A 130,147-nucleotide genomic window follows, 5' to 3' on the forward strand; every position below is an offset into this window, starting at 1 on the left:
TACGTCTCAAGTCTTTCTTTTTTATCTTGTCTTCTGTTTTCTACCTGTGCCATTTCTTTCACTATGAGCCTTGGCTTCTCAATCTTGACTTCTCAATCAAAAAAATGTTTTACATTTGTATTTGTAAATCGGCCATTATAAACAATCACAAGTTATTTACGAACATACGAAAAATGACAAACAGGACAAGACCTACTAGTTCACCTAGCCTGTCCCGTACAGTCGTGATGCCGAGTGCATCACAATTTATGCCCTCCCCACCAATGTCCCCTTTAAGCAGCGCAGACGCGCGACGCTCCAGGGGTCCCGCGCAGCCGGTGAGCCGGCTTTTTAAATTGAAAACGAAACACACGTGCGCGGAATTTTGAATGGGCTGCGCAGCCCGTTAAAGGGGCCATGCGGCCCAAAAAAGCATTACAGGGAACATTGCTTCCCATCCCACCTGGAGCTACATCATCTCCTGGGAAAGGGCAAAAAAAGAAAGATAAAAACCCAAATCAATTAGGAGGAAATGTCTGGAAAATTCCTCTCCGACACCCTTAGGCGACTGAAACTAGTCCAGGAGAGCACACTGGCCCTGATTAACATTACCAGCTTCTTGCCTCCTGTACGAGCTGATCTCCGCCCCAGCCAGAAACAGGTCCAGCTCTCGCTTGAAAGAATTTGGCGAATCGGCATTCACCGCGTGAGCCAGCAATCTGTTCCAAAGGTCCTCTATCCTCTGGGAACAGAAGAACCTCCTTACATCTAGCCACGTTCTGCCCTTACATAACTTGTAAGAGTGATCCCTGGTCCTTCCCAACCTATTCAGTTGAAAGTTTACCAAAATTCAGTTTCAGGATATCAAGTCCCACATCTTAATCCTCTGCTATTCCAGTTTATATTTCTGGGAGCTACTCGAGTGTATGAAATATGGATTATTTCTTTCACTTATGTTACGTATCTCCTGGGAGATATTTTTCAGATCCTTGTTGTGGAGGAGTTAGCAACATTAGGGTCAATTGTTGGAGCAATGTAGATATGAGTTCACCTTTTTTTTTAAGCAAAGTTGCTGAAATAATTAAGGCATAGAATAGTTTTGCTGTAATATAATCAAAGGCAAGTGGAATATTGACTGTGTAATAGGGTGCAGGCTGACTGGAATGTTTGAGCTGTGGGTTTACTGGGTGTAATACCTTAGAGAGGCCTTAGAGTGGGTGCAGAAAAGATTTACGAGGATGATTCCAGGAATGAGGGACTTCAGTTACGTGGATAGACTGGAGAAGCTGGTGTTGTTCTCCTTAGAGCAGAGAAGATTGAGAGGAGATGTGATAGAGGTGTTCAAAATCATGAGGGGTCTGGACAGAGTAGATAGAGAGAAACTGTTCCCATTAGTGGAAGGGCCGAGAACCAGAGGACAGAGATTTAAGGTGATTGGAAAAAGAACCAAAGGTGACATGAGGAATAACTTTTTTACGCAGCGAGTGGTTATGACCTGGAATGCACTGCCTGAAAGGGTGGTGGAGGCATATTCAGTCGTGGCTTTCAAAAGGGAATTGGATAAGTACCTAAAGGAAAAAAATTTGCAGGGCTACGGGGAAAGGGCAGGGGAGGGGGACTAGCTGAAGTGCTCTTGCAGAGAGCCGGCACGGGCTCGACGGGCCGAATGGCCTCCTTCTGTGCTGTAACGATTCTATGATTCTACAAATACGGGCTGGGTGTTTTATAGGCTGGGCTGTTTTTAAGGGGTGGGTTTACTGGGTGTTTAACGGGCCGGGGCTGTTTTTAAGGGGTGGGTTTACTGGGTGTTTTACGGGCCGGGCCTGTTTTTAAGGGGCGTGTTTTACGGGCTGGGACTGTTTTTAAAGGGTGGGTTTACTGGGTGTTTTACAGACAGGGCCTGTTTGTAAGGGGCGGGTTTACTGGATGTATTACGGGCCGCGGCTGTTTGTGAGGGGTGGGTTTACTGGGTGTTTTACGGGCCGGGGCTGTTTGTGAGGGGTGGGTTTACTGGGTGTTTTACGGGCCGGGCCTGTTTGTGAGGGGTGGGTTTACTGGGTGTTTTACGGGCCGGGCCTTTTTTTAAGGGGCGGCTTTACTGGGTGTTTTACGGGCCGGGGCTGTTTTTAAGGGGCGGGTTTACTGGGTGTTTTACGGGCCAGGGCTGTTTGTACGGGGCGGGTTTACTGGGTGTTTTACGGACAGGGCCTGTTTTTAAGGGGCGGGTTTACTGGGCCGGGGCTGTTTTTAAGGGGCGGGTTTACTGGGTGTTTTACGGGCCGGGCCTGTTTTTAAGGGGCGGGTTTACTGGGTGGTTTACGGGCCGGGGCTGTTTGTGAGGGGCGGGTTTACTGGGTGTTTTACGGGCCGGGCCTGTTTTTAAGGGGCAGGTTTACTGCGTGATTTACGGGCCGGGGCTGTTTTTAAGGGGCGGGTTTACTGGGTGTTTTACAGGCTGGGGCTGTTTGTGAAGGGCGGGTTTACTGGGTGTTTTACGGGCTGGGCCTGTTTTTAGGGGGCGGGTTTACTGGGTGTTTTACAGGCCGGGGCTGTTTGTAATGGGTGAGTTTACTGGGTGTTTTACGTGCTGGGCCTGTTTTTAAGGGGCGGGTTTACTGGGTGTTTTACAGGCCGGGCCTGTTTGTGAGGGGTGGGTTTACTGGGTGTTTTACCGGCCGGGGCTGTTTTTAAGGGGCGGGTTTACTGGGTGTTTTACGGGCCGGGGCTGTTTGTGAGGGGCGGGTTTACTGGGTGTTTTACGGGCTGGGACTGTTTGTAAGGGGCGGGTTTACTGGGTGTTTTACAGACAGGGCCTGTTTGTGAGGGGCGGGTTTACTGGGTGTTTTATGGGCCGGGCCTGTTTTTAAGGGGCGGGTTTACTGCGTGTTTTATGGGCCGGGGCTGTTTGTGAGGGGCGGGTTTACTGGGTGTTTTATGGGCTGGGTCTGTTTGTAAGGGGCGGGTTTACTGGGTGTTTTATGGGCCAGGGCTGTTTTTATGGGGTGGGTTTACTGGGTGTTTTACGGGCTGGGGCTGTTTGTGAAGGGCGGGTTTACTGGGTGTTTTACGGGCCGGGGCTGTTTTTATGGGGCGGGTTTACTGGGTGTTTTACGGGCTCTCTCTGGCGAGCCCAGTTATATGACGGCGGATAAAAGCCGGTGGAGTTGCTGGTTGTTTGGTGGGGGGGGATGGTGAGGAGATAGTTTTGTCGCCATAGCTGGTACTCGGTGTCGGGGCTGCGCTGGGGAAGCTGTGTGAGTGGAAGCCAGGCGCTTGGAATCTTCGCCAGGTAACTCTTTGTGGAAATGTGTCTCTTTGCAACATTGTATCTGCAGTGTGGGGATTGTGCGGCGGCTGTTGCCGACAATGTATCCAAACTCCGTGTGTCCATTTGCGAAGCTTCTCCCATCAAGTAGCTGCCGAAACTCTTGTCTTTTTCTCTAAAGCAGTTTAAAACCCCCATTTTAAAACAACTTTGCAGCCTGGTTGTTTGGAGCTTTATTTCCCCGGGCTGGCTAGTGGCGCATTATCACCCCACTTCATGATTTTAAAAAAATATTTAATATTTTTTTAAATTTAAAAATAAGTTTTCCTCAAACTTCGAAAGAATCTTTATGAAGTGAACTCGCTCCCTTTTTAAAAAATTGATCGCCAGCTTGAGTTTTAAAGGTAGATGAACTTGTGACCCGGAATATCGGCTGTCCTTCTGAAGCTGAGAAATTCTCCGAGAGACGTCGCAGTTTATTATTTTTTCTGTCACCTGGCAACCCCACCGAGTGTAGAATGAGTTTAAGACAAGTCTCTGCTTTTTTTAAATGTTGTTATTGAGCGAGTTTGCGCGGCCGGCTGGCGGGGAGAGTGGAGTCCACTTCACTCCTCTCAGCCTCTTCCCAAAGCTCAGCTCTTGCCATTTGAACCCCCACTTTTTACACCGTGTTGAGCTACAATCCCAGGTTAACGTGACAACACACTCTGCATTCCTGGGTCCCTTTTCAAAATGTGTCCGAGCATCGTCTTCGCGGCAGTTCTTGTCAGTAGTTTTGCGGCTGTTTTCTGTTTAGAACATGTAAACCTATATCTCTCTCTCTCTCTCTAGTCTGAACTTCTAAGGCGTGTGTGTTTTTTTAAACTCTGCAATTGATGTGTATTTTTGGCAATCTGCAACTGCTTGGATCTTCCAGTGCTGCTAAAAATAGTGCAACTGCAGAGGACCAGGGGGAGAGGAAGGAAAAGTGTGGGAAGGCATTATGGAGTTGGTGTCCCTTATTCAGTTCGTGACTGCTGGGATTGCAGACATATTCTACATTCACCATCAGTTTTGATGTGCATTCCGTGATGAAATTAGTGCTCTGTAGTTATCCAACTTTTTGAATTGCATAATTATATTTTCTGGTACATTTTAACTAACATGGCAACTGGGCGAGGGTGATCAATCTAGGCCATTATATCCAGGTATATTTGCCCTCTGGGGCAGAGGGTGGTGCTTGCTGACAATGTGTAGAGTTTCCTTTGTTGCCTTTTGTCCTGTGCTTTTGGATGACTGCACGCAATTTATGCACTGGCAGTACTTGATCTATTGTATTTGTACATGTATCGACAGCAGACCTGCTATGTTTTTGAGTCATCTGTACTGGCTCTTTTTTGTTTACCAAATTACTCTTTCTTCCCCCCCCCCCCCCCCCCCCCCACCCACACACATGCAATGGGTGCTTACAAGTTCCTTAAGGGGGTGCACAATAGGGAATAATTTGTTTATATTGGAGCACAACTTGTTGCATTTATTCCAATGCTCCACATATAACAGCACTCCACCCATCCATCTTTCGGATGAGATGTTAAACTGAGGCCCCGTCTGCGCCCCCCCCCCCCCCCCTCAGGTGGACGTAAAAGATCCCATGGTACTATTCAAACAAGAGCAGGGGAGTTATTCCTGGTGTCCTGGACTAATATTTATCCCTCAATCAACATCACTAAAACAGATTATCTGGCCATTATCACATTGCTGTTTGTGGGAGCTTGCTGTGTGCAATTTGGCTGCCGTGTATCCTACATTACACCGTGACTACACTCCAAAAGTATTTGATTGGCTTAAAGTCCGGTGGTTGTGAAAAGTGCTATATAAATGCAAGCCTTTCTCTTATACTGCTGCTTTTACATTGGCACACCAAAAAACACTTTACAAGGGTGCAAAAAACACTTTACAAGGGTGCAAAAAATGCAACTTCAAACACTTCAGAAAGGATTATGTTTGCCCTTCCCTGTTTTGTTTAAATTTGGGAGGACTGGAAGTTGGTGTCCAAATAATGACATTTCCAAGGCCATGTGTATGGTTGGTCTCTGGCCCCCCAAGACCAGGGTATGGTTGGTCTCTGGCCCCCCAAGACCAGGGTATGGTTGGTCTCTGGCCCCCCCAAGACCAGGGTATGGTTGGTCTCTGGCCCCCCAAGACCAGGGTATGGTTGGTCTCTGGCCCCCCCAAGACCAGGGTATGGTTGGTCTCTGGCCCCCCAAGACCAGGGTATGGTTGGTCTCTGGCCCCCCAAGACCAGGGTATGGTTGGTCTCTGGCCCCCCAAGACCAGGGTATGGGAGAATTCTGTTTTATTATTTAGTGATGTTGGATCATTGGAGCAAATCTGCTTTTTTTTTAAAATTAGTTTCGGCTAGCTGTGTCTCCAGGTGTACGCCTTTTCTCTTGACAACCAATATGTAGAATTGGCTGCACAATTGGACCTTGACAGTGTATGTACTGCAGTAGGAAACATCTGTCCTAAATCGGGCTTTCTTTATAAGTCAGAAAGTTACTTGGCGGCCACAGCAACTTGTTTTGAAATGGACGTGTGGATTGATGAGCAGAGGAATAGGCCAGGGAATTGTGTGGAGGAAATGGTGAGCGTCCAGATCTTAACACTTTCCCTCAGTGCGGGATCCCTCGCATGGTGTGGGATCTGTTGACTATCTTTGCATCAAGAAACTGGATATGCAACACAAGAAACATTCATGGCATTAATCACAGCTCAGGTTGTTTGCTTCATTTTTAGTTCCAGCAGCAGATCCAGACTCCTATGCATGAACGAGGATTTGCATTACCCACATACGTCACAGCTGGAGGGTTGATCAAAGGACACACCGGACTGATCCAAAAATCCTATTGCATATTGTATTCAAGTTCTTGAAAGTTGTATTAACCTTTTGTGGACTGATTTCTATTGTATTGATTTCAGTAACTTGTGGCTCTGTTTAACCTGTAATATATCTGGCTACATAGGAACAGGAGTCGGCCATTCGGCCCCTTGAGCCTGTTCCGCAATTCAATGAGATCATGGCTTCTCATCCAAATTCAATACCCTGTCCCTGCTTTTTCCCCATATTCCTTGATCCCTTTAGCCTTAAGAAATATAGTCATAACCTACATACATTCTGTTGTCAGTGTGGTATCTTTTTCACTTTTTTTTTGTTCTAGTAATTCCTATTAGATCATATGCAAACAGCTTAGTGGGCTGGCTAGTTTTACTCTTGATACCAAATCGGTTTTCATATCTTTAAAAATAATGTTTTGGCTGAACTCATAAGAAAGCATGTTTTTGGCTAGTATTGTCCACTTGCTCCATGTGAGGAATTGGGCATCTAGCCATGGTAAATTGCATTTCTGATTAGTAAATGTGTGATAGACACTTGGGCAGTGCTCATATTCACACCGTAGGTGCATATGTACTTTCACCTTTTCTGTGTGTTTAGAATGGTAACATCAAAAGCAGAGGAGTTTTTACGATCATTGAGTGCTTTACTGTCTCGGTTATTGAATGGTGTGTGTGTGTGGTATTTCCTACTGGAATGAACACCTGACTAAAACAGTGCATGTTGCATTTATATACGACCTTTGGGTGCCCCAAAAGCGCTTTTTGAAGTGTGGTCACTGCTGTAATGTAGGAAACGTGGCAGCCAATTTGAGCACAGCAAGCTCCCACAAACTGCGATTGTAATGAGGACCAAAGGGGTTAATTTTGGCCAGGACACCGGGAGAACTCTCCTGCTCCTCTTAGGAAAGAGTACAATGGAATCTTTTATGCCCACTTGAGCGAGCAGATGGGGCTTTGGCTTAACGTCACGCCCAAAAGACGGCACCTCTGACAGTGCAGCATTCCCTCAATACTGCACTGGAGCGTCCGCCTAATGTTTTTTGTACTCGAGTCTCAAGTGGGACTGTGAACCCACAACCTTTTTGACTCTGGTCAGAGTGCTGCCAACTGAGCCAGGGCTGACTCCTAAAGAAGGCGTAGGAGCAGTCTGGTGGTGGGTGAGGCTGATGGCAATAAGACATTTTATTTTCTTTGATTCCTTGTGGAATACTAGATGAGGGAAAATCTAGCTGGAGCTAAAGAGCAAACTGGAAACATGCAACCGCTTGTTCCCTCCTATTGCAGGTTTACACCCAGAATGTTGGTCTCCTTTCTCTCTGTGGCATGACCTGTTTATTTAACCAGATTTAGAAATGGGCAAAATTGAAACTGGTACAGTTTGAGGTCATGTATAACTGGCCAATTTACCACCATCCACCCGAAAGGAAAAATAAAATAGCCTGCGCCATGCTTGTTGCAGTGATCTGCTGGCATGTGGTGGGTGCCCATTTGAGGAAGGAGGTACCAAGTAAATTGGACTTTGAGGAAGCCAAAAATAACTGAGTGTTGCTGGCATAGTTTGAAAACAGAATATAGCCTAGAAGCCATTGGTGGTCAAGTCTATTCTGCATGTCTGTGTATTTATTCAAATCTGCTGTGTCTTGATTTTGGCCCAAACTGATAATAGAAATTTACAGCACAGGAGGAGGCCATTCGGCCCATCCTGACTGCTGGCAGAAAAAGCACTATCCAGCCTAATCCCACTTTCCAGCTTTTGGCCCGTAGCCCTGTAGGTTATGGCACTTCAAGTGCATATCCAAGTATTTTTTAAATGCGATTTGAGAGTTTCTGCCTCTACCACCCTTTCAGGCAGTGAGTTCCAGACCCCCACCACCACCTGGGTGAAAACATTTCTTCTCTACTCCCCTCTAATCCTCTACCAATTACTTTAAATCTACGCTCCCTGGTTACTGACCTCTCTGCTAAGGGAAATAGATCCACTCTTCCTAGCCACATGTTATACAGAACCAGTTCAAATTAAAGCGAGCCTGAATGTACAACTTAATTATGACGTCCTCTTTTCTGGCCCAGGATCTTGTACCTGTTTGGGGACAGTACGTGCAGGTGACTGTGTTGCTGGTGTGTGTGGATGGGCTGAGCCCTTTGCCTGCCTGTGACTGCTTCTGGTCGAGTTACTGCCTCTGGTAGCATAGGGCCTTTTGGGGGCGGGGCGGGAACCCCTCTCTCGGCGGCTCTGTGACCTCATTTACATTTACGGGGCTGTCACTGAAGTTTGGGAGTAAGGCAAATGTAGCATACACTCCAAAGCAGTTGGATTTAAAAAAAAAAAAAAAAAAATTCTCTGCATTTGTGCTGTCTGAAGACCTGGTTCCAAAATGATACTCATGGCAATAATTGGAAGAGGCCAAGTAATTTTAAAATAATAATTACTATGGAAAAGTAGCAGTATTTGAGCACGGTCTTTCAGTCACACATCTGAAGCTTTTTTTAAAAAAAGAAAAACTATATTAATCCTTTTAGTTGTATGAAAGTATGCAGAATCTGCATAAGTAGCTGCTATATATAATGCAAAGCAGCTTAACCTATTACTAAGCACTGAGTTGGAATTGAAGCCTTTAAGATCTAGATTGACTTGTGGGTGGGGCTAAATGGTAGATTTCATACAGAATAGTGTCTTAACATGCCGCTTCACTACAGGAGATTCTGGGGTGGGGTTGGAAGAGATTTCATGCTACAGCTATAATGGACTGGGGTGTCTGCCAATGACTTTAATAATGCCAGTTTGTTTTCCTGAAGGTCGGGGAGTGGAGGTGAAAGGAGAACAGAACCAGCGAGAACTCTGATCATCTAGTTGTCAGTTTGTGCTGGGAGGTAGCAGCTTTTACAATAAGCAATGGCTGGCCTGCAGGGTGAATTAGTCATTGTGGCACCACAATAAATGAAGCTGGTTGATTCATTCCATAATCCTGGTCAAATTGCCGTGGCCCTCCTTTTTAATACCTGGTCACCCTCTGAAATGTGTGTTTCAGTGCAAGTAAACGTTTGAATTTAACTCTGTTTTCGTTAGCTGATTTTTAAAACTTGTATTTGTACACCTGTGATCCAGACGCCTACAAATGATTTAATACCATATTGCATCATGTGCTGCAAGTACATTACCAGTAAAGGCAGGTCTAAGGAATGTTGTTAGTCATGAAGTGGTGTGTGTTTGGTTCCAATAATACTTTTCCAAAATACTAATGCATGAGGGCAAAGCTTTCTTCAGTTACTAAGGTGTAGCACTGCAAGTCGGTGTCTCTTTTGGTCTGGTTGTTATATACATAAAGCTATTGGTCACTTGCGTGAATGTAACTGACACCGCAGGACTCCAGTCTAATGAGCTTATGGTATTACTCATGCAGTCAACGCAAATCTATTGACTACTCAATTACACTAGTAAATATTTCTTCTGCCAAAAGGTATTTTATAATTAATGGGTTTTATGCCGTGCTTTTTGAAACTAAACCATTTGTGCTTTGATATTGAACTGTATTTCGCTCCTGACTAATTTTAAAATTTCCTAGTAAATTTCAATTGTCTGTATTGATATTTGAATCTTTAATTTTTAACTTCAGCTCATTAGCTGGGATCTTCTGCCCTCCCTCTACCATTTTCTGCACTGGCAAAGTTCTGAAGATGCGCTCTGCCACACTCCCACCCCTGCTGGATGTCATGTGTGACATTCGATCATGACACCCATGTGCAGGTGGGTGTATTCAAATGACATGGAAATGCATCATCTGGTTCATGGCGATGCTGGAGGCAAGGGTTGTTGAGGGTTTAAGATTTAAAATGCCAGAGCGCGTGTGCATTTGATGGCAGACCAATCGATTTTTTTTGTATTGACCATTGTGCCAGAATTTCCCCCCTGCCAAAAAAAAAAGCTTTCCCGTAACTCCAAGGCCTGCCACTGTAAATCGCTGCCTCCATTACTAACTGACTCATCGACAGAGCCTGGGAAGTCCACCATAAATACTTCAATGACCCGGAGGCCTGAAAATCTGACTTGGTCAGTGGTGCAGATTTGTGACTGGCAGAATTTAACGTGTCTGTCACACTCCAGATGTCACACTTGTTTGGCCAAAAAAAAGACATGACACATGACACTGTTTTGGGCCTATCATTGCAGGTTGGAATTTCAAGCCAAGTCTAAGTTCCCTGAACAGCAGCAGCAACAACAAATTATTATATAGAATTTTAATGTTGAAGACTATTACAAATACCTTTTTTTTTTAGAGAGAAGAGAAATGGACAGTGCACATCGATGTTCAAAAGTACAATGGGTTTTGAGAAAGGGTTTAAAGGCAGGAGCTGGGTTTATGGAGGGAGTGCTGGAAAGCAGGGTCCGGTCAAGGCAATTGGATGCTTTGTCATAGATTATGAAAGGAAAGAGAGGCACAGGAGACTAGAAGTGGAGCAACAAAGAGCTCAAGCCAAGGAAGTCCTAAAGTAAGCTAGGATAGGACGAAGCTGCCTGGCAATCTATCTGCTGCTTTGAGACTGTTGGGTAGGTGGTGTAGGAGAGTATGGTGGTTTGGGAGGTGTTTGATGGGCAGAGGTCCTCTGGCAGTGCTGGCTTGTGGTGATGCATAGCTTCAATCACTTAAATGACAAATGAAAGGAGTTTTGCCTGTTCTGAGGTTGTTTATCACATCTGTGGGATATGTCTCACCCTGTAGTCTTTTTGTAGTAGCTGTGTTACTCGGCATTAATGCTTTTTATCTTTTGGCTATGAATCCGTGTTGGCCTTCAGATCAGCCAGCTTACTTGCTTCCTTTTTTGAAGCTCTTTCCTTCTGTGATTGCTTCAATGGATTTTGAGCAGCCTTGACATAGTAAATCGTGTTTAGAGAGTGCAGCCAAGAGTGGAGCTGCAAGCTCGTGCCCCTGGTGTGAAGTTGAGGACCGAAGAAAGGCAGTGAGTGGAGGGGCATCGTTTGGGACTGATGAAGCACGGTTATCAGACACACTCCAATGTGGTGCTGGTGGCTGGTCCTGGCGCTGTCTGTCTAATTACATAGAAACATAGAAGATAGGAGTAGGCTATTCGGCCCCTCCAGCCTGCTCCGCCATTCAATGCGATCATGGCTGATCATCCAAGTTCAGTACCCGGTCCCTGCTTTCTCCTCATATATCCCTTGATCCCTTTAGCCTTAAGAAATATATCCAACTCCTTCTTGAATATATTTAATGAATTGGCCTCTACTGCCTTCTGTGGTAGAGAATTCCACAGGTTCACCACTCTCTGGGTGAAGAAATTCCTCCTCCTCTCTGTCCTAAATGGCTTACCCCTTATCCTTAGACTGTGACCCCTGGTTCTGGACTCCCTGACCATCAGGGACATCCTTCCTGCATCTAGTCTGTCCAGTCCTGCCAGAATTTTATAAGTTTCAATGAGATCCCCTCTCATTCATTCTTCTAAACTCCAGCGAGTACAAGCCCAATCGAGCCAATCTCTCCTCATACGTCATTCCTGCTATCCCAAGTATCAGCCTGGTGAATCTTCGCTGAGCTCCTTCCATGGCAAGAACATCCTTCCTCAGATAAGGTGACCAAAACTGCACACAATACTCGAGATGTGGTCTCGCCAAGGCCCTGTACAACTGTAGCAAGACATCCTTGTTCCTGTACTCGAACCTTCTCGCTATGAAGGCTATTACATTTTAAAGTCAGGTCCACCTTGGCAACAGAACAATACATTGTGCTATGTGTGGTACAGCACTCCTATGGGGCGAAAGCAGGGACCAGGTACTGAACTTGGATGATCAGCCATGATCTCATTGAATGGCGGAGCAGGCTCAAGGGGCCGAATGGCCGACTCCTGCTCCTATCCTTACAAAATGACAATGCCCAATTTGCCGTGGGAGTTCTGCTTTTATAGAAGCTTGGGATTTCGCTTCACACATTTCTCTCTTGTTTTAGTGCTGATATTCTTGGAAGTTGCTGCATTAATCTCGTGTATATTTTAGAGAACCAAGAATCTCTCAGTTGGATTTTACATCCTGATTTATGACTGCACTTGATATTCTGCTATCTAACCTATGCGGACTGCCAGATCTCAATTGCTGTTCGCACAACAACCAGTACATTGTGGACTGTTGCAGAACTAATGTGTGGGGTAAATTTTGAATTGCCCCATTTCTGAAATCATGGACTGCATGAGAATCATTTAGTCATCAGTCATAGTCATAACGGCACAGAAGGAGGCTATTCGGCCCATCGAGTCCGTGCCGAGTGTGTGCTTCTGGCATGTGATCCTTCGCCTTGAATGAGCAGTTGAAGACTTGCATTTAGAGGTGTTTTCAAAAGTGAAGGATAACTGAATAAATGTTGTTTTATTTTAAAAACCATCTATCTACTCTGATTCTCATGACATGCCATTGACTATTGACACCACTGTTGGCCAATGAGTTGGCAGTAGGGCCCAGATGAGGTGTGTAAAATCCATCATGTTGTAGCAGTGTGGTTGCCAGGCGTGAGTGATGGGAGAATTATCCAATCATCTCCACTCTGGCTGGGAATATTGGTGTCACTATATGCAGTGCCATATTGTTTCCTGACTGTGGATGGTCTGGTGCCCTGCTGTGACCAGATGGGAGGGATACCAACCCCCTTTCAGGGGAAGCACATCCATGTAAGCTTGACTGAAGTTGGGGGTTTCATGTGTGAAAGACCACACCAAACCAGTAATGCGGTGGTGATTTTAAATCCAATGGATGTGATTTGTCCCTCTCTAAAACCAGGCTGTTTTTCAATCTTGTAAAAATGATTAGTTCTGATTTTGCTATGAGGGTTTTTAAGAGAGATTTTTCCGCTTCCACGTTCTTCAATACCATACTGTGAACCTGTCAAAGATTTGGAACTTCTGTTAATCACTTCGGGGACTATCCTTTTAAAAGCTATTTTTGCCACTAAGTGCTGCAATTCTCCCAAGATGACCAGTCCTACAGCTGAGAAACTACTGGAGCAAATCCATTAGTGCAGTTGATGAACGTAAAGTATTGTGATAGATGCTTTTTGCTGCCAGGACACTTAAATCCTATTCACGTTATTTCCCTAAATTTGTTGGCCACCGTTCAGGAGCTGTTGCAGTGTGGGCAGGGCTGTGGGCATAACTCTGATTGATTGTCTCGCAGCTTTATGTCTGTAGGGCAGCCCAACAATCGGACACAAGGGTTTTGTTAATTTAAGATGGAATGACCACTTCCTCAGACAGTTAAAGCTGATATCTGAACTTTCAATATGGTAGCAGATGCTTTGTTTCCACTTGTTCTTGGGTCTAGGGTCTTTTACCAGTCACAGTCAGATTGTTGCGGTAGAGATGACTTGAGGCTACATAAGCAAACCTAATCCTCGTTGCTTCAGGAAGCAAAACTTGCTAAACATTTGAAGATGACACTTTTTTAACAGTCTTGCTTGGGGGAAATACTGACATTCTGAAAGCTGTGCTTCTTCCATTTACCATTGACTGCTTGCCATTAAATGATTGCTAACACTACACTGGCTCTTTAGTTAAGCTTGAAGCATTCAAATTTAGTGGCTTTTAGAAAGATTTCCTGGTGTCTGCATCAAATATCGAGCTCAATTGTAATCAAATTTGCAACTCTGCCCAAATCTACTGAATAAAACTTTCAAAACTACTGATCCCCACAGCACTATTTACATTGAGGTTTCTTTCTTTACCTTTTTCCTCTCCAATATGCTGGGATGACCATTCCAGAAAATATTCTGGTTCTTCACAAGTTTACTTTAATGCAGTGGCATGGAGAGACTCGCTGCCAAAATGCATCCTGCTTTCCGGTGGCTTCGACATGCATGAACCTTCCAGCTGGAGTCATTGGACGGCCACCAGGAGCAAGAACCCTGTCATGTTTTTTGTTAATTGTAATGCTATGGGGGACACTTGCGGTGCCCCTGGATTGTTCAGCTTGCTTCTACAATGGACAGGGCGCTTACTGTGCGAGTCATCGGAGAGGAGGAAATGAGTATTTCTTTATTCAATATTGTATGGTAAATTTGGCTGATGCAGTTTCCTCATCTGACTTTTTTTGACTTGTGTCTTTAATGTACATGGCTGGAATTTAACCCATGTTCTCCTCCATTTTGATGACATAAAACTGCAGCAAGCTACAAGTTAGTGGTTTTTTGTTAGTGGTTTTTGTTGCAGCCTGCACTACCGAAGCAATAGAACAGCTATTTAGCTGTATTCCAGTTAAGATGTATTGCCTTTTACAAGCTGTGCAGTGAGTTGTGGGTAAGCTTGCATGTCTCTATATGGAAAGTGATGAAATTGAAGCTGACAGGTTATTTTTAGAATAGATTTTTATTGCTTGGTCATTGCTTTTATAGAACAAAGGCCTCTTCAGTTTCATGCCTGTCTTTTTGCACCAGTAACTTCAAATTGTATAATAGCAGTTACAGGTAGTTGGTATGTTATTTTTCTGCCTGTCTCTGTCTTGCACAAGAGCGCTCAATCCCCTCGTCGGATCAGTTGCCCGATAATTGTGTAATGTAATTTGCATCACTTTCCATCTGTTGTTGTGCATTGGCTATAGCAATCAGAGCTGGAATATTTTTCCTGCAAAGAACAATTTGAAGAACTTTGAACTAGTGTGAATAGTTGTGCAATGACTGTCAGTGGTTTGTTGAATCACAGCAATGAAGAATCGAGCCCATTGGCAGCACTCTGCAACCTACTTGATCATCACTGTACTCCTTCAATGATTGACCTGGCCAGTACGGTTTTTATTTATAACCGCTTCAGTGAGATGAAACCACCTGATCGCCTTTTTTTTGGAGAAAGGCGAGCCGCTGTTGTGCAAACGCAAGTCATCCTCGGTTCCGAGGGACTGCCTAAGAAGATGATGACATGTGGGAGTTGGTGTGTCTTGGAAGGGGCTATGCTATCTTGAAATCAATTCTTCCAACAGGAAATTGGAGTGGCTTGTCAAAGCTGAAGAATGTTGTGGTGCTGTGAATCACTGGTAATGATGCTGGCGATAATTTTTCCTTTTGATCCATGGGCCATTATCTTGTCATAGTAAAGCAAAAGTATGAAAGCTAATGGAGTCCTTGGTAATGTTGCCACAAGTGTGGTGGTGGATGTGTGTAATTCTTTAATGCTATGTTTCAGGATGTTCTGACCCCTTCCACAGAGGATTTGAAAAATGAGTTGCATTTAATAATTCGATAGCAAAATACTGCAGATGCTGGAAATCCAAAATAATAACAGAAAATGCTGGAAAAACTCAGCAGGTCAGGCAACATCCGTCTTGACAAAGGGTTTCGACCCAAAACGTTGACTCTATTTTCTCTCCACGGATGTTGCCTGGCCTGCTGAGTTTTTCCAGCATTTTCTGTTATTTTGCATTTAATTTTGTTTTCTTTAAGCAAAAGTGTATTCTCCGAAGGTCGGGGTGCGAGAGGGCTCCTAGATGACGAGTGGTTAATGTGCAAATTGGAAGTTGGTTCCCAGAGAGTCTAAACAATCAATTTGTTAGCTCGGCCAGGCAATCTTGTGTGGGGTGTGGGGGGGGAGGAAAGCACCTTTCACTCAATGTGTTAATCTCTGCCTCTTTGTTGTATAAACAGTCGCACAGCAAAAGGTAGGGTCAGAAAAAGGACTGGAGACTGCAGGGATCGGACATACTGCCCTGGGCTGCAGGACAAACCGCAGGAGGCATCATTCTGCCCAAGTTAAGATCAGCCACTGAAGTGATGTCGCCTGGTGTGTTCATTGTATTTAATTGAGAAGGCAAGTTGTACTGTTTGCTGAACATCTGTTCATACTGAGATAAAGCGGCTTAATTTGTATCGAGCCTTACTTCATCTAGTGGTAACTTGGTTTGCTATTGAAGAAATACATATGCAAAGTACACTAGTATCCAGTCTAGATCTCACAGGGATGCTATTTTTACATCGGAGTTATGCTCTCGTACAAATAGACATGGCAGTGTGAGTTGACGCCCATAGATAAGTAAGTTACCCACACCACTCAAGGGAACGACTGACTCCATTTGAACTGGAGAAGGTAGACCTAAAATTTTAAAAGTTCATTTGAACTTTGGAAAAGCTCCCACTCCTGCTCTTGGGATTCAGAACTTTGAAATGTGGCTCATTCGTAGGGAGCAATTGCGCTTTCAAACATTAGGATGCAGTATTCGTGAGGGCAATTTGAGGTGTAACTAAGTATTGCCCAACATAAATTGTCACCGTGCATTTTCACTTTTACAGGGGATGATTGCTTTGGCCTTGTTTAGCAGATTGGTAGTTCGGGCGAGCAAAGTGGTGATTTCTAGTCTCTACCAAGGCTTCATTCCTGCAGCTAATGTACTGGAGCAAATTCTATAAAGAACATGGGGTTCCAAAGACATTCAATCAACTGTTGGCTTGTGAGGTTTAAATGACCTATATTTCCAGCTTCAGTCCAGGCTCTTGGTTTTAAACTTGGAGATTGAAACTAGGCAATGGGGAGCCAGGACTGAAGTCGGGCGGTAGAGTTGCTGTTTAAATAAGCTCAAGTTTAAGATGACGCTCATCTTGTGGATGAAGATTAACATTTTTGTGTTTTTTGGCAGTTGAGGTGATGTATGTGGCTTGCGTTCTGCAGGAGTGTATTTTGACCCGCCACACTCCCTTTTCATTTTTTTTTCTTTCACTCGCTCCCCCCTGGCCTGGCTCTATTTGCAATATTGGGAACTGTGGGTATGAATGATGATCCTTCTAGTCTTGTGAAAATTGCACTTGTCTTGGCAATACATGGGTTACTTGAATGGCTGATTGGGCTTTGTAGGAGAGCCCTTTTGTGGGACTCTAGTTTGCCTGTAGATGAATATTATATAACTAAATGGGGTCATTTAGTCATCTTTGTGTTCAGATTCTGAAATGTCTTTTTTTGCATTTGGCATGTATTTTTGGCTCCATCACAAAAATAACAGCTCTTAATAGTGTTGGGGCTGTAACTCCTGGCAACTATGTTGTCGTCTTGCAGGTTTTGTCACCTTCTTCTTCCCTTCTACTCTTCCTGTAATTGTATTATTTCAGGAAGTGTGTGTCTGTATTAGGTACACTAGACTTGTTTAATAAGCACAGACTGTACAGGTGGCGTCATTGGTAGTCTTGGCTTTTGTGCCCAGTTATATAGCCGCCTGCTGCTTGCAGTGGAGGTTCATGTGAACGATGGTTGCTCTGGACAGTAGTGGCAACCGTGGCTCTTTTTCCCCCCCCTCCCCCCAGCATGAGTCTTTTGGGGTGATGCAGCAAAGAGCTCCCAGCACTGTGGTCCCAGTTAGAAGTTTTTATTTTGAAGCAAAAATATTTGATATAGCAGAGCCTGAAAATAACATGTTGCATCCACTTGTGTTTATTTTTAATATAGTCTGACTTTTTTGTCATTGGCCATCAGCGATTTTAACCATTGTTGTCTACTGCATTTCCTTTTGCTAAATTAACAGAACTTGGTAGTGAACTATTTTAACTTGACTGGCTTTGCGGAAAAGTTTTCTTCCACTCCCAAGTGTTAGATAATTTGTTCTGATTTTCCAATCTGGTTGTGTTGGTCAGCCAGTCACCTGAACAACTTTGCACTCTCTGCCCCTTCTGACATTCTATCCCCACAAGAATCTTGCTGCCTCTGCTTGGCATTGCAGACACTCTCTCGCTTTCTGCCCATCTCTCCCTCTGCAGGAAAGTAACTGACTTTTTAGCTCGTTACTTTCTCCAGAAAAGAAACTTACTTTCTGGGCAAAAGCTGCTAGAAGTTCTCAACAGATCATTGTGTAATACTTGTATCGGAGTGCCAATTCAAAATTCCGAAGCACTTTTTCAGTTGATGGTGTAGTAGAGTGGCCCTTTTTTTGGGGAAACTTTGGCCCTGGGGGAAGATATATAAAGAATTCGGAGAAGAAAATGTATTGTAGCAAAAACATCCAGAAGTGCAAGGGGAAAAATACCAGCGCTGAGCCAAAAGGAGATGTTTGGGAAGATTGATATGGGCAGCAGAGTTTTGAATAAGCTCCAGTTGATGAAGGATGGGAGGCTGGCCAGGATAGCCTTGATATAGTTGGGTTTGGAGATAATAAAAGTGAGGATGAAGGCTTTCAGCAGTAGATGGTTGTGGTGATTATTCCTTGATTAGTAAAAGTATTGTGATTCGTTGTTTGTTAACTGCCTTGGGATATGTGTTGTAATCTCATTGGTAGTTGATGATCACATGATGTGTTGTGGCTACCTTAAATTCAGTCCTTTTCTAGCTTAGTTGGGACTGGATGTGGAAAGATATGCTGCTGATTTTAAAGTTAATAAAGCCTAGCTTTGGAAGGCAAATCTATTCTTTATTTCAATGGTTGAGGCAGGCAATGTTACAGAAGTGGAAGTAGGGAGTCTTTGTGATGGAGAGGATGTGGGGTCAGAAACTGTGCTCTGGGTTGTATTTGTTGCAGAGTTTGTAAACCATCTGGTTTAGTCAGTGGCCGGAATAGAATTTGGTGGGAAGGATTGTGAAGTTTGTGGTGGGGGCCAAAGATGATGACTTTAGTCTTGCCAATGTTTGAGGAACACCACCAACTCAAAGTTCCCTTGCCAGTCATCCTGACTTTGAAATGTATTGCCGTTCCTTCATCGTCACTGGATCAAAATCCTGGAACACCCTCCCCAAGCACTGTGGGAATACCTTCACGTATGGACTGCAGCGGTTCAAGAAGGAGGCTCGCCACCACCTTCTCGAGGGCAATTGGGGATGGGCAATAAATGCTGGCCTTGCCAGTGACACCCACATCCTGTGCATTAATTTTTTTAAATGTCACCAAGGAGCAGCATGTAGAGGAGGGGGCCAAGGATATATCACTAGGGGGGTCCCTGGAGATAATAGTGCGGGGGGGGGGGTTGGCACCAGAGCTGGAGGGAGGTTTGGCTTGGTGGGAAAGGGTGTGGGGAAGGGGAAGCAGCTGGTAAATGGATGGTCTCAACTTTAAAGTCCATGATTCCAACACACTGAATTGTTCCAGATTTGTTGAGGGATGCTTGTCTCCCTTCAGTGGTCCTCCAGTCATTCTGTTGGTAATGACAGTTTTATAATAAAACCAGGACTGCATTAGGCAAGACATTTGAGCAGCTAAACCTTGCAGGGGATGCATGGCAAGTTGTGAAACTGCAAAATTTGCTTATTTGAAGGTTGGCACCATAGAAGCCCAACTAGTTCACTAATGTTCTTCAGGGAAGGATACCTACCACTGCTACCTGGTCTAACCTGTGCTAGGCTCTTGTCCTCTTGCTCCAAAACAATGAGGGATGGGCAACCAATACACATCCTGCGAACAGTCGAACGCCCCAGTCTCTGCATGGAATTAGTTGGTGGTGGTAGGGTTGTGACGATTGATCTGTGTTGGCGAGGGAAATTGCCCATTTTGAGGCTTCTGGAGATCTGACTGACTTGAGATTCTAGTTTTTTATTTTGTGGCAGTATGTTTCACTTTTTTTAGGTTGATAAACTTTTCATTTTAATGTATGACTATAGCTGACACTGTTTCAGATTTCCTATCCTGGAACCCTTGCTCACTGTCCACTGATGCCTGTCTGCCTGTGGACATTTAGTACAGACAGGATCCAGCTTGTCTGTGATGCCTGTCGCCTTGCCTGCCAGTACTTGCTGTTGAGGCTCTGGCGTGAAGATTGGCGGCTTGGTGAGATACTTGAGGGTGCCTGGCTCCTGTGGCTCAAAACCCCTTCAAGGGGATAAAGCCTTCCACTTAAGAGTGGTCTGAAGCCTTGTGTGGGTTGGTGCGTGACCAATTCTCTTTCTCGGTAATCGTTCACTGCAATTTCTATGTTGTGCAAAGCTCACTTACTAGAACCGCTTTTTGAAGGGAAGCAATAAAGCTGACTGGTTTTCATAAGGTTCAGTTCTGCAAGAAATTAGCTTGCAGATCTGCTAAATTTCTACTGCTGATTTTTGAAAGAAAACAAATGTTCACTCTTAACTTCTATTCATTCTGAAAGAATTTTCAGAATCAACAAAGTGTGGCCTCGTGCTTTGTTCTAGTTTGTGGGTATTTTTTTTTGCAATCATAGAATGAATCATCGAATGGTTACAGCACAGAAGGAGGCCATTCGGCCCGTCGAGCCCGTGCCGGCTCTCTGCAAGAGCACCTCAGCTAGTCCCACTCCCCTGCCTTTTCCCTGTAGCCCTGCAATTTTTTTCCTTCAGGTACTTATCTAATTCCTTTTTTGAAAGCCACGATTGAGTTTGCCTCCACCACCCTTCCTTTTCAGGCAGTGAATTCCAGATCCTAACCACTCGCTGCGTAAACCTCATGTCACCTTTTTGGTTCTTCTGCCAATCACCTTAAATCTGTGTCCTCTGGTTCTCGACCCTTCCGCCAATGGGAAATTTTTCTCTCTCTCTACTCTGTCTCGACCCCATCATGATTTTGAACACCTCTATCAAATCTCCTCTCAACCTTCTCTGCTCCAAGGAGAACAACCCCAGCTTCTCCATTCTATCCATGTAACTGAAGTCCCTCATCCCTGGAGCCATTCTTGTAAATCTTTTCTGCACCCTCTCTAAGGCCTTCACATCCTTCCTAAAGTGCGGTGCCCAGAATTGGACACAATACCCCAGTTGAGGCCGAACCAGTGTTTATAAAGGTTCATCATTACCTTGCTTTTGTACTCTCTGCCTCTATTTATGAAGCCCAGGATCCTGTGTGTTGTTTTTTTTTTTAACCACTTTCTCAACCTGCCCTGCCACCTTCAACGATTTGCGCACATACACCCCCTAAGTTTCTCTTTATACACCCCCTTTTTAGAATTGTATCCTTTAGTTTATATTGTTTGTGTTTCAGAAGTGATGAACAATCGCCAGTGTCAAACTGCTTTCTCGTCCGAATCCATCAGCTGTCTATTTACAGCATCTGCTAATTTTATTTTCATACTGTATTCAGAATGAAGCTGGCTTATGCTTCTAAGATGTGAAAGTAGTAGTATTGAATGAATGGCACAGCAAGGTTGCTTTTGATCATGCAAGAGAGTGACTGCAAAACAGAATTATACATGCACATTCCTTAGACTTGCATTTGAAATTGAGCGACTGATCCCAAGTGTCAAGGGCATGAGCTAGGTGGAAAGTTTAGCAAGATTGAGCTTTTTTTTTTACATGTTAGAAAGAGGTCAGTTGAGGGACCCTGTTCAAGTATATTAAATAGTATAAAGGCAAAATAATGTGGATGCTGGAAATCTGAAATATAAATCGAAAATGCTTGAAATACTCCGCAGGTCAGGCAGCATCTGTGAAGAGAGAAACATATAGAATCATAGAAATTTACGACACAGGAGGCCATTCGGCCCATCGTGTCTGTGCCGGCCGAAAGAAGAACTCTCCAGCCTAATCCCTCTTTCCAGCTCTTGGTCCGTAGCCCTGTAGGTTACGGCACTTCCAGTGCATACCCAAGTACTTTTTAAATGTGGTGAGGGTTTTGGCCTCTACCACCCTTTCAGGCAGTGAGTTCTAGACCCCCACCACCCTCTGGGTGGGGAAAAATATCTCCTTGACTCTTCTCTAATCCTACCAATTACTTTTCAATCTGTGCCCCCTGGTTATTGACCTCTCTGCTAAGGGAAATAGGTCCTTCCTAGCCACTCTATCTCAGCCCCTCATAATTTTATACACCTCCAATTTGGTCTCCCCTCAGCCTCCTCTGTTCCAAAGAAAACAACCCCAGTCTCTCCAATCTTTCCTTCATTGCCAGGACTGGAGAATTTTGGCTATGTCCTTGTAAATCTCCTCTTCTGTACTCTAGTGCAATCATATATCTTTCTTGTAATGTGGTGACCAGAACTGTACACAATACTCTAGCTGTGGCCTAGCTAGTGTTTTATGCAGTTCAAGTATAACCTCCCTGCTCTTGTATTCTGTGCCTCGGCTAATAAAGGAACATATCTTGCATGCTTTCTTAACCATCTTATCTACTTGTCCTGCTACCTTTTCAGGGATCTGTGGATACTTTCTCTTCTACACTTCTCCGTGTCCTACCATTTATTGTATAGTCCTTTACCTTGTTAGCCCTCCCTAAATGCATTACCTCGCACTTCTCTGGATTGAATTCCATTTGCCACTTTTCTGCCCACCTGACCAGTCCATTGCTATCTTCCTGCAGTCTACAGCTTTCTTCCTCACTATATCGACCACGTGGCCAATGATCTGCAAACTTCTTAATTATGCCCCTTACATTGAAGTCTAAATCATTGATGCATACCACAAAAGCAAGCAACACCGTTAATGTTTCAGGTCGATGACCTTTTGTCACAACTGGAAAAGGTTTGAAGCAAAGTTAATGACATGTTCGGGGAGACAGCATGAAGCGGCACCAACAATGGTCATCAAGGTGCTTGGAAAAAGAGTGATTTCTGTTTGTCTTTTTTGTGAAACAGCTATTTTTACCTGTGCTTTCAATTTAGTATACAGTATTCGCTGCTCACCATGTGGTTTCCTCTACATTGGGGAGACCAAACGCACATTGGGCGATCGCTTTACTGAAAACCTCTGTCCAGTCTGCAAGCGTGACCCTGAGCTTCCAGTTGCTTGCCACTTTAATTCGCACCTCACGCCCACTCTGCCCTTTTCTGTTCTCCGCTTCCTGCATTGTTCCAACGAAGCTCGAACCACACTGACCTCATCTTTCGATTAGGCACTTACAACTTTGCAGACTCAACATCTGAGTTCAATCATTTAAGATCACCAAGCATTGCTCCTATTTTTTTTTCTTTGGAAGGCAAGTGCTGGTAATGATGCTGTTGTTGCCATTTACAACTCCTAGACCTGTGTTTTTGTTTCCTTACTTTGTCCCATTACTGCCCCCTTTTTGCCTCGCACCTTCATCCCTTTTGTCATTTTAATCAGTACTCCCTATCACAGACCTACCCTTTTTTTGTTGGAACACCTCCGTTCAGTCCGTAAGGGTGACCCCGAGCTTCCGGTCGCCTGTCATTTTAATTCACCGTCCCATTCCCACTTGGACCTCACCGTCCTCTGCCTCTTGCATTGTTCCACGAAAACTCACCGTAAACTCGAGGAACAGCACCTCCATCTTCCGATTAGGCACTTTACAGCCTTCCGGACTCTTTCGAGTTCAACAATTTCAGATCATAACCTCTGCCCCTATTACATTTTTACTTTTTTTTTTATCCACACCTTTGTTTTGGCCCCCCTCCCCCCGCTTTCTTTTCTCTCTCCCACATGGCAGCTGTCTCCCATTCTGCCAGCGCATTTCACACCTAATCTAGAGCTGTCTTTTGTCTCCACTAGTCCTATCACCATCTCGTCTCATTTTGAATACCTCTTAATGTCTCTTTTGTTCTCTCCCAGCCTGGCCTCTTGATCCATTTCATTTCCTGTGCTTCTTTAGTCTTGACAAAGGCCCAGAAATTGGTGTCGGGGGGCTTCCCGCGGGTTCGAGCCCCCGACCTACACTTACCTAGCGCGCCGACAGTTGAAGCCTGGGCCTGCGTGGATTTCCTGTCAGTGGCCCTGTTCAGCTCCCGGCGCGCTGTGCTTGCGTGATCCAGCGGCGTAGTTGGTTCGATGAGCCGGCTGGGATCAGGTGAGCACTGGGCAACCAATCGGAGGTTGCAAAAGTTCATTCATGAGTTTGATAGTAAGAACTGTCAAACTCATGAAAACTCCGGGCGCCCAAAACAGTACTTAAACTTCAAATAAAAGTTTAAAAAAAAATCCCACTAATTAAATGAACTATTAATAACTGTAAAAAACTAATTTAAACAATTATTCAAATTTTTGAATTTTTTTTAAAATCAGGTCTAAAAATACACTTACCTTACTGCAAATTCTTTAAAAACAATAAACCTGTGGAAAACAATTTCTAACTTTAATTAATAGACCACTTACCTTTTAAAACGAAGTCCTTACGTCTGCTTTTTTCACGCGTAAAAACCGGAGGCCTTCACGCACGGACAAAGCTTAAAAGAAGGAATTTCAGCGCGCACGTGCAGACTCCTGCACGCACGCGTTCGACCTCTCAACCCCTTGGTTCAGAGGAAAGGAAATGCCGATTTTCCGCGCATGCTGAAAACCGGCACTTCCACTTTCATGAGTTTGACAGTACCCCGTCCGTACTCGCGCGTTGGGACCCGAATTACTGGGCCAAAGGGTTTTCACCTGAAACGTTGACTATTTTCTCTCCACGGATGTTGCCTGGCCTGCTGAGTTTTTTTCCAGCATTTTCTGTTATTTCGGATTTCCAGCATCTGCAGTATTTTGCTATCGTACCCTCTTCTTCTGTTTCTCTCTCTTCTCCTTCTCCCCCCCCAACCAACCCTTTCCCTGCCTCTGTACTTGCTTCAAGCCTGTTTCATGCTCCAGTTCTGACGAAAGGTCACCGGCTTGAAACATTAACTCTGTTTCTGCTGCCTGACCTGAGTATTTCCAGCATTTTCTGTTTGCATTCAATAGTATAGAGGGCATAGTGGTTCGCACTGTTGCCTCACAGCGCCAGGGACCCGGGTTCAAATCTGGCCTCGGGCGACTGTCTGTGTGGAGTTTGCACATTCTCCCCGTGTCTGCGTGGGTTTCCTCCGGGTGCTCCGGTTTCCTCCCACAGTCCAAAGATGTGCAGGTTAGGTTGATTTGGCTATGATAAATTGACCCTTAGTGTTAGGGGATTAAATACGTGGGGCTACGGGGATCGGGTGGGATATGTGTCGGTGCAGGCTCGATGGGCCGAAATGGCCTCTATCTGCACTGTGGTGTTTCTGTGATATAGATGGGTAAACCCTAGATTTTTACTTAAAACTAAAATTGAAATCTGAGGCCATGAATGGAAATGAGTGAGTGGATCCATGTCTACTTCTGAGAAATTCCATCAGTTGAGATAATCGAGACAAAGTATTGGAGTTCTTTAAAATATACGATAGCAAAATACCGCGGATGCTGGAAATCCAAAATGCTGGAAAAACTCAGCAGGCCAGGCAACATCTGTGGTGAGAGCAATAGAGTCAACTTTTCAGGTCGAAACCCTTCGTCAGTCTTGATGTTGCCTGGCCTGCGGAGTTTTTCCAGCATTTTCTGTTATTTCTTTAAACTTTGGTTGGATGCCACAAAGAGCCAAGATACTGGAGGAGTGAGCGTCACTGGGCTGTACGGCCCTTTCCCATCCCTGGTTTTTAGTGATGCACGACCTCTGTGGCGAAGTTTAGCTTTTTAGACGTGCAATTGAGATCAGTGTAGTGAGAATCCCCTAGTGTCATCTGCTGTGGCATCAACAAGCCGTCTAAGCAGCCAATTGCCATGCAGAATTTTCATAAAACCAGGAAGTGGTGAAGTAGCTTTTATTTTGACTTAAAAAAAAAAAAAAAAATGTTAGAGCAAAACAAAGACTGGGGCTCTCGCATGGGGGGGGGGGGGGGGGGGGTAAACTTGAAATAAAGATGAACAAACTTTAAAAAAAAGAAAATAACAATTCTTTCCAAAGTTTCTTAAATTGTAATTGCATCAATGGAGAAATTTGACACTCCACAAAAGTAAAATTAGTTTTTCAGGGACTAACATTTGTTTAGCAGTCAATATGCTGTTAAAACCCCAGTTGCACATAATCCAACAGGTCTAATGGGGTATTCGTTACTGCGGAGAAGCCCAAGTTTTCATCCGTTTCAATTATTTTTCATTTTTGTGTTGGGATGCACGTGCGCTAAATCCTGAAGTTGCGGTCAGTTTCAAAAGAGGTAATAACAGCGAATGCTGTTCTACCCATCGTAAATTGCAGGTCACTGTGCTCTTGTGAATAAAAGTGGGGCCGGTGAGGAAGACAAACCAGAAATTCAAGCTTGATCTTTCTTATACAAGAGAGGTGTTCCGTGTGTCCGTATGAAGAAGGGAATACTGTTAGAAACTTGCAGATAAAAGCGTATATTTAAAACCAATTCGAATTAATCAAACTCTGGTTGTCGTTCAAATTCCCTACCAGCAGTCCAGATGAATGCTCTAAATGTGCAGTCTTGTGTCCTGCGTCGCAGAAATAGAGCAACTGCCCATTAACAAGTACCACAGGTGGCTATTAAATATGTTGCTTAAACTTGACAAGTTTCTTGAACTCTGAACATGGAAAGTTATTAGAAATAGAGGAGTCCCCAATATGTGGCCCATTGAACAGTAAAGAGATTTCAAGTCCGTACCTTTGTGTGTGGCTCGGTGTCAAATGTTGTTGCGGCTCCTGTGCAGTGCCTTGGAACGTTTCACTATGTCAAAGGTGCTATATAAATGCTGTATAAAATTGCTGCCCATATTTCTATTATTTTAATCGTCACTAATTGCTTTAGTGTTTTTTTTTTTTTAAGTGCACATTTTGATTGGCCCAAAAAATCTCCCATTAAACGGTGGCACTGAAGGATGGGAGATTGATGTTTCAACTCTTCATTCTCAATCCACCTCCAGTGTACAGTGCTCAGTGCTGGCAGTGCCTCTGACTTCATTGTAGATTTGGAACCCTGGAGGTTGACTCTGTCTTCTCTTTTTGCTTCCCCTCCCCGAACTTGTTCTAGAATCATAGAAGTTTATGGCACATAAGGGGCCACTTGGCCCACCGTGTCCGTGCTGGCCGACAGAGCTGTCCGGCCTAATCCCACTTTCCAGCTCGTGGTCTGTATCCTTGTAGGTTACAGCACTTCAAGTACATATCCAAGTACTTTTTTAATGCAGTGACAGTTCCTGCCTCTACCACCACCCAGAGGGCTCACTGCCTGAAAGGAAGAAGTTCCTCCACTCCCCTCTAATCCTTCTACCAGTTACTTTCAATCTATACCACCTGGTTATTGACCTCTCTGCTAAGGGAAATAGGTCCTTCCTATCCACTCTATCTGGGCCCCTCAATTTTATACACCTCCAATTAAATTTCCTCTCCGCCTCCTCTGTTCCAAAGAAAACAACTCCAGCCTAGCCAATTTTTTTTATAGCTAAAATTCTAAATGAACTTCTGTTCCAGCATGCGGGTGAAGTTGTTTTAAGGGGAGTGGGCAACTTAACATGATTGGAGTACTTTGTGTATTCTAAATTCTAATTGCATTGACTTGTTTAAATGACACACTAAGTTCTTTCAACATCGTACTAGTCGTGACTGGGCAGGTTCATTCGAGGTGGATTTGAAACCTGACATTTCGTTGCACTTGGAAAAATGTCCTCCCACTTTTTTTAACCAGGATTGGAAGCCCCGCTCTGGGCCCTGGTGTTTTGTAATGACTCGGCTCTATTTTAAATCTTAAAAGTTAACAAGTATTTTTCCATGGCTTACAGAAGTTAAATTAACATTCGACTCATGTAAAATTCCTGAAGTCCTTTTGTGCAGAGGATTGTGGAAAGCTGCCAAAGTAATCTTGCCTTCTCGTGTTGGAATTCAGACTTGGGAATGTTCCAGTAATTGTTGGTTTTAGCCATGTATAAGGCTTTATTTTCATATATTTGAATAATATGGATTCGTCATTTCATTCTCGATGAGGCACTTTTTGAAGTCCGCTGTTTCAGATCTTGTAATTCCAGTGTCTGCGTCACTGGATTGTTTTTAACGCTCCTTCGAATCAACATCTTGACTGTTTCAAACACGACTGTTCCAGTTTGCCTTGACAAATGGATCATGTGACTTGCAGTGCAATTACAATTGCACTATGAATGGTGCAAAGGCATTTTTACCCCCGTGTGAATGTTGCATTGTGAATGCACTGTGGCTGCTCGGCTTTCACGAGGGGCGTGTGTGTGTGTGTGCGCTCTCTCTACACTAGCAGTTGATGCACCCTTTTTTACTTAGTTGGGGTAGAGTTCAGTAGTCTAGGCCTTGAATGCAATCATCAAATGTTAATTGCCAACAGGGCTACTGCTGTAGATGTGGGACTTCTTCCCTCATGAAGTGTGATGTCAAAGGTTCTCTCCCATCCTATGGAGATACCACTTGGCAGTGGTGCCCCATGAAATGCAGCAGAAATCTTCTGTCTCTCTGTGTCTCTGTCTCATTAAGAGGCCTGTGTACACCTGTGACTGAATACAGTCTTGAGTTTTGTTTGTGGGGCCACTATGCAGTAAGTTTCACCCTCGGGGCTTTAAATAGTAGCATAGTAATATTCCAATCCTTTAGCGAAGGCCAACTCAATATGATAAAGTTGTGTCACACATCTGGTCTTTAGGTCTGGTCTGTTAAAGTATGGTGTATGATCGATGATGTTCACAATCATTATTTCTCTTGCCACATTTGCTTAGTTTGGTGGAAACCATTTTCAGTTGTTTGACTCCAGTTTGTTCCTTGTGCTTCAGTGGAGAGCCAAGAATTATTCATGTGCTGGTTGCATGGATAGTTGCAATGTTTTTGCTTGCTTGGTATGCAAGGGTGGGTATCTGGTCTGTAGACAATTGCTAATCGACCTACGCGCCAGTGTAGAAAACTGGTTAAAGCTGACAATCGCTTCGAAAAAAACTGGTCACTCCAGAACGGGCCTGCTAGTAAGCCTATGACGTGCGAAAACCAGTTTATATGGGTTTAATAACTAAATTGTTGGTATAGCCAACATTCCTCTATTTCTGTGTGTGCGTGTGACGTACATGGAAGCCTAAAGGGGGACATATAAATGTTGAAGGCTCAGAATTGGTGTACATTTGTGGGGCTGTTGTGAGGGTGGGTCTGGGTAAATTGGGGTTGGGGGGCGCTTCACTAGTAAGCTTTGAATGTTTACATTGAAAAACGCTTTCTGCTTAATTTGAAACATTTTATAGCCTTCAATTATTTAACTTTTTTTAATGTGAAGAAGGAAAACCAAATTGGTCTGTTGACATCAAGTCCGTCTCTTCCCAAATAAAACCAGAAAATGCTGGATATACTCAGCGGGTCAGGCAGCGTCGAGAGAGAGAAACTGAGTTAACTTTTCAGGTCGATGACCTTTCATTAGTCATAGGAGGCCATTCGGTCCATCGAGTCCGTGCCGGCTCTCTGTAGAGCAATCCAGTCAGTCCCATTCCCCTGCTCTATCCCTGTAGCCCTGCAAGTTTATTTCCCTCCAGTGCCTATCCAGTCTCCCCTTGAAAACAGTGAGTGTCTCCGCTTCCACCACTTCCATCGACAGCAAATTCCAGGTCCTCACCACTCGCTGCATAAAAAGGTTTTTCCTCGCATCCCCCTGTATCTCTTGCCCAAAACCTTAAATCTGTGTTCCCTAGTCCTTGTGCCATCAACTAGTGGGAACAGCCTTTCCCCCGTCTAGCCTATCCAAACCCGTTCCTCTCTAGGACTGCACCTCCAACAATGCAACTCTCCTTTGGTACTGCACTGGGGCATCTGCCTAGATTGTTTTGAAGCACGACCTCCTTAACCTACATTGAAGTATCAACACAGATAATGTTCAAGCCTCTGGATGGGGCTTCTAATTCAGAGCTGAGCGTGCTACCGCAACTATTAAATAAGAGCGGCTCTAACACACTCGTGTGGAACACCACTCACCACATCTTCAGTCTGAGAGGCTTCCTTTTGACCCTGTCTGTCAATGTGGCCACATCCTCTTAAATTTCAGGTGCCTTTATCTTTACCATGAGCCTTTTCTGTGGTATCTTATCAGATGCTTCTTGAAGGTACATATAAACTAGACCCACAGTACTTTTTAGTTATATCTCTTGTTCTTGGAACTCCTCAAACCACTCACAATTCTACCTGGCCTTCAGAAATGTGTCTGGCCCTGAATACTTTTATTTTTCAACATATCTAGTAATTCCACCCTACGTTATAGTCTCTAGTAGTTTACCAGCAAGACTACCTGGTCTGTAATTGCCTGGCTTATTCCTGTCAGTCAAGATCTTGCTTGGCTTCCCTCTGGATCCTCCGATGTAAACTGGCAGGTCCCAGTGATTTAAAAGAAAGACTTGCATTTTATATAGCGCCTTTCACAACCACCGGACATGCCAAAGTGCTTTATAGCCAATTAAGTACTTTTTGAAGAGTAGTCGCTGTTAACAACATGGGAAATGTGGCACCCAATTTGTGCACTGCAAGCTCCTACAAATAGCAAAGTGATGATGACAAGATAACCTGTTTTTAATTATGTTGATTGAGGGATAAATTTTGGCCAGGACACCGGGGAGAACTCCCCTGTTCCTCTTCGAAATAGTGCCGGAGTTCTCCCTGGTGCCCTGGCCAATATTTATCATTCAATCAACATCACTAAAACAGGTTATCTGGTCATTATCACATTGCTGTTTGTGGGAGCTTGCTGTGTACAAATTGGCTGCTGCGTTTCCTACGTTACAATAGTGACTACATTTCAAAAAATACTTCATTGGCTGTAAAGCGCTTTGGGATGTCCTGAAGTCATGAAAGATGCTGTTTAAATCCAAGTCGTCTTTTTTCTTTTTTATTGAATAATAACTAAAGTCTGTGGGTTGTGCAGTTAATAAATACACAGACTTCAGAAGTAACAAACAAAACAGGTCTTTACTATTCGAAGGTCCGGGCGAATCTGCCCAATAACTCCTGGCACAACACTTATATACTGGTGTGGTCACTATCGGTATTACAGTATACAGAAGCCAAACAAATAGTGCCACACCTAAAGTAGTTCCCTTAAAGGTGAACGGTTACATTCAATAGTTCCCTTAAAGATAGACGGGTACATACACTACAATCCTCCCTTTTTAGCTTATTACTTAGAGTCCCCGTTAAACATACATATCTTCAACTTCCTATAAAACAAATTACAGATATAATCTCGGTGGAGTCAATGTCATATAAAACAATTTACAAATATAATCTCGGTGGAAACAGTTCACAGGTTCAGTCTCTGCGGAAACAGTTCATAGATTCAGTCTCTGATCTTGACTCGTTCCGAACAACATTTCTTTGGTGTAGCCGGATTACCTGGCTAGCGTGACTCCTCCATAGCCTTTTTCTTGACGTAACAGCTTGAACCTTCGTCCTGTTGAACCAGCAGTGCGGACTTTTACAACCAACTGGCTGTCTTGACATTTTCCAGTTTTTCAACTAATTTAGCTCCTTTCGTAATGTCCCGCCTGGAATGGTAGAAGTGCTAATATTTTAGACAGTTATTATCTTCTGCTTCTTTTTCTTTTCTGCCTTTTTGAAACTCTCGGAGCTCCTTTCTCGTCTGCCAGCTGTAGCGCCACCAACTCTCTATGTTCCTTAGACCTTAAGTGCTTCCTCCGGATTTCAGCACTTTGAGAGTTTTCATCACAAGCTGGGCAGACCACATCCTCGTAATATTCAGTGTCACTCAACAGGTCATGGTAATATTCGGGTTTGTCCTGAGTTAGGCCAGCGAGAGAGACTTCTTCTTCCTCCTCACCCGTCTGGACGTTAGCTGACGGTGGTTCCTTCCCTAAACATCTTTCTTGAAAAGCCTTCTTCATGCATTCATATTCATCCCGCTCTTCCTGGGTTGTCTGCCATTCCTTCACGACGGACCTCATTTGTGAGTTCAATACCTCCCTTTCCATCGGTAATTGCGTTATCAGGCTATTTAACCCTTCTACTGAAGTAACGGTTTCCACATTCTTCTGTTCACCTTGACGTGATTCAACGTACTTTTGGCATCCTTGTAAAATTTGTGTTGCCACCTCAGCTATCTCCGTGACTTTTGAGAGCTCCGAACTCGTTCCCCCTGAAGATTGAAGTTCGTGTTCAGATTGTTCCCCTTGCAGAGTCTTGTCCTTCAGCATATGAAGGAGTTGGCTGACCGTTAACTCTTCCCTGGGAACACGGTGGATCAGAGTCTTCTCCATTTCCTCCACCTCTTTCTCCAATACTTCCACCTTACGTTCCTCTTGAACTTTGGCTTTCAGCGCTCGGAAAAGTTGCGCCCTGATGCTCTCTAGTTCATGTTCAGGGACCATTCTTAGTGTCCTGTTCTTCCACTGAAAGGATTCCCAGTTGAATCTGTTCTTCAAGTTGTTGAACCTCGGTCATTGCCGCCTCATATTTGTCTTGGGTGTCCTTCAATGTTTTTATAAGTTCTTGGACATCCTGTCTTTCATGCTCTGCCATGATTTTCACCTCTAATTTCTCATCTATGGATGGATCTCCTACCGATGAGTCTGTCTTGGCCTTGAGCTCATCAAGAATTTCCTGCAGCCTTTGGACTTCTTGCTCATGTTCAACCTTTAGTTGTTCATATGCTTCTACTGAAACTAGCTTTTCGGAGGCTGCCGAGTTAACCCCCTCCAGAATTGTAGCCTGGGCCTGTTCATACTGTTCTTTCAACTTCTCACACTCTGCTTGTAAGGAGTCGTAGAGAAGAACTGGAATAAAATCCTGGCTCCCTGAAGATTCCTCTTCCTTTGGTTCATTCTGTAAATATTCTAGTTCCTGAACAGCATCAGGGGAATGTGATTGGTATTTGACCACGATGGCTCTATGGTCGCTCTCTGCTTGAGCTAGCTGTCTCTGTAGTCTTTCCAGGTTCTCCCATTCGGTGTCCCAGATCCTTTCCATATTTTTCATCTCTTGTACGAGACGGTCACTCAACTGTTCTAATTGTTGTCGTACTTTGACATAAGTTTGCGTCCGAGCTCGGTGTTCTTCCGTCATGGATGAATCCTTTGCTTGAACAGGCTCAGAATTCTCTGTCAACCTGGAGTTCTGCTCTGCAGCTTTATTCTTCTTGGTACCATAAGTCCTTCTGCATGTCTTCGTTTTCTTTCCCATCGTCGGCAAGTCCCTTTTTTAGCCTTGTCTTCCATATTCGACTTGGTCTTATCATCATCCACTTCAGAATCTGAGCTAATAGCTTGCACCGAGTCCTCCCTCATTATGGCTTTTAGGTAATGCCATTCCGTGTCTATTTTCTTAATCCACTCCCGTCCTAGAAGTGGTGGTCCTCCCTCAGGTAATACGTACAAGTTCATTCTTGGGTGTTCTTTACCCCTATCTCTCACCTTGACTCTTATTTTCCCCACGGGGTATACGTTATGCCCCGTGTATGTCTGTAATACGAACTTGGTATTTCTTAAAGGTATGTGAGAGAATAGCCGGTGGTAGTCCCTTCGGTTGATGACTGATAGAGCTGATCCAGTGTCCAGCTCCATTCTTACTTGGACTCCAGCTATTTTTAGTATGACCCAGATGGCCTGTAGATCCGTTTCTTTACCCACATTGTGGATTCTCAGCCTACCCAGCTCCTGGTTGTTTGGGTCTGAGTCTGAATTCTGTTTGTCTGAACTCTTCTCAGCCACCTTGTGTACCTTGTTGAACTTTTCTTGTGGTGGCTTCCTTTGATTATTGGTCTTTTTCCCGGACCGGCATACCTTCGCGATGTGACCCAGTTTGCCACATTTCCTACACTCTTGGTTCTTAAACCAGCATTGATTCTGGTCATGCGTGGTCTTCCCACAACGGTAGCATTTTGTTGTGCTTGAAGTAATTTGGTCCACCCCAAGTGCCGCCGCCTTTAGTTGCATTTCCGCCGTTCCTTTCGCTGCAGCTTCGTGCGATGCAGCTATAAGGACAGCCCTGTCCAGTGTGAGGTCGTTCTCTTCCAGTAGTCGCTTCTGCGTCCCTTCTTTGGACAATCCGCATACGAACTTGTCCCGCAGCGCTTCTGTCAGATTCCCTCCGAACTGGCAGTATTTCGCTAGCCTACGCAGTTCGACCAAGTATTCCGCATTGCTTTCGTCTTTCTTCTGCGTTCTTGCGTAGAATTTGAATCGTTCAGCCAGCATCAGCGGTGTGGGGTTCAAATGGTCCTTCAGCACAGCCACAATCTCTTCGAAGGTCTGATCCGCTGGTTTATTTGGTGCTATTAGATGCTTCAAGAGCCCGTATGTTTTTGCCCCCATCGAGTTTAGCAATGTTATCGCCTTGTCGTCTTCCTCTATTTTGTTGGCTTCGCAATAGATCTCTATGCGTTCCACGTACGTGGCCCAGTCTTCTATTTCCGAATTAAAGTCGTTAATATTCCCTCGCTTAGGCATATTTCTTCCCTTGGGAGCAGCACCAGTATTTCTTTAAGTATTCTTATTTATTTGTTTGTTTCTAAGATGGCGGTTTTCCCGCGAAATCAGCGGTTTCCCGCTTCTCTCCCCGCCCACTTCAATGGCGGTATGTCAATCAAGATGGCGGTTTTCCCGCGAAAATGGCAGTTTCCCGCGTTTCTTCCCGGTGGAAGGGGTACGCTTCCCCCACAGCGGACAGGTTCAGCCGCTGGCTGGCTTCCGCACAGCTCCCCTTACTCGGCTATGTCTTTTCCTCCCGCCTGCACGGCCCAACCGGCGCTGGGTACACCCCGTTAACGGAGGACAGTTCAGCCGCTGGACTGGCTCTCGCGCAGTCCCTCTCTCCGTACCCGGCTCTGTCGCTCTCTCACCCGCACGTTCGGTGCTACCGGCCCTGGGTACCCCGTTGGTGGAGAACAGTTCAGCCGCTGGACTGGCTCTCGCGCAGTCTCTCGCCCCGTTTTCGGCTGTGTCTCTCACCCACTCCCGCACGTTCGGTTTTGCCGGCTCTGAGTACCCCGTTGGTGGAGAACAGCTCAGCTGCTGGACTGGCTCCTCGCAGTCTCTCTCTCCGCACCCGGCTCTCACCCGCACGGTTCCCGTTCGCCTCCCCAGCCCTCTCGCAGACCGGTGTTTCCCTCCCCGGCTGCGGCTGGGTTTCTCTTCCTGCGCCTACTCGCAGGCTCAGCGCTTCGTGGCTGCGGTCGCTGCCCGGATTTTTCCCGCCGATCGCGGTCCGGCTGTCACCCGACGCCGTTGGACCCGACTTTTGGCCGGCACAGCTCCCCGTCGACCGAGGTCGAGTGCTCTGCCCTTATCCTCCGGATACTTCTACACCTTCCCCTACTCAGTCTCTTCGGCCGCCTTGTTTCCAGCTGATCGGCTCACTCCGCACCGTGGTAGAAGGGTAGTCAGTGCCTGTTGCTAATGGAAGCTTTTGTTGCTAAAGTCTTCCACCTTTCTCCTGCTGCAGCCTCGTGTTTTCTTCCAGCAGCACGACGAGGGCGGTTGCCTCTCCGACGCTCTTCTTGCTTTGGTAATCTTGCCGCAGGGTACGATTGGACTCGTCGCCACTGTAAAGTCTGTGGGTTGTGCAGTTAATAAATACACAGACTTCAGAAGTAACAAACAAAACAGGCCTTTACTATTCGAAGGTCCGGGCGAATCTGCCCAATAACTCCTGGCACAACACTTATATACTGGTGTGGTCACTATCGGTATTACAGTATTCAGAAGCCAAACAAATAGTGCCACACCTAAAGTAGTTCCCTTAAAGGTGAACGGTTACATTCAATAGTTCCCTTAAAGATAGACGGGTACATACACTACAATAACCTCCACTGATTGTTCTACGCCAGTGTTGTCCAACAGAAATCCTGGTCTAGCCACACCTATGACGATACCATTTTAACCACATGCACTAATTTATAGTGTGCAGTTCTGGTCGCCACACTACAGGAAGGATGTGATCGCGTTGGAGCGGGTGCAGAGGAGGTTCACCAGTATGTTACCGGGGCTGGAGCGCTTCAGCTATGAAGAGACTGGGCAGATTGGGTTTGTTTTCCTTGGAGCAGAGGAGGCTGAGGGGGGACATGATTGAGGTGTACAAAATTATGAGGGGCATAGATAGGATGGATGCTGAGGAGCTTTTTCCCTTAGTAGAGGGGTCAATAACTAGGGGGCATAGATTCAAGGTAAAGGGCGGGAGGTTTAGAGGGGATTTGAGAGAGAACTTTTTCACCCAGAGGGTGGTTGGAGTCTGGAACTCACTGCCTGAAAGGGTTGTGGAGGCAGGAACCCTTACAACATTTAAGAAGCATTTGGATGAGCACTTGAAATGCCATAGCATACAAGGCTACGGACCAAATGCTGGAATATGGGATTAGATCGGGCCGGGCTTGATGGCCGGCGCGGACACAATGGGCCGAAGGGCCTCTATCCGTGCTGTATAACTCTATGACTCTATAGTAGAAAATGTCCTGTGTACACAATACAGGTAAATGCACTTCACGTGTTTATTTTCTTAAACATCTACCATCATTCAGTAACCAAGGAAATAGTGTTCATCATTTAAGAAAAACACTCTCCATTTAGTCATACCATTTTACCAAGAAACTCGAGATTAAACTACACATGTATAAGCTATGTGAATATGACGATTGAGATCATGTGCCCATTATTCGTATATTTACTAATCAGAAATGCAATTAGTCACATCTGGATAGCCACAAATTGGATTCTTAAAGATCTGGGAGGCAATCTTGTGGAGAGTAAGGGAATAGGAGAAATATTACATAGCCTCAATTTTAACAGAAGGTGGATAAGTTGTGTGTAAAATGTTGTAAGACTGCACTGTCCAAATGGCTAGACTTAATTGCCCACAGTAACTGTATTTGAATACTCCTATATGCCCTCCTGTGTGCCTCCGAGACATGGACCATGTACAGCAGGCGCCTCAAAGCACTGGAGAGGTACCATCAACGCTGCCTCCGCAAGATCCTGCAAACCCATTGGCAGGATAGGCGCACCAACAACAGTGTTCTCGCTCAGGCCAACATCCCCAGCATCAAAGCTTTGACCACGCTCGATCAGCTCCAATGGACGGGTCACATTGTCCGCATGCCCGATACGAGACTCTCAAAACAAGTGCTCTACTCTGAGCTCCGACACGGCAAGAGAGCCCGAGGTGGGCAGAGGAAACTCTTCAAGGACACCCTGAAAGCCTCCTTGGAAAAAGTGCAACTTCCCCACCGATACCTAGGAATCCCTGGCCCAAGACCGCACAAAGTGGAGGAGAAGCATCCGGGAAGGCGCCGAACACCTCGAGTCTCTTCGCCGGGAGCAAGCGGAAGCGAAGTGCAAGGAGCGTACGTCAACCCAAGCACCCCACCCGCCCCTTCAACCACCATCTGCCCCACCTGTGACAGAAACTGTAGGTCCCGCATTGGACTCATCAGTCACCTGAGAACCCATATTGTTAATGTGGAAGCAAGTCATCTGCGGTTCCGAGGGACTGCCTAACTAAGAGATGGCTTGAACCTGTACATGTAGCTGATCACTGCAGCAGCTAAACCTGTTGGAAATAGGTGATTATTAAAAATGTACCGTCGATCTGTAAAGTTTTACCAAATTATCTGGTAAATTTGTATAATCAAAGGTACAGATTTACCTGCCCGCCAATGATGATTGATGAGAGAAGGTTTGCCAGGGCCACGCTGTCCCTGCCTTACTCATTGTCTAACCTTGAGTCAGAAGAAGGAAGAGGAGGAGCTCTATCCATAGCAACAATACTTTTATGCTTTGAGCGTTTTTAAGCATACATGCTTAAACCTCAGGCTATAACAAGTATAGAATGCTTGGTTTTTATTGACTCGATTACAGTGCCAGGCAATGTCTGTCTCCAACAAAAGAGCATCTAATCACTGCCCCTTCACATTCAGCGTCATTACTATCGCCAAATCCCCCAACATCAACATCCTGGGGTTGGGGGGGTCACCATTGATTAGAAACTTAAACTGGATCAGCTACATAAATACTGCATCAACAAGAGCAGGTCAGAGGCTGGGTATTCTGCGGCGAGTGCCTCCCCTCCTGACTCCCCAAAGCCTTTCCACCATCTACAAGGCACAAGTCAGGAGTGTGATGGAATACTCTCCACTTGCCTGGATGAGTGCAGCTCCAACAACACTCAAGAAGCTTGACACCATCCAGGACAAAGCAGCCCACTTGATTGGCACCCCATCCACCACCTTAAACATTCACTCCCTCCACCACCGGCGTACTGTGGCTGCAGTGTACCATCTACAAGATGCACTGCAGTAACTCACCAAGGCTTCTTCGGCAGCACCTCCCAAACCCGCGACCTCTTCCACCTAGAAGGACAAGGAGGTGGTGTTCCCATGCACCTGCTGCCCAAGTCGCACACCATCCTGACTTGGAAATATATTGCTGTTAATTCATCGTCGCTGGGTCAAATCCTGGAACTCCCTCCCTAACAGCACTGTGGGAGTACCTTCACCACACGGACTGCAGCGGTTCAAGAAGGCGGCTCACCACCACCTTCTCGAGGGCAATTAGGGATGGGCAATAAATGCTGGCCTTGCCAGTGACTCCCACACCCCAGGAATTGTAGTGTATGTGCCTTTTAAGAGCCCCATGTGTACTGTAATGCTGGTAATGGCCACTCGGGCTATATAAGCCTGTATATTGTGTTGTATCAGTTAGTTCCCCTCCAGACTTTGTTTAGTAAACACCTATGAAACCAACTCCTGTCTTCAGGTGTCTGTGTGTTGATAGAGACAAACAGTGGCGACGAATTGGAAACGGACTTGCCTGCAATTCGGCAGCACCACAAGGACATCGATTCCTCTGGCGTCCAAAGTTGAAAAGAAAAAAAAAAAGCTGTGGTTTCACCAGCTAGCCAAGCTGGTGGCAGGTACTGCAATAATCCTCCTTGGGCGTTGGGCTGGGGCTCCAGCGGCTGGCTCTGCAGCTAGGCCAAGCAGCGAAAGCGGAGGCAAGCAGTAACAGACTGGGAGGGAGCACTCGGGAGACGGCCGGCGCTGCAAGCAGGTCGGCGTTCAGACCTAGAGAGAGAGTCCAGCGGGAACGAGTCTCCAACTGTAAACAAATAAATAAAAAGAACGGAAACCGCAGGAAACAGCGTTGTCATCGGCAGCAGCGGCGGGGAAGCGCCATTTTTTTTCTAGGATGCCTAAGTCTGGCAATATTGATGCTTTTGATAAGATAGAGGATTGGACCATATGTGGAAAGAGTAGAGGTATATTGCACCGCAAATGGAATAGAAGATGAAAAAAAAAGCTTCAGTACTTCTAAATCTAATGGGCGCAAAGATATATAAGCTGTTACGAAACTTAATCACTCCAGCCGAACCGATGGACAAGAATTTTAAGGAGATTGTTGATACCCTACACTGCCAATTCGGGGCAGGACTGGCAGATTCTCTACGAGACAAATTCGTCTGCGGTCTCCTAAATGAAGGAACACAAAAAAGGCTACTTTCTGAGAAAGATTTGACACTGGACAAGGCTTTCAGTGCAAGAGGAGCTGCAGAAATACAGCAAAAGCCACAGGACTTTGGCACCCATGAAATGACACGGGGTTTCAAGAGATGTTATCGCTGCGGCAGATCCACCCATGGCCAGAGGGACTGCTGGTTCAAGGACAAAGCATGCAGGCAATGCAGAAAGATGGGACACATTACACGTACGCCGATCTGGAAACACAAAATCCACTAACAGGAAAAAAAATCAATAAGGAAAAGCACAAAGGTACAAATGATGACGGACAGTAGCTTCGAAGACCAGAAGAGCGATAGCGACTCCGGAAACAAGAGACTAAGTTCTCTCAAATTACATAATGTAATTGCCAAAGAAGATTACCAGACCATTTGGGTTACCCTCACGATAGCAGGGTCCCCAGTTAAAATGGAGCTAGATACAGGATCAGCTCTGACCATCATAAATCGACGGGATTACGAGTGGCTATTTCCGCATATACCTTTTAAAAGATACATCCATTATCTTGAAAACATATACGGGGCAGAAAGTATACCCCCAAAGGAAAAATAAGGGTGCCTGTTGTATACAACGGCAAGGAAATACAGAAGTTGTATTTATACGTTCTACAAGATGGCGGTCCACCGCTGTTGGGACGTGAATGGATCAGGAAAATACGTTTAGACTGGCACTCCATTCAGGCACTGACAGTGACCAGTAAGGGGAAAAAATGATGATGACGTCATACCTGAACAATTAAAAGACATCTTGGCCAACGCCAAGGAAGTGTTTCAAGAGAAACTAGGAACCTTGAAAGGCATCACCGCCTCAATAAAAGTGGAAGATGTGGCAATTCCCAAGTTTTTTAAGGCAAGGCCGGTGCCATACACAGTTCGTCCAGCAGTCGAGGCAGAGCTGGAGAATTTGGAAAAGGCAGGCGTATTATCCAAAATAGATTGGAGCGAGTGGGCAACACCCATCGTTCCAGTCATGAAGAAAGCATTGAATAATGATAAATCTGAACAGAGAAAAATTCGCATCTGTGGAGACTTCAAGGTGACTGTAAACCCGGTCCTTCACACGGTTCAGTATCCTCTTCCGAGGATAGAAGATATCTTCGCCTCACTATCCGGAGGGAAACGTTTCACCAAAATTGACTTGGCATAGGCATATCTACAAATGGAGGTTGAAGAGGCCTCTTAAAAAGTATCTCTCGATAAATACACACAAAGGCCTATACCAGTACAATCGACTGGTTTTTCGGAGTAGCATCTGCTCCAGCTATCTGGCAAAGAGCTATGGAGCAAGTCCTGCAAGGGATTCCGGGGACTCGATGCTACCTAGATGACATCCTTGTAACAGGAGAAAACGACAACGAGCACCTTGCCAATTTGGAGCAGGTGCTCACTAGGCTGAGAACGGGGCCTACGAGCAAATTGCCCCAAGTGCGAATTTTTCCAGAATCAAATATATTGTGGCCACATAATTAATAAGGAAGGGTTGCATAAGTCACCTGAGAAAATTGAAGCGGTCATAAAAGCCCCAGCACCTGAAAATGTTTCACAATTAAGGTCGTTCCTGGGATTAATAAGTTCGGTAAAAATTTATGATAGTAATTTATCAACTCTTCTACACCATCTTAATGAACTGCTACAAACAGGAGTAATTTGGAAATGGAGCGAAGACTGTAAACATGCCTTCCATAAATGCAAAGACTTAATCACGTCAAAGAAGTTTTGGCTCATTACAACCCATCACTGCCAATCAGACTGGCGTGCGATGCATCCCCTTATGGCATAGGAGCAGTATTATCGCATAAATTCCCTGATGGCTCGGAACGGCCGATAGCTTTTGCGTCACGCTCATTGAACTCAGCTGAGCGTAACTATGGCCAAATCGACAGGGAAGCACTCGGCCTGGTATGGGGAGTGAAGAAATTCAACCATTACCTACACGGACAAAAATTTACCTTGTTGAATGACCATCAACCCCTCATCTCCATATTCAACCCTAAAAAGGGTGTTCCCATTATGACAGCGCAAAGGCTACAGAGGTGGTCCCTCTTTTCTAGGGGCACACCAATACAACATAGAATACAAAGGATCAAAACAGCATGGGAATGCTGACTGGTTATCGCGCCTACCGTTGCCAACGGTAGAAGAAGCACCTACCGTAGACCCAGTGGAGATTTTCCCCTCTACCATAGTCGAATGTCTACCAGTAACAAATTCTGCCATTGAAAGAGAAACTAGAAATGACCTGACTCTCTCTCGAGTCTACGATTTAACAGTGAAGGGATGGCCAGCACATGGCGAACCACTGTTAGCTGTTCTCTTCTTTGCGAGAATGCTGGTGTCTCTTTGCGAGAATGCTGGTGTCAGTGTGCCGAGGAACCTTGATGTGTGGATCCAGAGTGGTGATTCCACCCAAACTCCAGGATAAAGTTCTAAAGGAGCTTCACGAGGGGCATCTGGGTGGAGTGAAAAAGAAGAACCTAGCCAGGGCGTTTGTATGGTGGCCAGGTATCGATGGAGACATCGAAGAAATGACCAAGAGCTGCCTAGGATGCCAGAAGGTCCAAAACGCTCCACCGCAGGCCCCTCTACATCCATGGGAGTGGCCCCCATCCCCCTGGCAAAGGGTACATATCGACTTTGCTGGTCCATTTATGGACTCAATGTTCTTAATCGCGGTGGATGCACACTCCAAGTGGCCGGAGGTAATAAAGATGTCCTCCACCACCACGGAAAAAACCATCACAGTATTAAGGACCATATTTGCCAGGAATGGGCTGCCGGAACAGATCTGTTCTGATAATGGACCGCAATTTGTGTCCGAAGAATTCAGGAAGTTCTTAAACAATGGGGTTAAGCACTACACGTCCGCCCCATACCACCCCGCCACCAATGGATTGGCTGAAAGGTTTGTCCAGACCTTCAAGAAGGCCATAAAGGCCATGGGTAATGAAGACATAAAACTTCAGCACAAGGTGGATAACTTCTTGTTCGCATACAGGAATGCAACACATACGGTTACAAACCAAACTCCCGCCATGATGTTCTTCAATAGAAGCCTAAGATGCCGGCTGGATTTGATCAAGCCAAACATCAGAAGGGACGTAGAGAACCGGCAATTTCAAGGCATGAATGAAAGGCCAACTAGAACCTTCCAGATAGGTCAACAAGTTTTGGCCCGGGACTACCGTACCGAGAAGTGGCAGCCTGGAACTATCTGCACACGACTAGGACCGCTGATGTATACCGTGGACATCGGAGAAAGCATAATAAGGCGCCACGCTGACCAAATCATAGTCATCCGAAAAGGGACAAACTACACCACAACTCTATACGCCTAACGATGAAGTAGAGATACCCATATCTACCTCCGATCCGGTGATACTGGAACCCGATGAACCCGACACTGGCATTCAAGCCGAATCAGCCTTGCCAAAAGAACCTACTACACCACCAGAAACTACTACACCACCAAGGCGTTATCCGGACCGAGTCAGGAAGCCTCCAGAGAGACTGACTTATAATTAATTAACTGTCGCAATGTGTAGATTATTTTTCTTGTAACATGTAATTAATTACTTAAAATATTATGTACTGGTTGGCTAAAAGGGGAGGAATTGTAGTGTATGTGCCTTTAAGAGCCCCATGTGTACTGTAATGGCCACTCGGGCTATATAAGCCTGTATATTGTGTTGTATCAGTTAGTTCCCCTCCAGACTTTGTTTACTAAACACCTATGAAACCAACTCCTGTCTTCAGTGTCTCTATCAACACACAGACACAACAGGAACGAATTTTAAAAAAAAAACTAATTCTCACCAAAATAGAAGTTGGCTGTCTATTGTTTCCATTGCCACCTAAATTGTACTCTATTGAAACCTTTTGGAAATTTGTTACTGGGCAGAGAGTGTCTCTTGAGAGTCGGGTTCCAATATTGTCCCAGGGGTTTGGTGAAACCCCAGTGGCTAGTCTGGACAGCAAGGCTGCTGTAGTGTTCTGTTTGGGATATTAAATCCTGAAATGTGTTTCCTCTGTTTCAGCCTCAATTATTTGTGTTCTCTCCTGGAATGTGTTTAACCCTTTTTTTTTCTGTCGCAGAAAGCTCTGATTAGCATCCGTGCCATAATGGCTTCCTTGTAAACGATATGTGGTCACGTGACAGAACAAACTTCACTATCTCAAAGAATTAATTAAAATTAAGTATGCATAAAATGGCGGGGTTAATTGCTGTGTAACTCTTGTTACCGGACAGGCAATATTTGGTTTATTTCATAGGGCTTTGGAAAGCCCTGTTTGTTTTCAGACTGCAAAGATTAATTAATTAAATTCTGTTTAGAGAAGTGTTGACCATTGAGGTTGACTTGTGCCAGCTGTGTGCCATTCAGATGCTCAAGGCATGTTTCCAGATCCAATCGGCTAACAATTGGTGTCGTGCTATTAGTTGATTTATAACTCCATGACTGCCATAATGGAAATGAGGGCATTGATATTTAAAGTGATCCGTACAATGGAGAGGTGAAACCTGTATGCACGCTCCTGTATTTTGTCTTTACATTGGGTTTGAGTAGGCATTGAAAAGAAATTGTGTGTGAAAAGGTCTCCCTTTTTAAACTTAATGAAGCCATTGTAAAAATGGCAACTGACACCAAGTCTAACTCTCCCTGGTTGCTTCTCCTGTTGCAGAAGGTGATTCAGGGTTGATTGTGTTTCCACACAAGTAGCATTCCTCTGATACCTTCCGAAGTGACCCTGGCAGTAAAAGTTGGCAGACTGGTTAACCATTCTTGAGGGGTGATTTTCATTGTCCTCTGCAGAATCCACACAGTCACTTTTTTACCCTCTCCCTCCTAACCACTTAACTATGCATCAAAAACTCATGTTTTCTATGTTGCAACTAAGTCTGTCTTTTTCTTTTGTCCGGACTAGTCAAACCCAGGAACACTGAATGAATACTAGGTGTCAAATATGGGCTGTTTCTTGTTTGGATTAGCACCAAACCATGTGTTTCTTTTAGCCTCTCCCTCTCCCTCTCCCTCTCTCCCTCTCCCTCCCTCTCGTCTGTCCTGTTGGCAGTTGCTAGTTTACAAAAAGTAGGACACGAGGCAGCCAATTTACTCACCGCAAGCTCCCACAAATGGCAATGTGATAATGGCCAGATAATCTGTTTTAGTGATGTTGATTGTGGGATAAATATTGGCCCCAGGACACTGGGGAGAACTCTCCTGGTCTTCTATGAATAGTGCATGCCATGGGATCTTTTGCATCCATATGAGAGGGCAGACAGGGACTCGCTTTAATGTCTCCTCCTAAAGATGGCACCTTCCAACAGTGCAGCGCTCCCTCAGTACTGTACTGCACTGAAGTGTCCGCATAGACTGTGTTCAGGTCTTTGGAGTGAGAGTACCCGCACTGTCTGACTCAGAGGTAAGGGTGTTGCCCACTGAGCCAAGGCTGACACCTGTCAAAATAACAGCATTCAGAATTGTGCAGATGACGCATTCTTTTTGTAATAACAATGGTTTTGGAGAATTGCAATCGAGTAGAGCCCCACTGTCTCTCTCTGCCTGTCACGCCTCGAGTGAGTCGGGAAGGGAAGCTCCTGCAACCCATGACAAAATGAGTCTCTGCTGTCTGGTTTTCAGAGATAAAGTTGAGAAATCTCAGCTGACAGAACTGTGCCTGGTCATCAATGGCATCCAGTTGTAAGAAGGAACATTGTGATGTTTGGAACATAGGAACAGGAGGAGGCCATTCAGCCCCTCGAGCCTGTTGCACAGGAACAGGAGGAGGCCATTCAGCCCCTCGAGCCTGTTGCACAGGAACAGGAGGAGGCCATTCAGCCCCTCGAGCCTGTTGCACAGGAACAGGAGGAGGCCATTCAGCCCCTCGAGCCTGTTGCACAGGAACAGGAGGAGGCCATTCAGCCCCTCGAGCCTGTTGCACAGGAACAGGAGGAGGCCATTCAGCCCCTCGAGCCTGTTGCACAGGAACAGGAGGAGGCCATTCAGCCCCTCGAGCCTGTTGCACAGGAACAGGCGGAGGCCATTCAGCCCCTCGAGCCTGTTGCACAGGAACAGGAGGAGGCCATTCAGCCCCTCGAGCCTGTTGCACAGGAACAGGAGGAGGCCATTCAGCCCCTCGAGCCTGTTGCACAGGAACAGGAGGAGGCCATTCAGCCCCTCGAGCCTGTGGAACAGGAGGAGGCCATTCAGCCCCTCGAGCCTGTTGCACAGGAACAGGAGGAGGCCATTCAGCCCCTCGAGCCTGTTGCACAGGAACAGGAGGAGGCCATTCAGCCCCTCGAGCCTGTTCCGCCATTTAATAAGATCATGGCTGATCTGCGACCTAACTCCGTATAACCGCCTTTGGCCCATATCCCTTAATACCTTTGGTTAACCGAGAGCTATCAATCTCCGATTTTAAAATTAACAATTGATCTAGCATCACTTGCCATTTGTGGAAGTGTTCCAAACTTCTACCACTCTGTGTAAAGCGTTTCCTAATTTCACTCCTGAAAAGGGTGTTATTAGGAAACACTTACTGAGATTAGAACAGTTCCCGAGGATGCCTATTGGACAACATCAGTCACTTAGTATTGCATTTCTTGCACCTTTTTATAAAAATAAAAAAAATTAAAAAAAATCCGCTGACCTATTGGTTGGCTCATAACGGTGCTGTGAAAAGCATTAACACCTCTGGTAATGGAGCGTGATATATACAGTAATGTGTAAATCTGGGGCTCCTGAGACCAGGTATTGCAAAATGCACAAGAGCAAAAAATTGCTTAGGCAGCTTTTATGAAGCTTTGGGCGATGATGTAAAACGAGAGTTTGTTCCTTCCGCCGCCCCACCCCACAGCTGTTGATCAGATTGGCTTAGTTAGCCGGGTAAGGCAGTAGATGGAAGTGAAAGGTGACTACAGTTGCATTGATATAACTTAATAAATTACCTCGGCTGTCTCTAGTTCGGTAGATACCTTACCAGGCTGATTAGTACGCATTTCCTGTTCTGATTGATAACAACATTTTGTTCAAAAAATGTTATTTAAATTTTAGTTCTTTGTTAGCTGTCTATTAACAGAACCTCTTATCCCAATGTACTTCACACTTTTTAAAGCGTGTAGCATCAAATTTTCTTCCCCGCCCCTTAAGTGGAGTTGAAGTTTCGAAGAGTCATAAAATGAGTTGGGGGTTCAGGAAGTGTTGGCTCAATGGTTTGGTTTGAGAGGAATCTGAGCAATTGACACTTTTTAGACTGGTATGGAGAAGAGTCTCGCTGCAAATGTGTGCTTTCACTCGCTCAATGTTCAGGTGCACAGTATCAGAAATGCTCCCAGGGACAGTCTATTTGAACTCCTTGCTGTTTGGCTTCAGAGTGCGACTCGTGAAGTTTTCTATTTCCTAAGGAGGCTGAAGGGATGTAACCTGTCACCCCTGATCCCCTCTAACTTTTACCGCTGCACAATCGAGAGCATCCTGACAAACTGTATCACAGTCTGGTATGGCAGCTGTAGCTACTATGACCGGAAAGCCCTGCAGCGGGTAGTCAAAACTGCCCAACGCATTACCGGCACCCGGCTACCGACCATAGAGCACATATACCAGAAACGCTGTTTACGGAGGTCACGGACCATCATCATAGACCCTACCCACCCCAGCCACAGTCTGTTCGCCCTCCTGCCATCTGGGAGACGCTACAGATGCATTCGCACCTGTACGACCAGATTTAGGAACAGCTTCTTTCCCAGGGCTGTCATCCTACTGAACTCCACAAATAAACTCTAAAGCCTGCACATCTGCCAATGCACTTTATTATGGTTATATTTATGTTAATATACTACAAGCCAAATGTATGTTGAATGTTTAAATGTCTTAATCCAAATGTACACTCTCGGGAGCCGCAAGCCTACATTTCGTTGTACTGCACTTGTGCACTAACAATGGCAATAAAAGTTGATTTGATCATGTTTGTGGAAATCCCCCTCGAGCAATGGGTTTCTGGATGTACTGTTGCACAGTGTGGGGTTTGTGTAGAGTTGTGTGTTGGCAGAAGAATCCTCTTGTGTATTTGGCAGGTTGGCCTACATTGCCTTGGATCTTATCCACAAATGATATGTGGGTAGAGTTTAACCCCTTAAACTGGAGGTGCAGGGAGTTTCCAATCTCCCAAAGGCAGGGAAATTCCAGATCCAACTCGTTTTCTCTTTTAACACTGACAAGTAAAAGATTAATGACCACATTGAAGCTGCTCACTTGTCACTGACTTATTGCTGTAATATTAGCAAGATGCAAATTCAACAAGATGGGGCAAGAAGCTTAATTCTCTCCCACCCCCCAATGCATTCAAATGTTTTGTTTTCTTCTATTTAGCTCAACAGAAAATGCTGGAAATACTCGGCAGGCCAGGCGGCATCTGTGGCGAGAGAAACCGAGTTAACTTTTCAGGTCGATGACCTTTCTCAGCTGGGTGGGAATGTAAGTTGTGAGGAGGATGAAAGGCGGGATGTCGACAAGCTAAGTGAAGGACAAGAACATGGCAAATGGAATATAATGTGGAGAAATATGAAGGTATCCACTTTGGTAGGAAAAATAAGAAAAGCAGAGTTTTTTTAAATGGGGCGAGAGATTGGGAAATGTTCAGAGGGACCTGGGTGTCCTTGTACAAGAATCACTGAAAGTTAACATGCAGGTACAGCAAGCAATTAGGAAAGCAAATGGTCTGTTGGCCTTTATTACAAGAGGATTTGAGTATAAGAGTAAAGACGTCTTACTGCAATTATCTAGGGCCCTGGTGAGACCACACCTGGAGTATTGTGTCCAGTTTTGGTCTCCTTACCTAAGGAAAGATATACTTGCCATAGAGGGAGTGCAACGAAGGTTCACCAGACTGGTTCCTGGGATGGGGGGATTGTCCTATGAGGAGAGATTGAGTAGACTAGGCCTATATTCTCCAGAGTTTAGGAAAATAAGAGATGAGCTCATCGAAACATACAAAATTCTTACAGGACTTGACCGGGTAGATGCAGGGAGGATGTTTGCCCTGGCTGGGGAGTCTAGAACCAGGGGTCACAGTCTCAGAATAAGGGGTCGGCGATTCAGGACTGATGAGAAATTCCTTCACTCAGAGGGTGGTGAATCTTTGGAATTCTCTACCCCAGAGGGCTGTGGAGGCTCAGTCGTTGAGTATATTCAAGACAGAGATCGATAGATTTTTGAATATTAAGGGAATCAAGGAATATGGGGATAGAGCAGGAAAGTGGAGTTGAGGTCAAAGATCAGCCATGATCTTACTGAAAGACGGAGCAGGCTTGAAGCACGAACTGGCCTACTCCTGCTCCTATTGCTTAAGTTCTTATGAAACGCGGCAGCCAATTTATGCACAGCAAGCTCCCACAAATGTGAACATTGATACATTTGCACTAATCACGGACGGTGCCTCAAATATTCCTGATTGGGCAGCTCTCGAGCAATGTAGTCGCTATGCTGGGAAGAAAAAAAATCTTATCCTGCTGTAAAATTTTAAACCTGTATGAAGCATTAATTTAAGATTGCTATTGCATCTGAAATATGTATTCAAGAATGAATTTGGTATATCCGTTACATTGTCTTCCAGGTCACTCTTATACGTGTGTGAAAGTGTTGCACTGCTTCAAAAAAAAATACCCTTGCATCCTGTCCTGATGGTGACCTCCGAGTTTCACTATGGGGAATTGTCCCGAACTAAAGCTGTCATTCTCACTCTGCGCAACCTAGGGACATCTGTACAAGTACTCTGCAAATTGCAAATCTACTGCTTTTTGCATTTTTCCAACGATGGAGCCAGACTCTCTCCAACCTTTGCAAGGGCGATAGACATTCATCTCGTAAGTTGGAGGAGGATCAGTCTTTCAGTAGAATGGGAGCGACTGTGACTGTGTCGGGATAGCGGCAAATGGATTTTATTTGAATAAAAATGGCTGGCGATTGAACTAATGAGAGTGCGTTTCCGTGCCTCCGTAATGGCTCTGGTCAGGTGCAGAACCCTATCCGCAGACTTTCAGTAACAACAGCAACAACTTGTATTTATATAGCGCCTTTAACGTAGTAAAACGTCCCAAGGTGCTGCACAGGAGTATTTTAAGACAAAAAAAAAGTAAGTTTTTCAACGTGTGGTACAACACTGGCATTATACTGCCGAGAAAATTGGTATGTCATTCACTTGGAGAGAATGAAGGACGTGGTGTAAATTTTATGGGCCGAGGAGACGGTTTTTTAAGTCTGAAATTGGGAGTATTTTTTATATATCCAAGTTCACATGGTGTTCCGTGTACAGAATGCAGTGCTCCAATCTTCTCGGCTCAGATTTGTGTTTCCAGCTGTTCTATGTTTTCAATGAATCACAGTTGCAAAATGTTTTCCTAAACAAATTGAAATGTCTATTGAGTGATGGCGAAACATTGCCATTTCCAGTGTCTTACGATAAACTTGTTCGTGTTCCAGGAGTGATCTGTACTGTAATGTCTGTCCTCTGTTTAAATGTTAAATCACTCTGTTTTTCTTTCTCTTCCCACGGCTAGCCCAATAATTTGCTGATACAGACCTGAATTGCAACACATTTGTATCATATGCTGTACTTGGCATAAGAAGTAGGAGCAGGAGTAGGCCATACGGCCCCTCGGGCCTGCTCCGCCATTCAATAGGATCATGGCTGATCCGAACCTAGACTCACGTCCACTTCCCTGCCCGCTCCCCGTAACCCCTAATTCCCTTATCAGCATGGAATCAGTTTTAATTTGAAATTGGTTTAATTGGATTTTTATAAAAGTTAATGTTTTATTTGAGGATATTCAGATATTACAATTATAAACTGAATTTTAGAGTTTGGGCATAGCTTTAAAACTTAATTTTCAATAGGGCGAACTGCAGCCTAAAATAAAAGGCTTTATAGTTGCCCTTCTGAAATTCAATTGAGCTAAATAGTAACTGGCCCGAGCTCATGTACCTAATGGGAAGTCTGTCGAAGGTGGGTTCCATTTAGAGTTCCACTTGTAATTCATTTACAGCAGTTGAGGGACTAGCTGAAGTTGAGATTTTAACTTTTTAAACCAAATATGTAGCACAAGATGAATACCTGCTCCTGTCCCCACACCAGTCACTTTTTGGGGGCGGGGTATGAGGAATAGTGAGAATAATCGGTGTTCCTTCTCTTGATTTGGGTGTCTTGTGTGCATAGCTCACTTGTACCCAAAAGTCTATGATCTTTCAAGCCACGTAATTGGTTTGCGCTCCGATTACCTGGGCGTAAATGCAAAGAAAACCCTGGGCCATAGTGTGGTTTTCCCCATTCTACCCTAAGGGTTAAATTAAGAGATGAGCTTGCACAAACTAGGGGTGTATTCCCTGGAATTTATGACCAAAATCTTCAAGCTACAGGTATTAGGGGGAACTGATACGGTAGATAGAGAAACCTATTTCTGCTGGTTGGGGAGTCTCGGACTAGGGGACATAGCCTAAAGGTTAGAGCCAGACCTTTCAGAAGTGAAATTAGGAAACATTTCTACACACACAGGGTGGTAGAAGTTTGGAACTTTCCCAGAAATGGCCGTTGATGCTAGACCAATTGTTAATTTTACGATTAATAGCTTTCTGTTAACCAAAGGTATTAAGGGTATATGGGGCAAAGGCGGGTATATGAAGGTAGGTCACAGATCAGCCATGATCTCATTGAATGGCTGCCTCCCTGTTCCTATGTTCCTCCCCTGCAACTGAAATTAGTGCAATGTTTTAAAATAATCATTGATTAACTCACTGGTAAGAATTGAAATGTATAGCATTAGTAAGCACCACTCCAATACCGACAAGCTTTTTAAAAGAAATTTAGACTTGTGGCATTTCTGAAGGGGCTGGAACTGGGAAAAGGTGCAACTGTTGCACACTGGTGTTTGTAGAGGTTGTGGGGAAGGAAGAGGACCTTCCACCATACACCCCGGATGCATGCTTCATGTTTTATAAATGCGAGCTCACATTGAAGTGTTAATGAGAGGGGAACACATGGTACTGGCATTTCAGGAAGCAGTTGCCACAACTCAGCTGCTCTCTCTGACCCCCTGTTAAGGGTGAGAGACTGCGACGGAAACATCAGTTTCCTTTTTCATACCGTGAATGTGTTGTAGTATTTCCTGGTACAAAGTGAGGATTTCTGTGCCTCTTTATTCAGCTGTTGGATGAGAATCCTTTCCCAATTGCAATATTCATTGGGTTGGGGTTTTTCTTTGAGCAAGCAATTCAGGGAATCCAAACTCGTTCGTATCTATCTTGCGTATATAAAGATATTGCATGTCCTCGGTTCACCTGGTAGCCCCTTGTTACAACTAGTGAAGAGAAAGAAAACCACTCATTCACCTAGATTTACAAGCTGTTACGACAGCCCTCTCATTGACCCCAGCACTTTATAGGTCACTATAATTACCTGGGTTTGACTTTTATTTAGAGCAGTGGCCTCGGAGTTGGGTTAGGTTAGCAGGTAAATGCACAACAGACCTGAGACGTTTCCGGTGCTGTGCCATGTGAAATGTAGTATAGTTTTTAAGTGAAGGCGGTTTCCATTTACTGAACAATGGAACCAACTGCACCCCCTTGGTTTAGGATTAAATGGGGAAAATCGACACTCGTCAACTTCTTTTTCTTCCCAGCACCACAGGCCTGCTATGTATTTAACGGCCCATGGGGCGAGTGTGGTTCTCGAGCGTCCCTGAGATCATGCGGGCCAGCCCAACCAATCAAAAAGGGGATTCCAATTATGCTTAATGCTTTCTCCCACCCCTTCCATGCGTGAAAACCCAGAACTTGCGATCTGTCAAGTTTCAGCTTGACCGGTTCATCCGCATGCGCAGGAAATGGATGTTCGCTGGCGGAGAGTCGGGCTATTTGCCCAGCGAATGCCCACAAAACCCTTATGCCTGGTAAAAGCAGGTGTAGGGCTGCCTTTTACCAGCATAAGGTTTTACATTTTTTTTCCAAGTTGCATCATTCTAAAATCGTTAACATTTAGTTTAGGTTATTTTTGGGCCCCTTTTTATAAAAAAAAAATGTTTACATTTATTTTTCAGTTATATTTTTGCTTTTAATGTTTAAATTGTAGTTTTAATTTTAATTGTAATTTCTTTTTATTTAGATTGTGAAGTTTTTTGTCATTCCTAGTGTGCTGATGGGGATTGTGTGCGTAAATGGAATCTCCATAAGCATAATGGGAATCTCCCTTTCTGATTGGTTGGTTGGGCTGGTCCATGTGATCTCGGGGATGCTTGCGAACCGCCTGCGCCACGGGATACGTGGGCCTTTACGCAGGCCTACACCTGCAGGCCCAGGACCCGAAGAGTCCGAAGATACAGAGGCACCAGGTAGTCGGGTACTTGTGGATCGGAGGAGTTAGCCCGGGGGGAAGCCTCCAACAGCAATTTCAGGGCCAGTGTCTGACTGGATGATCAATTGGGAATAACCGCAGCAAGAGAAGACCCATGTCTACTCGAATTTGAGGTGGAAATGTCATTTATGCTGTGTACGAGTTTATTTTTGAAAAGCCACAAGTGTCAATTTTGTCTGTTGAAACACAACTTGCTCTTGTATTGCAGTTTTCACTTAATAAATGTTCCAAAGTACTTCAGAGGTTAATCTAATTGGACACCCAACAATGGTGGGAGAAGGATTGGAGACATTGACCTAAGGCATGATCAAACACTGATGTCCATCTCCCCATGGTAGTTTGAGGAAAATTAAATCTGGAAATAAGAGCTGGTAGTAGTAAACATGGCCATGAAGCTGTCGGATAGTCATTAAAAACCCAACTGATTCACTAATGTCCTTTTTTAGGGAAGAAACCCGCCGTCCTTACCTGGTCTGGCCTATAGGTGAGCCACTCCGTTGTATCACAAACCACTGCAAAGAATTGCAGCAGTTCAAGAAGGCGGCCTCATGGGTGAGATGAGGTGGTTGAGGTCCTGGGTAGAGAATGGGAAATTATGTACTGTGATGTTGGGTTGGGGCAGGGGAGGAAGGTAGCTGAATGGGTGGTCTTTACCTCCCCAGTTGATCTTTCAGCAAGAGGAGCCTGTCAGTGCCCTTGGCCTCCCTTTGGAGGAGTGGAAGGATCTGGATGAGGAGAGGGTGGTTCTGTATTGCTTTTGATTGGCCAGGTTGTTCACAGCCAGATTTGGCTCAGTCATGCAGGTGTAATGCCAGCCTATAGTCCTTGGTGCAGCGGTGAGAGCTGTGCCAGGGGAAATGGTGGAGACGGTGACGGCGCTGAATGCCAGAGGCAAGGTGTAACAAGTCAAGTGCAGAGGGTGGTGAGGCGATGGAGAGCTAGAGAGGAAGTTTGTGCATAATACAGGAAACTCTCGATTTACCAGCACCTAAAATAACCGGAAATCTCTGTTAACCGGCAAAATTCAGGAGTAGGTTCAAGTAAGTTTTACTTCATATTAGTGGCAGTTCCTGGATCTGTGACTGTGTAACCGGGGTTCCTGCACCTGTTGCTAAGCAACAGGGACGCCTGGATCTTGTGGCCAGGGTTCCTGCACCTGTTGCTAAGCAACAGGGACGCCTGGATTTGTTGCTGTGGGGCTCTCGTACCTTTTACTATACCTCCTCCTGTAATCCGGACTTTTTGATAAACCGGCACCATGCCGGTCCCGTCGGTGCTGGATAAAGAGTTTCCTGTACTATATGTCTATAATCCAGAGCCATCCTTTGTTCCTTGAATATCTCTTAATGTTTCTCAATGTCTCTTAATCGCTCCTGCTTTCTATCCTGTCGCTGACCTTCCCTTTTTGTTTTTTCATCCCCTCTCCCTTTTCCCAGCCCCTACTTACTTTAAAATCTATCCCCTTTCCTGTTTTTTTTTTTTTTTTCCCAGTTCTGACAAAAGGTCTTCGACCTGAAACGTTAACTCTGTTTGTTTCTCTCCAGGGATGTTGCCTGGCCTGCTGAGTTTTTCCAGCATTTTCTGTTGTTGTTTCGGACATGATACTACTCTTGTGTTGCAGCAGTTCCCCTCTGCCTCTCATTCGTCCAGAGATCAAGTAGTGGAAACTGACCGAGAGCTGCAGACCCTATAGTGCAGTAACATACTAGGCCACCCCCTTACGATTCTCAAAATAACAACAGAAAATGCTGGAAAAACTCAGCAGGTCAGGCAACATCCGTGGAGAGAAATTTGAGTTGACGTTTCGGGTTTGACCCTTCTTCAAAACTGGAGAGAAAAGGAACTAGATCGAAGGCAGGGCTGCGATCGGACAAAAGAACAAAAGAACCAAAAGAAGTAAAAGAGATTAGAAGCTAGACGAGATGGTAATAGGCTGGGATTAGGTGTAAAGTGTACTGGCAGGGTAAAAGATAGCTGCCAGGTGTGAGAGAGAAACAAAAGGAAAGGGTGGGGGAGGAAAGGAGTGGAAAAATATAAGTAAAAATGAAATTGCCATGGGTACCCGCATGGGTCCTAGCTATGCCTGCCTTTTCGTGGGCTATGTGGAACAATCTTTGTTCCAGTCCTACTCGGGTCCCCTCCCTCACCTCTTTTTCCGATACATTGATGACTGTATCGGTGCCGTTTCCTGCTCTCGCCCCGAACTTGACAATTTCATTCACTTTGCCTCCAATTTCCACCCTTCCCTCACCTTCACATGGTCCATCTCTGACTCTTCCCTTCCCTTCCTCGACTTCTCCGTCTCCATCTCTGGGGATAGGTTATCGACCAATATTTACTACAAGCCCACTGACTCCCACAGCTACCTGGACTACACTTCCTCCCACCCCGCTTCCTGTAAGGACTCTATCCCATTCTCCCAGTTTCTCCGCCTCCGCCGTATCTGCTCCGACGATGCCACCTTCCACACCAGTGCTTCAGACATGTCTTCCTTTTTCCGCAACCGAGGATTCCCCTCTACCGTGGTGGACACTGCCCTCGACCGTGTCAGTTCTATCTCCCGCACCTCTGCCCTCACCCCTGCCCCTCCCTCCCGGAACCACGATAGGGTTCCCCTTGTCCTCACCTTTCACCCCACCAGCCTCCACATTCAACGGATCATCCTCCGGCATTTCCGCTACCTCCAAAGTGATCCCACCACCAAACGTATCTTCCCCTCCCCTCCCCTTTCAGCATTCCGCAGGGACCGCTCTCTCCGAGACACCCTAGTCCACTCCTCTATCACCCCAAACAGCCCTTCCCCTTCGCCTGGCACCTTCCCGTGCAAGCGGAGGAGGTGTAACACCTGCCCCTATACCTCCCCCCTCCCCACTGTCCAGGGCCCCAAACACCCCTTCCAGGTGAAACAGCGATTTACTTGTACTTCTCGCAATCTAGTATACTGTATTCGCTGCTCACGATGCGGTCTCCTCTACATTGGGGAGACCAAACGCAGATTGGGTGACCGCTTTGCGGAACACCTCCGTTCAGTCCGTAAGGGTGACCCCGAGCTTCCGGTCGCCTGTCATTTCAATTCACCGCTCCATTCCCACTCGGACCTCACCGTCCTTGGCCTCTTGTACTGTTCCACGGAAGCTCAACGTAAACTCGAGGAAGAGCACCTCATCTTCCGATTAGGCACTCTGCAGCCTTCCGGTCTCAATATCGAGTTCAACAATTTCAGATCATAACCTCGGCCCCTATTTCATTTTTACTTATATTTTTCCACTCCTTTCCTTCCCCCACCCTTTCCTTTTGTTTCTCTCTCACACCTGGCAGCTATCTTTTACCCTGCCAGTACACTTTACACCTAATCCCAGCCTATTACCATCTCGTCTAGCTTCTAATCTCTTTTACTTCTTTTGGTTCTTTTGTTCTTTTGTCCGATCGCAGCCCTGCCTTCGATCTAGTTCCTTTTCTCTCCAGTTTTGAAGAAGGGTCAAACCCGAAACGTCAACTCAAATTTCTCTCCACGGATGTTGCCTGACCTGCTGAGTTTTTCCAGCATTTTCTGTTGTTATTTCGGATTTCCAACATCTGCAGTATTTTGCTACCTTACGATTCTCGTTTGTTACACTTCCCAGTTCATATCTTGATGCAAGTGTTTGTTTATAGAATCAAACTGGCAAACTTTTTGAAATGTAGCAAACGCCAGATGTCAATCAAAATTCAAACTGACATTTAAAATGTACAAAGTTTGGGGTGGGGGGGTGTAATCTTCCCCCCCCCCCCCAAAAAAAAAAATCTCTTGAAGGAGTTGGGTACTTCTAGTACTTCTAGTAATTCAGAAATGGAAACCACATGTTTTTTTTTGCTGTCAGACCACTTAGGCACAAAGTTATCAAAGTTCCAATGTTTCATTGTACTGTAGCCTTGCAGAGATAAGATTTACAATTCATACACTATCTTCAAAAGCTTGCTGACAGGAGTATCTCATTTCATCAATTTAACACTGCCTGCTAGCACATGGATTAGTAATGACCTTTTTGATTACTGTATGACCTCAGATAGACTACTTGTGACTGCAATATTGGTTTTGAACAATATCAATGACTAGGCTGGAGCAGAGTCATGACGGTGTCTGGTTTTGTGCTAATCTTTTATAAGGTGTCTGGATATTTTCATTTGCATCTTGGGGATTTTAATAATGCCTTTTTGAGCTAAACTGAGAGCCAGGTTACCATTGTAGATGTCGAATTGCGCAGTTCTTGAGTCCATAACCCACTTTCTATAGTTGAATAGCAGTTGGTGTTTTGCCAAGAGTTGAAATGCCACGAGTGATCTTGTAATGCTGCGTTACGGTATGTTAGAACCGAGATGTCCGAACAAGTAAAGGTTAATTGTTCCACCAACCACCTGCTTCCACAGATAATGTGTAATCTGCTCTAGCATAGAGATTTTTTTTTTATTACCCTTTTTAAAGCCCCCAGAGGAAATTTCTGTGTAAAGTCTCCACAATCCCCAAAGGCAACAAACAAAATCTGAGTGCTGCCCACACCCCCCGCCCCCCATTGCCAAATATCAATCCTGGGCTTTGCCCTACAGACTTTTTCTTTCCCTGCTGTCACATAACATGTATTTTATTTCCTCCTGATCCTGTTCTTTTATTTTTAGAAACAAATTCTTTACTTTTTTTTAATGCCATGGATGACGAGGCATTGCCTTCCATCAGGCCTAATTCTGTGCCCAACCTGCAAATGCTTTATTCTGACACTCGGTAGAAATTCTCTCTTTTCCCACCCCCCCCCCCCCCCCCCCCCCACCAACCCCCATCCCCCATCACACTCCCCAACCCCCCACCCCGAGCAAAGGAACAAACTTGAAAGAAAGACTTGCATTTATAAAGCACCTTTCACGTCCTCCGGACATCCCAAAGCGCTTTACAGCCAATGAAATGCTTTTGAAGTGTAGTCACTGTAATGTAGGACGCTTTGTAATGGCTTATTATAGTTCTTGGTTCCTTTTATACAAAATCTCCCAAATTCTGAGTGGTTGGTTTAAATGCTTTGTTTCTATTTTAAAAGAAATATATGGTTTTCCAATGCACAAGATTGACGTCTCCAGTTGGAGAATCCTTTATTGGAGCTGGGATTTAATTGAAAGACTGGCTTCAAGCTAGGTTTCTTAATGCTTTTTAATAGGTGGTGGATGTGAGTGTTTAGAAATGACTTGTCTTCACCAGTCAAGATGTGCATTGTTGGAATATTTCTTTCGAAGTATTCTGCTGCTATGCCAATGAAAACCATATGAATATAGTATGCTTGTAATGAAGGAATAGTTTGCAGTGTCAAACTAGATTCTGCCTTCAGCTTTGTGTGCCCAAGTTTACATTTGAAATTTTAAAATCCTTGCACTTTATATAAAAAAAAAAAAAAATTTTTTTTAAAAAAGAATTGGCACAGTTTATCCATTTTTTTTTTTCTCTTTCTTTCTACAGCTTGGATGCAATGTATTGCCCATGTTCACAGCAGAAGTCCTGAAGGGTTTCTGCAAAGTATCTAAGCTCCAGTTGTCGGGTTGCGTGTTCCCCAGACTTGGCTGATCTCGGCTGGGTCAGCCGTTTTAAGTGATATTACAACTGGCCTTGGTGCCTCTGTTAAAGGTGGAAGGGAAATTCACTGCGGTCCTTGCTCCTGGTCCATAGTGACCGCCGCCCCCCCCCCCCCCTCCTGGGATGTGTGCATGCGTGGACATTCGGATGAGGGCACGGTTGGCTTTTTACCAACCCTGATGCCAAGCAGTTCCCCCATGCCGAATGGCCACTTGACCAGGTTACTGGAGAGCTGTTGGCTCCTGCGACACAAGAACCGGCCCCTCCAGAGGGCAGGCAAGATTGGCAACATGAAATCAAACTCCTCTTGTCTTGAACTTGGTCATTTGCTGGTTCATTTCACACTGCGTGAAGCTTAGTAAATATTTAGCTTCTCCTAGTGAGGAATGGCCATGGTGGGGACCCGGCTACCGACCGTAGAGCACATATACCAGAAACGCTGTTTACGGAGGTCACGGTCCATCATCAAAGACCCTACCCACCCCAGCCACAGTCTGTTCGCCCTCCTGCCATCTGGGAGACGCTACAGATGCATTCGCACCCGTACGACCAGATTTAGGAACAGCTTTCCCAGGGCTGTCATCCTACTGAACTCCACAAATAAACACTAAAGCCTGCACATCTGCCAATGCACTTTATTATGGTTATGTTTATGTTAATATACTACAAGCCAAATGTATGTTGAATGTTTAAATGTCTTAATCCAAATGTACACTCTCGGGAGCCGCAAGCCTACATTTCGTTGTACTGCACTTGTGCACTAACAATGACAAAAGTTGATTTGATTTGGAATGGAGTCATTTCTGTGCACAGGATTCCTCCCATACTAAGAACATAAGAAATAGGAGCAGGAGGAGGCCATTCGGCCCCTCGAAGCTGCTCAGTCATTCAATAAGATCATGGCTGATCTTCTATCTCCACTCCACGTTCCTGCACTCTCCCCATATCCCTTGATTGCCCTAGAGTCCGAAAACCTTATCTAATTCGGCCTTGAATATACTCAATGAGCACCACCGCTCTGAGCATTCCAAAGATTCACAACCCTTTGAGTAAAGAGATTTCTCCTCCTCTCAGTCCTAAATGGCCATCCCCTTATTCTGAGACTGACCCCCTGGTTCTAGACTCCCCAGGCAGGGGAAACCATCTCCCAGCATCTACTCTGTCAAGCTCCTCAAGAATTTTATGTTTTAATGAGATCACGTCTCATTCTTCTAAACTCTAGAGAATATAGGCCTAGTCTACTCCATCTCCTAATTGTTTGAGCAGCCTGCACCCATCTTAGCATTTACAGTTTTTTTTTAATGCTTAATTCTGCTAAGCCGGAAAGGTTTCTGTACCTTCTTGGGCTGTGTTGCAGTTTTTCGAGAACATGGGAAGTTTCCGCAGTAGCCCTCTGCATATTGAGGGTCCTTGATCCCTGGCTCTGCCAACCTGTGCCTAAGTTCTCTTGACTTTGATAAGTGAGGTGTGCCCTTTTTGTCAGGAGTGCCTTCTGTGTTGGGCAAGCAGCAACGACTGGTATGGATTTGTCAGTTTATATTGCATTCGCGTAAAGATGATCGGTTTCTGTGCACGCTAATAGTTGTCTGACTCCGTTGTACAGGACCACTGATTTGAACAGTGGGAATTGATTCCCACCCATCTTTCAAAGGACCAGCACAGGCACGACGGGCCAAATGGCCCATGTTGTGTCCGTGTATAATAAGACACAGATTGCAGGAGAACGGTACAACAGGTGTTTACTCAACGTGGCTCACACTGGAACTGATCTGTACAGATTACTACTCAGTGCTATATACAGGTGTGGTCACTGCCGGTGCTGCAGTATACATGAGCTGTAAAAGATAGTTTTCCCCCCCCCCCCCCCCCCCCTTATAAAGGTATATACATTACAATTCCTCCCCTTTTAGATTAACAGTACCATAACACTCTTAACAATTAAATATCAAACTAATTACAATTAACACTTTTAACATGCAATATTAGCTGAAAATAGTCTCTTTATTTATATATTGTCTTTGGGGAGGCTTTCTGATCCTTCCTGGATCGCGCCTTTCCCGAGTGTCTCGCTCTTGGTGCGGAGGCGATTCTGGCCCCCTGTCGTCGGTTGGGTCATCAGCTTCCGATGCTACTGTTTCTGGGGTAGATGCGACCTGTACGTCGGGTTCATCACCAGGTACGTATGGGTGAGGCATGGGGTTGACTTGTTCCTGTGACTCTAGGATCTGGTCAGCATGGCGTCTCACGATGCTCTCCCCAACATCCACTGTGTACATTAGTGGGCCCTGCCGTGTACATATCGTTCCTGGCTGCCATTTTTCTGTTCGGTAGTCGCGGGCCAAGACTGGTTGCCCTACATTGAAGCTCCTTGTTGGCTTCTCATGGATGTGCTGGAATTGCTTACTCTCAACATCTCTTCGTACGTTTGGTCTGAGCAAATCCAGGCGAGATCTCAACCTTCGGTTAAAGAACATCATGGCTGGGGCCTGGTTGGTGACTGCATGTGTTGCATTCCGGTAGGCGAACAGGAAATTGTCCACCTTGTGCTGCAGCGGAATGTTGTCATTGTACATAGCCTTTATTGCCTTAAAGGTTTGTACGAACCTCTCAGCCAATCCATTTGTGGCTGGATGATACGGGGCGGATGTGTAATGCCTTGCCCCATTCTTTTTCAAGAACCTCCGGAACTCTTCGGACACAAACTGTGGTCCGTTGCCGGAGCAAATCTGTTCTGGCAAGCCATTCCTGGCAAAAATGGTCTGTAGGACTGCAATAGTTTTCTCTGTGGTGGTGGAGGACATTTTGATGACCTCAGGCCATTTCGAGTGCGCATCCACGGCTATTAAGAACATTGAGTCCATGAATGGACCAGCAAAATCAATATGCACCTGTTGCCATGGAGATGAGGGCCACTCCCATGTGTGTAGAGGGGCCTGTGGTGGTGCATTTTGGACTTTCTGGCATCCTGAGCAGCTCTTCACAGAATCACAGAAACCCCACAGTGCAGATAGAGGCCATTTCAGCCCATCGAGCCTGCACCGACACATATCCCACCCGCTCCACCAACACATATCGCACACTATCCCCGTATTTAATCCCCCTAACACTAAGGGTCAATTTATCATAGCCAATCAACCTACCCCCACATCTTTGGACTGTGGGAGGAAACCGGAGCACCCGGAGGAAACCCACGCAAACACGGAGAGAATGTGCAAACTCCACACAGACAGTCACCCGAGGCCGGATTCGAACCCGGGTCCCTGGCGCTGTGAGGCAACAGTGCTAACCACTATGCCACCGTGCTTGGTCAGGTCCTCGATCCTCGATTTGTTTATCGATTCCTGGCCACCACACACAAGCCCTGGCTAGGCTTTTCATTTTTACCCCTCCCAGATGACCCTCATGAAGCTCATTGAGCACTCTATCCCTTAACTTGGGTGGAATTACCACTCTGGATCCACACATCAAGGTCCCCCGGCACACTGACAGCTGTTCTCTCCTTGTCGAGAATGCTGGCAACAGTGAAGTCGCCATGTGCTGGCCATCCCTTCACCGTCAAATCATATACCCGCGACAGTGTCGGGTCATTTCGGGTTTCCTTTTCGATACAAGCGTTAGTTACCAGTAGGTATTCAACTATAGTCGAATATTTCGACAGGATCCACTGCTGGTGCTTCCTCCGCAGTAGGCAGTGGCAGGCGTGATAGCCCATCAGCATTTCCATGCTGTTTCGTGCCCTTTATATTCAATCTCATAGTGGTGCGCCCCTAGAAAAAGTGACCATCTTTGTAGTCGTTGCGCAGTCATCACTGGAACGCCCTTCTTCGGATTAAAAATGGAGACAAGAGGCTGGTGATCAGTCAACAAGGTGAATTTCTGCCCGTGCAGATAGTGATTGAACTTTTTCACTCCCCACACTAGGCTGAGGGCCTCCCTGTCAATCTGGGCGTAGTTACGCTCGGCTGAGGTTAGTGATCGTGACGCAAAGGCTATTGGCCTCTCTGAGCCGTCCGAGAACTTGTGCGACAGCACCGCTCCAATGTCGTAGGGTGACTCATCACATGCCAACCGAATTGGTAATGCTGGGTTGTAATGGGCCAATACCTCTTTCAATGTGATTAGTGATTTGCTCTTCTGGAAAGCTCATCTACATTCGTCACTCCACTTCCATGGCACCCCAGTTTGCAGTAGGGTGTTCAGTGGGTGTAGTATTGTAGACAAATTTGGCAAGAACTTATGGTAGTAGTTTACCAGCCCGAGGAACGACCTCAGTTGTGACACATTTTCCGGTGCTGGAGCCTTGACTACTGCCTCAATCTTGTCTGGGGACTTATGTAACCCCTCTTTATCGATAACGTGGCCACAATACGAGATCTGTTTTCTAAAAAACTCGCATTTGGGGCGGTTAGCTCGGAGCCCATATTCCTGCAATCTAGTGAGCACCTGCTCCAGGTTGGCAAGGTGATCACTGTCATTTTCGCCCGTGACCAGGATGTCGTCCAAATAACACCGGGTCCCTGGGATCCCTTGCAGGACTTGTTCCATTGCCCTCTGCCAAATAGCCGGAGCTGATGCTACCCCGAATACCAGCCGGCTCTATTGGTAGAGACCTTTATGGGTGTTGATTGTGAGGTATTTTTTTGATGCTTCTTCTACCTCCATTTGCAGATATGCCTGGGCCAGATCAATCTTAGTGAAGCGTTTCCCTCCATATAGCGAGGCGAAAATATCTTCAATCCGCGGAAGTGGATATTGTACGGTGTGAAGGACCGGGTTCACTGTTACCTTAAAGTCCTCACAGATGCGAACCTTCCTTGGTTCCCCAGGCGTACTGCTCAACGACTTTTTCATCACAGGGACGATGGGTGCAGCCCACTCGCTCCAGTCTACCTTGGACAGTACACCTGAACGTTCCAGACTCTCCAGCTCTGCTTCGATGGCTGGGCGGATCGCATAAGATACCAGTCTGGCCTTAAAAAATTTTGGGCTTGCGTTTTCTTCAATTTTAATCATCGCTGTCATGCCTTTTAGTGTTCCGAGTCCTTGCTGGACCACTTCTTTCGCGTCAGTCAGGATATTTGACAGTCGCCCAGGTGTGACGTCGTCATCCTTTTTGTCAGCCACAGTCAGTGCTTGTATGGAATGCCAATCCAGTTGTATTTTCCGGATCCATTCACGTCCCAGTAATGGTGGTCCTCCATCTTGCAATACATACAGGTGTAGTGGTTCATGTAGATCGCCACTAAATAAGAGAGTTTGACTTCGACGAACTATAAATAAGTTTATTTACAGGAACAGGCTAATTACATCAGGTAAGATGGCTGACTAGGAGCACCGTGGTGTAGGCCTTGTCCCAGCGGGGACTCCACGAGGACTGAGTTCGCAGTCCTGTGGAGAGCGTGATGACGTCATCGCGTTTGTGTTGTGACGTCATCACGTTGCTCGCGTTTCCCGCGCTTAGGGCGTCACATGATGCGCGTCGCTGGCCGTTGAGGCCGAAGTCGGGAAGCCGGGCTGTGCCGGTGCTTGCTGCAGGAGCGGAAGATCGCGTCGCTCCTGTCGGCTGGCCGTTGAGGCCGAAGACGCTAGGCCGGGCTGTGCCGACGCACGCACATCACGTCATACGTGACGTGACGTCAGCGCGCTAGGGCGCGCCTTAAAGGGGCAACGGCCCCAAAAGGTAAGTTAAAGGGAATTATGTGTCTCAATGTAAGGGACAACCAGTGGTACTGCCACACAGGTCTAGATTTGGTGTTTCCTTACCGTTATATATAATGGTCACGCTTATTTTTCCTTTGGGGTAGACTTTTTGCCCCGTGTACGTCTTCAAAATAATTTTTGTGTCTCAAGGGTATGTGAGAATAGCTGCTCGTAGTCCTGTCGGTTTATGACTGTTAGAGCTGATCCTGTGTCCAATTCCATCTTTACCTGGACTCCTGCTATCTTGAGAGTGACCCAAATGGTTCGGTGATCCTCTGTTGTGATCACATTATGTAGTTTCAGACAACTCGGTTCCCTGCTTTCGGAGTCGTTATCACTCTTTTGTTCGTCTGAACTATTCTCCGTTATCTTATGTACCTTCTTGTACTTTTCTTTGGTAGGTTTCTTATTGCTGGTTTTCTTTCCTGACCTGCAGACTCGTGCTATGTGTCCTACTTTTCCACACTGTCTGCACACTTTGTCTTTGAACCTGCAATCATTCTGGTCGTGTGTTGTTCTGCTGCAGCGATAGCACTTCTCTGTTCCATATGACATTTCGTTTGTGCCATATTCTTGCGGTCTCTGTTGTATCTCTGCAGCGCCCCGTGTTGCTGCTTCATATGATACCACAATGCTGAAAGCCTTTTCCAGCATAAGGTCCTTTTCAGATAAAAGCCGTTTCTGGGTTCCTTCACTTTGAAGCCCACACGCAAACTTGTCCCTTAAGGTATCTGCCAGTCCCGCTCCAAACTGGCAGTGTTTCGATAGTTTGCGCAGTTCTGTTAAATAATCAGCATTGCTTTCATCCTTATGCTGGGGTACTGGAAACTTGAATCTTTCTGCTATCAGCAGCGGTGTGGGGTTTAAATGTTCCTGTAGTATAGTTACTATGTCTTCAAAACTCTTTTCCATTGGCTTCGTTGGGGTTACTAGATTTCATAATAAACCATACGTCTTTGCACCCACTAAATTTAATAATACCGACGCTTTCTTGTCATCTGACACCTCATTTGCCTTGTAGTATACCTCTAATCGTTCGACATATGTAGTCCAATCTTCGGCATTTTGGGTGTGGTTTAAAATGGCGTCTCCTGCGCTTTCTTTCCTCTCTCTCTCTCTCTCTCTCTCTCTCTCTCTCTCTCTCTCAGAATGTAACCATAAAGTGATGGTGGACAGAAAATGAGGCTGCCTCTACTCCTGTCCTTGCAGCAATATAATTTTAGCCTAAGCTCCACTAACTGCTTGCTCCCTTCACTAGTGTAACATTTCCATCGTTTGGATGTGGTCTCTGACTGCAAGCCAATTTTTAATGGTACGTTGTGGACTGTTTGTGGTGTAGACTTGTCACCTCGAGCTTGGGTGGTGGCTGATGTAGGACCTTACTTAAGGCAATGAAAGAATTCTTCTGTTGCTGTAAACGGAATTTAGATTTGGGTTTTTGTGGTGGAAAGGACCGTGTTTTTTTTAAATTAAATGTCTGCGCCTCGCTTTGCCAGTTGTTTTCCATTTCGCTCCATTCCAGTCACTCCTAATGCTTTTTCCCCTTGTAAATCCTTTCGTGGTAATTCTAATTTTAATGACCTATGACTAGAGTTCTACCAACACGGCATGGAGACATTCATTTAAAGATGTGAGCGAAAGGCAAGCCCGAGACTGCAGTATTTAAGTAAACAGGACATTTACAGAAGAACTTGTCTAATTTGTATACACTGCAAGTTGCACTGATATATAAGCAGGATTTGAGTGCCACAGCTGTCAGCTGTTGCCCGAGTCTTTCAAATTGGCAACAGATTGTTTAATTGGCATGTTAAATATTGCTACTGTTGATAATTATGCAAGGTTAGCAGAATGTGCAGTATTTTATGTCTGGCAAAAGCTCTTATCCTATCTCGTCTATGCCAATCAGTTAGTTGTTGCTTTATCCAGTGCCCAGAGCTCATGTAATCTCTTGCATCACAGTTAACATTTGCTTCAACATAAGAGCGAGTGACTGGGTGACTCTCTACTTTTCGGTTAGGACTACTTGCCAAGTAAGTGATCCAAAAATCTGTAGATAAAAGTGGTTATCTTAATGGAATTGCACCACAATTTACTATTTACTCTTCTCCGATAAGGCCCTAGGTTCGTAATTTCCACGCAAGTGCCAAGGTGTACAAATGCGATACAAAAACAATGTTTACATGCCCAGTGGATGCTAGAGACCGCGCCATCTAAGTTTTTCCTTTCGCAACCACCGGACGTCCCAAAAAGCGCTTTGTGTGTGGAAGCTGATTTTGGTGAAATACAAAATGTTAAGAGGTTTTCTTTTTGTATTCTTGCCCTATTTGGACACTGGTCAGATTACAATGGGGTGACTGTTCACGAATCATTTTGGGGACTGTGTATTTTTTTTCTTGTGTGTAGGACTGTAATTACTTTTGGTAGTGTCTCTCAGCTTCCCAGTAACAATATTGCATAGAAATTAGGAACTACAGGAAACTTCGCGATATCCGGCACCGACGGGACCGAGCTGCTGCCGATCTATCAAAACTTCTGGATAGACCAGCGCTAATGTTGAAGGATACGGAGGTTTTCATCTCCGTATCTGACAACAAACACTGTTGCTTAGCAACAGCTTGTAAACACTCGGCCCGTACCTTGGAAGCGTCTCTGAAGCTGTTGCTAAGCTACAGAGGTGCTTTCCAGAGCCTGACTGTTTTATAAAAAAAAAAAAAAATTTTAAATGCTAGGGGAAGAAAAAAAACCTAACCAAAACGGCGGCTGATTTCTGCCGTTAGATCGAGGTTTCCGGACATACAACTTCTGGATAAACAAGTTTTCTGTATGATGTTCATGGTATATCCACTCCAAGTGTGAAATATTCAGCAGTTGATCAATATGGTTTTTCCATTCCAAATATGTACGTGAGCTAGGGTGGATTACTAGTGTTACAGGTTTGTTACAGAAGAACTATTTGATACCAATGCCCTCAATTAGCCTGGTAACTACATCACTGGCACAAAAGTTAAACTGCCTGTATGCTCCTGTTTATATATTAAAAAAAAAACTCGCGTGAAGATGACTCTCGTCTCTGATCCAAAACCCACTAAAGGTGGCTTAGCAGTTGAACCACATTGTTGGCTCAAATGGTAATCCTAAAGCCAACGCACACTAAAATGTGTCTGGTTTATGGCGCGTGGCGTCTGCAATGCAGTTTTTCTTTTTACAAAACTACATTGGAGCTCCCGATGTACATGCCAAATATAATTTGGATGACCACATCTTTTTAATAGACCTCCCATGCGTTGGCCAAGTAACTATAAGGCCTTTTGGAAGCTTTTGTGGTGGTTGGTATATGAAATGGCAAATATTGAGCACCAAAAATCGAGGCTGACACTCCAGTGCGATGCTGAGGGAGTGCTGCACTGTCGGAGGTCCCATCTTTCAGATGAGATGCTCTCGGGTGGATGTAAAAGATCCCCTGGCACTATTTTGAAGAAGAGCAGGGGAATTCTCCCTGGTGTCCTGGGCCAATATTTATCCCTCTCTTAAAATCACTAAACAGATTATCTGGTCATTATCACATTGCTGTTTGTGGGAGCTTGCTGTGCGCAAATTGACTCCTGTGTTTCCTAAACTACAACAGCGCCTACACTTCGAAAATACTTCATTAGCTGCAAAGCGCTTTGAGACATCTGGTGGTTGTGGAAGGCGCTATATAAATGCAAGTCTTTCTGCAATAAGTGAAGTTTTATTAGGATCCAACTTGTTTAGCAAAATGGAGGAAATTTGCCCTCCGCGGCTTTGTGTTGCTGACTCGGATCTTGGCGGCAACATCCAAAGGCTAAACCTGCCCGTCTTTTCAGATAGATTGTCTAGAAGTCCCTTTTTTATATTTATATAAAAGAAAATTTAAAAAATCTATAATGGGACTGCCTGACTGCTGCCAGTAAATGTGGTGGTCCAGCAGGTTTGCTGTTGGTAATGCCTATGACTCAAAAACATGACATCAATACTTCACACCCGATCTGGCCAAACTGTCTTGGCCAATGTGCACAGGCATGCAATAGTGAGAGCCGCCATCCGACTGGTTAGAGAGACCAGCTGCACCATCCGCGTCTAAAGGCAGGATTCTGACCATTAGACTGCAGCCTAGATTGCAGATGAACTAGGAAGCTCTTTAATCGAGCCATGCTGTGTCTCGCTTCTCTGTCCAAAATGAAAATCTAGGTACGATTTTTTTGTGGCTCGATGATCGCACACTTGCCTCTTAAGATCGTGGGTTGAAGTCCTGCTCCAGAGACTTGAGCACATAACCCAGGCTAACACTTCAGTGTAGCGCTGAGGGAGTGTTGCACTGTCAGAGGTGCTGTCTTTTGGATGAGACATAACAGATTATCTGGTCGTTCTTGCATTTTGTGGGAGCTTGCTGTGCGCAAATTGGCTGCTGCGTTTCCTACATTACAACCGTGACTACACTTGAAAAAATAATTAATTGGCTGTAGAGCATTTTGGTTGTGAAAGGCACTATATAAATGCAAGTTTTTCCTTTTTTATACAGTGCCCACATCAACAAAGTAACCTGTTATACTCCTCGGGAGATGTTTGTCATTTATAATGCCATTGGGATTCCATAAGAGCATTATAACTACTAAATTTATTGTAGGAATGATCACTTTGTAATCATTCGCTAATTCCCAACAGGTTTCCACAGTATTTTGAAGTAAGAAACATGAAACTTATCTCCGGTCGTCATTCAGCAGAACCTAAATCAAGGAAACTAATTAACTGTTTCAAGTGTTAAAATTCCAAGTCATGGGAATTTTATTAAAAAAAAATCTCTGATAGTGTCCAGCCCATGGAGAGTTGCAGTTAATTTCAACTGGTCACTACATGCTCATTGGTGTAATGTCCAGGGTGTCTGTCCCCCAATTATGTCATCCACATTTGAAGAACATCATAACCTAGGTAGAAGAAATATTAAGAGAACCAACCCATAAGTTTTTTTAATAACTTATTTTCCTACCAAAGTCTTCCAAATGTAAGCTGTAGCTTTGGAATCGCATTTTGGAGTTCCAGTACTGGTTCTGATTCTGCTGCACCGTGAGCCCTTCCGCATGGATCCATCTGCACACAATATAGAAGAACAATTATTTTTCTGGCTGGGTTTTTCATGGGTTGCCACAGGACTCTCACTTCCCTCAGAATTCAAGGATTTCTTGTCCTGGACAAGTGCAATTAAAATTTCCTTTCTTTGGAAGAAAGGACCATCTTGGTAGGCACCTATGCTGCTGTCTCCAAGGTCTAGAATTCATGGACTGAGGCTAGATCTGGAATAGAATGACTTTAGAATTAAGGGGTACAAGCTGTGGAATTCAGTTTATGTGGAAGCCACAATTGTTTGAAGTTGACCAGAACTACACTCCCTAGATCAGTATATTTTGATTGAAGTTTGAGTTACCATCGCTGAATGCCCCACCATCAACATCCTGGGGCGGGGGTTCAGAATTGACCAGAAACTTAACTGGACCGGCCACACACATACTGTGGCTACAAGAGTGGGTCAGAGGCTGGGTATTCTGTGGGGAGTCTCATATCTCGTGACTCCCCAAAGCCTTTCCACCATCTACAAGGCACAAGTCAGGAGTGTGATGGAATACTCTCCACTTGCCTGGATGAGTGCAGCTCCAACAACACTCAAGCTCGACACCATCCAGGACAAAGCAGCCCGCTTGATTGGCACCCCATCCACCACCTTAAACATTCACTCCCTCCACCACCGGCGTACCATGGCTGCAGTGTGTACCATCTACAAGATACACTGCAGCAACTCGCCAAGGCTGCATCGGCAGCACCTCCCAAACCTGCGACCTCTACCACCTAGACCAACAAGGGCAGCAGGCGCATGGGGACACCACCACCTCCAAGTTCCCCTCCAAGTCACACACCGTGCTGACTTGGAAATACATTAGCGTTCCTTCATCGCCGCTGGGTCAAAATCCTGGAACTCCCTCCCTAATAGCACTGTGGGAGCACCTTCACCACATGGACTGCAGCGGTTCGAGAAGGCGGCTCACCACCACCACCACCTTCTCAAGGGCAATTGGGGATGGGCAATAAATGCTGGCATCGCCAGAGACGCCCACATCCCATGAATGATTTATTTTAAACTGCAGTATCCTTTTGGTAATGGAACTTGTTAAAATTGAAGTCCATAAATGTAAGCTCCAAATATGTTTCTCCTTTTTCCTCATTTATATTTCTCCCCTCTTTCCTTTCCCCCCCCCCCCCCCCCCCAATAACCCCTTGAGCTGCTCCTTCCACTTGGAAAGCTGTGAAATTTTCTTGGTGTCTGTTTGCTTTGACGGTAGAACTTTTGCCTCCTGAGTTAGCAGTTTGTGGGTTCAAGTCTCACTTGAGCACATAATCTAGACTGACCTTTCAGTGCTGCGGGTGTGTTGCATTGTCGGAGGTGCCATCTTTGAAGATGAGACCAAGGCCCCATCTGCCTGGATTGATGCACGTAATAGATCTAATGGAAGGGAGCCATGTGTCCTGGCCAGTATTTATCGCTCAAACAAAGCACTAGTTTGTGAATCCTTGCTACGTGCAAATTGGCTGCACATTTTTCTTGCATAACAGGAGTGCAGTTGAAAAATAACTCGTGAGCTGTAAAGCATCTTGGGATGTTCTGAGGCTGTGAATGGAGCCATATAAATCTAAGGTGTCATCACTGTGACTGTGTGTATGTCTCTTTGTCTTCTCCCTCTTTCCCCCCCCCCCCGCAACCTTTTTTGTTGGTACAGTAATGAGATCATGGCCACCCCAGTTTGATGCTGTATAGCACCTCTGTGTCTGAGTGGAGAATCCCTTGTGCCTTGTTAATACAAGAATCTATGCTCCAGCTCCCAGAGATGGTACAGTAACTGCACTTGTAAATGCTGAGTTGATAAACAGTTTTAAAGCAGTCTCTTGACTCAAATAGTTCAATTTCTTCTCCAATTGCATAAGCCAAGCCAATTTAGTTGAATCAAGCTATTTTGATGTCACCCTGCAATCGAACTCCTTGCACAAAAGATGGTTTCTCAATTCTTTCTGGAACAATGAATAGAAAATTCTCCTCTCTTCCTGTGAAATGATACCTTGTGATGGCTCATGCAAGTCTGAACAAAAAGATCCTATCTCCAAATGATTTGTCTCTTTGGAGATTGCATTACAGGCTACTTCCAATTTTTTTTAAACCTGGAGTTCTCTGCAGTTTAGCGTCACTGATGCAAGAATGAATGACTATGCTAACTAATGCCTGGGGTTCAGCTGCAACAAAGATCTTCTGCAGCCATTTAAGCTGAATTGTAGAGTTCTGAAGCTGTGTACAAGTGTCGCCTCGAGTCAGGAGGTTCTGGGTTCAAGTCCCACTCCAGAGACTTGAGCACAAAATCTAGGCTGATTTTCACCCCCCCCCCCAGTGCAGCGCTGAGGGAGTGCTGCACTGTCAGAGGCGCCGTCTTTCGGATGAGGCGTTAAAACGAGGCCCCGTCTGCGCGCTTGGGTGGGCGTAAAAGAGCCTGTGGCACTACTTCAAAGAACAGGGGAGTTATCCCCAGTATAACAGAAAATGCTGGAAAAACTCAGCAGGCCAGGGTAGCATCTGTGGAGAGAGAAACCGAGTCAATGTTTCAGGTCGATGACCTTTCGTCAGACGGATGCTGCCCTGGCCGCCTGAGTTTTTCCAGCGTTTTGTTATTTCGGATTTCCAGCATCCGCAGTATTTTGCTATCGAGTTATCCCCAGTGTCCTGGCCAATATTCATCACTAAAACAGATTATCTGGTCATTAGCGCATTGCTGTTTGTGGGAGCTTGCTGTGAAAATTGGCTGCCGCGTTTCCTACATTACAACAGCGACTTCAAAAAGTGCTTCATTGGCTGTGAAGTGCTTTTGGGACGTGCAGTGGTTGTGAAAGGTGCTGTATAAATACAAGTTTTTTTTATGACATTAAACTGCAATGCATTCAATAGCAAATTAAAAGCTACATCTCCACAGTACTGCAAACCAGGAATCGCCACCACCAAGTCGTGAAAGATGCTGTATAAACAGAAGTCTCTCTAGCTGCTGTATGTGGACTTCTTGAATTGTTCCAGAATGTTTCATTGAAGCAGCTCTTGTAACTTTAAAAAAAAAGAAACTGCGTAAGTGATGAAATCCGACTAATGGTGCACATAACAGCAGTGCTGCCAGATCTCTTCCCATCAGTGTGGACTGGCAAGGAGTCTGGAAATCTCCGCTGGCCCATTGTGTGCATGGCAAAGAATTGCACCGAGCCTGAAGGCCAGAAAGAGGTTTTTTTCTTTGGCCGAGAACCTTGTCCCTTTTTCCTTCCAGATGTTTGCCTCCGAGTGGGGCCAGGTTTGAGCCCATATCTGACTTGCATGTTCGTAAACTTTTGCAGTGATGATCAGTCCTGTGAAACATTGCCCAAGTCTTATTTCCCTGACTTGTACCATGCATTCGGAGCCAGATTGAATTCCTGTGTGGTTTTTTTTTTCTTCTGAACTGTGATGTGTGTTTTTTTGCTCCGAAACTAGTTGTGGAACATTTGTAAACCGATTGCTGCACTCTGGAATTCTAGCAAGTGCACGCTTGAGTATGTTGCGTCTCTTCAGCAAGCTGTGGTGATTGTGACAGAGAACAAGTTTAGCAAAGGGGGACTGGTGAATGTTTAAATGACACACAAGGGGACATGACAGTATTTGAACTAGATACCACCACAGTGATAGGATAGAGCAACCAATGCCCTCACCATCACTGCTGACATAAGTCTTGAATCAGTATTGAGTTTTGGGATCCAGTCGTAACAAAAGTTTCCCTTTGCTGGTTGGTGCGAATCAGTCAGGTTTCTTGACCTCCCCAGTGTTTACACTACGGAATGGCTCTGAAACCTGTCGCAAGAAGAATGGATCTTCTTTCCCGAGGCTTGCATTGTTGATTTTAGATTTCTAATGGCGTCCCAGTCGGTTAAACTCCTGACTAAACTTGACTGAGGGAGTGCTGCACTGTCCGAGATGCCGTCTTTCGGATGAGACTTTAAAACTGAGGCCCCATCTGCGCTCTCAGTTCGACCTAAAAGATCCCATGGCACTATTTTGAAGAAAGGCAGGGGAATTCTCCCTGGTGCCCTGGCCAATATTTATCCCTCAATCAACATCACTAACAACAGTTTATCTGGTCATTCTCTTGCTGTCCTCAAATTGGCTGCCGCGTTTCCTACATCACCACACAGGGACTACACTTCAAAAGTACTTAATTGACTGTAAAGCGATTTGGGACATCCGCTGGTCGTGAAAGGCGCTATAGAAATGCAAGTCTGTCTTCCATTATAAACTGGATATGGAGAGAAATGTTTCAGGCTGGAGCCATAATGCACTCTGCATATTCAAGCTTGCACTCTGCGGGGGGGGGGGGAAAAAAGGTTCTCGCGTATCGGCTGCTCTCCAGGCTTTAGTCTCTTGTGTTTTACTGCTGCTTTTGGGTATAACCGCACCACTACAGACCTCGTCTACTATTTTGAAATCAATTGCAGAACGCTGGTAGGAGGATCAAAATTTGTGGAGTCACAGGATATTACAGTACAGCAAGGAGGCCATTTAACCCACCATGCCAGTACCTGAAAGTGCTATCCATTTTAGTATTCCTTTGCTCTTTCCCTGTGTCCCTTTGAAAGAATTTATAAATTTTTATCCACTCTTGGAATCAAAAATATCTCTTTTTTTAAATGTAATCACTGATTTATAGCAGTACGTTCAATATACTAAATTCTCTACGTTAAACAATAAATATCTCCTAAACCATCCATTTTTGTTATTTGCTGATATTTTTGCCCCTTCAGACCAGAATAATCCAGTGCTCATGTCAGTGCTGTGGTTGATGTGGATTGGGTAGTTTCATGGTGGGGTGTTGCAGTTGAAAACTAAACTGCTGTAATGTATTAGCTTAAGACTGAAGGAGATTGCAGAGATCAGAAGGGGCGAGGCCATGGAGGGATTTGAAAACAAGGATGAGTATTTTGAAATCGAAGCGTTGCTTAACCAGGAGCCAATGTAGGTCAGCGAGCACAGGGGTGATGGGTGAACGGGACTTGGTGCGAGTTAGGACACGGGCAGCCAAGTTTTGGATGACCTAATTTACGTAGGAGGGAATGTGGGAGGCCAGCCAGGAGCGCGTTGGAGGTAACCAAGGCATGGATAGGATACCATAGTTATTAACAAACCATCTAATTCACTAGCAGTTCTGTAGCAATAGCCTCTAGTTTGTGTGAAATCACGTTCTGGATACACTCCATAGCTAAGAATGAGAAAAGGAGTATTTTTGATCAATGTGTTAAATCTATTAAAACTAGAATTGCCTGTCTGTACAGCATTCCAGGATAGGCGTCTGGGGAGTTTGGCATTAATTGTCAGCAGTCAATCTTGAGGTATCTTTCTTTCAAAAATACTACGCTGGACAGAGCGAATATGTGTTGGTTATTTTAAAGGAAGAAAAGATTAGAAATTCCCAGTCTGTTGAGCTACTAACACTTGGCTATGGTGATTTTGCCACTGCATCTCTGTCTGTCTGTGTCTCCATTTTTGACCATTTCATTTTATTTTGGGTTTGTTTTGAGAATCTTGCCTACGCAGGTGTCTTAAGGGGCAGGCGTGGTTGCCATGTGCTGCTCGTTCGAGTTTGAAATGGAATTTATATTACTATATAATATATATATAATATATACGCACGCACACTTTTTTAAAAAGCTAGTGGATGGTTTCCTTTCAAAGAGTGTTTTTACGAGTGATGCAGACTGGAGCAGTCCGTATCCATCCAGCCAGGTGTCTGTAATGTGGTCTTTGACGCTAATATTTCATTTATCTTGACTTTTGGTGATCAAAAAGTTGCTACAGGGAACTTTTTTTAAATCCAGGACCGGCGTGGTGCCGGTTGATCAAAAAGTCCGGATTACAGAGAGGTATACTTACCAAGGTACGAGAGCCCCGTACACGGCACTTGTGCAGGAGTCCCTGTTGCACGGCCACAGGTGCAGGAACCCCGGTTACACGGCCACAGATCCAGGAACCCCGGTTACACGGCCACTAATATATAGTAAAACTTACCTGAACCTACTCCTGAATTTTGCCGGTTAAGAGAGATTTCTGGATATTTAGGTGCCGGTAAGAGTTTCCTGTATTTAAATTTGTGAACTTTTTCGATGTTGGACAACTGCTCAAATTTGACTCTGGGTACATTTCAAAAGTAAGCTTTCCTTTTTATGAAGTGGGTCTTAAACCCCTGTAGATGGTGCATATGGATAATGCACAAGGGCTGCATTTTATTGCTGACTAGAATGTATTTGTATTTGGCGGTGGTGTTATACACCCCCACGCTGTTACCTAGATTGTTATCAACACGTTCTTCAATTGCTGCTGTTGGTTACATTGTCTTGATTTTGTTTTTTTTTTCCCCCTTGCAGAAAGCATGTTTCACTACTGTGAGGATTAACTTGCAGGAATAAAGCAATGTGAGGTACGTAAAGTTTGTAACATTTTGAAGATGTTGGTTTTTGAAATGCTAAACCGCAAACCAGTTCACTATGTTTTGACCGTGAGATCTAAATGATCTTGTTCAGGTTGGGAGTAAGTAGGAAACCTTTTTTGTGTTTCTTGTAACTAGGAAACCGTTTTGTTTCTTGTAATTCTGCCGCCATCAACTGTGGATTATTGCATGAGAAAAGTAGGTCATTCTCTTTTATCTGTAAGTGGGTTTACAGTTTATTATTCACTGAACATCTCTCTCTCGTTCAGCATAGAATCATTAACTGAACAGCCAACATTGAAGTAATGAATTACTGCGATGTATTGAACGCCATTCTGAAAGGACTGGGCAACTTTTTTTTTTGTATGCAACTTTATTTCGATGTAAGTTTAATATTGGTGGCCCGGATTGGCAGCCTTTGCAGGAATTTGCCATTTGTTTTGACATACTTAACTGCTACCTCATTATTCTTGTGTGCACACTGTAATTGCCTACGTTTTATAAGCCCATTTATAGTGGCAAATGAAAGAATCATGGAATTGTCGAAATTTATGGCACAGAAGGAGGCCATTCGGCCCATCGTGTCTGTGCCGGCCGACAGAGCTACCCAGCCTAATCCCACTTTCCAGCACTTGGTCCGTAGCCCTGTCGGTTACGGCACTTCAGGTGCATATCCAAGTACTTTTTAAATGCGATGAGGGTTTCTGCCTCTACCACCCTTTCAGGCAGTGAGTTCCAGACCCCCAGCACCCTCTGGGTGAAAAAAGTTCTCCTCAACTCCCTGCTAATCCTTCTACCAATTACCTGGTTATTGACCCTCTCTAAGGGACAAAGGTCCTTCCTATCCACTCTATCTCAGCCCCTCATAACTTTGTACACTGAATTAACCTGTGATTCAGATCCAGACTGGAGGGGGGAGAAAATGCCTGAAAGTGACGACATCAAGAGAAGACGGAACTGAATTGTAGTAGCTCAGCAGTTGTTCCGTATAACCTTCTGATATTCGCTTTTTGACAGCATTGGGGAGCATAAAATAGCACAGCAGGAATAGCTTGAAGATGCAAATTTTTAAAAATAGCAGCCCATATTGTTCCTTGAAGCAAATGCAGCATCATTAAATTTTCCAAATCTGACCTAATACTTGGACAAATGGCATCAGCGACATCTGTCGTAGCGACCCATGCATGTTCGATACCAAGACCCCTGGTTGCACCATCATATATAACCAACGCCAGCTCCGCAACTTCCCACCTAAAACCATTTCCCCATTTCCACTTGGATAATTGGGAAATGTCAAATGAAGGTTAAGTCTTGCCCTGGGGGAGGGGGTGGCGGGGGGAGGGAAAGGGTCGGGGAAGAAATCAAACTACTTGTATTTCTAGTCCCAAGACTAGTATTGACACAGTTCCAGTGTCTTCTGCAGCCAAGAGAGGTGGGCGTGGTGAGATACTGGAGGGTGGGGTCTTGAAATATTATCCGCTTGAATCTTCAGGATTAATATGGTTGCTAGGCAATTTCCCTTTTTTTCAAACCCATCTTCCAACCCCCCCCCTCTCCCTGGAATAACTGAGTTGAATGTGACACTTTTTTTTTAAAAAGGAACACAATTCTAATAATTTCCAATTAAAGATAATGAACAGAACAGCGGTCAAACCACATTATTACAAACTTTGCAGCTCCCTGATGACAACTTCTCGGCTGGTTCCCATCACCTTGAGATGTCTGCTCCTGCACAGCAGTTCTGTGGGGACCAGCAGTTCTGTGGGGACCAGCAGAGTTGGGCTTCAAAAATAAGTTTTGTAATGATCTTGAGTTAATGTGCCACTACAATTTTAGTAGAAGTGTTCGTCGACTCATCTTTCCTTGTTTCTACATTGTAAGAGCAAGCATGATCAGGGCTTCTTTACTGCACCCGCTGAAAGTTAACCTTTTCCCAGTCTGCCCCACCAAGGGTCCCGTAATGGCTAGCAGACAACATAATGGCCAATATTTCTGCCAATGGAGGGTTGTGCGGAGCGAGTTAGATGAGGAACGGTAGGAGGAGGCTCCAGTGCAGCAATAACACCGATATGGACTGGTTGGGCTCAACGGCCTATTGGTGCTGTATATTCTAAGCTTTGAGCTAATGGATTTAAAAAAGCTCTTGGATTTCCTGCCCCCCACACCCTTTTAGCTTTTTTAGGACAGGCACTCAGCAGAAAGAGCCTTCTCTTGCTGCCATGGATGGCCTGGAGGAGGTCTAGAAGCTAATATTGCCCAGACTCTGCCCCCCCCCCCCCCTCGCCAACAATCAAGATTAGGATACCATTCTCAAAATCAAAAGAATGCTCCATTCCCCTTTTGTTATGTTATCTCTTACTTCATGCTTGCTGTGGAAGAGGAAAAACCCAGGAAGTGCATATAAATAGAATGAAGGCGCTGAACCAAAGACCCAGCATCTCGTCTGCGGTGAGCTCCATTAAACCATAGTCGGGCGTAACAAACACATATCATGCACCTCGCAATGTTGATTGCATTTTTCATCTCGTGAAAAGTAATTGCAGTCCCCTAACTGCAGCTCTAAGTCATCTTGCTGCTTTCAACTTTACCGGCTGAACTTGTGCAAACCAGTGTTATTCAAGTGCGATTAGAACTAGTGGAGATGTGCTGGTTAGCACCTTGGTGAAAAGCACCCCATTTCGAAGTCCAGCTGATTTGTGGTGGTGTTTGTGACCTGCTTCAACGGCAAGGCAATCCTTTATTAAAGGGAGGCTGTAGATTTTGAATAGAGGGAATGTGAACAGTGGGAAAGTTGGTATTGGACATTCCAAACCGCACGGTAGCTACCTTTTTTTTAAAAAGAGTAAAGTGACTGCACAAATTGTACTCCTGCCTACAAAATGAAATTGGCCGCCAACGACCGCTCCACCACCCAGTTCATCTCTGGTCTGTGCTGCAGGAGGCAGTAGGTGTCTTTGTGTATAGTCCAGTGACCGTAGAAGACAGTTGCTTTGTCCCAAGAGGTCAATGGCAAGAGTTATAGTTTCAGTGTTCTGCTGTTGAGTTATGGTGGAGGGGGGCGGAGAAAGATGACTGAGAAAGCTATGGCATTCAGCTGTTAGATTTCAACACATGGGTCCTGTCACCATGAGGCTGCAGCAGAATTAATCGCTTTGAACATTCACACTCCATCACAGAGATGCATCAGAACAACAGTACACAATAGCTTTTTTAAAATAAAATTGTTGGAATGAAATTATAATTCCTGCAAACATTGATATATTTTGTGTCAATTGAAATGATGCCCGTGACCGTGATTTACAAAACCATTGGAAGAGAGTCGCAGCCTGCCCTCACTTCCTTGATTTTTGTACAGGGACAGAATCGAGTAAGTGCAGCACCACATCTGCAGTTTTTTAACCTGCTAGAAAAATGGGACCAGTCACTTCGGACTTCCTATTGTTGGGGCGTGCGATTTGGGCTGGCATCGCCGATTGCCCCCACGGTGGAAACTCGTGGTCAACACATGTATTGAGTAGGGAAGCGTTATTGTGGTCAAACAGACAAAGGAATTATGTAGAATTTACAGCACCGCAACAGGCCATTCGGCCCAACTGGTTTATGCTCCACCCATCCCTCTTCATCGTCTAATCGCATCAACATAGCCTTCTATTCCTTTATCCCTCGTGTTTATCTAGCTTCCCCTTAAATGCATCTTTGCTATTCGCCTCAATCACGCGGCATCCTAACCACGCTCTGGGTGATATAGGAATGTAGGAAGAGGAGTCGGCCATTTCACCCCTTGAACCTGTTCCACCATTCAGTGAGATCACGGTTGATCTGTATCTCAACTCCAGCTACTTGCCTTGGCTCCAGCAGCAACAACAACTTGTATTTCTATAGTGCCTTTAAAGTAGTAAAACATCCCAAGACATAACACGGGAATGTTATAAAACAAAATTTGACGCCGAGCCGCATAAGGATAAATTATGGCAGATGACCAAGAGTTTGGTCAGAGGTAGGTTTTAAGGAGCGTCTTAAAGGAGGAAAGAGGTGGAGGTTTGGGTAGGGAATTCCAGAGCTTAGGGCCTTGGCAGCTGAAGGCGCGTCCACCAATGGTGGAGCGATGGAAATCGGAGATGTTCAAGAGGCCAGAATTGGAGGAGTGCAGATATCTTTGGCGGGAGGCTGGAGCTGATGACGGCGATCAGGAGGAGTGGGGCCATGGAGGGATTTGCAAACCATGACGAGAATTTTGAAATCGAGGTGTTGCTAAACCGGGAGCCAATGTAGATCAGCGAGCACTGGGGTAATGGGTGAACGGGACTTGGTGCGAGTTAGGACACTGGCAGCAGAGTTTTGGATGACCAAGCTGGTGTAGGGTAGAATGTGGGAGGCCAGCCAGGCACGTGTTGGAATAGTCAAGTCTAGAGGTAACAAAGGCATGGATGATGGTTTCAGCAGCAGATGAGCTGAGGCAGGGTGGAGTCGGGTGATGTTAGAGGTGGAAATAGGCGGTCTTAGTGATGGCACGGGTATGTGGCCGGAGGCTCAATATCCCTTAATACCCTTGGCTCGTAAAAGCTTCACTTGGTAAAGAAGTTTCTCCTGAATTTCATATTGGGTTTCTTATTGACTATCTTCTATTTATGACCCTTAGTTTTGGACTTCCCACAAGCAGAAACATTTTCTGTCTACCCTATCAAACCGCTTCATAATTTTAGGTTGCCCCTCCGACTTCTCTTTTAATTTTCTAGAGAAAAAAGCCCCAGCCTGTTCAGTCTTTCCTGATAGTTATAACCTGTCCGCTCTGCAAATGTGTTTCCAATTGGTGTTTTTATTCTTTTTGTCAGGGGTTGTAAAGTGGTTATGACCCTGAAAAGGATCTTTGTGCCTTTTTGTCTCTCAATCAAAAACTGGTGAAGTATAAGAGATCAAAAACTGTATGTTTAACCTGTTTTAAATTTGCCTCTATACTTTTAGGAAGTGCAGCTAAGTGTCCATCTTCACCTGGTCTTCAGCAACCTGAATACGCTTGAACAAGGCCAAGCAAATTGGAAGACTGATTTGGGGGTGGGGGGGGGGGGGAAAGATTGGGTTGTTTGACTTTTTTTTTTCTTTTTTGCTCCTGGAAGTTAACCATGGGACAAAGAGTTACCGTTGGACTCAAGACCGTGGATGTGAGGGATCCTTCTTATAGGCCTCTTCGACACCAACAACAGGGGCTTGACTATTGCAAGCCTGCTCGGCTGGACATGCTGCTGGACATGCCCCCAGCCACTTGCGAGGTACAGCTATTGCACTCTTGGAACAATGATGATCGATCACTGAATGTATTTGTGAAAGAAGACGACAAGTTAATATTTCACCGGCATCCAGTGGCACAGAGTACGGACGGCATCCGCGGCAAAGTCGGATACACCAGAGGACTGCATGTTTGGGAAATCACTTGGGCAATGAGACAGCGGGGAACGCATGCAGTGGTCGGTGTTGCTACAATAGATGCTCCTTTGCACTCTGTAGGTTATACAGCACTTGTCGGAAGTAATTGTGAATCCTGGGGCTGGGACCTTGGACGGAACAAGCTGTACTTTGATGGCAAAAATCAGCCAAGCCAGACTTATCCAGCTTTCCTGGAGCCCCACGAAACCTTTATAGTACCAGATGCGTTGCTGGTAGTTTTGGACATGGATGAAGGAACTCTAAGCTATATTGTGGATGGACATTACCTGGGAGTTGCATGTCGAGGACTTAAAGGGAAAAAACTTTATCCTGTTGTAAGTGCTGTCTGGGGTCACTGTGAAATCCGAATGCGCTACATTAATGGACTTGACCGTAAGTAATCTACAACTGTTCATCTGTTTTGTCCAAAGTTTCTTGACCATGAACATTTTCTTTAGCCTTTTTAACTGAGCTAAGTTTGAAAACTCAACTTGAGGTTTATAATCTGACTTTCAAATGGACTGTTGAATACAGACGCTGGTTATTTAAATTAGAGCAATACTGATCAAATTCATTTGCATGCAAGACCACGTGCAATGCATCTGCAAAATTAATATGCTATATATGAGTCTAGGTCCGGATCGGTCATGGCCCTGTGGGTAGCGGAGCGGGCCCAGAGGCCGTGTAGCCTGATCCTGCTCCTATTTCGTGTGTCTAATTCTGTTAGATTCAGGAGATGGTTCTATGATAGTGGATTGGCGGTTAGGATCAGATCAGCCATGATCTTATTGAATGGCGGAGCAGGCTCGAGGGGCCGATTGGCCTACTCCTGCTCCTATTTCTTACGTTCTTATGATTGTATTTTGGTGGGGGGAAGACTTTGAAAAAGTTCTTTACAAAAATAATCACTCTTACTGAATAAGAAACTAAAATAATTCCCAACCTCGTTTCCAGGGAAATGGTCACTTTCACTATTATACTTTATTCTTTCCAATATAGTGAGAGCCACTGTTGTCTGTAGGCTGTGCCTTGAGAAAGGGTTCACACAATTACAGTTCCTCTTTATGGTTAGGTCATTGGGCAAATACCGAGCACACTTGGTTTTATACCAATTAGTTAATTTTGTTGGCTTTTTTCCTGTTCATTTCTTTCTGGTTTGAGGGAAGTATCCTTCTGTATTCTGCCAGTTTTCTCTTGCAGAAAAAGAAATGTGCTATCTTTAATTTCCTTTCTAGAGAGCTGTTCCATGCCGGGTGTGTTTGGCGGTGAATTCCTTTGTACTACGCCATCCAAAAGATAATGGGAGACACTGTCCTTTTGCATAGGTGGAAGTTGCAGTAGGTTTCTCTCTCTCTTTTTATTTCCCTCCCCTCCACTTGCTACGCCTCCCCGACTGTTGACATGCACTGGGATCTGATTCCGTGCACAGCATCAGACCTCAAATACCTCACAGAAATTACCATTCATTCAGACGCGAGCCTGAATGTGGATGAACAAAAAGCAAAATACTGCAGATGCTGGAAATCAAACAAAAGCAGAATGCTGGAGAATCTCGCTCGCTTGCGTGCACGTCAGGCAGCTCCTGTAGAGCGAACAGAGGACTTATTTTGTCAAAACTGCAGGACATTGCCGACGAACCGTGCTCTAAAAGGAATAGAACAGTGAGACTGGGAGGGTTGTTCAGCTATGGCGAGGCATCAAAATTGAAACTGATCTTCTCCCTGCCCCCCACACTGCTGCTTGAGATCACTGGCTAGTGGCTGAGTGTTGATGATGGGTGGCGTTTGTGTTCGTTCTCTCCTGCTGTCCCAGCCCAGAGATGCTGAACCAGGGATCAAACCTGTAACCTTCTGGTCTTTGTGGCTCAGAACTGCACACACCATACAGTGAACTTACTGAGAACTCTCGGACTGCCTTGAGGTTGATGTATTTATAAAAAAAATAAAAAAATGACTGCAGGGCAGATGATGGGTTGGCATTCAATCTCTCCCAAAGTCCTGTTTACCCATCACCCTTGTGTTAGCTGATCAATGTTAGCTTCTGGTCCAACAACGCCTTGTGTTTTTTTTGTTCTCATCCTTGTCTTCAAATTCCTCCTTGGCCTTGCCCCACCCCATCTCCACAACATCCTTCAGCCCTATAACCCTTTGCGCTCCTCCAATTCTGGTCTCTTGCACACCCCTGATTTATCATTACTCCACCATTGGTGGCCGTGCTCTCGGGTGCCTGGGCCCCAAGCTCTGGAATTCCCCTCCCTAACCTCTCCACCTCCCCCCTCTTTTTTTAAGTCACTCCTTAAAACTTACTTCTTTGATCCAGCTTTTGTTCACCTGTCCCAATGGCTTTGTGGCTCTGTCAAATTTTGTTTGCCCCTGTGAAACGCCTTGGGATGTTTTTACTATGGAAAGGCACTATATAAATGCAAGTTGTTATTACTTCACTTCTCCCTCTCCTCCACCCCCCCCCCCCCCCCCCCCTCATTATTCATGGTTTTTTTTTTAAACTTGGTAAAATTGCTGTGCCATCAGCCTGATGTCCTGGCAATGACCTAACTCGCACTTGCTGCACTGATGTGGAGGAATATCGTGCCTTGTGCTGAAAGGACGTCTCAAGTTAATTGAGTTGACCAACTACAAAAAGCATCCTTTTAAACATTTCTGACTGACTTTTCCTTTTGGTCCAACTAAACTCCAGGCAAGCAGAAGCAAGCTTCAAAATATATTTTAATGGCTTGATGTCTGTCTAATGTATTGGGATAATTACTACCATTACATCCCCCTACGCTTTAGTCATTTTAATTGTCAAAGTGCCCACTGGGACACACTGCTTCATGCTGTGGACAGAGGGGGTGTAGACTCAACCTTCAGCACCCCTCAAGCAGAGTAAATGCAGGAAGACTGAAATATTAGCAATTTTGGCCCTAATCTGAAAACCAACAACTCGTAGGGCAGATGTTGGAAAACACACACACTCGCACACTCACACACACACTTCTGAAAACGCTGAGCGACATCTGTGGAGAGGGAAGGCGGGGGTTAATGTTTCAGGTTGATTACATTTTTTCTGAACCCTATGCACTGAGCTTAAAAGGTTCTCTGGTAATGCTCCAACATCTCTTGGCTCCTGTTTGTCTCCCAAGCCTTGCAGGCCATCTACTAATTCTGGGCTGGAGAAAGGAACGAGCTCCCAATATCACTCTTGAAATGGCTGCCACCCAACCGTCCTATGTGCAGAAGTAGTTGGCCTCTCCAATACTGTGCGGCTTCGACTGGGTACCCAGTTTATATATTGCATCACAACTCTATGTATTTGATAATTTTTAATATATAGAAGGGTGTTTTTTTTTAATGTATGGTGTAATGCTATTGCAGAGCCCAGTCCTGGAATGCTCCTTCTGAGGATCAATCTTAATTGAGACAGTTGGATTTCCAAAAAGTAAATATGGTTGCTTCACCCCAGGATCATTTTTAATGGTGCACGGTGTCTCAAACTAGAAACAAAAGCCAATTCTTTTACAATCCTTCCCTTTTTTTTTTGCTCGGGGCTATTTAGGAACATAAAGGACATTTTGTGTATATATTTTTAAAAATTGGCAGCTGTATCTAAACCGGAGAAAATGCCTAAATTTAAAAGTACCTTTTGGATGTGTAAGACGGCAAGGAAGCCATAGTCTTTGCAGAGTCTTTGGGAAACTGACCAGACGCACTCGGGCGGAAATAGTAAACCAGTGGCTGCAATGCTAGAGATTGGTTTCTGAGAATTACTGAATGTTGTGCACAGTGGAGAGAGGGATTGATGGAACGTGTGGTCCTGGGTTTCCCCAAAACCTCCTTGTCTTGAGCTTTAATTTGTGGTTAATCCTTAACCCAAACAGTAGGAACAAAATGATGACTATTCAATTTGCATTTGGCCTTTTGGGGTTTTTTTTTTCTGGCTACCCTCCCTTTATTATTGGGAATTGAAGTTAAGTCCCCACATCTGCAGTTAGTGATGTGGATAAAATTGCTCAAGTTCAGTTCAAGAAGTGTATGATGGCTAGGAAAACTTTTTTTTTTCCTCTTGTATTTACCAGTAAGACTACAGTGTGAGCACGCTCAGTATATTTTGGGAGTATGCTCGCTGCCAGCGAACACTGAATCAAAAATTTGTCTAGGCTGCCTTCCGCTACTTAATCCTTTCATTTCCCCTTAGTCCTTTTTATAAAAAAAAAAAAAAAACATGATGCAGAGACAGGAACCCTTGATCTCCTGGAACGGTCAGCGGGCAGCTTGTCGATTGACTGCTCCAGAGAGATGATTTTGTTTTGTTTCTGTCTGAACCAACTTAAAATAGAGGAAAAAAAACTTGCATTTCTATAGCGCTTTTCACGACCACCGGACATCCCAAAGCGCTTTACAGCCAATGAAGTACTTTTTGAAGTGGAGTCCTTGTTGTAATGTAGTAAACACGGCAGCCAATTTGCGCACAGCAAGCTCCCACAAACAGCAATGTGACAATGACCTGATAATCTGTTGTAGTGATGTTGATTGAGGGATTGAGGGATAATTTTTGTTGGCTAGGACTTTGGCGATAACGCCCCCTGCTCTGCGAAATAGCACCGTGGATCTTTTGCGTCCACCCAAGGGCAGACCAGCCTCGTCTCGACCAAAAGATGGCACCTCTGACTGTGCAGCACTCCTTCAGTACTGCACTGGAGTGTCAGGTTTTTTTGTGCTCCAGTCTCCAGAGTGCTTTAATTAACTTTTACACACTTCAGTTTTGCTTACTATGTGCCGTAGATTAATTTAACTGCCCTTTTATTTATAAAAAAAAAAAAAAAAAATGTTTAGCCATGATCCAGGATTCTGTGCTCATTGTCTTTCCTCAATAGGACCCAGACGCACTGCATCAATGCATTTGGGCTGGAGCTTGCCTGAAGGGGTATAGAGCCCTATGCTGAGTCTGCCATCCATGGACAGACGTGAGGTGATTTAAATGCAGGATGGGCAGCTGTTTCGCGCAGTTCCGAAACAGTGGCCCATTTGTTAACCACGTCTGGCCATTCGGGAAGACACGAGCGCTTTGATGTTGACACACTTTTTTTGATCTCTGCAAGTCTTTGAAGGGAGGCTTTTCAAGAATCAAGTCCAGACACCAGAAATCAACTGAGGAAACGAGCTGCGAGGGATAAATAATGGTCTTTGCCCCGTTAGCAAGGCAGCTAGCGCAGGGACCCATCTTTTTGCGTTGTGGAGGAACCGCCCAAGTGGGCTAGTGTATGTGCGTTTTTTTTTGTAATCGTATGCAAACAGAATTTGAATTGATTGCACCAAGTGACTTTCATCACATTTGGTGTTTTGCCTACTGTGGAATAAAGCAGCTTGCAAACCAAACCAAACATTGCCTAGTTGGTTGGCTTTTGTAGAGACTAGATGAGTACATGTGCACAAAAGATTGATCCAATCTATGTCACAAAGTAGTTTCATCGTTGCACTCCTGAATCCTGCCCGTACAGGGCAGTGAGTTGACTCTTGGTTCTTAAACAGAAAAGTCAACCAGAGCACTTCAGGTAATGATTGACACTATTGAATCCAAGCAGATGCCTGTGGCAGATCTGGATTTGTAAACGGTGTGTTTTACTTGACTTTCTTCCTCTTTCTAGGTTCTTGTGGAGGTTGGAGAGAATCTGCCTTTTATTGCTTGCAAACTGGTTTCAGTATCGACATCACCAAAACAGATTATCTGGTCTTTATCACATTGCTGTTTGTGGGAGCTTGCTGTGTGCAGATTGGCTGCCGCGTTTCCTACATTACAACAGTGACTACACTTCAAAAGTACTTCATTGGCTGTAAAGTGCTTTGGGACGTCCGGTGGTCGTGAAAGGCGCTATAGAAATGCAAGTCTTTCTTCAAATTCGCAGCCAGTTGGAAGCCTCAACCAATTAACTGAAATACTCATCGGCGACACAAAAGAAGAAGTAACCGTGCCCACCTTGTTTGTAGAGTCTCGTGTTCACGCGCTCCAGTAATTCCGCTCATGCCCCCCCTCTCTCATACAAATGGACGCACTGGAAACAATTGATCTCTTGACACACATTCCTACAACTCTAGGCCCCAGCTGGAGTATTGGGCCCAATTCTGGGCACCACACTTTAGGAAGGACATGAAGGCTTTGGAGAGGATCCAAAAGAGATTTCTTAGAATGGTTCCAGGGATGAGGGAATACAGTTGTGTGGATACACTGGAGAAGCTGGGGTTGTTATCCTTGGAGCAGAGAAGGCTAAGAGGAGATTTGATAGCGGTGTTCAAAATCATTGAAGGGTTTAGAGGAGTAAATAAAGAGAAACTGTTTCCAATGGCTGAAGGGTCAATAACCAGAGGGCACAGATTTAAGATAATTGATTGGCAAAAGAATCAGACGATATGAGGAATTTTTTTTTTTTTTGCATGGTTAGGATTTGGAATGCATTGCTTGATAGGGTGGTGGGTACAGATTCAATAGAAGCCCTCAAAAGGGAATTGGATAAATACTTGGAGGAAAAAATTGCAGGGATACGGGGAAAGAGCGGGGGAGTGGGACTGACTGGATTGCTCTTCGAAAGAGCCAGCACAGACTCGATGGGCCGAATGGCCTCCTGTGCTGTACTATTCTATTATTCAAGCTATGCAGTTTTCAACAAGATCCTTTGTTTAGACTTAATTGAAGAGGCACTTGGTTGTTGTGACAATCCCTACAATTAGTACCTTGCCACACTGGTGGCCCCAGTTGAAAATCCCCTCACCACCTTTCTTAGGTTGTGCTTGAATGATTTGGAAACCATTTTTTTGCCTTGATCTTGCTCAGGAAGCTCTTGTTAAGTATATTGAAATGATTAAATATTCCATGGGACTGGGTGGTTGCTGTACTTGTGAGGGTGTCTTCTGTGAACGGCAGCACGCCAGGGCGGAGCAGTAGAGATGGATAAATATTCTGGGCTTTTGCTTGATTGTTCCTGGCAGGGGTTGGAGATCGAAGTATTTAATGAAGAGGTTTCCCTGGGAGATTAAATGGCTGGGATAGAGTCCATGGATGAATGTCTTGTTCCCTTTTTAAATGGGAGTGTTTTTAAAAAAAAAAAAAAAAAAAAAATGTTTTAATCATCATTTTGGGGATATGGGCATCGCTCGCAAGGCCAGCATTTATTGCTCATCTCCAGTGGGGCACGTTGAACTGCTGCAGTATGTGGGGTGAAGTTACTCCCACAGTGCTGTTGGGAGGGTGCTCCAGGATTTTGACCCAGTGACGATGAAACGGCGATTTTATAATTCCAAGTCAGGATGGTGTGTGATCTTGGAGGTGATGGTGTTCCCATGTGCCTGCTGCCCATGTCCTTCTAGGTGGTAGAGGTCACGGATTTGGGAGGTGCTGTCGAAGATGGCCGTGGCACGTTGCTGCAGTGCACCCTGTAGATATAGCGCACACTGCAGCCAAGTTGCGCAGATGGTGGAGGGGGTTAATGTTTAAGGTAGTGGATGGTGTTGAGATTCTGGAGTGTTGTTGCAGCTTCACCCATCCAGGCAAGTGAAGATTATTCCTTCACACTCCTGACTTGGTGCCTTGTAGGTGGTGTCTCATTTTTATCCCGTATTTCTATAATTGTTCAAGATTTACATTGAACAGGTCAAAGTGTATATCTGTGGGGGAAGCGAGCCAATGAACGCTTAATCGCAAAGAAGTTTAGCCAATAAACTGATAATTTGATTGGTCCAACAGATTGAGAGATTGAACAATCTCCACACAAATTACAGCTGCTGATTTTTACTTATTAGGTACCCAGGATATCTCGAGCTAAACTTGAAGCTTGTGCTCAATTGATTTCTGCCTGAGGCAATCTTGGTCTCCGCATAGTACAAGAGGCAGGCAAGCTATTTCCAATTGGAAGCAAGATGACGCATCTGGCCCTTAAGTGCTTGGCTCGCTGGAATCTGTCAGACTGACTGCAAAATGACAGCAATTAGTAAGGATGGTGCTTAACAGTCGTAAAGCTCTGCAGCACAAATCGCCCATCTTAAGTTTCCTTTTCACAATTTTTTTTTGTTAGTTTTAAAATCGAATCCTCTGAATCAATAGTAACTGTTTTGACTTTTCTCACCCCCACATTACTTTAGCAAGGGCAATTAACTGCATTATACATTGATGTGGGACGATAGCTCCCATGCTAGCTTTGGCTTGGCGAGCCAGAAAAGGGATGCTAGAGCCCTGTTTTCCCACCTCCTGATGATGTAAACTTAAGTGATTCTGGCAGAGGCTTGGCACTAGGTCTCTGCTGTTTCCTGTCAGCTGGGCATTGACTCATATTTTGCGACAAGGGTTCCAGGTTAACTCTGGGGAGGGAAATGACTTTTTTAGGTTTCGGTTTAGATTTAACTTCAGAGAGCTACATCTTGACTTGGTGGTAATTCCTGGTTTGCAGTACTATGGAGATGTAGCTGTTAATTTGCTATTGAATGCATGTACGAAGGAAAAGAAAGACTTGCATTTCTGTAGTGCCTTTCACTACCACGGGACGTCCCAAAGTGCTTTACAGCCAATGAAGTACTTTTTTGGAGTGCAGTCACTGTTGTAATGTAGGAAACGCAGAAGCCAATATGCGCATAGCAAGCTCCCACAGACAGCAGTGTGATAATGACCAGATCTCCCACTTTTTGTGGTTTTGGGCCAGGGATTCCCAGGTGTCGGTGGGGATGTTGCACTTTTTCAAGGAGGCTTTGAGGGTGTCCTCGAAGCGTTTCCTCTGCCCACCTGGGGCTCTCTTGCCGTGCCGGAGCTCTGAGTAGAGCGCTAGTTTTGGGATTCTCGTATCTGGGCATGCGGACAATGTGACCTGTCCATCGGAGCTGATCGAGCGTGGTCAAAGCTTCGATGCGGGGAATGTTGGCCTGATCAAGAACACCAACGTTGGTGCACCTATCCTGCCAATGGATTGGCAGGATCTTGCAGAGGCAGCATTGGTGGTACCTCTCCAGTGCTTTGAGGTGCCTGCTGTACATGGTCCATGTCTCTGAGGCATACAAGAGGGCGAGAAGCATCCGGGGAGGCGCCGAACACCTTGAGTCTCTTCGCCGGGAGCAAGCGCAAGGAGCGCACGTCAACCCAAGCACCGTCTGCCCCACCTGTGACCGAGACTGTAGGTCCCGCATTGGACTCCTCAGTCACCTGAGAACTCATATTTTTAATGTGGAAGCAAGTCATCCTCGGTTCCGAGGGACTGCTGAAGAAGAATGACCAGATCATTTATTTTTTGTTGATTTGAGGGATAAATATTGGCCCAGGACACCAGGGATAACTCCCCTGCTCTCGAAATAGTGCCATAGGATTTACGTCAACCTGAGAGCAGACGGGGCCTCGGTTTAATGTCTCATGTGAATGACGGCACCTCCGACAGTGCAGCACTCCCTCAGCATTGCACTGGAGTGTCTGCCTAGATTTTTGTGCTGCAGTCCCTAGAGTGGGACTATGAACCCACAACCTTCTGACTCAGGCGAGAGAATGTTACCTGCTGAGCCACAGCTGAGGCATTCATCAGCCATTCCAGTTTGGTGTGTAACTTACTGGGTGAATAGTCATACTGTTCAGACAAATTCTTTCAAGGAGGAATTTGATGGTGACTGGAGGGTACAGACTCATTGAGCAGATACTCGGGGGCTGAGCTGCAGTATTGGGAAGTGAAGGTTGTATGAGGCGGACTGGGTGCAATACAGGACATGAGTGTGATTGAATACTCTGGATTTTTCTTGCAGGACTTTTGGTCAGGTAATGAAATGAGTGGGATAAAGTCCCATGTGTTGAACAGGGATTGGTAGAAATTACAAATTCCAGTTCCTGAAACGAGTGCCAATTTTCTGCAGTTGCGTACAAATCAACCATTCAGTGTTGTGTTAAATGCATGTAGTGCCCCCCGATACACGTGCCGCTTTTTGCGTGCGTGTGTTCTTGCTGTTGGGAGATTACAGCAGTCGCTGGAGCTTTTCTCCGCTTAAAAATAACTGCCACAAGCAGGATGACCAGCCATTGGTCTTCTCCTGATGTCTTAAGCCTGCTCCTGATCTTGCAACTTTTTAAGTTGCTGAAGAAATTTCCTCCTCCCTGCTATTCTTCAGACTTAGGAGATGATCAAATTGGGCCCCTATGTTTGTTCACTTATTAAGTAGCTTATTTAGTTTGCAGTGAGGGGACAGACATTTTAGTTAGGCTAGGGGGGTATGACCAAGCTTTTATCCGTCCGTGTTCCTGTTGAGCTGCGTGGGTGCGCAGCGCTCTGGAGGTCCTGCGCAGGCTGCTCGCCAGCTTTTAAATGGAAAAACCGCGCATGCGTGGAAATTTTAGCGGGCCGCACGGCCATGTTAAAAGAGCCACGCGCACAGAAAAAGTTAGAGCGGCCATCGGTCACCTGTCCTAATATCTCCTCGTGGCTCGGTGTCACATATTTTGTTTGATCGCGCTCCTGTGAAGCGCCTCGGGACTACGTTAAAGGCGCTATATAAATGCAGTGGTCGTGTAGGAATGTTGGTATTTGCAGGGTGTTTCCCCATACAGGAATTTTGTAAGCCGTTGTTGTAATGCATTATAACACTTGCTGCTCTTGCTGCCTCATTCCGAAGCAGGCGTGTGATTTGACTGCCTGGGCTATCCCGCTGTGCAATGCAAGAGCCGATTCTGTGTAGTGACTTGACCTGGTATGTGTGTGGAAGTTTTGTTTTTTGGATTTCCTGTATAAAATCAGTCTACTCTAAGTGCAATAGCTTGTGCCATCAAACTGAATTGATTTATAAAAAAAAAAAAAAAAGTAATATCAAAAATATTTTTGACCATTCAGAATCAACTGCACTTCCTACTGGATTTTTTGTCCTGAATTCTCTAAAGGCAGTGTTCTCATTAATATAGATGATAGCAGATTCCTTTTATGTTGGCAAATCAATACAGCTAGAGCCTGCCTGCCATCCATTCCAGTTATGTCCTTCGACATTCTGTTCTGTCATGATTTTTTTTTTTTTAGCAAGACCCGCCTTGCATGGCTTCTTAGGAATCATTCATGAAAGGAGCGGTGCAGGGCACATTGCTGTGCTAGTGCAGGATAACCTTTCACGTTTTGCAGTCTCTCCAAAAACTTACATTTTATATAGCGCCTTTAATGTAGTAAAACGCCCCAAGGCGCCTCACCGGCACATTATCGAACAGAATTTGACACTGCACCACACAATAAGCTATTAGGGCAAGTGACCAATAAGCTTGGTCAAAGAGGTAGGTTTTGAGGAGTGTCTTAGAGAGAGAGAGAGACGCGGAGAAGTTTAGGGAGGGAATTCCAGAGCATAGGGCCAAGGTCCAAAACTCATTGTTTTGAAACGAGGTGAAATGTGGCCAGAGCGCAAGCGAGTTGGTGGTAACCTGTTTTGGGTGCGATGACTGTGCTTCTTTCTCCTGTTTTGATGAAAAGCTGCACGGTATACAGGCAGCTGGTCAAAAACATTGCGCAAATGTGGTCTGAAAGTGAGGTTCCCCACTCGCTGGTGGGACTGATGGGTGTCTATTTCAAGTAGGATGTAAGTTCTGACGATTGCAATCATGTCAAATGTTTAAGGAAGGAGCACGGCAGTGCCAGAATCCTTTTGAGACTGTAAAGCAGACGGCTAGAGGCAGCATTTATTTGATTATGGTTATGTCTGCCTGTAAAAATAGAAGCAGCATCAGCATTAATGAAGACTACAGGGCACAAAAGGGAAAAGCAACACCATTTCTTGTGTGACTAGGATAGGGGTGGGGGGGGAAATGGGAGGAGGAAGGTGATCAAATTCTGTATCATTAGCGGCAACGTCAAACCACTGAACACAATTGTTCTGAGGCGTTACGACTATTTACAGTCAAACATTCTTTTGAAAAATGTGAGGACGAGCCCACTGTCTAGACTGTGAACTATTGCAGATGATTCCTAACTTCCCAGCATGATGTTTCTTGGTACAGCATTTGTGAGTGATATCATAAAAAAAATCCAAAACCTGCATTATTTTGAAGCTTGTGAATTAATTTGCTTTACTGGAACTGTCCTGTGTAGGTGGTTTTAAATTGCTGGCTTGATTTACAGTACAAGAAGTGCTCCCCCTCTGACTGCTGTGTGAATTTGTTAAACTAAATACATTATGAAAGTACTGTTTGCTTTTAACTGGTGCGTCTTGGCAGGTAAATGCTTGCGATGCCATCTCGTTTCATTGTTGGATGGTTAAAGGAGCTAGTTTTCAGGGTAGAGGAAGGAAGGGAAGACCTCGTCAGTATTATTGATTGGCTTCCAAGCCTATTGTGGTTGAAATTGTCCGATTCAGATCCAGTTCATCTCGTGTACACACCCAGTTAGCAATGGGTGTGGGTGGCCCTGTTGATGGCTGTCTACAAATAATGAAAGGCAGTGTTTTAGTGTTGCATGGGCCTGTATTAATGCTGTGGTGATGCCAAGTCACACCAGTATACAAGGAGCAGCAAGAACCATTTTGATTTTGGTGCATGTGGCGGAGTTTGACCGATACTGGCTTCATTCTGAAAGTAAACTTCAGCAGTGAATGGTGCTTTAGTAATAGTCTTGTATTACTAATAAAGTTTGAAAGTTTTTGCTGGACCGTGGTGATGATATTGTGTGGATGAACACTCAGGATAAGGGGTCGCTCATTTAGGAATAAGATGAGGAGGAATTTCTTCACGTGGAGGGTTGTGAATCTTTGGAATTCTCTACCCCAGTGGGCTGTGGATGCTGAGTCTTTGAGTATATTCAAGACAGAGAGCAATGGATTTTTGGGACACTCGGTGTCGAGGGATGTGGGGATAGGGCAGGAAAGTGAAGTTCAGGTCGACGATCAACCATTATCTTATTGAATGGCGGAGCAGGCTCAAGGGGCCATATGGTCTACTCCTCCTATTTCTTATGCTGTAGAGAGAGAGAGAGAGAGATAACATGTACAGGAAACTTTGTGCTATCCGGCACCGACGGGACCGAGCTGTTGCCGTTCCCTCAAAACTGCCGGACACTCCAGCGCTAATGTTGAAAGATACGGAAGCTTTTGAGCTCCGTATCTATCAACAAACCCTGTTGCCAGCTTCTAAACAATCCAAGTGTCTCTGTAGCTTAGCAACAACTTCAGCAGAGCTTGACTGTTGAGGGAAAAAAGCAACGAGAAGAAGGAAAAAAGCAACGAGAAGGGGAAAAAAAAGCCTCGAGGGGGAAAAAAAACCTAACGAAAACGGCTCCTGATTTTTGCCGGTGGCTCGAGCATTCCGGACAGTTAGCCTCCGGATTACACACAGTTTCCTGTATATTAGTTTATTTGGGGATGCTTTAATTACTACTTTGAAAATACTTCGAAGGGAAGTAATCTGATTCACTGATTTGTAGTTTGCACTGTACATGTATGTGAGAATGGGACCATCATGGATGACTGTGTTTTAAGGAGCTTTGTTCCATGTTGCCTTGTAAGTCTCACTAGTCTGTCTCTCTCAAGCAAACTGCACAGAGGAGATTCAATCCATAGGGAATTGAGGTATAGTTTTGTAGCACTCTAAGTGAAGTTGGTTGAATAATGGACTGGGTATAATTTGACTTGTGAATTTGTACCACTTGCTCCTCAAAAAGCCCTGAAAACTTATTTCATTGGAGGAGGATGTTATGCTGACCGTGCAACTTCCCATTTCATCATTATGGTGCTAGTATCTCTAGCCAGTTGCCTTGGGGCAATCTGTTCCGTAGGCACATTCTGACTACGTGTTTACAGCCTCCCTAAAGAGGTCCAAGCAAGCGGTCAAAACTCCCCAAGTGAGGGAAACTTCTTTGGAAGTGGATTAAGGCAGTGACACAGCTCCTCCGTAAAGAGGAATCCTAGAAATTTACGGCACAGGAGGAGGCCATTTGGCCCATCGTGTCTGTACTGGCCAAGAGCTATCCAGCTCTTGGTCTGTAGCCTTGTAGGTTATGGCACTTGCCCTCCAGAGTCTTTATCAGCAGAAAAAATATAAATGAGGATTAATCTTGCGCTCATGTTCGCCCTCTTGTGCTCGCGTGAGCTCTCGTGTCCTCTTGGAAGATAGAGGTTACAGTGAAGATTGTCAGAAGTCCTCTCTTTCCTTCTCATCCCCCTCCCCCACCCCCACCTACCCTACTCCACATCAGTTGGATTGGAGATGTGTAGCTCGGGGCTTTGTTTCATGAGCTAATAAAACATTGAATGATCCTAAAACTGATGTATTGCAAGATAGCTTGTGGAATGTGAAGCCTGGCAGATCAAGAACTACTGTACCAGGAAAAGTTCCACCTGAGCTACCCCTCGAGGTAGCCGCCCGAAGTAATCCTGGCACCTTTAATGACAGTTCGAGTGCAGTCGAAAGAAGAGTTTAAAAAAATTATCAAGAAGCACTTCCATTTTTTATAATGCTGTTGCAGGATATTTGTTGTCGTAAAATCATAAGATTAACCCCAAAAACAAAAGGTAAGTGGCGCTCTGCAGCTTCAGTACTTGGTGGATTAGGGAGCTTGTTGTCCTCCCGGGAGGGGATCTTCAGACACACTGGATTCATGTGCGATTTTTATTTTTATGTCCTCGTGATTGGAGCTGCACAATTGTATATCTATTTCTGGGTGCATCGATTTAAGCACCGTCTGCACACTGGTATTCTGCGACTTGGTACGGTAGCCCCTGAAAATGCAACCACATTGCTGAGGATCCCACTCTTTGCATTGCTGGCTGCTAATTATGACTTGTGCACCATTTAATTAAAAGAAAACTTGCATTTCTATAGCGCCATTCACGACCACCGGACGTCTCGACATTTTGCAGCCAATGAAGTACTTTTTGAAGTGGAGTCACTGTTGTAATGTAGGAAACGAGGCAGCCAATTTGCGCACAGCAAGCTCCCACAAACAGCAATGTGATAATGACCAGAATCATCTTTTTTTTAGTGATGTTCATTTGAGGGATAAATATTGACCAGGACACCGAGGAGAACTCACCTTTTTTTTTTCTTCAGTTGGTGGCCTAACACCGGGTGTGCGTGTGCATCTTTTTCCCCCATATACCCATTTGTGTTTTCCTTTTCCCCCCCCCCCCCCCATTCTCCATATCCCCATCTTCCCACAGTTATGTGACTTGAAGATTATGCAGCAGGAATGATCAGGACAGGATTTGGGGTGCATGCTGTACATCAACCTCTTGTACAGAATTCTGAGCATGAAGTACATTATCTTCATTACCAGCAGGGGTCTGCATGCCTTGTGCTGTAACATGACCAATAAAACCACGCACTTCATAGCTGCACAGTATGTACTATGAGGTTGTTAAATGTAACAATACTGAAGGTGAAAACCGAGCATAACGCGATGTATTTTTCATAAGTTAATTTGTTTTTTGTTCCACGCGCTCAGCAATGGAGAATTGACAATATATGAAGCTTCAGAATTTTGATTTTTAAAAAAAAACTAATATAACTTCAGTAACATTTCTCTTGGCCATTCCATTGAAATCAAATGACTGAATGAAATAGCTTGAATTTTCTTTTTAAAAAGTATCAGTTGTTGAGCTCCCCCTACAGCTCATAAAGTTTGTCCATCGGATAGATGAACCGAATAGGCCAAGAGGATCCCTAGTATGAGTCACATTCGCTCAAGCGTAGCTGCAGGGGTTACAGTTCACCTCTGCACCTCTAGACTGGTGGGGGCAAAATCTGCCATGGCTCCCATTCCTGATCACTCGTCGGGGATCCTTGCTGAAAAGTGAGCTTTGCAAGTGACTGAATGCTGAGTCTGAGTATATTCAAGGCTGAGATTGATGGCTATTTGGACTCTAGGGGAATCGAGGGATATGGGGATCGGGCAGGAAAGTGGATAGAACATAAGAAATAAGAGCAGGAGTAGGCCATACTGCTCTCGAGCCTGCTCCGCCATTCAATAACATCATGGCTGATCTTTGCCTCAACGCCACTTTCCCACCCGATCTCCATATCTCTCCATGCCCCTCGAGTCCAAAAATCAATTTATAGCTCAGCCTTGAACATACTCAAAGGCTCGGCATCCACAGCCCTCTGGGGCAGAGAATTCCAAAGATTCACAACTCTCCGAGTGAAGAAATTCTTCCTCATCAGTCTTACATGGCCTACCCCTTATCCTGAGACGATGACCCCTAGTTCTAGACTCTCCAGCCAGGGGAAACAACCTCTCTGCATCTACCCTGTCAATCCCCCTCAGAATCTTGTATGTTTCAATGAGATCACCTCTCATTCTTCTAAACTCCAGAGAGTATCGGCTCATTCTACACAATCTCTCATCATAGGACAGCCCTCTCATATCCCAGGAATCAATCTAGTGAACCTTTGTTGCACCGCCTCCAAGGCAAGTATATCCTTCCTTAGATAAGGAGACCAAAACTGTGCCCAGTACTCCAGGTGTGGGCTCACCAAGGCCCTGTACAATTGTAGCAAGACTTCCTTACTCTTATACTCCATCCCCCTTGTAATAAAGGCCAACATGCCATTTGCCTTCCTTATTGCTTGCTGTACCTGCATGCCAGCTTTGTGTTTCTTTCATGAGGACACCGAAATCTCTCTGAACACCAATATTTTAAAGTTTCTCACCATTTAAAAAAAAAAAAAAAAAATATTCTGTTTTTCTATTCTTCCTACCAAAGTGAATAACCTCACATTTCCCCACATTATACTCCATCTGCCACCTTACTGCCCACTCACTCAGTCCATCTATATCCCTTTGCAGACTCTGTGTTCTCCTCACAGCTTACTATCCCACCTAGCTTTGTATCGTCAGCAAACATGGATACATTACACTCTGTCCCTTCATCTAGGTCATTAATATAGATTGTAAATAGCTGAGGCCCCAACACTGATCCTTGCAGCACCCCACTAGTTACAGCCTGCCAACCTGAAAAAGACCTGTTTATCCCTGCTCTCTGTTTTCTGTCTGTTAATCCTCTATCCATGCTACTGTATGAGCCCTAATCTTGTGTTTTTATGTGGCACCTTATCGAATGCCATTGGAAATCCAAATATACTACATCCACTGGTTCCCCTTTATCTACCCTGCCAGTTACATCTTCAAAAAAACTAATAAATTTGTCAAATACGATTTCCCTTTCATAAAACCATGTTGACTCTGCCTAATCATGTTATGATTTTCTAATTGCCCCGATACCACTTCCTTAACGATGGACTCCAGCATTTTCCAGACGACTGATGTCAGGCTAACTGGCCTGTAGTTCCCTGTTTTCTCTCTTCCATCCTTCCTTGAATAGCGGTGTTACATTTGCTACCTTCCAATCTGTTGGGACCGTTCTAGAATCTAGGGAATTTTGGAAGATCAAAACCAATGCATCCACTATCTCTGCAGCCACCTTTTAGAACCCTAGGAGGTAGGCCGTCTGGTCCAGGGGATTTGTCGGCTTTTAGTCCCATTAGTTTCTCTGGTACTTTTTCTCTACTTTTATTAATTACGTTAAATTCCTCACTCTCATTAGACCCTTGGTTCGCCACCATTTTTGGTAAGAGAGTCACTCTCAGAATTTCACATTAAGTTGTCATATTATGATCACTCTGCCCCAGAAGATCCTTTTACTATGAGATGGTTAATTAACTCTGTCTCATTACACAATACAAAATCTAAAACAGCCTGTTCCCTGGTTGGTTCCATGACGTATTCGAGGGAATTGTCCCGAATGCATTCCATGAACTCTTTCTCCAGACTAGCTTTGCCAATTTGATTTGTCCAGTCTATATGAAGATTTAAAGTCCCCTACGATTATTGCATTACCTTTGTTACATGCTCCTACTATTTCTTGATTAATATTCTGTCCAATGGTATAGCTACTGTTAGGGGGCCTATATACCACTCCCACCAATGTTTTCTGCCCCTTGTTATTCCTTATCTCCACCCATACTGATTCTACTTCCTGATCTTCCGAGCCAAGATCCTTCTCTCTACTGTCCTTATGTCATCCTTTATTATCAGGGCTACCCCCCCTCTCCCGCTTTTCCATTCTGCCTGTCTTTTCGAAACGTCAAGTACCCTGGAACATTTAGTTCCTAACGTTGGCCACCTCGCAACCACGTCTCTGTAATGGCCATTAGATCAAACCCATTTATCTCTATTTGTGCCACTAGTTCATCTACCTTGCTACGAATGCTTCATACATTTAGATAAAGAGCCTTTAATTTAAATTTTTTACCATTATTTTCTGCTGCACTGCTACTGTTAAACTCTCTGTCCCTTTCTGTCGCACTTTGCTTATTTTTACCCAAATCGCTGCACTGCTCTATTGCCTTGACCTTTTCTCTTTAGATTTCCAAATTTCCCCTCACCTAACCACCCCCCTTTTTTTTTTTTTTAGTTTCAAGCCCTACCTACAGCCCTAGTTATTTGATTTGCCAGGATGCTGGTCCCAGCCTGGTTTAAGTGGAGCCTGTCCTGATGGAACAGCTCCCTAGTACTGGTGCCAGTGCCCCACGAATTGAAACCCCATCTTCCCACACCACTCTGAGCCATGCAATTAACACACTCTGATCTGCTTGACCCTATGCCAATTTGCATGTGGTTCAGGTAGTAATCCAGAGATTATTACCCTTGAGGTTCTGCTTATTAATTTAGACCCTAGCTCCTCAAACTCCTCCCTCAGCAGAACCTCATTCTTAGTTCTACCTATGTCATTGGTTCCTACATGGACCATGACAACTGGATCCTCCCCTTCCCACTCCAAGTTCTTCACCAGCCTCGGACAAGGTCGAGGGCTGAGGCTCCTTCATCACTACATCCTGGGTCCCCATACCTGCCTGACTCGCAGTCACACCCTCCTGTCCCTGACCACTGACAAACTCTAAAGTACTACTTTACCTAAAGGGTGTGACTGCCTCCTGGAACAAAGTGTCCAGGTAACGCCAACCCCCCCCCCCCCCCCCCCCCGATGCATCGCAATGTCTGCAGCTCGGACTGCAGCTCAACAACTCTGAGCTGAAGTTCCTCGAGTTGCAGACACTTGCAGCAGATGTGGTTGCTCAGGATTGCGATACTCTCCACAAACTCCCACATGCTGCAGTTACGACGCACCACCTGCCCTGCCATCTCTAACCTTGCTTTATTTATTAATTAATTAATTAGTTAAAGCTTTTATTCAATCGATAATTTGGTTTTATTGTTTATTTATCTAGTTTAAGTTATTAATTTAATAAGTATTAGCAAGTTAGTTTCTCAGCTCTTAATTTAACCCCCTTCCCTAACTTAGAGTTTTAAAAAAAAGGCTGTAATAATACTCACCAACCAATCACCTACTTGCTCTCCTGTGCGTCACTCTTTGATTTTTGTTGTTGTTTTTGGATTGGAGCCTCTCTGCTGCCGCTGCTTTAATTCAAGTCCGCTTTCGGGCCACACTTTATCTTCGCCGCTGCTGAAGTCGAAGATCAGCCATGATCTTGTTGAATGGCAGAGCAGGCTCGAGGGGTCGTATGGCCTAGTCCTGCAACTAATTCTTATGTTCTTATGGGACAGAATTGGGCTTGGCTGTGATGCGTCCCAACCTCGCCCTTTGCTCGTGCTCTGTTAAGGGTCTCACTTGTAGTGTACTTGGTGAGATACTGAAGGGTGACCTCATTCTTGGTGCCAATCCTGTATTGATTCACCTTCACTGCTGATTTGAGAACGAATCCATCTTCTTCAGCTGCAGGTGATGCAATTAGAAACATAGAAGATAGGAGCAGGAGTAGGCCATTCGGCCCCTCGAGCCTGTTCCGCTATTTAATGAGATCATGGCTGATCATCCAAATTCAGTACACTGTCCCTGCTTTCTCCCCATATCCCTTTAGCCTTAAGAAATATATTCTTAAGTTGGCCTCAACAACCTTCTGTGGTAGAGAATTCCACAGGTTCACCACTCTCTGGGTGAAGAAATTCCTCCTCCTCTCAGTCCTAAATGGCTTACCCCTTATCCTTAGACTGTGACCCCTCTGGTTCTGGACTCCCCCGCCATTGGGAACATCCATCCTGTGTCTAGTCCGGTTAGAATTTTATAAGTTTCAATGAGATCCCCTCTCATTCTTCTAAACTCTAGTGAATATAAGCCTAATCGACCCAATCTCTCTCCATACGTCATTTCTGCCATCCCAGGTATCAGTCTGGTGTATCTTCGCTGCACTCCCTCCATGGCAAGAACATCCTTCCTCAGATAAGGCAACCAAAACTGCACACAATACTCGGTGTGGTCTCACCACTGCAGCAAGACATCCTTGCTCCTGTACTCTAATCCTCTCGCTATGAAGGCCAACATACCATTTGCCGCCTTAACCACCTGCTGCACCTTCAGCGACTGGTGCACAAGGACACCCAGGACTCGTTGCACTTCCCCTTTTCCCACTCTATTGCCGTTCAGATAATCTGCCTTCCTATTTTTGCCACCAAAGTGGATAACCTCGCATTTATCCACATTGGGCAGAGGCAGTATAATCACCCAACCTGTCCAAATCATTCTGGAGTTTCTCTGCATCTTCCTCACAGCACACACGCCCACCCAGCTTTGTGTTGTCTGCAAACTTGGAGATATTACATCTAGTTCCCTCGTCTAGATCATTAATATATATTGTGAATAGCTGGGGTCCTAGCACCGATCCCTGCGGTACCCCACTAGTCACTGCCTGCCACTCTGGAAAAAGACCTGTTTATTCCAACTCTTTGCTTCCTGTCTGCCAACCAGTTCTCTATCCAAGACAGTACCTTACCCCCCCCCCAATCCCATGTGCTTTAACTTTGCACGTCAATCTCTTATGCGGGACCTTATCGAAAGCCTTCTGAAAGTCCAAATACACCACATCCACTGGTTCTCCCTTATCTAGTCTACCAGTTACATCCTCAAAAAATTCCAGTAGGTTAGTCAAGCAAGATTTACCTTTTGTAAATCCATGTTGACTTTGTCCAATCCTGTCACTGTTTTCCAAGTGCTCTGTTATTACATCTTTTATAATGGACTCTAGCATTTACCCCACTACCGATGTCAGGCTTACTGGTCTATAATTCCCCGTTTTCTCTCTACCACCTTTTTTAAATAGTGCGGTTACATTAGCTACCCTCCAACCCATGGGAACTGTGCCAGAGTCTATAGATATAAAGTCTACACAAATAATTTTTGTGTAGATTCCATCAAACTGGAATTCCTTTATGAAAATGTTTGGGAAGAGTGAAAATCTGGAAGAGTTGTCCCTCAAAAAATGTTATCACGCTGTTTGCACATGGTGCGGTGATGTTTTCTCCTTTGGGGCGGTGTCCAATATTTTTCCATTCTTGTCTCGAGTGCCTTGGGACACTTTCCCTATGCCAAAGGCACGGATAAATGCAAGTTGCCGTCATTGCCTGAACACAATTTGCATTGTGCTTGGCAAACTTTCTTTTCTTTGTTTAGTTTCCCCAAGATGCTGAACATTTTAAGCTACTTGTTGTAGTGTATAAATATAGGCAAATGCCATATGAATTGCTTTTAGAGTTATAAACTTCCCCACCAATCTATACTTGTCACCATCTGTTTGGTAAATGCTTTCGGCAGGATTTTTCCAGTTGGAAGAACACAAAATAGAGATGGGGACAAAAGGCAATGTATCCTTTTTGGTGAAACATCCACACCACCTTGTTCAGCCTCTTCCTTTATTATTAGTCAGACATCTTGCTTTTGATATCTGTTCCAAGCACAACGGCAGTGTTGTTCAGCTTAGTTAGCGATGCCAATATGCTATAGGCAGAAATCTTGCCCCAGCCGATGCCGATTTGCTACCAAGATTATGCAACGTTGTCACGTACAGCTCGCAATGCTGTCTCCGCATATATGCCCTATATTTAAAACTAAATTATCTGCAATTGTAAAGCTGGACATTTTTAGTTCAGAATACAAAGATTTCTCACACCCATTATCCTTTCCCAAAATCCGAATGACTCTGCTGTTGAGCGGGATGTACAATGCTTCGCAGCAGGGACTGGAACCACGTGCACAACTAGTGATTAGGACACGTATGACTTTTAACATCCTTTTTGAGTGAGGTAAAATTCTAAAAGGTCATGTCCATGTTCCAATTCTCTCAACTTTCCACATTTAATGGAGAAGCATTGTAAACCCCTCGAGGTGTGCTCAAGTCTCCTGGAGTAGGGCTTGAACTTGCAACCTTTTTGATTCAGAGGCAGAGTATACTAAACCAAGGCTGACCACTCGGACTTTCACTTCTTCGTCCTAAACTTAATCTACTAGGTATCATAGTGGATTGGTTGCTTCAGTTGAGTCCCAATACAATTTACGGGATGGTTGATCTCAATGATCAGCAAGTTTCCAAAGTCTTGGATATTGCTGGTCCATACATGCAAGCCAAGTGCAGGAATGAAGATGGTACAGATCTATCTTACAAGAGGAAGTTGGCAGGCTACACAATGAAGTGACCTGGTACAAGGCTTCAATAACAACAGAAAATGCTGGAAATACTCAGCAGGCCAGGCAGCATCTGTTTCTCACTTCACGGATGCTGCCTGGCCTGCTGAGAGTTTCCAACATTTTCTGTTATTTCAGATTTCCCGCATCTGCAGTATTTTGCTATGGTACAAGGCTTCGTCTTGCAACATTTCCTGGCGATATTTGGGATGGTAGATAAGTGTGAATATTGAAGAACCCATTGTAACTAGTGTCTGCTTAAGTCTTCTACAGGTTGTCTGGCTACCCTTGGAGAATGATGCAAGGGATTTAAATGGGAATTAAAAAAAACACGCTTCAGTGTATCTAAGGGCTTTTGTATTACTGTAATTGGTGATAATTGACCGGCTGTTTGAACTGGCTTGAACTTTAGGTTGCTTCTTTCTGGCCCATGGTTTCTGCTTCACAACTGTCCTTGGGAGCATAATTTTGGGGGTTGGTAGGGTTCTATGGAAGGATGGGCTGAAGGGTCTCTCCCTCCCATCGATACTTAACTTTGGTCCTCCTGTATTGTACAAGAGTTGGAATAACAACTATGTCCCCCACCTCATGCAGTTCAATACTGAAGAAACAGGTTTTTTTTTAAATACGGGGGGGGGGGGGAAATTTGGTTGCTTTGCGCCTCCTGTTAGGGCCCCGAGGGAGCGCTAATGGGGCGCAAAGCACCTAGCGCTCTGGCGTGGCGCCGCTAACGCCTCCAGCGGTAGCCGGTAGCGCCCCGCAGCGCTGCGCCTCTGGTAATGACCTCATCGATGTGCGCAGCGCCATGGCCGCAAACTTAGCTCGCGCCCCCTGACCAGACGCCATGTCTGACAGGGTCAGGGGGGGTGATTTTGCAGCTGGCGCAGCGATAATTAAAGGGTAGGTGCTGGGTGGCCATTTTTTTTTAGGCTGCCTGCCAGCACCCGCCCCCTCTTGTCTCCTCTTGTGGGGTGCCGGCCACGATCAGCCAGCCCGGCACTCCTCGAGTGCCAGGCTCTTTTGCCAGCTCCCCCGTGGTCCAGCAGGGTCCCGGTGCTCGGTCCCTCCCCTTTAATCAGGGGAGGGAGGCCTGCAGTACCGCGGCGCTACGTGCCGACACGTGTGGCGCTGCTGCACGTAGCGCTGCGATATTCAATGGGAGCGCCCCAAGAGGGAGGGGGAGCGCTTCCAGTAGCGCCCGGCTCCTGCTGGGGGCGCTACCATTCAATTTCAGGCGTGGGGGCACTAACTTTTTTTTGGGAGTTAGCGCTCCAAAGGGGGCACGACCCAATTTCCCCCCCCCCCCCCCCCCCCCCCCCCAAAAGTCTTAACATTTTGAGCAAGAATAGCAAGAACTATTCATTCTATCTTGACCAGTACAGGATCAGCTCCAATATATTGAATTTCAAGTGTAAGACGTGACCTTTGACTGGGGAGAGATATTGATCACATTGGGCTTTTGAAGATGTACTGGACTGAAAAAAAAAACCCCCCAACTATTTTGAACCAGAATGCTAAAGAAAATCGCTTCTGGTCGCTCTCAGTTGCACTACAGAATTACGTTGCAGTTGGGGCTTTTCAGATACAGGCTCTTGCTGTTGAAAGTTTGAATGCCATCGGAGCAGATGTTCTGGAGGCTGTAATAACAACTGTGTTTTTTTGTCAGTGAGTTTGACTCTTGCACTTTGAGCTCAGGATTCGTCTGGAAAGGTCAGTCTGCTTTTCTTGGCAGTGTACGGTGCGTCCTTCACAACAGTGACTGGACTTTAGCAACCATGGACCAGTCAATTCCTCCAGGGAGGTGTGTCGTGGGATCAGCCTCTGCTCCAACAGACAGTAATTTAATCCTTTGCAACAGTCTCTTTTTGTGCCAAACAATGAAAACACAACAGTTTATTCAGAGAAAGCCCCTACATGATGTTTAGGCTGAGCAAATTTTCTTAATTGAGTTTTTGTATTTAGCCTAAGAATTACATGCAAGCCTTTTGATCGGCTCCAGATGAATAAATAGAGCAATCATCCTGGGTTTGCCAGTTTGTGCAGGTATTTGTGCTGCTTACGTGACCATTGTTTGCTGCATGTGGTGTGCGATCAGTCAGCCCGTCCCTGGGTGCTTTATAAACAAGGGTAGTGTGTCAGATTTCCAGGGCTGATTCTGAAGACTGGAGCCACCAGGCAGCTGGAGAGCAGCTGTTCAGTAGCTGGCCTGTAGTGTAAAGCACTTGTTCGATATGGTAACTAGCTGCACTGTTTATTTCTAGCAGTTTTTTTTTGTGCGCCATTGCTTTTTAAAAACTTTTTTTTTATATATATAAGTGAACAGATTGAAACCACAAGATGCGCTTGTAACTAAGGTGTGAGGAGCTGCTTGATTGGTGCCCGCCCAGTGGCCTCGATATCTACCTCCTGCAATGTGTGTTCTCGCTCTCCATGGGAGGCACCAGAGAAACTCCCAGCTGTTTAAGATGATTTAAAGAATTTGATAGGGTAGATCAAGAGAAACTATTCCCTCTGGTGGGGGGTGTCCAGGACAAGGGGGCAGAACCTTAATTAGAGCTAGGTGATGTCAGAAAGCACTTTGTCACACACAGGTTAGTGGAAATTTGGAACACTCCTCCAAAAAGCTATCGAGTCTGTGGGTCAATTGAAGATTTCAAAACTGAGATTGATTCATTTGTAGGCATGCGTATTAAGGGTTACAGAACCGTGTGGGGTGGGGGGGTGGTACACTGAGTTGAGATGCCGATCAGCCATGCTGTAATGGAATGGCTGAACAAGCTCGAGGGGCTGAATGGCCGCCTCCTGTTCCTATGTTGCCCAAGCTTGCTTTGACAGCATCTTCCTTCCCTGTGACCGCGACCACCAAGAAGAGGAGGAACCGCAATGTCATGGGAACACTGCCACCTGCAAGTTCCCTTCCAAGTCTCTCCCCATCCTGACTGAACACGTACCGTCGTCCCTTTATTGTTGCCCGGTTAAAACTCCATAATTTCCCCTAACTGAGCGGCATCATTGGCGCACCATCAACAGAAGGACTGCAGTGGTTCACGAAGGTGTCTAATACAACATCTCTATTTTTGTTCTGATCTATTTATAGTTGATCGACACTTGCAAGGTAGGAGACTGCTTGGGCTTTGTACTGAAAGCCTTGCTCAGTGGATCAGGGTTCCTTGTGTTGAATTCTTTGTGGGTGAGCGTAGTTATTGTGGTTGTAGACGGCATGCTACTATACCTTTTCGGTCTTCAGCAAATAGCCGGGAAAATAAGCACATCCAATTCCTGTTGCGATACCTTCAGGTGTTAATCTGGAGCTCGGAAATCTAGCCGGAATGTGTAAGGAACTCATTTGGATTAAAATGCCATCACTAAGCAATATTGTGTTGACTTGATCAATGAAGTACTTTTTGAAGTGTAGTCACTGTTGTAATGTAGGAAACGCAGCAGCCAATTTGCGCACAGCAAGCTCCCACAAACAGCAATGTGCTAATGACCAGATAATCTGTTTGTGATGTTGATTGAGGGATAAATATTGGGCAGGACACCGGGGGCAACTCCCCCTGCTCTTCTTTGAAATAGTGCCATGGGATCTTTTATGTCCTTGTTCACAACCTGATTGCACCCAGACAAGCAAACTCATCCATTGTGTCCAATTGCGCATTCAATTTGGAACAATTTGCAAAAATGCAGGATCATCAGATTGTACTGTAACTAATTATTTTTTGTAGTTACAAATTTTCACTGATTTCATGAGGGCCCATTTTGTGGTGACCTGCTTGAAATCGGCTTCGTTCCAAATCAGTTGGGAGAAACTTTGCTTTCAATATCCAAGTTGCTAGTAATGTTAACTTGTGAACGTTTCCATTAAATGATTGCAATTGAGCTTGCGATGGAAACTGCCTGTGTTGGGGTATGAAGCAAAGTGTGGTAAATGCACAGTTATAAGGGCAAGAGAGTTGCTTATATTTTCTGGATTAGAGGTTGGCTGGCTAATAACAGCAAACGAGCAACACTCGCTGTTATTACCCCTTTGAAACTGACCGCAACTTTGGAATTTAGCGCATGCGCATCCTTCCGTGGAAATCCTGAAGTTGCAGTCAGTCATTCACAGCTCCTCCACAGGCTGCTCGTTGGGAACCCTCCCGCCATAGCCGGTAATCAGTGAAACGGACTCAAACTTCAGCTCTTCCGCGGTACTTTGCTGTTACAGACCCCCTTAAAAATTAAACCCTTTTGGATTAGGTGTAACTGAAGTTTTAACAGCATCTTGACTGGTAAACCAACGTTATGGCCCTGAAAAACAAATCTTAATTTTGTGGAGTGTCAAATTTATCCATTTTAATAAAAAATTAAGAAATTTCATTTATTTTTAAAGTTTGTTCATATTTATTTCCGGTGTACCTTTTTTTCTTCCCCTATGTGAGAGCCCCAATCTTTGACTAACTTTATAAAAATATTGAGAGCAAAACAAAGGAGCTTACCCTGGTTCTCTATCTGAGAATTCTGCATTGTTGCTGCTTAGACAGCTTGTTGATGTCCCAGCAGATCGCGTTAGGGATTCCCCATTAACTTGCGCTGATTTCAACTGCACGTGGAAAAAGCCGAACTTCGCGCCACACAGATCGCCAGATCTTTGTAGGAAGCCTCCTTTGGGGCCCGGAGGCAAACGCCTTTTGCTTTGCTGCAGACCGCAAATTCCGGGCCAGTGTATCTTTGCCAAGTTGGCTCCCTTGCCTAGTTATGGTTGGGAACTTCTCTTGATGGGTATCTCTAATATCTGCGCTCCCTGACGTGCTTTATACAATTCTTTCAATGAAGCAGTTCTGATGGCTTCACTTCATAATTGAAAATTGCTTATTTGTATTATCTGATAATTCAGCAACTATTTAATAGAAGCATTCACAAATTATCATTAGCAACTTGGATATTGAAGGCAAAGTTCCTCCCAGTTGATTTGGAACAAATCCTGTTGTTTTCATCACTAAATTCCCACTTTGTTATTTACATTAGTTATTTTTTACTGCAAAGCTGGCTTGAGTATTAGGACTAGACTGTAGTCTGAAGACTGGCCACATTTTCATAATGATGCTTTTCCTGTGACCAGGCCTTCAGTTGAAACATTTTAAGGATGTATAATGTTACATATGCCCCATGCATTGCAAAATACTTGACAACAATTTGCTTAATTAAGAGGATGACGACTATTGGACAGAGATGTAATATTCAGGAGTTACTCGTGTACCGTTCCAGCTAATGCAAGAGTGATTCTGACGGTGGGAAAGGGGGGAAAAAAATATAGTTGGGGCTAAATTTGAAACATCTGTCTAATCCCATAAACCAAGCTATTGTGTTCTCCAAGGATCAAAACAGCCTCTTTTTTTAATCTACAAGCACCTGGTGTGCAATGCCGCTCAGTTGTTAACCTTTGAAAACTAGTCAATGAAGGGAACACCAGTAGATCATGTCGCTTGCTTTCATATTTTGATTGGATATTTAGAAATCTTTGAGTTATTGACCAACCTGCTTTTAAAATGTTCTGTAGTTGTAGTAATTTTAAAGTCATGAGGCTTGTAAGCACTATTGGATGATAATTGGTTGTCGCTTACACCACTCTCTCTCACCTCCCAAGTTAATACAATGGGCGGTGAACAAAAAAAGTAGAGTATGTGGTGGGTTATGTTTTCACTTTCACATCTGTTCCATTGTCTGTTACTACTTTTGAAGGCTGAAACACATTTTGAATGTACAGTACATAAACTTCTGCAGCACTTGGTTGCTGTACATAGACACTTAATGCACCAATACAATTTTTTTAATACAATTTAAAAAAAATGTTTTTCCCCTTTCCTTTTTTAGCTGAACCACTGCCGTTGATGGATCTTTGTCGGCGTTCAGTGCGGGTTGCTCTAGGCAAGGATCGCTTGAATGAAATCCAGTCACTACCACTACCAGCCTCCCTGAAGAGTTACCTTCTGTACCAGTGACAGCGTAAGCAATGGACTGCAACCCTAAGACATGTATGCAGGCAGTTATTCTGCTTATCCTCCATCCATTATGCGGTGGGCATTATTTTCAAACTCTGATCTTATTTTCCCAAAGCTCAGCGGCTCCATGAAACAATTTTTTTGTTGAAACAAAAACCTGTTTTTCATCGATTTTTGGGGGATCCTGAGATTTTACATCATGATGGGAGATGTGAATATTTTTTACAGTGTGTATGTCAATACGAACCTTTCCATTAATCCTTTTTTTCTGAAATCAAAATACGTATCTAATTCTTCTGATTTGGGGATTTTGTTATTTTTAATTTCAGATGCAGCTTTCCTGTCTTTATTTAAAAAAAAAAAAAAAAAAAAAAAAATTTGGTGTAATAGTCTACATTTTGGATTGTCAAAATGGAAATCTATCCCTGTTTTCTGCCGTGTATCGCTACTTCCGTATGCGACTAGTGCTGGGCATACAGTATATTCTTTAATAGCTGCTATAGAAGTCTTTATGGATAAACCGGGAGGGAGGAGGGATTGACAACATCTGCATTGGATGTTGGAGTGCAGGGAAAATTTTGAAGACTTGTGTGATTCAGGTCGAGTCTACAAAGGATCCAAAGGAAACCCTTGTGCTATCTCTAATGCCGATTTCCTTCTCCTTGCAGTTTTGATTCTTATGGAAAAAATAAACCAAATCTGTTTTTAAATTATTAAATTACCTCGCCTTCACTTTTTATGATCCCGTCTCATTGCTTTTTTGTTTAATTGACCCATTGCTCCTTTGTGTTTACTGAATTGCACAAGAAGATATCTGAATTGTGAATTAAAGGAATGCTGTCTCTTTAAGCCAAGCACTCCCTTTTTTTAAAATCACGAAGACTCTTTTTTTCAAATCACAAAGACTCTTGCTAGCAGGTCTGGTAGAAAACTCCTATAATAGCTCCACTTCGCAAGTAACTGTATAAGTGACTAGTTTTAGGGAATATACCGGACGACGGGTCCTGATGTGATGCAGCATCTATTGGTTTTAATGTGCAATATGTGGATAAAATGGTTGTTTTTAAAGCTATCTTGAAATAAAATGTAACTTTTGAGTTGGGTTTTGTTTACTTTTTAAAAGCAAAAAAAAAAAAGTGGTTGTGATAACATTGGAGTTGAAATCCTGCAGTAGGACATCAACAGAATGCCTGCCTGCGAAATATGCCACTGTTCTGATCTCTGCCATTGTCCTTTCCTTACTGTACTGTCAATATATTCTCCAACATGTAATACTGCTAACCTTTATCACTATCTTTGCACACTTGCTATTTTCCAAATATCAACATTTTCTGTAAAGGCACTACTAATGCAAGTTTGTACAATTTCCTTTTGTTTTATCTCTTTCAGTTTAGCAGCAGGGTGTTAACATGACTAAGATCACAACCAAAGTGGTTTAAAATGGATCCTCTACAGACTATGTATATAAGAGTATATGTCTATTGAAAGCTGCTGTAGGGTGCCTTTTTAGTAAGCCTTATTTGCCATGTGTTTGGAAGAGAAATCCTGTGTATCCAGGGAAAGGAATTGTTTAAAGGGCAAAGTGAACTTCGCTTTTTCACTAAAGAGTTTACCAAGTGACGTCCGTGGCTCAGAGTTGCCTCAACGTTGATTTTTAATGAGGATAGTTCAAAGAGGCTGACCAACCCAATCATGAAAATTAGCAGCTATTTACAGTCAAACATGAGAACAGACCTTCACGGAATGTGACGCATTTTAATGTAGATCCATTTTCTTATATTGGCTGAAAGCTCCACTATTGAGGCCTGCAGTGAAATAACTTGATTTTGACTGTACTTTAAAACAGAATGACTTCTTCAATTTTCCTGCTCAATTCTTTTTGGAACATTTTAACTGCCTGAACTTGCAGCACCAAATGCTAACTGTGTATACCTGCTAATTTCATCCTTTTACTATAATCAGTCAGAAAGGGGTGTGACATCGGTGTGAAAGTATTTATTTGGCTTCTTTTGGTTCTGGGAGAGTGGAAGAACTGTCATCCTCATCACTGTCATCTCCTGTGCAAGCAAGAAAATGTCTGCCGGACGCTTTTTGTGAAACGTTCTCCTCCGACTTCTGTTCATCTGCTTCCTCTCAAATTCGAGTTTTTCCTAAAAGGAGCAGTGTTGGAGCCACACACAGCAAAGATTTTTTTTTTTTTTTTTTTTAGCAGATTGGCTGTTTGACAAGAAAATCAAAATGTGTCTGGCACATATGGTTGCAGTAATTGCCGAGTGAACTTGTGTAGCTCTTTGGCTAAACCTGAAAGGGACTCTCATCAACCAGAAAAGCTTTGTACCGATTGAATGCTTTTCTAATTGCACCTTTAAAAGCCTCAGTATTTGCTCAAAGAAAATCGCACTGTTTCTTGAACGCCCTGGAGTGCTCTGGTGATTGCTGCAATGATTGGGATCTTTTTAAACTCTGGTTAAATATCCCGCTAGTGGCAGGGGGATGGGGAAACTGGTTTATACCAATCGAGATTAGATTGTTAAAACCTTTTTTAATTTATTATAAGACTGTGTTCTATGTGGTTGCCATTGTTTCCTGTGTTCTCCTTGGAATGTTGCACAGACTGAAGGGATGCATCTGTTCTTAATTTCAGTCACCTAAGATGCCCATATTGTCGGTCATTGAAAAGAAAACTTGCTTTTAAACTAATCTTGTGCAGCATGCACATTAACTTATCAAATCTATTTAACTGTCCTCAACAATGTTTCGTCACTGCAATCCTGTATGATTTGAAAACATTAATTCTTTATCCTCTATGCTGTAGATGTTGTATACAACTATCTAATAAAGTCTATCAAGAATGGAAGAAACTTTGTGGGTCTCTTCAATGCAAATGTCTGGCAGATTCATTTAAAATGTAAGTTTGTTCTCTGCTGGGTACTGTCATCCCATTTAAATTGGAAGATTTGAGACCACACTGGTCGAACGGGAAGAAGTGCTGTAGCTGTTGAGTTGGCAAATCTGCTGTAACACCGTCTCTCACCACCTCCCTCCCTCCCCACCCAAAAAAAGCCTGATTACACAGGATATATGGCACAGAAACATGCCATTCAGCCCAACCAGTCCATGCCGGTGTTTATGCTCCACTCGAGCCTCCTCCCGTCTTTCCTCATCTAAATCTATCAGCGTAACCCTCTATTCCCTTCTCCTTCATGTGCTTATCTAGCCTCCCCTTAAATGCATCTATACTATTCGCTTCAACCACTCCCTGTGGTAGCGAGTTCCACATTCTCACCACTCTCTGGGGAAAGAAGTTTCTTTTGAATTCCCTATTGGATTTTTTGGTGGCTATCTTATATTGATGGCCTCTAGTTATACTCTTCCCACAAGTGGAAATATTCTCTCTATCCACTCTATCAAAACCTTTCATAATTTTAAAGACCTCTATTTGCTCACCCCTCCGCTTTCTTTTTTCAAGAGCAAAGATACCCAGCCGCTTCATCCTTACCAGAAATGCGAGAATATACATATCGGGAATCATCCTTGTAAATCTTCTCTGCACCCTCTCCTCCACTGCCTCTGTATTCTTTTTATAATATGGCGACCAGAACTGTGTGCAAATCTGCTAATAGTCAGTCTGGTGGTAGAAATATCCAATAATGGTGCCAGGTTTTTTTATTTATTTATTCTACCACTACACCAGAATATTGCATATACTCTTTCATCCTGTCCTGGAATGACTCCCTTTATTTCAGGCAGCCAACATTAAGTGCTGCCTTGCCCTGGAAAGCTCTCTACCAATGGAGTATGTAGCAGTACCCAACCGTTCATATTACTAGTGTAGATGTCTGAAATGACATCAAGGTTAATTCAATGCAGGTAATAGTGGGACTGCAGTTTCTATGGACGGATGGGCCAAATGGCCTCCCTCCCCCTCCCCAGTATACAACTTTCCTTTTTAAAATTTTTTTTTTTTAATATGAACACAGCAGATGCACCAATAGAATAAATAACACACCCCAGGTTTCACTGTGAAGACTCGTGGTTCAGGGACTGGGTTGGTTTTGTTTGCGGTGTCAGAATTTCACCCTGAAACTTGCACGGTCCCCTGTGCTCCAGAGCAGGGTCACTGAGCACGCTACAAAAGCAAAATACTGCGGATGCTGGAAATCTGAAATCTAAACACAAAATGTTGGAAATACTCAGCAGCTCAGGCAGCATCTATGGGGAGAGAAACCGAGTTTCAGGGCGATGACCTTTTCATCAGAACTGAATGAAGGTTTGTTTCTTTACTTGTCCCACCATTTGCCTCGCACCATCATTCATTTTGGCATTTAATCTCTCCTGCCTTCCAGCCTATCAGACCTTCCCTTTTGTTCTTTCCTCCCCTCCTCCCTTTCCCTGACCCTGCACTTGCTTAAAACCTGTTTCATCACCAACTTTTTCCAGTTCTGACGAAAGGTCATCGACCTGAAACGTTAACTTTGTTCCTCTCTCCACCGGTGCTGTCTGACCTGTTGAGTTTCCAGCATTTTCTGTTTTTCTATCACCTGAGCACTATAGCTTGGATACAAAGAAACATCTGTGTGAAAAAGACCTTGGCATTAATTGAAAGATAATGCTGGAGTAAATTAGCTTCACTGCACCACTTTATCAATTTTTCAATGACGTTCAGAGGCCTGTTGGAATACTTAGCTATTTAAACCCAAGGAAGTTTAAGAAATATCGTAAGCCGCATTAAGATCAAAAAGCTGTTGATCAGAACTGCATTTCCACTTAAACTGGAGTGTGCTGTTTTTGTATATTTAAAAGTTGAACTTTTCTTTTAAATGCTCAGCCAGTGACTTCTGCTGATGCTGCTTGTGTGGGCATCAGATGAGGATAAAATTGGGCTGCACTGTGTGTGCCCCCCAACACCAATGGCCAGGAATACCTCGCTGCCACTTGCCCTCTCTCTCTAGATTCTTACTTGAGTAATGGCTGCTTGAGTGCGATACCATGGGCCTGTATCACAACATGGAGCCAACACATTCAGGAAGGAAGGGAGGGGGATTTCAAAACCCCAACTGTGACGGCAGAAGAGTCTATTTGGCTTCAGTTAGAAGTAGGGCATACACCAAATGAGGCCAAAACCTGAACTGCACATGCAAGAAAAGTATTAAGCGATAAAATGCCATTTTACTTGAGGCAGCACCAAACTCATTAGCTTTATGGGTAGGTCTGGCGACTATTTTGCAGTGCATCACCCGAAATTCCTTAAGTAGACTTCTTTATTAAAGTTTTGATTTTAATGTGCACGCCAGGTTGATCACTGAAAATGCACTTGGGTATCCAGATGTGTATATGTGTAAGTATCTGGTTGTAAAATGGTAGGTGGAGTTTGTTTATGGTTGGTGTTATTCCCATACATGGTCTGCGCACCTTGTGTTCGTCTGTACTGCCCAATATTTTGTACAGTAGAGCAAGCCAGGGGGTGTCACAATAGGGCCCTCTTGTTTGAGCTGGATTATAATCGCTCAACCTTTGGTGGCCGTGCCTTATGTTGCTTAGGCCCTAAGCTCTGGAATTCCCTGCCTAAACCTTTCCGCCTCTACCTCTTTTTTTAAAGACGCTCCTGAAAACCTACCTCTTTAACCAACCTTTTGGTCACCTGCCCTAATTTCTCCTTGTGGCTCGGTGTCTTTTTTTCTTTCTTTTAATACTCCTGCTGTGAAGTGACTTGGGATGTTTTACTACATTAAAGGTGCTATATAAATACAAGTTGTTGTTGTTGGGTGTCCTATCTTTCACGTGCACTTCTCCAACCTTTTTCAAGGGAGGACTGGGAAACACTTGGTGGAATGAGGCCAGTTACTAATAGCGAAATAACAACAGAAAATGCTGGAAAAACTCAGCAGGTCAGGCAACATCCGTGGAGAGAAATTTGAGTTGACATTTCGGGTCGAAACCCTTCTTCAAAACTGGAAAGAAAAGAAAATAGATTGAAGGCAAGGCTGCGATCGAACAAAAGAGACAATAAAAGGTATTCGAAGCCAGACGAGATGGTAATAGGCCCGTGGAGACAAAAGGCAGCTGAGATTAGGTGTGAAGTGTACTGGCAGGTAAGAGACAGCTGCCAGGTGCGAGAGAGAAACAAAAGGAAAGGAGGGGGGGTGGGGGAGAAAGGAGGACCTAAAACAAAGGGGTGAAAAAAATTATAAGTAAAAAAGCAATAGGGGCCGAGGTTATGATCTGAAATTGTTGAACTCGATATTGAGTCCGGAGAAGCTGTTTCAGTCTACAGACTGCAAATGAACATTCAGAGCAACAGTCAAAGTAAATTTCACTGAACTCCTCTTTTGTCTCTTTAAAAAAAAAAGTGGTGTGGGTGGTGGGTGGAGGACAGGGAATAATAAACCATTCATTTAGTCCAGTGTGTGCACTCGTTTTCGGCATTGCCTCTTCCTAGGCAACTTCTAACTGCAAGGCTTGCATCTTTAGCTCCCAGCTCGGAGCATAAATCTCTGTTCCCTCCCCCCACTCCTTTTCTTTAAAACCCAAATGCCCCCTGCCATAAGTTTACCCCTTCGTTTTTGTGTGTTAATTCTGACCCCAGGAAGCAGAGGAGCGGTGTCTCTGATACTTTTTCCTGGGGATAGATTCACCAGCATTCCTGACTACCAGACCAGGAGTATATTCGTCACAGCCACCTTGGGCTGTGTTCACATTAATCGACTCTTCCTCACCAAATGGATGTGAATATTTGTCTGGCCGTGCGAGATGTCCCTGGTTGTGCTGGCTAATGGGCCTGGGATGAAACAATATGTCCTTGTATCAGTTTGAAGTGCACAGGATTGACGCATTCCCCCCAAACTGGCTCGTTTGAATTTAACATACTCTAATGCTCGCAGCCCTTTGGCCTTTCTTTTTAAAATGCATCCCTTAAATATAAGGCGGCGGCTCACCACCACCTTCTCGAGGGCAGTTAGGGATGGGCAATAAATGTTGGCCTTGCCAGCGACGCCCACATCCTGTGATTGGGCCCTATTATGACACCCCCTGGCTTGCTCTACTGTACAATATATTGGGCAGTGCAGAGAGTCTGGAACACGAGGTGCTCAGACCATGTATGGGGATGACCCACTAACCAAGACAGACCTGGAACTTATAAACACGCTCCATCCACTATTTTACAACCAGATACTTCTATGCACACGCATCCAGATACCCAAGTGCATGTTCGGTGGAGAATAAAAAGTATCAAAGTATGATGGGGAGGCATATTGGCACTATGGTTATCCCAAAATCAGTAGACTAAAAATACTCTCATTTGTATCGCATGTTGTTCAGCGAAATGTCAATTTCCCAACATGGAATTATTTCTTTGGGCTGCAAGAACAGCAGTGATTTATGTCGCTAACACCTACGTTAACATTTGAAGAGGCATTGTTGAGGCAAGTGAAGACAAGACTAAACTCAGTAGTTTAAAAAAAAAAGATTTTATATATATATATATATATATATATATAAATAAAAAATTCCTCTTGAAAATGAAAAGTGTCCCTTTTTTTTTGAACCCAAGCACTCCCAGGCCATGTACAAGGTGAGTTAATCAAAGGGTTTGGCTTCCTCTGAGCTCCAAGGCTGCCACTAGCATAGAAACATAGAAGATAGGAGCAGGAGTCGGCCATTCGGCCCCTCGAGCCTGTTCCGCCATTTAATGAGATCATGGCTGATCATCCAAAAACGATCAACCCTCTTTGTCGCCCCCACCCCCCACCCCGTGCAAGTAACAGGGATTCATTTCCAAACTGAATATGCAAAAACTATGGCCAAATCAACTAGCTTTGCAGACATCAACTACAGTAGTTAGGGTCATCATACGCTTAGATGATACAATATGCTATGAAGAGAGATTGGGTCGATTGGGCTTGTATTCGCTGGAGTTTAGAAGATCTCATTGAAACTTATAAAATTTCTCCCCATATCCCTTGATCCCTTTAGCCTTAAGAAATATATCCAACAACTCCTTGAATATATTTAATGAATTGGCCTCAACTGCCTTCTGTGGTAGAGAATTCCACAGGTTCACCACTCTCTGGGTGAAGAAATTCCTCCTAAATGGCTTACCCCTTATCCTTAGACTGTGACCCCTGGTTCTGGACTCCCCCTGCCATCGGGAACATCCTTCCTGCATCTAGTCTGTCCAGTCCTGTTAGAATTTTATAAGTTTCAATGAGATCCCCTCTCATTCTTCTAAACTCCAGCGAATACAAGCCCAATCGACCCAATCTCTCTCAGCATATTGTATCATCTATGCATATGATGGCCCTAACTACTGTAGTTGATATCTGCAAAGCTAGTTTAATTGGCCATAGTTTTTGCATATTCAGTTTGGAAATGAATCCCTGTAACTTGCACGGGGTGGGGGGGCGACAAAGAGGGTTGATCGTTTTTTCTGTAGCTCAATTTACTAAGATATCTAATGCATTCTATGACTATAGGCAGAGTTTCTACTTACCTTGAGGGCCCAGCATTAATGGGTACATTTTAGTCTATTGAACATTTAAATTGGCAACAACTTGTATTTGTATAGCACCTTTAATGTAAAATGTGCCACGGCGCTTCACAGGAGCGTAATGAGACAAAAAAAAATTGTCACCGAGCAAAAGGAGGAGACGTTCAAACAGGTAACCAAAGGTTTGGTCAAAGGGGTAGGATTTAAGGAGTCTCTTAAAGGAGCGGTTTGGGGAGGGAATTCCAGTGTTTAGACCCTAGACAGCTGAAGACCTGGCCACCAATAATGGGACGAAAGAAGCCGGGGATACACAAGAGGCCAGAGTTGGAACGTAGAGTTCTTGGAGGGTTGTAGGGCTGGAGGAGGTTATAGTGATGGGGAGGAGTGAGGCCATGGAGGGATTTGAACACACGGCTGAGAATTTTAAAATTGAGGCATTGCTGGAGCGGCAGCCAATGTCGGTCAGCGAGCACAGGGGTGATGAGTGAATGGGACTCGGTGCGAGTTAGGACACGGGCAGCAGAGTTTTGGATGAGCTCAAGTTTATGAAGGGTGAAAGACAGGAGGCCGGCCCGGAGAGCGTTGGAATAGTCAAGTCTGGAGGTGTCCATTCTGGAGGTAACAAGCATGGATGAGGGTTTCAGCAGCAGATGGGCTGAGGCGGGCGATATTATGGAGGTGGAAATAGACGGTCTTGGTGATGGAGAGGCTTTGGGGTCGGAAGCTCAGCTTAGGGTCAAACCGTAGGTTGTTAATGGTCTGAATCAGCCTGAGACAGTGGTCAGGGAGGTTGATGGGAACGGAATTTGTGGCAGGGGCCGAAGACAATGGCTTCAGTCTTCCCAATGTTTAATTGGCAGATATTAACAGTGTGGAGCCCTGTTAACAGTGTCAGTTGTCCTTTACAGAATCTATCCATCTGCATAAAACCTGTCGGTTGTTTTGTATGGAAACATTCCAATATAAATCAAGTGCGGCGCTATGGAGAAAAAGCAGGGGAGTTGGACTAATTGGAGAGCTCTTTCAAAGAGCTGGTACAGGCACGAAGGGCCGAATGGCAGCCTCCTGTGCTGGACAATTCAATGATTAAATGGAAATCTAACTTTTGTTGTAAGAGTGGACTTTTATTTTGCATTACCAGACATTATCCCTAGTGTTAGTATGTTACTAATTGAATCACAGTTAAAATTCTGGTCCTACTTGACTCTCGAGTGAATGATGACTCAGGTTCTAACAACACTTTTAAGTCAATCTTGTATTAATGCTGAATATTTACATTTTCATCTTGTGGGCTTCAGAACGATTACAGTTGACCTACCTTGTAAATGGCCCTTCATCTTTAAGTATGTGGGATTCTGCAGACACATTTTACATTTATAAAGCCCAAAGTTAGATGTCACCTAATCACAACTGCTGTAGTTACTTGTCTCTTCTGTGCACTCCGACCTTAGTGCTATGACCTTGGGTTTTCAATTAGCTTTCTCAGAAAAAAACATGTAGAATGGAGAGCGTGCAAGTGTATACCTGAAGTTACTCGGTAGGTGGTGAGACAGATCCCCCTCATTTATTCACTCAGTCTGGTACAACTGCCTTTTCAAGCTCCCAGTGTGTCCTTGAAGAACTATACGGTAGGAAAAAATCTGAACGGATTTCTTTTTATTTTGAAAAGGCTTCCTGAATTTAGTCCATGTAAAGTTCATGTTATTTTCATGGTGGAATGATTAATCCCGTTGGAACACATGACTGTTCTGTGGTTATTTGTCAAAAAGGGCAGCGATGACTTGTTGCTTTGTTTCGGTATGTGTCTGTTAGCTATATGCAGTGACTAAAGTGAAATGGGCTTTTAGTACTCTCTAATCATGAAAATTCCATCAACTGCTTAATGGAGAATTGATTCCATGGTCAGGGATAACGGAAGTGGGCAGACAGGTGCGAGTCCTTAAATTTTGGTACCAAATATCTGGTAGAACAATTTTTTAGAGATGGGCAAGAAGGTGAGGAACATGAGTAGAATTCTGGGCTGCGAGGCTGATTTCATATCTGAATTTGTTCTGCAAAAGGTCTCCATGATCTGAGTGCAGGTTATTGCCCCAGCGTTCCTCCGACAGTAACTCTGATGGCACGTGCAAGCCTTTGCATAGTTTTTAGTTAGTTTTGATCAAGGTGTCTGCATCAGAAAGTTAATCTTCAAAGATTAGACGATGCATTAAAAGGAAGCTGTAGTCAGAATTAAAATCCCAACTGTTCATCACTTGAAGGGGGGGAGGGGGGGGGAAACAATGTAAGGTCTCAAATGTTCTTTTTAAACTGTCTTTCTGGGCTCTTGTTCTGAGCATAGTTCCAAATTAATCCAATTGCGTCGGTAGTTAAGTTCCCGTTTTACCATATGTGGTAAAATAATCAGGTTCTAAATGCCTTTTTTCTTCCTAAAACGTTTTCTCTGGAATGTCTGTTTTAAATTCTGAAAACTGCCTCAGAACAAAAAAATTGCACTGTCGAGTCCAGACACCCAAACAGGATTTGGTTCCAGCTACGCCGAATATTTGAAATGAATGACCTCTTCTCTTAGCTTGACGTGTTCACTGTTTAAACAGGACAGTGTGGCAACAAGAAATGCAGCCGTCCATTGTTCTCAGACATTTTAATTGGCAACTGCTGGTAAAGTCTGCCTTAAAAACAGTTTTTAAAGAAATCACATGGGCTTATCTGAAATGCTGACACATTACACAAGGGTAATTAACCCATGACAGATGCTCTGACTGTCTCTTCTGTTTAATTGGAGCTGTTCAGTAAGTTGGATGTTGATGCGAACAGTTCAGCCTACATGTACTGGATTTAGCAGGAGGCTTATCCACCCAACATTCATCTACCGAGCCCACAGTATCGGGAATGCAAATGCAACCAAACTGCGCACTGGCTTTCGGGTGAGACATTCAACCGAGAGCCCCGTCTGCCCTCTCGGGTGGACGTAAAAGATCCCGCGGCACTAGCTCGAAGAAGAGCGGGGGAATTATCCCCGGTGTCCTGGGCAATATTTATCCCTCCATCAACATCACTAAAACAGATTATCTAGCTCATTATCACATTGCTGTTTATGGGATCTTGCTGTGCACAAATTGGCTGCCGCGTTTCCCACATTACCACAGTGACTCCACTTCAAAAAGCACTTCATTGGCTGTAAAGTGCTTTGGGATGCCCGGCAGTTGTGAAAGGCGCTATATAAATGCAAGTCTTTCTTTCTTAACAACATTGTGAAGTACCAGTTCTTTTAGCAAACTGGTAATTTTAGGCCTTTGGAATATGTGAAAAATGCAAGATATAAGAAAGCAACAAGTTACTTTACTGTTTATTGTGATTTTGACACTTAAAATCTTGCCTCCTTCCCCTCTGCTCCCTGAAAATGTTGACACCTTCCTGGGCTGCAGTTCCGTGTATCTCTCGTCTTCTGATACCTCGCTCGAATGGCCACTGTTGATGCCTGAGCCTTGGTGGGATGCCGGTGGGCTATTTGGCTGCAGAAGCCATCCTGCCAAAGCTCAAATCTGTTCCACAATGTTCACATTCCAGTTGGGATAACTGGACAGTAACCAAGAGCAGGAACTTTGACCTTTTTTTTACTTCTCCGAAATCCCCCTCCACCCATGGATGCTGAGGCTAATTATAACCGCATTCTGCAACACCCAGGGTGCAATCAGCTAACTCCGCACAGAACAAGCACTGAACTTGGGAACTTCTTGGTCTCTCTCTCTCTCAGGTACCTGGATTGGAACCTGCTGAACCACTGAAAGAAAAACTTGCATTTATATAGTGCCTTTCATGACCTTGGGACATCCCAAAGCACTTTACAACCAATGAAGTACTTTTTGAAGTGGAGTCACTGTTGTAATGTAGGAAACATGGCAGCCAATTTGTGCACAGCAAGCTCCCACAAACAGCAATGTGATAATGACCAGATCATCTGTTTTTGTTATCTTGATTGAGGGATAAATATTGGCCCCAGGACACCGGGGAGGACTCCCCTGCTCCTCTTCGAAATAGTGCCCACGGGATCTTTTACGTCCACCTGAGAGGGCAGACGGGGCCTTGGTTTAACGTCTCATCCGAAAGACGGCACCTCCGGCAGTGCAGCACTCCCTCAACACTGCACTGGAGCATCAGCCTAGTTTTTTTGTGCTCAAGTCTCTGGAGTGGGACTTGAACCCACGACCTTCTGACTCAGGCGAGAGAGTGCTACACTGAGGAAACCATGTTACTTCTTTTGCCAGGGTTTCTGTGATCTGAAGGTTGGCGACTTGCTCCTGTGATCTCCTCGCTTGCTGTTCCCATTCTTTACTGGTTTGCAGGAGGAGAATGAAAGAGCCACTATGTGGACAGGAAAGTGTTTGCCTGCTTGGAAGAGGAATTAAATGAGATTGAATTAATGCTTCCAGCTACATAACAATGATTTACAGAATGATATTGGTAGAGCTCTGAGGATAAATTTAGCTGCTGGCCTTCCTGCTGTAAAATGTATCGTGTGGGCATCCTAGAAGAGAGAGAGAATTTTTAAAATGTGTGCCATTTTATTTCTCCTTGAAAGCTGAACACCAAGTTAGAAATTCGCCCCTCTCTAGATCTCAACAACAACAACTTGTATTTATATTGCGCTTTTACCGTAGTAAAATGTCCCAAGGCGCTGCACAGGAGTATTATAAGACAAAAATTTGACACCGAGCCACATAAGAAATTAGGGCAGGTGACCAAAAGCTTGGTCAAAGAGGTAGGTTTTAAGGAGCGTCTTAAAGGAGGAAAGAGAGGCGGAGAGGCTTAGGGAGGGAATTCCAGAGCTTAGGGCCTTGGCAGCTGAAGACACGGCCACCAATGGTTGAGTGATTATAATCAGGGATGCACAAAAGGGCAGAAATTGAGGAGTGCAGATATCTCTGGGGGTTGTGGGGCTGGAGGAGATTACAGAGATAGGGAGGGGCGAGGCCATGGAGGGATTTCAAAACAAGGATGAGAATTTTGAAATCGAAGCGTTGCTTAACTGGGAGCCGATGTAGGTCAGCAAGCACAGGAGAGATGGGTGAATGGGACTTGGTGCGAGTTAGGACACAGGCAGCCGAGTTTTGGATAACCTCAAGTTTATGTAGGGTGGAATGCGGGAGGCCAGCCAGGAGTGCGTTGGAATAGTCACGTCTAGAGGTAACAAAGGCATGGATGAGGGTTTCAGCAGTGGATGAGCTGAGGCAGGGGCGGAGACGGGCGATGTTATGGAGGTGGAAATAGGCGGTCTTAGTTATGCTGCGGATGTGTGGTCAAAAGCTCATTTGAGGGTCAAATATGACACCAAGGTTGCGAACAGTGTGGTTCAGCCTCAGACAGATGCTAGGGAGAGGGATGGAGTCAGGGGCTAGGGAACAGAGTTTGTGGTGGGGACTGAAAACAATGGTTTCGGTCTTCCCAATATTAAACATCTCCTATGATTTTACACAAGAAGAGGCTGCTGGCGACATTCCTGTAGGCCACTTGACTGTGCTACTCTTCGACGGCCAAAAAATGGATGTTGTTGAGGAATGGTAAACCTTCGATAAATATCTTTTTTCCTTTTCATTACCCATTTGCAAACTCCACTGATGGCTCAACAGAGATGGAGACTTGCTTCTAAAGATATTTCTAAATATCAGCCAAATCTGGAAACTGAACTGCTCTCAGTGTCAGCTGTGGCTCAGTGGGCAGCACGCTCTCGCCTCTGAGTCAGAAGGTTGTGGGTTCAAGTCCCGCTCCAGAGACTCGAGCATAAAAATCTAGACTGACACTCCAGTGACACTGTCGGAGGTGCCGTCTTTCGGATGAGACGTTAAACCGAGGCCCCGTCTGCTCTCTCAGGTGGACGTAAAAGATCCCATGGCACTATTTCGAAGAAGAGCAGGGGAGTTCTCCCCGGTGTCCTGGGCCAATATTTATCCCTCAATCAACATAGTTAAAACAGATGATCTGGTCATTATCACATTGCTATGTGTGGGAGCTTGCTGTGCGCAAATTGGCTGCCGCGTTTCCCACATTACAATAGTGACTACACTCCAAAAAACGTTCTTCATTGGCTGTAAAGCGCTTTGAGACGTTCAGTGATAGTGAAAGGCGATATATAAATGCAAGACTTTCTTTCTCAATCCATGCAGCTATAAGGCATAATACAATAGCAACCAGTTTAATTTTTAAAAACATTTTAGAAGATGTAATGCCCAGCAATTACACTTATTTCAACAGAAGTGGAAATCCAATAATTAAATAGCAAGCAAAATAATTTCAAATGAACATGTTGTTTGTAGGCTACTATTGCACAGTGCCATTTCTAGATCGTGTACTTTTACAAATCATTTAAAATATGTTTTAAAGTACAATCTATGCAGTTAACTTCTCTTTTGTAAAGTATTGGCAAAATAAATAACCACAATTTTTTAGTTATGTGCCTGTAATTATCAATCTTTTGAACAAGGTGTAACTTTTATGTAGATTAAGATGATGAGGGATATAACACAACAGCGCTAAGTCTGGTTTGTTCCTTTCTTCTGAACTGGCAGTACCTTCATTTATTGTCCACAAAATTCAAAGTTAAGATCATTGCTCGAGCGTACCTCTACCTCCAGACTCATTTTCCTGATAGCGTGTGATCCTTCCACGCTCAACATGTTTAACCTTTGACCTGCCATAAGAACACAAGACTTTGGAGCAGGAGTCGGCCATCCGGCCCCTCGAGCCTGCTCCGCCATTCAATAAGATCATGGCTGATCATCGACCTCAACTCCACTTTCCCGCCCGATCTCCATATCCCTCGATTCCCAAAAATCTATCGATCTCAACCTTGAATATACTCAATGACTCAGCATCCACAGCCCTTTGGGGTAGAGAATTCCAAAGATTCACAACCCTCTGAGTGAAGAAATTCCTCCTCATCTCAATCTGAAATGGCCGACCCCTTATCCTGACACTATGCCCTCCTAGTTCTCCAGCCAGGGGGAAACAACCTCTCTGCATCTACCCTGTCAACCCCCCTCAGACTCTTGTATGTTTCAATGAGATCACCTCTCATTCTTCTAAACTCCAGAGAGTATAGGCCCAATCTACTCGACTTCTCATAGGACAACCCTCTCATCCCAGGGATCAATCTACCAGGACAAGACCAGTTAATATTTATAGAGCATCTGTTCTGTGACCAGAGAGAACCAGATTCTGTTAACTTGCTTATGATCCTGACACACCACGTACAGGAAACTTTTTTTTTATCTGGCACGGACGGGACCGACGTGGTGCTGGTTCATCAAAAATTCCGGATAACCGAAAGCTATAGTAAAAGATACGGAGCTGAGAGCTCCGTATAAAGCAACAAACCCTGTGCTTCAGAACAATGGCCACAAGTTGCAAGCGTCTCTGTAGCTTAGCAACAGCTGCAGCCACACCCTTGCACAGCAACAAATGGAGGAAGGCAAGTAATAAAAGTTACCTGAACCTACTCCTGAATTTTGCCGGTTAACTGAGATTTCCGGTTATTTAGGTGCCGGTAAATTGAAAGTTTCCTGTACTAAAATTCCCATTTCCCCCGGACCTAAACCTCTGGGGAGAGGAGACTGCTTCGGAAGGGCTTAGGAATTTGATGCATCATGCCCCACGTCACACAGGCCCTCTGCAGACCTCCTTTAAGTATGTTCAATTGACTAATTGTTGGTTGTGGGGTCCACCTTTATGACATCTGTATTTCATTTACTTTTCTGATTTTTTTTTGGGTTTTAAATAGTATAATCTTTTGGAATGCTTGGCCTCCGATGTGGGAAACAGCCTTGGCAGACGTTAAAGACTGCTGTAAAGAGTATGTTGTTGACAGATGAAGACGCTGTCTGGGGCTTGAAATGTGCTACTTGATTTAAAAAACGATTATTATTTCTCTGGCAGGTTGGTTGGATAAATTTCCATACAGGTATAAGCTGCAATGAAACATGTCCTGTGTTGACTGCGAGCTTCAAACACTGGAGGGAGGGGAACATGAAGGCAAGCCTCTCGCCACTTGCGGACTTAAAGACACACACTGCTGATGTACGTGTATTTGGAAAGCAGAGGAATTTGTAAGCTATCTATTTGGTCCATGATAAAGTGTAAATGAAATACAACTGATCCAGTTGCTTTAAATTGAGGCTTTCCAAAATCAAATCACAGCTTGTCCCTCGGAAAAAAATTCCAAACTCCTATTTTTCAAGCCTTCAATGTCCATTTCCCTCTCAGTGCCTATTGATATCAGCTGGTGGGGCATGTGATACATAGATCAATGGCAGGTGGGCATCAGGCCAACTTGGCTTTTTTCCTGACCTTTTTCCATGTATCTTTGTTTTGCAACATAAATCTTTATCCTACAAACCAAATATTCCAATTTTAGGAATGCTATTTCTTATCTTTAAAGCAAAGGCTTTGTTGCAAAATGCTGTCTATTATTGAGTAATGAATTGGTAATTTGGTTGGAATTGTGATGGATTGAAAATTTTGACATGTTTATTTTGGATTTATTTGAATTGAATGCTTGGCTGCGTGGAATTATATTTCTTTTGAAGTTGCTCCAAGACTGCACCTGAAGTATTGCTTCCAGCTCTGGTCATCAAGACACAAGGAAGACCTGCTCAGGCTGCTGGATCAACTCTGGTCAAAAAACTGCAAATCCAAGCCCAGGCTTTTGGGTGACTGTGAGGCCTTCAAGCAATGAAGGCATCAAAAGAGACAAAAGCCAATGGAATTAATACATTTAATTGTGTTATTTTAAATTATGTAATTTAAATTTTTTTGACAACCCTTATTTTGGACATTAGAAATTTTAATTACAGAGAAAAGAATGATTTAAAAAAAAACCAGAAAGCTTTTTAAATGATTTGTAGGAGGAACCTGGTAAGAAGATTGCAGCAGCACAGTTGTGAACTCACACAGACAAAACCCATTATTGATGTAAAAGTGTGACTAAAATGTGACAACAGGAAATCAAGTTGTGCAGACAGGAAGTCCATGCACACAAGATTTTTAATATGTTGATAGTAAACAGTATAGAAAAGGCAGGTCCAAAACATCAAATCAAAGCACGAGGGTAGAGCAAGAGGCACCAACTCAAACCAGTAAAAAGCAGATTGAAAACGGATGTGAGGAAGTTCCTTTGCACAGTGGTCAACATATGGACTTCCAGCTCCAACAGCAGGGAAATGGTCCGGAGTCACGTGGGGTACGAATCGATGCTACGATGGGAGGACTGTAGAGTCTTGGTCAATGAGCCGCATGGACATTTCTCATCTGTATTAGACTTGTGAAATTAGGAACATGATATTGACTCAAATACCACTGTCCTGTAACAGAGCTAAATGAAATGGTCTGAGTTACTGTACATCTCATAAGCTGAACAGACTCAATGGTCTTTAATAATTGCAGTCCTGGAGGAGTAAAGACCTGATGGTGAGTGACCACGGCAACAGGAAAAGGCTGTTGGGCTCCTTAAACCTGTCCTGTCACTGACTATGTACAAAATGGTGCATTTGACATTTAATATTCCCAAGGAACGGTTCTGTAAAATTATTGTGCCCTTATCGACACCATCACAGAAATGAGCTAACTCAGCACTGACCAGGCAATTGAACTTGTCATCTTTTTGATCGTATCCCTGAGCATCTCACTGGGAAAAAGTGCTGAGCCGTCAGGGCAGCCTTGGCGTGACCTTTCTGTTGTCCCAGCAACTCGGGAACTTTCACGTCTACAGCAATATGTTAAACTGCCTCCTCCTGCTGTCTCTGATCTAAAACCTCCGTTCAACGTGGTGCTAAGCTTGGTGATTTGCCAGAGGTCAGGAATTCTTTGACTTGGCTCTGAAGGTTGGCAAGAAGGTTAAGACTTGAATCGTTGTCTCCTTGCTCATCACGCTGTGCACTAAATTGTGCTGTGCCACTGGCTTACCAGCTCTTTCCACTTCTAGAGTAACGTGACTTCTCCTTAAAATCCAGCTATCCAATTCCTCTGATGTGCTGGGACCCACCACAGTTGCAGGAGTATTTGAAGTTGCTGCCAGTGAGCTCAGACCTGCATATGAAGTGTGATAGCATTCCAAGTCTAAAAAATAAAAGGCCCATTGGATCCTGGCCTATTTCCATCTAATATTAAATTTCAATGAACAAATCCAAAAGGTGTAACTGTGTATAAAACATAACTAACATTTCTAATGTATATCTTATTTTGCTGCAAGTTTTAAAACCCATAATTTTTTTTGTACAATTGCTCCCAGTTGATGGTTATTCTATTCTTACTGTAATAAAAGAATATAAAACCAATTGAAATCTAACAATTATTGCTTTGAAAGGGCTGAAAAGTTCATCTCTTCCCCAGTTCATGTGCCAACACAGTGTACCTCTTGAATCCCGTATGTAGGCTGAAGAATGTCCGTGCTGAGTCTCTCATACCACACTGGAACAGTTCGACATGAAATGGCAGGAGGTGGCGGAGCTTTCATGCAATCAATACCTGCATCATTGCAATGATTTAAAGCTTCATTCCTTTCTGGTTGTGCTAGGCATGATGTTAACTACAAATTGGGTGCTCCACGCAACCATGTCGAATGGTATTCTCTGTGGTTTTTGACAAAAGTTTAAAAAGCCTAGTTAATGATGCATCTCTTGTTCATTTTGTTAGTCTTTCCCCACTCCTGATTCAAACCAAAAATGCCTCAGTGGTTGACAAGAGTTACCAGGGAGCAACGAGTCAGCAGCAGATCTGCACAAACCACTGCTCCGCCGGGCTGCAATCCAACGTTATGGATCACGTGTTTTATTTCATCATTCAGGGGATGTGGGCATCACTGGCAAAGCCAGCATTTATTGTCCATCCCTAATTGCCTTTGAGAAGGTGCTGGTGAGTCAGCTTCTTGAACCACTTCTTTGTAGCAGTTTGGTACAATTGAGTGTCTTGCTAGGCCATTTCAGAGGGCAGTTAAGAGTCAACCACATCGCTGTGGGCCTTAGGTCACATTAAGCCAGACCAGGTAAGATTTCCTTCCTTAAAGGGCATTAGTGAGGGGTTTTTAGAAACATAGAAGATAGGAGCAGGAGTAGGCCGTTCGGCCCCTCGAGCCTGCTCCGCCATTCAATGAGATCATGGCTGATCATTCAAATTCAGTACCCTGTCCCTGCTTTCTCCCCATATCCCTTGATCCCTTTAGCTTTAAGAAATATATCCAACTCCTTCTTGAATATATTTAATGAATTGGCCTCTACTACCTTCTGTGGTAGAGAATTCCACAGGTTCACCACTCTGGGTGAAGAAATTCCTCCTCATTTCTGTCCTAAATGGCTTACCCCTTATCCTTAGACTGTGACCCCTGGTTCTGGACTCCCTGACCATCGGGAACATCTTTCCTGCATCTAGTCTGTCCAGTCCTGTCAGAATTTTATAAGTTTCAATGAGATCCCCTCTCATTCTTCTAAACTCCAGCAAGTATAAGCCCAATCGACCCAATCTCTCCTCATACGTCATTCCTGCCATCCCAGGTATCAGCCTGGTGAATCTTCGCTGAACTCCTTCCATGGCAAGAACATCCTTCCTCAGATAAGGCGACCAAAACTGCACACAATACTCAAGATGTGGTCTCACCAAGGCCCTGTACAACTGCAGCAAGACATCCTTGTTCCTGTACTCAAACCCTCTCGCTATGAAGGCCAACATACCATTTGCCTTCTTAACCGCCTGCTGCACCTGCATGCTTACCTTCAGCGACTGGTGCACAAGGACACCCAGGTCTCGTTGCACTTTCCCTTCTCCCAATCTATTGCCATTCAGATAATAATCTGCCTTCCTGTTTTTGACACCAAAGTGGATAACCTCGCATTTATCCACGTTATATTGCATCTGCCATGCTTCTGCCCAATCACCCAACCTGTCCAAATCATCCTGGAGTTTCTCGGCATTCTCCTCACAGCACACACGCCCACCCAGCTTTGTGTCATCTGCAAACTTGGAGATATTACATCTAGTTCCCTTGTCTAGATCATTAATATATATTGTGAATAACTGGGGTCCAAGGACCGATCCCTGCGGTACCCCACTGGTCACTGCCTGCCACTCGGAAAAAGAGCCGTTTATTCCAACTCTTTGTTTTGTGTCTGCCAACCAGTTCTCTATCCAAGTCAATACCTTGCCCCCAATCCCATGTGCCTTAACTTTACATGCTAATCTCTTATGCGGGACCTTATCGAAAGCCTTCTGAAAGTCCAAATACACCACATCCACTGGTTCTCCCTTATCTATTTTACCAGTTACATCCTCAAAAAATTCCAATAGATTAGTCAAGCACGATTTACCTTTTGTAAATCCATGTTGACTTTGTCTGATCCTGTCACTGTTTTCCAAGTGCTCTGCTATTACATCTTTTAT

General features: G+C 44.6%; 1 protein-coding gene across 4 annotated transcripts; it reads left to right on the plus strand.

The window, feature by feature from the left end:
* The first annotated feature begins 3,125 nt into the window (after positions 1–3,125).
* On the plus strand, positions 3,126–110,336 carry spsb1 (splA/ryanodine receptor domain and SOCS box containing 1). Of its 4 annotated transcripts, none has more exons than XM_085967363.1 (6): positions 3,126–3,268; positions 47,534–47,731; positions 48,777–49,295; positions 75,337–75,389; positions 80,513–81,212; positions 109,112–110,336. In XM_085967363.1, the coding sequence occupies exons 5-6, from the start codon at positions 80,519–80,521 to the stop codon at positions 109,237–109,239; spliced, it is 822 nt and encodes a 273-aa protein (XP_085823489.1). In that variant the 5' UTR covers positions 3,126–3,268; positions 47,534–47,731; positions 48,777–49,295; positions 75,337–75,389; positions 80,513–80,518; the 3' UTR covers positions 109,240–110,336. The 4 variants fall into 4 exon arrangements, with proteins under 4 accessions (XP_085823489.1, XP_085823487.1, XP_085823486.1 ...); XM_085967360.1 differs by having other exon boundaries at positions 3,127–3,268; positions 80,361–81,212; XM_085967361.1 differs by lacking the exons at positions 47,534–47,731; positions 48,777–49,295.
* The last annotated feature ends 19,811 nt before the right edge of the window (positions 110,337–130,147 follow it).

Source organism: Somniosus microcephalus, chromosome 25, assembly GCF_052327205.1.
Source record: "Somniosus microcephalus isolate GS21.2 chromosome 25, FLI_Smic_1.0, whole genome shotgun sequence".
In the NCBI taxonomy this organism is placed as follows: Eukaryota; Metazoa; Chordata; class Chondrichthyes; order Squaliformes; family Somniosidae; genus Somniosus; species Somniosus microcephalus.

What these genes read in the sequence shown, in the direction of transcription:
- spsb1 (XM_085967363.1), top strand. Translation starts at nt 80,519, where the DNA reads ATGGGACAAAGAGTTACCGTTGGACTCAAGACCGTGGATGTGAGGGAT. An exon ending in CTACATTAATGGACTTGACC is followed by an intron (nt 81,213 to 109,111) that starts GTAAGTAATCTA and finishes TTCCTTTTTTAG; the next exon opens with CTGAACCACTGCCGTTGATG.